At 43.1% G+C, this 143,312-nt stretch overlaps 4 protein-coding genes across 6 annotated transcripts; 2 read left to right on the top strand and 2 right to left on the bottom strand.

Moving 5' to 3' along the window:
• Nucleotides 1-73,341: 73,341 nt before the first annotated feature.
• On the top strand, nucleotides 73,342-87,285 carry SLC25A48 (solute carrier family 25 member 48). 2 transcript variants are annotated; one of them, XM_065644228.1, is made up of 8 exons: nucleotides 73,342-73,633; nucleotides 75,426-75,469; nucleotides 78,821-78,892; nucleotides 79,480-79,732; nucleotides 81,036-81,284; nucleotides 82,496-82,629; nucleotides 85,635-85,764; nucleotides 86,351-86,433. In XM_065644228.1, exons 1-7 carry the CDS (start codon nucleotides 73,588-73,590, stop codon nucleotides 85,755-85,757), a joined length of 921 nt encoding a protein of 306 aa, XP_065500300.1. In that variant the 5' UTR covers nucleotides 73,342-73,587; the 3' UTR covers nucleotides 85,758-85,764; nucleotides 86,351-86,433. The 2 variants fall into 2 exon arrangements, with proteins under 2 accessions (XP_065500300.1, XP_065500301.1); XM_065644229.1 differs by lacking the exon at nucleotides 85,635-85,764 and having other exon boundaries at nucleotides 86,351-87,285.
• A 25,750-nt stretch (nucleotides 87,286-113,035) lies between these two features.
• On the top strand, nucleotides 113,036-126,833 carry LOC135993870 (F-box/LRR-repeat protein 21-like). Of its 2 annotated transcripts, XM_065644026.1 has the most exons (6): nucleotides 113,036-113,114; nucleotides 115,966-116,061; nucleotides 120,312-120,684; nucleotides 122,157-122,279; nucleotides 122,994-123,165; nucleotides 124,552-126,833. In XM_065644026.1, exons 2-6 carry the CDS (start codon nucleotides 116,000-116,002, stop codon nucleotides 125,193-125,195), a joined length of 1,374 nt encoding a protein of 457 aa, XP_065500098.1. In that variant the 5' UTR covers nucleotides 113,036-113,114; nucleotides 115,966-115,999; the 3' UTR covers nucleotides 125,196-126,833. The 2 variants fall into 2 exon arrangements, with proteins under 2 accessions (XP_065500098.1, XP_065500096.1); XM_065644024.1 differs by lacking the exons at nucleotides 113,036-113,114; nucleotides 115,966-116,061 and adding an exon at nucleotides 117,593-117,681 and having other exon boundaries at nucleotides 120,257-120,684; nucleotides 124,552-126,832.
• A 1,744-nt stretch (nucleotides 126,834-128,577) lies between these two features.
• LOC135993997 (myeloid protein 1) lies at nucleotides 128,578-132,978 on the bottom strand. Its single transcript, XM_065644245.1, has 7 exons — nucleotides 132,933-132,978; nucleotides 132,307-132,439; nucleotides 131,487-131,638; nucleotides 130,792-130,962; nucleotides 129,926-130,040; nucleotides 129,204-129,355; nucleotides 128,578-128,768 (listed from the first exon to the last, which is right to left on the bottom strand). Exons 1-7 carry the CDS (start codon nucleotides 132,976-132,978, stop codon nucleotides 128,578-128,580), a joined length of 960 nt encoding a protein of 319 aa, XP_065500317.1.
• Nucleotides 132,979-138,707: 5,729 nt separating this feature from the next.
• LOC135994024 (leukocyte cell-derived chemotaxin-2-like) lies at nucleotides 138,708-141,508 on the bottom strand. Its single transcript, XM_065644300.1, has 4 exons — nucleotides 141,447-141,508; nucleotides 140,111-140,207; nucleotides 139,824-139,969; nucleotides 138,708-139,298 (listed from the first exon to the last, which is right to left on the bottom strand). Exons 1-4 carry the CDS (start codon nucleotides 141,496-141,498, stop codon nucleotides 139,132-139,134), a joined length of 462 nt encoding a protein of 153 aa, XP_065500372.1. The 5' UTR covers nucleotides 141,499-141,508; the 3' UTR covers nucleotides 138,708-139,131.
• Nucleotides 141,509-143,312: the final 1,804 nt, after the last annotated feature.

Below are 143,312 nucleotides of genomic sequence, written 5' to 3'. Positions count from 1 at the left end.
ACCTAAATTATTCACCAAGAAGGATTTTTTGCTGAGATGAGAACGAGTAGGTCGGATCCAGGACTGTTGTCAGGGCTTGGAGCTCTTTGAAGCTCTTTGTCATGAATCATTAAAAAGCTCTGCAATAACATGGCAAAACGGAGAACTGACTCTTTGTGTAGGTGATCTGAGAATCAACTTTAGATATGCACAAAAGAATTAATCCTGCCTGTGGCTTTTTAAGTTGAGAAAATAGTAAGTTGTGTTGAATTTCCTACTGACTCATTTCCTTGCGTGCTACAACTTACCATTGGTTTTCAATTGCAAGTACAGCTTACACTTTGTATGATTTTCTTAATAGGTATCTAAGCTGAGGATAGTTGTAGGTATTTATTTTGTGCTTAATTATGCAGTGAGTTGGATGCCTTTTTTGCTACCCACCCCAACATTTGCTATAGTGTAGAGGGAATAATGTGAAGGAAAGAAAGGCAGTTTGTTGGATCTGACTCACATTCCTGGTTGTACTGGTCAAAGCTCTGAGAAGTCTCCGTGGTGGTGGGTGGGGTGAGAGCTCCTTGGGATGGGGATGGCATGGGGGTCCTTCCCTCATTATTGTGTCTTCCCTTTCCTGATTGTTTCTTAATCCTTGGTCTTGGACTGAGGGCATGCTGCATTACTCCGTATATGTACATTTGGGACATTATACCAGCTGAATAACACAAGGGCAATTGGATGGAAAACGTTTCTTATTGCCCCAGGCTTGGAAACAAATTGTGTCATCCTGATTTGCTCATCACATCTCTTTTTGTGTGTCAGTAGTTTTGGGTCATCTGTGGGTGCCAGTTTTTCAGATGAAAGGCTTTTGGGATGGAATGGGGTGTTACTGTATGTAATAAACTACAGGCAGCCTCCCTCTGCGCTATTAATGCCACTTCTCTGAAAAGATATGGCTCTGCTGCCAACCCATCTACATTCAAAAGCCTGGGGATTCTGAAAAGGAAACCACAAAGTGTTTTATTTTTGCACAATAGGACCAAATGAGATCAGCAGCTGAATAGTTTCTGACCTGGGCCCAGGTGAGCTCTTACCAAGAGGGAAGGCTGTGGCAGCAAGAACCACAAACGTTCAGGCACGAGAAAACCTATTCCTGACATTTCTCCTTTTCACAGGCCAAGTACTTCATGGCCCAGTTTGACAGCAAATTCTCTTAAGTCCATCACTCCCTAAAAGCATGGTCATTCGGCCAGGATCGTAGATAGTCACGGGATGAGAATGGGGAGGGAAAGAGCAGTGGTGCTGGGCAGCATCCCCCTCCTTGCTGTACTCTGGGTAACCCACGCCTGCTTGTTCCGTGCTGAGGATGCTTGCACCATGAACAGCTAAATCACAAAAAATTCGCACTGTGCTTTGCTGCACTGTCACATCCTTCAGTATGTAGATGTGAGGTTTTATTTTTTTTATTATTAATCCAAAAAATCACACAAGGATGGCACACTGGAGAAACAATGTGGTGAAGAAGCACTGTTTTTTGTTGTTGAAATTAAACGAGAAATAAGCTGGAGAACAAGGCAGGACTCTTAAAATCTATAAATGCCAAATACAATGATGCCATGGGGCTGCGCATCAGCAGCAGGACCGGGACAGGGACTGGCAAACTGTTGGTGCAGCCTCTGCTCTCTGTGAGCTGCCTTAGGTGTCTCCCCCAGATTCAGGGATTTGCCTCTCTCACTCGTGGGGACAAAAATATGCCCACCTCATGATTCTTTCCAAAGGTCTTTGGCAGCCTCTCCTGGCAGTTGGCTGTTTCTGAAAAGGCAGGAGGTTGTTGCTACAGTGATTTGGAAGCAGAAATGATGCTCTGGAGCCCTAATGCTGCAGGAGAGGGTTGTTGCCCAGGGTAGCCCCCATCGTGGATGGGGCTGGCTTTGTGCTAGCAGCTCATCTTTGGAAGGAGAGGCCAGGAGGCTCATGGGCATGCAGTACCTCTCTGTCCTTCCCTTCATCCCCTGTGCTGGAGCATCGCTCTGTCCCCAGGAAAGTGTTGGAGAAACTCAGCAGCCAGCACTTTGGCTACGTGCTAAGGATTTTATGAAAGTATCTGTCCCATTCCTGAGAGCTCTCCAGAACTCAGTGGCTTGAAAGAAAAGCTTCAGAGCAGCTGAATTTTATAGAAGTGGATGTGGCTTTATAGATGCTCTCTGAGATTTGGGTAGCTAAGAGTTAATGTGAATTTCAATCAAGAAGACATTAAGAAGGCCAGAGGGAAAACAGATCAGCTGTCCTCTTGCTTTGCGCTATGAGACAATGAGAGAATGTGATGAGATCAATGGAAAAATAAAAGCAAATGAGAAATCAAAGGACAGCCTGCTTTACAGGTTATTTCGTATGGTGAATTGGGAAATTTTCCCTTGGAGCTCTTCAGAAACCACAAAAAGCTGCAGCGTCTGCCAGAGTGTGGCTTCCCACAGGGTTCGAGGCCTGGGTTATCGGAGCCGTGCGTCCAGGCACATCATAACAGCTACATCAACTGATCGATATCAGCATCTCGTAGAGGCTGAAGCTGCACACACCTTCCTTCTCCAGGCCCGTTAACAAGGCAGCATTGCAGATGCTCAAAACTAAGATACACAAAAGGATCAGCATCCTTCCTTTTCAACATTTCTGTAATGCTTCTGGAGTCACAGTCCTCATGCCTTTAAAAAGATCCTTTCGGGGACTTCAGATTTGCAGTGGGCTTTGTCATTCCATCTTCTAACTGACTTGCCCTCAGAGAAAGAAGTACTTTCCATGAGCCCTCAACCCAAGCAGTAGCTTCTGGTCCCCACATTTCCCTGGAGGCCAGATATGATTTTGTTTCTTCTTCTTTTAAAGCAGATTGCTGTGCCCGCTCCATAGCTCTGGGACATTACTGTGCTGTGCATGTGTCATACACTCCCATGGCTGCTTCTGCAACCACCAGACCTCTTCCCAGCTGGAAATCAATGTGGAAAGTCTTGCATTGGAGACAAAAAAATAAATCTTCATGTTCTTGGGTAAAGAGGCGGTTGCCCTGTCCTTTTGACACCAGCAGTCAGGGGTTGGTGATCAGCTCCAGCCAGCACTGGCCTCTCGTGAGCAAAGATTTGAGGGTTTTGTTTTTGCAGCCACATGCTCACAGCTCCTCGCCGTGTGAGCACAAACAGTCCGGCTTTGCTCCTGCCCTGATGTGCAAGCCCCTGGTCTGAAATGTTGACCAGCTGGCTGGTAGCGGGCAACTGCTGCCAGAGGCCAAAATGAATTATTTATCTTTGTGCTACTCTCATAGTTCCTGAAGACTGAGGTCTCTGTGACTAACTCCTTCACCTTTATAAATTCTTAGGATTTGTATCTCTGGTGCTTTGCACATATTTGCTGGTGGTATCACCTGGATTAGACACTGGTTTCCCTTCCAAGCACCTCAGTGGGCTTTTCTTTCCCCTCAGCAATCACTTTGGCCGTGCTGTGCAGCATCTCTTCCCCTTGCCGTAGCGAACTTTCCACAGATATCACACTTTGGTGACACGGGAGCCACATTTTAGCAGTAAGAAAACCTGCACTGCAACAACAGGCAGTTAAAACTCCAAAACTGAAACTCCCCACGAATGCAAAGAACAACAAGAAAAAGCTTTTAAAGAGCATTTCTCTCCGCGTCTGCCAGCGGTGGGTGCCAGCAGAAAGGCGGCCAGCTCCAAACAATCCCAGCCTTGCCCCACACTCAGCTTCCAGCCTTTGAATGCGTTTTGTTTTGATATCTTATACTTGGGATATCCTGTTTTCTCTAATTGCATTTAGTGCCTGGCTTGGGAAAGGCTGTTCTGCTGTGAATGCAGCTGTGCCCCTGGTCCCCGTGCAGCCCACCCCCTCGCTCCCAAGCTCTCAGGTGGGACAATCGCCTTGCGGGGTCTGTTTTTGCCAAGGAGACGCTGAAATTATTGGCCGGTTCTTCAAAGATCTGCAGCGGCTCTTGATGTTCCTCACCGGAGCAGGGCAGCGGAAGAAAGTCGCCTGGGAAACGCTCTCCGGAAGTGAAAATCGAACTCTGTAATGCTCTTGAATAGCAAATACAGTTTCTAAGTACAAGAAGCAGCCCACACAGCCTTTAGACATGTTTGTACCCAAACAAACCCACGTTATACCCAACATGGTGATTTCTTTAGCGTGTAAATAGCTCCAGATAAGTTATTGGGTAAGGCTGGCTGCAGAAAGAAAAAAATCAGGATAAATTTGCCTTCTCCACAACACTAGCCTGGTCTTATATCCGTGGTCACACTTGTTGGTCAGGAGGATTATATCAGCCAAGAATGTAATTGCTAATTTGACTCGTATGTATAGGATGGGGATATTTCCTGAATAAACTCTTAAAACAGTCCAGTTCAAGTTAAGTGACCATTTTCCCCCTTCCCTTCACCCCCATATTTCTGTTAAAGGATATTTCCAGTTATGTTGAGTTTCTCAGAAATTTCCATTTTATTCCTTTTGTAAGTTGGCCACAGCGGCAGCAGACAGCAGAGGATACAGCACACCAATGTCACTTTTAAAGCCTCTTATAATAACTTTCATAGACCTCTGGGCCTGCCTCTGTCCCCTGAGTACAACAAACATTAGGGATTTCCATTCCAGACCTTTACTTCTTCCCTAGCCTCGTGTACAATTCCATTTGATGTTACACTTGAAGTTGCAGAGATGGGAATTTGGCTGATGAGACCAAACGGGAGAAAAAAGTGCTGTAACTGTTTTCTCAATGTCAACAACCTGCTGTTTTAAGGTATAATTTGTGCCTATGTCTGCACAAATCCATCTGGGGCTCAAGCATGATAAGACAAGTTAATATTTAACATTCTTTATCTTCTGTTTTGTGCCGCTAGGAGACAATTTCCAGGGTGAGGCAGCTGAATTTTGCACGTAGTCTTTATCTAGTAAAAGCAGCCATGATTCACATTAGGTCCAAATGTAAAGGATTCCCTGTCATGGCAGAAAAAAAAAGAAAAATAAGAAGAAACTGATAGGGGTTTACAGTAGCCTTGAGCTTAATATCCTTTGCTTTGTTTTCTTTAGGCTTAAAGGGAAAAGAGCAAATGTTTTCTGCAGTGTAGCTCTTGCTTTGTAGTGTTCTGCTTTACTGCTCTTGAACATACTAATACCCAAAACACAGCACTTAAACTTCCGGCTACACTGGCTTCTGATAGGCGCGGAGATCACCCAGTACTGCTCCTTACCAGGACTAAACAAAAACAGGCATTAAAAGCAATTTATTGTTTAGATGTAAACATTAGCCTCTCTAATGTCACCATCAGTAGTCCCTCTTGCTTGAAAGCCAGTGGAAGCCAACTAAGCAAAAAAAGTAGAAGAAAAATAATAATTCCCTCTCTCTGATTTTCATGGCGGGGTTTGCTGGATGTGGGATTGATAGATTGACAGAGTATTGCACATCATTTTGGGAACACCTTGGACAGTATAAACCACATATCAGATCTCCAGGACATATAAGTCAGCATAACTCCATCAGTTGAAGCTCCACTACAGAATATTCTGTTTCTTTTCAGTGCATAGTTTTAACAAACTCAGTGGCCAAATCTTGCATATTTTTTTCTTAATTCGTTCAAGATGCATTCTATAAACCATCCCTGACTTTGACCCATGAAGGAAAATTAACTTGACAAATCCTTTTCTGTATTCCTTTTTGTCAAAACTTTATTTATGACAATGGGTAGGTTGCTGATAGCTCTGGCTATTGTTGCCCAGGATCCTGTGGGTTTGATGTATGTTCAGCCTGAGTCCATGCGAATGCCTTTCCTCGGCTGTTTGTTTCTCATGTTAAGACTTGTGTCTTATACTGCAGGATTTGATTTATTAAAAAATGCTTTATAATATAGTAAGACAGATGTCAGCTATGTTAAACACCTCCATAGATTTTGCCTCTCTTCAGCAGATTAAATGTGCAATTACTTGAGGAATGACAAAGGCACCCTGCACCAAGGCAGCATTTTAGTAACCTGAAAATATGAGCAGTTTTAATCATGTCTCTTACAGAAATCAATTTATGTGATTGCATCGTCTCTCTCTTCTCCCACAATAAATATTTAAGCTTGATACCTATTTCCAGCTAAGCTTAACACAGGACTAATATCACAGACAATTTCTGATGGTTACAAGTAATATGGCTGGGCACCTGTATCTGCCTGATTTTTTTCTGTGGCATATAGGAGATGGGGAAGGTCTGAAATCACTGTTTAACACTGCCGTGCTATGCATCCAGATATTCACCTGCGCAGGAGTCTGACATGCAGCCTGTGGCCCTACCTGCAGCCTTCCTTTAGAGAGATGGGGGCCGCAAGAGCTAAAAAAAGCCCTGAAGACCTTTTCTACGTTCATTTATGCTTTCCTGCCCCTGCAGACAAATTTTCTCCTTCTATTCCCAGGGTGGTGTCCACGGCACTTTTCTTTGCTTGTCTTCACCTTGTCACTGCCAGGTTCCCAAAGATCCTGGGGCTGTTTCCAGCCCACACGATGTGGGAGAGCTGGGGCCTGGGGCTGGCAGAGCAGAGCCCCAGGACAAACCCAGCTTGGGGCACAGTGTGGAAATGATGTGCTGCCTTCTTGACTTTCTCTCCCCATCTGTAAATTAGCAGTGCCAAGTCACTTCCAAAAATAAGTGAAGGATTAATGACTTCAAACAAAGATTGCAAATTATCATATATATATCTATATAAATAAAAATATTCAATATAATTGCTAGAATTAACAAGAACCTTTGATGTACTAGAGCAAGTAAACATTTGTTTCCCAAGACATAGAGTCACAATACTCTAATATTAAACATACATACACACATATGTAGGTATCACAGCTCCTTTCCAACCCACATACCTATGTTTCTTTCCCAGTGGGAAAAAAAGTGCACAGGGACGGGGACGCAAAGGTGACACAGCCCCATCCTGGGGCCGGGAAGTGCCCCTGGATCCTGTACCATGGGCTTGAGGCGACAAAAATCACACAACTGGTTCTTTTAAAAATCTCACCATGGATTTTTAAGGCTTTGAAATAATTTTAAAAGGCTGACATTTGATGAATCAATGCAGTACCCCAATAATCATAGTTTTCCTTTCTTGGTGGGCAGGATTTCCATGCACTATGTGTCTGTCCCCACGAGACGCAGTGGCTGCAGCTCTGGGTCACAGGGCTATGGGGCAGGAACCAGGAAAGGGGAAAACTGAATAAGGATCAGGGGGGATACGCTAGTCCTAGGGCCTGGTGTATGCTGACAGACATAATTTATCTCCATTGCAGGTTGAGTGAGACTCACCCCATGTCTCTATTTTCATGTCTCTAACACAACCTCATCCAGCTTTTGCATTTTGTCACACTGCCAAGCACTATGTAAACCACGGCAGTGCTTTTGCTGCCATTAATCACCACAGCCTTCTCCTGGGCTGCACGGTGCTTCCTTGTAGACTATAACCTCCTTACCATTCACACATAATATTGTTACGGTTTTATACCTATATACATGATCCACTTATCAGCCCATAAATCTGAGCAAGACCAAATAGCGGGTAACGTGAATTCGCTGGTTCCTGGTATTGATTTCCCAGGCCCTATCTGTGTCACGGAGGCAGTTTCTAAACAATATATTTTTGCAGCGATGCTTAAAGCAAACACACCTCGCCCCAGTTCTGCCTCCATGAACCTGGTTTGTTTTTATTCCCCAGCTATTACTGCTTGCCGTTTTCACCTTGCGACTTTTCCTGCACAACCACCCTCCTTTCATAAGTTGTTCTGTGGGTAGTAAAACACTTTGCCTTCTCCCTGAGCCCTGTGGGCACAGGCAGCATGGTCAGAGAAATCTGAAATCCAGATCTGCATTTCTGAGCCTTCCCACTTTCCTTCGCTTTGATATTATATTTACACTGGATTTCAGGCCAAAGGTATGATTTTAGGAGAAAGTTGAGTTTTAGCTTATTGTTAAAAAAGTCCAGATTAGGGGGTTCTCTCCATCACTTAGGTCAATGTGCTCATGCTGAGGGATCAACAAAAAAACCCCAAAACAATCAAAGCAGGAAACTTAAGTATAACAGTTTTCTGTGGGTTGCAGGTGAGCTGGGAGCTAAGATTTAAGTGGCATATATGTGTTCATTGCAGTAGTTTTGAAATATGGACCTATAAATCCCCAGTTTACTACATGCACAGACAAGCATGTTCCTGTGTACTTATTTTATTGAATGTTAAGTGGATCAATTTTACTGAGATTGGCTTGATTTTTTTTTCCAGCGGAATTTAATTCAACATAAAACTGACTACTTAGACTTTTTGTTCATATTTCCTCATTTAGATTCTTGTGCAAGGAAAGGTTGAGAGCAATCAGAAAATACTGGAAGCAAAATAAATGTTCTCTAATCTCTCTTCAAGCCCAGACTGAAATTTTATTAATACTTTTGGGCTTGTCTGGATTAGTTTCTTAAGAAGCTGAAGCTGAACAGATCTAAATAGATTATTAATTTAGTAAAACATGACCTCTCCAGGGACTGAGCCAAACGTGTTTCACATTGCTTTGCTTTTCTTCCATGTACATGCAGGTTTCTGGGGTGGATGTGACCCTCCTTTAAACAGGAGATGACGCTGTGAGCACCAGCTGCATGGGCACCACGTGGCAGCAACGGGCTATGGGCACCTTCAGCCTCTCCTCCTCCTCCCCACCATGTTCCTTCCTGCACATTTGGTTTGAGAAATGTGGGCTGGAAACAGCTTGTGCCTTATTGCCTCTACCACAATGTCAGTTTGTATCTTAGCTTGTGGCGATGAATATTATTACTGTTTTCAACCAGAGTAATTCCTTAATTCCTCTGAAATCTGCTGTCTTATACTTTTATCCAGTGAGAAGATGCTAATATGGCTAATAATAGATGCTAATAAGATGCTAATAATATTAGTATTTTTTTTTCCTGGGGTGTTTGTTGGAATAGCACACACACCTGTTCCTCTGACCAGGAGAGAAATCTGTGAGCAGGTTCAAAGGTTTTGTGGTCGGGTTTCCAGGCTTGTGATGATGCAGCTTTCCTAAATCCCCTGGGAGAAGCGAGGGCTGGGTCAGGAGCAGTAGAGGGAGAGAGGAGCCCTTTATTCCTGTTTCTTGTAATACAAGGGCTTGGGTCACACAAAGACAAGTTTGCTTTAAATTGAAAGATGTGTTTTAATTTCATACCTGTTGCGCAAACAAGAGAAGTCATGGCGACAAGGGTATAAATGGGTTCGAAGTGGAGGTGGACAGACCTGTGAAGATGTGGTTATTGGCTATTACCAATACTGGTCCAGATTAAAGCTCCAGAAAGTGCCTGGCAAGTGATGGCTAAATGCTGGAAGACTCTGTTAAGCAGTTTTCTAACCTCCTGCTCATCTCCCTTGCCAGGTCAGCAGTGTCCAGCCTGCCCTGCAGATGTGTTTCTATACATGGGCAGTGCAAGCCATGGAAAAAAAACAACCTGAAGGTGTTGGCTTTGGCCATGGAGGCTGAGTTTCCACAATGGGACAGAGCTGCCCAATGCAGCGCAGTGCCCTGCTATGCCTTGTGCCCAGGGAGGACATAAAGGGGCTGATCACTCAGTGGCATTACATCCAGCAGCATTAAGCAGTATTTAAGCCACTTCATTTACATGTTGTAGGCTTCATCCATCACTTGAAGGAAAGCCGGGGAAACAGCATTGCCAGAGAAAGCAGGCAATGAGCAATGTACCACACTCGCAGTGTTTCCTGCACCTGAGCTATGTTTAAATTAAAAGCAAAAAGTCCTTTTAGGCAAGAAATTTAGAGTTAATAATTAAATATTTAATAAGCAAGGAAGGGATATGACTGGCCCGATGGCCTCCCACTTGCTGTAAGAGACAGGCAGGCATATCCTGCTTCAGCATCCTTGGTACCGCTCCAGCACGGTCACTCGCTTTCCGGCACAGTCACTGCACTGGTGTCACTGGTGTCACTGGGAGTGTGATCTGGCTCCACGCATCCTCTGCCTGACGAAAGCCACCCTGTGCGATCAGCGGGTCCTTCCCACCGCTCTCCCAGCACAGCTGATCGCAGCATCTGGTTGTAAGTGTGAGAGAAATTCCTTGTGGGCTTTAGTATTGGTGGTAGGAAAAAGGAAAAAGATTGTGGTTTTTGAGGTTTCCATAAGTGACACCTGCACTTCAGCAGCTGAAATGCCCCGAGGCAGCTCGATTCTCATTACTTGAGAGGTTTTTTTAACCATTTCCACAAGAATGGCTCCCGTGGCTGTTGCATGATGGCAATGTTTGGCATTTAGAGATGGCCTTACGTGGGGATGAGCAAGATCAGACTGAATTTATGGCCCGTTCCCATCCTTTCCTCTCAAATAACTCCTCTAGGATGGATCAATTTTTGGAAGTGGCTCTATCTCCCCGTTGCCTGTTGAAGGACTCCACTGGGATAGGTCAAATACCACCATGCTCTTGTTGAAACGGTGTCATCTTAGCTTCCTTACAGAGTCAAAGCTCCCACTGAACTACTATTCAGTATGTATAAACAGGTCAAAATCTCAGGGGCTTAGGTCACTTTGTGGAAAAGAAAACCTGCTCGCATTTAGGGACAAAATATTTTTACAATTGCAAGGAATCTGCCAAAGAAAATATATTTAAGTTATTAGGGAGGAAATTAGAATGAAACTTTCTGGCTGAGATCAGAATAGCAAAGCTTGGAAACATGAATAAATTTGTCTCTTGTACAAGACACATCCAGAATCAGGAGCAATAATCTCAGCTTAAGCAAACAGTGAATTTTTCTCAGTTCTTTTTCTGTTCCCATAGTTTTTGATAGGAAAATGGAGTTTACACATAACCCTGACACTCTTAGTATTCTTCCAGCTGCTTTTTATTTGTGCGTGTGTGTCATATTTATCTTGTACCTTTTAAATAACCACAATTTCATTGTACCTTCTTATAACCCCTCTAAACATTGTACAATTTTGGGAGGAACATGACAATTTTACATAAGAAAACATGGAGTGCTATAGAAAATGTGAAAGGAAGAGAAGGCAGCGATAATAAGTGGAGCTGAGTAGAATGCTTCTGGACAGTTTTCTGGACTAAAATGTCCTTTTGCAAAATGAACATTTAAAATGGGAAAATCTCAGTGCTGTGAAGTACTTTTAATTTCCTTTTAGAAAAATCAGTTTGATTCTTTAGTCTTACCAGAAAGGCACTTCTCAACTCTCTTTCTGCATACTAGCAGGAACCAGTGTGGGTAAAGGTCTTCTAAATGAGCATGTAAAAACCAGTAAAAAAAATCACTCTTGGTGCTCCTAAAATTGAATTGGTTTAGTATATATTTTTTGTTCTTGTTTTACTTTATATCCCAATGTAGGATGAACATTTTTTAAACATCATAAATTTTTTGTGGGAAAGGAGTTCCATGTTCTTGTGTCAAAATAAATAAAGATGGATACTTATTTTCTGGTTTTAATAATAATATAATTCCTCTGCATAGTAACAGGAATGGGCTAATTTTGGCCCCAGTCAAGTGTTTTTCTGGTTCAGACTGAAATGACCAACTTGATGTATGGAAACAACAGTTTGATTTTTGCCTCCCCCTGATATTTCCAGGTATAGTAATGGGGATATTGATACAATCAATGAAATAGAAAGATTATTGTCCAGTTTGGGACTTTTCAGATTTTTTTTTCTTTGATTTCTGAACAAGCTTCCAAGAAAACACATCTATATTGCTGAAGGTATTGCTGTGATTCATGACTCCTTCATATTTTCCAGTAAAAAAGGGCTTAATCCATTTAAGTCCCTTCAAAATTAATTGGCATGTTTAGCAGTTTCCAGTAAAAAATATTATTACATCTGTTCCATTGTTTCCTGCTGAAAAGTTGTTTTGATTTTAAGTTGTTTCTGATGATTCCCCCCAGCCTCCATTTGGGGAAATCATTCCCTTTTAATTCATTTCATTTGGAGCTCGGCTCTGTCGCTGGCGTTTCCCTCAGCTCGGGCTGCAGCTGCCTCCACCGCACCCACAGGGACAGCGGCAAATGCATTCACCGAAAAATGCACCTTGGCGTGATAACATGATGAGATATGATGAGTTTCTACAGGCAATGGCTGAGCTGAGGGTCGATATCAAAAACTGGTGTTCTCGGAGCAAAGCAGTCGTAATTACACACGGCAATTTTGTGAACTTTCTTGTATATGGCTCCTTTCACCTTCCCTGCACCCCTAATTGCTGGGCTTGTGATAAGAGCGGACACAGCATGGCCAACATCTACTACGCTGCTTGCAAAATACAAGGTTTCTTTAAATGACAGCCACAAGGCATTGCTCAGTGTTTTCCTTGTTGAAATACGGCATACAGATGAAAGTCGAGCATGCTGTCCCTCGGCTGGTGGCTGCAGGGTTTCTGATGGTGCAGAGGCATGCTCATAAATCCAGTAATTGACGGGCACATTTCTTGTGTCAAGGATCACCACAAATCTCTTCCCAGAGTAAAACAAATCACTGGTTGGACACGTCAGCTTTCAGTCCCGACAACTGAGGTTTGATTACCTGAAGCTATTCTTGATTTATGTTTTTGTCATTCATATGAGTATGTAGCAAATAACACTGAGTGACTTTGTAAGCTTCTTCATCCATATGAAAATGCTACTGCAAAACTGAGTTACATATTGATCAACTGTTGGTTGTGGTTGCTTATGTTTTACTACTTTACTGCCCAGGGCTTTTCTAAACTTGCCTTTGGTGAAATTAGAGCTTCAGTGAAACACATACTTTGCATGGAGGATTTCCTCCTTATGTGTCAATGTTTTAATTGTATTTCTCATGAACACACTCTACCATGGAGTTTATTTTCGTTTCAGGATTTCTTGTGAAATTGTGAATTGCTGAGAATGTCCTTGGGATGTTGTGGGCTGGGAAGGTCCCCTCAGCTTTGTTGGTGAGGAGCATGGAGGGTCCAAGGACCAAGCCAGGCAAACACATGGTCCTTGAACCGCAGAGGAATCAGAGGTTTTCTCACCCAGCCTGGGCTCCCAGTCTTAGCACTGCAGCTCTCTCTGATGATTTATTTTAGGTCAATGCCTGCTGGTGGTGACAAGTGACTTTGGATGATCTGTGTGCTTAATATAACAAGCAGAATCCATAGGGAATGTCATTTTTCTTAAGTTATAGATTGGTTAGTGACTTCTATGTCTTACGATGCACAACTGGTATATAGATTTGAGCAAAGCCACCTACACATGTTGTCAGGAATCCATTTCTAAGAATTGGGTCATATTATCTTTTTCTTTACAAAGCACAAAACAGCTGAAAATATTGACATGGCAAAAGAAAATGAAGCATCTATTGAGGCTTTTTAGTTTCTTCTGGGATCCTTAGAATAAATGAAAATATAGTTTATGAGAAGGTATCATGTGAATCACAGACTTCTACTCACACAGATGACTCTTCAGTCAAAGCAGTATGGCCCACATGCTGCCAGGGCTGTGCAGATGATGTTTTGATTTTCACAGAGAGCTGGGGAACTAAGCAGCAGATAGAATTGGGAGGAATATAGAGTAGGTTTTTGTCCACAAAACCAAGTTTTCCAATGGGACTAAACACACTGAAGTCATCTGCTCCAGTGGGCACACTGGTGACAACATGCTGGTAGCCTCTACAAACCTGAATTCTGTCAGTGCATGTACACACAGGCAAACCCATCCCAATCAAGTGAATTATTTTTGCATTTTGGGAAGTCATTGCTGCTCTGGTGCATCTTCACACTGTCCTCACCGGCTGCTCTTCAGCCTCCTGTGGTCCAGGGCTGAGCCTCAGGCACTGTGTTACAGAGGTGCATCGTTAGCCTTTCCCACTGAACATCTGGACCTGCTTGTTGTTACTATCCTCCATCCGAATTTTGCAAACGTCCTGAAGTATTTTGGAGTGCTTGTCGCTGTGCAGAAGGGACAAGCACCTCGATGAATAACATCACATGCAGTGGAGCAGCGGAAATGGCCAGTAGATGAGGCAAGTTTCAGTGGGGAGACAGAAGCAATTCAGACGAGAAATTGGAGGGGTGGGATGCCTGCAGATGTGCACCGGCCCCTGCCGAATAGCTGGAGTAGCCTCTTGCCCATGGACAAGCCGGGAGAGGTTTCTAGGACAACTGCTGGGCTTTGGGAGCCGGGAAAGAATGGAGCCAAATCTTAAAGTCAGATGAGGAGAAAATGAGTAACATCTGCTCAGACGTGTGAAAGAGCCATTTGTGCTCACTGCAACCCGAAGCGTTTCTCGAGCAGCCACTGCAGGCGTGGGCCAGGCTCACTGTCCCCCACACATGCTGGCCAGTGGAGGGGCTCGTTAGGGATGATGTATGTGCTCATTACAGCCACAGCTCCAGACACTGCCCTGTGCTTCACCAGTGCATCCCCCAAGGCCTTGGCACCCGTATGGGGACTTTGCTACAGCTCTGCATATTTGTAGAGAAAAGCCTCTATCCTGTCTGGAGGCTGCAAAGAAGTGAGGTCCTGGGGATGCTGCTGCTGTACGTTTATTAGTTACATTCGTGGGTCATAAATAACAACTTTCTGCCATTCTTTCACTCCTGTCGTCTGACACCTCGGGTGTTGCATGTCCCCTGCATCTCACTGGGGCAGCTCTCTCCCTGCTGATGCTAAGAGTGAATTTCCCCTTGACTTTGATGGGACAAATAACTCTCCCCCCTTCTCTTGCTGGGCTCTCTGCTATTTTAATGGATCAGCTTTTTGTCTCTAATTAGGCTATTTTCTGCGATGCAGAATGTAGTTGGAAATGTTTGAGTCGGAGGTAGCGAACAGTCCAGAAGGATTGCATCTGTGATAGCTAATCAGCGGCCGCTTCAGAGAGCTGAAATTAGGAAAGCATACAAAAGAGAGAGCAATTTTGAAAATGAGGATGAGCGGCCCTAAATTTCTAAGAGCAATTACGTTTTTACAGCTGTGCTGGTTGCCCCAGATGTATAGAAATCAAGTCAAAACTAAACTCCTTTAGCTCAAGGAAAATTAACCTTCATATTTAAACTCAATGAGAAGTAAACTTACTTTCCCATCAAGTGAATAATATAGTCTTGAAAAAACCTAGTGGTAAGTTATGTTGTAATTACATTCTTTGAATTAAAGTTTGTCAGTCCAAACAAAATAAACAGAAACGCAGGCAGGGCAATAGATATATTATACTTGGAATAAAATTTGGCCCTGGTATATTGTTTTCATGCTGAAGCTATGCCAAAGTTAATCTACTGTAATTACGTCTATCTCCAGCTTCTAGCATAAATAAAGGAGACAACCCGAGAGCTGTTGATATAATCTTTTCATTAACATCTTGTTGCCACCACAGAAGGACTTGGCCAGATCTTGTTTCTCAAAGATCAGACCAAGACTTACTGGATTACTCAATAACTCTAAGTCTGGCTTTGAAGGTAGTCAGTGAACACTCCCTGCAGCTCCCACTCTGCCACTGCTCATAAAGATTTGTGGGCAGGGGGAATGTAAGAGCAATTCTCTTTTTATCTGCAAGAAGTGTTCGGGGTGGGCAATGGGTGCTGATGGGCCACAGCCAGGTGGGGTGGGGATGAAGCTGTTTGTGCCAGATTTGCTATGAGGGGGTTATGGGGGGCTAGAGAGGGGGCCAGGAGTTAGGCTGAGCAGAGGCATGTGGTGGATGCAGCTGCTCTGCACCAGGGCTCAATTTAGGCTGAGAGCTGGGTTTAATTCAAGCTCTTTCTTTACCCTAACAGCGTCATTTTGTCTAGCAGACAGGATTAGTAGGTATTTCTGATAGAAAAGGCTCTCTACAGAATGATATAAGGAGACGGGGGGAGCTGTTTCTTACAAGGGTGGGATTTAATCCTATGTGCTTAATTTTTAAGCAGGATTTTAAGGGGTTCGCTTTCTGTCTGGCTGTGCACTGCTGGCCTCACAGAGGGGAAGCAGCCCGTGGCTTGATCCCACCCTGCTCAGCACCCTTGGGTGCCTGGGGTGCCAGCATGGTACCTCTGGGATACCCTCCGCACATGCTCTTTGTCTTTAAGAGGTGAGACATTCTTTTCTCTTTTGCTGCCTTTCTGCACATACATATGGCTTTTTGGATCCTCGAGGGTTTTTCCTGAACAAAATACTAAATTAGTGTCCCAAACCCCATGCTGACCATGGGCTTAGGAAGGATGACTGGCAGGTGGTGCCTCAGATTTGAGGGATTCTTTCGGTCGAGGGTCTCAAAGAGCTTTTCAAAGCATGACCTAATCCCCTGCCAGGCAGTAAACAACACTGGTTTGGGGGTGTCCCAAAGAAGCTTGTCTTTAGTTTGTGTGATTTAAAAAGAAAGATACTGGGAAACACAGGGAATGGAGCTCTCTAAAATTTACGTGTCATTAATGTAGTAGAAGTAGAGAAAGAGATACTTTGACACACATTCCTAAAGTTATTAAGCAGCAGAAGTGGAAAAAAAATCCTCTCCTATGTTTGATACATTTTTTCCCTAAGTGACTATTACTTGTTTCTTTGCATCCAAAATAGGAAATCATCAAGCTTATGAAATCCGAAGGAAATAAAGAAACTGAGTAGGTAGGACAGGGTACTGAGGAAAGGTTAAATCCTTTAGCTAACCTTGTCTCCTTACATATAATGTGAAATATTCCAGGTTTGATCATCTGCAGCTTACTTTATGCTCTTTACAGTTCATTGTTTGCTCCATTGGAAAAAGGTTGAATTTTTTTAGCTTGTCCCTATGTGCGATCAGATATTCATCAGTGTTCTTCCCTCTCTTCCCAAGGGACTGAGTTCCTGGGAAGAATATTCAGGGGAAACTCATTCATTTAAAGGCACTCTGTGGTTATAAACGAAGAGTTAACAAATACTCCCTTCCCCATTAATTTTGAATGCATTGAAGTCTAACTTCTTGATTCAGCTGGTTCTTTAGGGCATTGCCCAGGTCACCCTGGCTGTGACTGTCCCTGTCCCCCAAGGACACGCTGCCTCCTCCTTGCTTTAGCATGCACCCATACCCATTGCTTGGGGAAGTAAAGCTGGGATCTGCCAAAGCATATTGCTATAGGAATGGTCCTGGTAATGAAAATGTTGATGGTTCAAGGAATAATTGCCCATCTGTGTGTTGATCGCTAGTCCTCATTCTCCCTAGGGGTTTACTTGGTTGATGGATGGCAAGCTGATTATATCTTCCCCCCAGTCTAATGCTCCTTGAGGATCCTGGGGAAAAAAAAAACCCAAAACCCAAAAAAACCCACCAAAACAAAAAAAACCCCACAAACAAACAAACAAACAAAAAGCCACCCCCCTTCCCAAATCTACAAAGTTCTCTGTTTTACCAACAGACTGAGAGAAGGGATAGAAACCAACAAAGCCCAGAGACATTGGTAAGGATTTACTCTTGACTCCGTGCTGTTAGGGTGGTGCCCATCTCCTGCTCTCCCACCGACTGATCTCCAGTTCCTTTGCAAAGCTGCAATCAGGACCTGAGTCCTCAGACTTTTCCTCTTCTCCTGTGGCAAGGGAAAGTGTGGCTGGCCCCTTCTCCCAAAATGCCTTGGGCAAGCCCAGGGGCCATGGCTTGAGAGGGAGCTCATGGCATGAACCAGAGGGAACAGGATCCCGAGGAGCCGAGTTCACCCCGGGAGCTTGCTCCAGCAGCCAGGCCATGCAATGCACGTGGAAAATATACAAACTGTCTGCTGGCTCTGGCTCCCTTTAAATTCTGGACCATTATGTCTATCCACATTTAATTTAATGCATAAGCATGTCATGAAAACATCAAGAGGATGCGGTCCTGCCAATGAAGACCTCTTGGTCTGCTCTGAAGCACTGTGATGTGAACACAAGGTAAAACCAAGGAATGAGGCTGGGTAAAGCTGGAGCTGTACATTTTGGCTTAATATATATACAACTGGGAGCCTGTAGTGCATTTACACGGCCACTGTTGGGAATGGTCCATGAGAGCTCCTCTTTGCCGCTAGCAAAGACAGAGTCCTTGAATTCAGCTCAGGAGAATCAAACTGACTGCAGCTAAACCCAGGATTTGTCACTTCAAGTGCAGATTTTCAACTAATGAATGCTGCATATACACTTAAAAATTCCTTAATTTTGAGAGTTTTGCTGTGCAGTAAACAGAGATTTTGTGCCTGTTTTCCTATATAAATATTTACAAAAAAGTTGGTGGCTACTGGTTGAATGCGCATGTTTGTTGTTCTCAGTATTTTGGACATAATCTACCAAAGATTTACATGTGTTTCTAATGCACACTAACTTTCTACTGCTGGAAGGCCTTGGATTAGGATCAACTGTGGGAATTGCTTCTAGAAGAAGAGAGACAGTGTTTGACGTGCAGAAGGTTTTATGTGATTGTTGATCAAGATGCTTGGAAACAGGCAGATTGCACACAGAGACATGACCGTAATGAATTCAAATTGGCTTGTGGTTGTTCCCTTAGTGGGTATAAGCAGAGATATATATAAGCACTCTCAATTTTCTGTAGATTTTGGTTATCTTGTATTTTGTGCAGAAATGTACTGAATTTTGTCACTGTGACCTGGATGCTCTTTGCCTTGATCTGTGAGGAGCAAGGATGTGCAGAGGAAATATTTTAAAGATGTGAACAACAGTTACATGGCCATTTCTCACCTATACTGAGAGCTGGGAGTCAGTTGGTCAAACAACAGCACCCCCAGTTGTCCTTGGTGTTTTAAGCTTGTTTTGTTATCTAGGAATAGAAGCAAATATTTCTTTGTGCAATTTCAGTCTTCCCGAAGTAGATACCCAGACAAGACAGGTAAATTGCAACCTGACTCCCATTTATACTTCCCAGGTGGGTGATCGTGGTGTGTGTAACAGGTCCCAGGTGTGTATTGCTGTTGGCTGGGACTGCTGATTTCCTTGCATATTTGTAAACTGTGCTGTGAGTAAATAATCCCACCTGTGGCCATCTCCCAGCAGCTCCGCCTGCCCTGCATGCCAAAGCTTCACACATCAATGTTTTTCCTTTATGCAAACCGAATGACCAGAAATTACATATGAAATGAATCAAAGTCAGTAGTAACCAGCAATGTGTGTGGGGAGAGCTAAATGGCAAAATGCTGGACCCCAGATGAGGTGACTTAATGACTCCCCAGATCATTGCCCTCAAGCCACGAGGAGAAGGAGAAGGGAAGATGCCTCTCCCCATAAAAGAAATATTCTTGAAATGCAGTTATAAATTAACAATCCCTGTTCTGCCAGTAAATAGAGAGTTATGCATGATTTACTAGTGAGAAAATTGACGGAATTTATTTTAATCTGAACCAGATTCTCCAAATTCTGGAAACAGGAGAGTGGGCTGTGTTGCAGCCAGGCCAGTGGGGGCTTCGGGGAGGTGATGGCGTGTTGGCATCTCACTGCTCGCCTGGCGATACTGGGTGGGGACTGCAGTGCACCATGCCCAAAGCAGCAGGTCCCTGTGCTGCTCATGCCAGAGAGGTGATAAAGTGGGATGGGCAGCTTAAGCCAGGCTTGACAACTGGCAGCAAATATAATGTTCAACACTTCTTTTTTTTCTCCCCCTTTAGTGGGAAAGTTACAGTCTCAGCTTTCTCATAGCATTAACCCTCCCTGGACATTTTGAGGGATGGTGAGGGAGAAGTAATGTTTTAAAATTGTGTGGCCTTGCTGGAGGCTCTTGAAGTCCAGGGAGCCTGGCAAAGCTATATTGTTATGCCCTTAGCGTTTAACTTCTGAGAAAGTCATGAGACGGGCAGAAGTCTGCAGCATATGGAAGAAGCAGTATTGGTATCGTCATCCAAAAAAAGAGGGTGAAAAGGGAATATAACTCAGGGCAAAACATGGCCTTGATCTCCCTGCTGTCACAAACAAAAATTCTCATTATGTTCAAAGAAAACCAGTTCATCTCTAATGCATTTGTTCCTCCTTCCCTACACTCAAGACAAGTTGCTTTTTACAACAGCAGCTTTAGGACACTCAGTAACCTGTGTGATATCCTACTCGTGTGGCACCTCCTTATTCATCCTTCTAGGCTGTGACAGATGTAATCCTGCCACTAGCAGAATGCAACAGGTAATAAATTATGCTGTGTATGAAAGCAGTCCTTGCAGTTTCCATAACTTGTTTGGGCTTGTTATGATTGTCCACAGACTCTCCACTACCTTGGCACAAGTGCAAAATACCCGTTGCATTTTAGAAGGATTCTCCAGAGATGAAAAATGAGCAGTGTGGAGATGAGAACTAATACACCTTGTGCTAACTGGCCCTTTTTTCTTTGTTTGTTTTATTATTTGTTAATGGACCAAAGAGGTATCCTTGACAACAGATGGTAAATTAGTCTCAGGGTGGACCAGGGGCTTTGGTGGAGATCATGGCCCATTGCACAGGAAGGATGCGTTCACTATCCAGAAGATCTTACAGTCTAATTTAAGCCAGGAAACAGAAGGAAGGTAGATGAGGAGGAGGAGTGGGGGGATGAGAAGAGATATAGCCTCCAGGAAAGTCATTAAGGAACACATGCCTTCCTGACTTCATGTCTTTTAAAATTATATTTTATCTCTCTCTGTTGGGCTTTGAATGTTGTGGAGTTTATTTAAGCTATTGCAAACTTGCTGACTTAGGGAGCAAATAAGCCTTTGAGATCAAAGCAGCTGGTATTGTCAGAGTTATTGAGGGTGAAATAACACATTAGCAGGAGAGCTGAGAATAAAAATGGACAGAAAATCCAACTTGATATTTTGTTCTCTTTTGCTTTTAACCTCCTTCCCAGCTTGATCCTTTTCATTTGAACACATATTAATTTTCTTTGTGTGTATCCCAACAGTATAAATATTTAATGGTCTTAGATCACAGAGTTGAAATATGAGATTAGTTCCAATCTTAGAGATTTGTGCAGGATCTCTTTCTCACATTTAGATGATTCCCACATTGCAGGGAGGAATATCTCCCATCTCTGTGGGAGGAACATCTCAAGATCTATTTTGAGTTCATTTTCTTTTTTTGGTCTTGTTTGAGGCTCAGAAGACATAAACACCTCACCCACTCTGAGTCTTCTCATTGCTATTTTCTAGTGACATGCTATGACAAACCGAATGATAGCTCCATGTTACTGGGGAAACCAGGGCACACATGCTTGTGAGCCTGAATGCTGTTTCTTACCTGTAGCCAGCATGTTAATGTCTTGGAGAGCAGAGCATTCAGCTTGGAAAAGTCCATGCAAACATGGTAAATTTGGGTAAGGTGTGAAATATGGCAGAGTCAACGCAAATATGGTAAAGTTACTTGCACCAGGTTTTGTTATGCAAGTAGAAGAATGTTTCCCTTCTGTTTTGCTTTCACTCTTAAATAAGATAAAGGAGAAACAGATAGTACAGGAACACTGGACCCTAACTTTTCAGAGAGCTAATGTGGAAAGTAATGGAGATTGCAGTACTTAGGTTCTCTGAAAATCAGGCCATGCCTTTTCATGCCTGTATATAAATTGATGGAGGTTTACCAACGCAATCGGCAGCACTGTGGGAGAGACCATCTCCAAGGTCCAGATACAGCTCTCCTTCCTCTTGGTATATCAATGGATTGACAGAATAATGGAAAACAGTCAAAATTCAGATCCCTGGATACCCTCATCCACTGCTCACGGACAGAGCAACACAGCTCATCCACATCGAGTAACAAAAGGGCTCCGTCTAAAAGGAAACTAAGAGCACTTAAGGTGATTGATTGATTGATTGATTAATTAAATACATCAAGACAGAACAACAAAAAGCACTACAGACAAAATGTAAAGCCCGAGATGATCTGAAGAAGAGACAACTCCTAAGCTCCAACCTGCAGGAACAGCAGGTTTTGAAGGACTCTGGTACTCATTTAATTCAATGGTTCTGCTGAGCGTGGCAGCTCAAGTGACGTCAGACCCCGTCAGGATCCTCAACTTGTCTTTCAAATCCATCCCTGCTCTGGGAATGAGTGCTGCAAATGTCAAATAAGCTTAAAATATTCATTACCAAAATTCGTCATTCCAGCCGTGGAATGTTCACGGTGATTTTCTCAGTTGGTTTCACTGGAGCTTGGAGAGTCACTGGTTGCTTTATGTGATAAGACACAGCAAGTCAGTATTGACAGGGGAGTCAAAAGTAAAAGTGCAAAGGACTGTCTGTTTCCCTCATCCTTCAGCCAAAAATGAGTTTTGAAATCTTACGCACTCTGTTCTAAAATCCTTTTACCCAACTGACATTTATAGTCTCCACAGCTCGCAAGTGTGATTTCACAGCATTTAATACGACACTGCCATTAGCATGTGAAAGTGTACATGACATTCTGGTGCACGTATTTATAGCAAAAATGGGACAAATTTGCAGCTCTTGTAAACGTCTGACTCCCTTTTTATGGCTTTCCTTTGATTTCTGCAAGCTGAGATTTTAAGGCAAGCTCAGTAGTTTGCTCTTCAGCCCCTTTTTTTAATTAATGATATCAAAGTACATTCTCCAGAGAGAGTCAGGCTGAAGATATAGCAAGTGTTCCAGGTAGCTGAAAGGTCTAAAATATTGCTGAAAAAAAAATTGTTTCCAGGCATTTAAAATGATAGAGTCTTTTTTCCCCCAGTTTTCAACAGTTTCAAATAGGAAAAAGTATTTTTTTCTCTTAAAAACATAACCTATTTCTTCTAGAAAACGCTGAAACAAAGTATATAGACAGCTTTGCAAATACTTTCGATTCTTTTTAGAAATATTGCCAAATGAACATAAAGATATTATTCAAACATATTAATCTATTTTCCAAAAACCTTTCTAGAAGAGTTTGAGAAAAAAACTTGCCCTGCTGCTGGGCTTGAACAGAGGAGCTATCAGCAATTCTTATTCTGCTGATTAACTCCTTCTTGCAGAGTATGACTCTGCAGTACAGATGTTAAAGTGCAGCTGTTTACCTTTTTTTTCTGGTTGGTCATGTGTATTGTCCCCTGGTAGTTTGCTTTTTAATTTTATTCTAAGTCTAATGTCTGATGGCAAAATCTGATTTTTTATCTATTTTTTTTTTTTTTAATTTACATAATTAGTCACAGTGCCTGAGAAAAGACGTGAAATGCTCCAGCAGAAAGATGTGTATGTCAGCTGTGGATTCCTCCCCATCACCTTCCCAGAGAGGAGGCGTCTCAGCAGCTGTGCTAGAAACGTGGGCTGCTCATCTCTGTGGTCCTGTTGCTGCGTCCCACGTCCCAGCTTGGATCTATATGCTCATTTTTAGAAGAGCCTCACTTCAAAAGAAGCCACCAGCCCAGTTCCTTCCCTGGTCTCATCCTGGTCCTGAAAAGAGGTATGGGAGCTCAGCATCCCATGCTGCCCATGCTGAAGCCAGCGAGCACTATTAGCGCACATGAGGTGGAGTGGGAGCTTCTCCCAGGCATTTGAGACCATGTGGGAATCATAATTTCCCAGAAAATATGTTTCGAGTGTGGTCCTTCCGCTAACATGCCTCCTCTGACAGCCTGGGCTGCTGGCTCCCCAAAGCCATGGAGAGAACGTGATGCCCTGTAGACAGGATAAAGAAGATGTTTTGTGGATTATGTCCTAAGCCGTTAAACCCTTGGTCGTTTATGAGACATCACAGTCCTGGCAGGGCTTCCCAAGCTCGGGCTCCATGTGTTTCTTAGATCCTTTTGGTCTGGGCAGGTTGCAGTGTTGTCCATTCCCTTGACTTTCCTCACCTGCTTTTTGGGATGTATGTCCTACAAATGGAGCCACAGGAACAAGGAACAAGCTGCCTCTCCCCTACATGGCTGCTGGGAGGAAACACTCCCTCAGTGCATTTTCCTTTTTCCCGTTAAGCCGCTGACCACAAAGTAGCAAAGGGCTTTGAAACACTTTCTCTAAATTCTTGAAAAGCCAGGGTCGTCTTGCAAGAGGAAAACCTCACGGATTCAAGCAGCTCATGTGGTTTCCAGGACATCACCTGGGGTTTTTTTTCAGTGCTTGGGTTTGAGGTTACCTAGCAGTACCCTCCCAGGCTGCCGGCAGGTCTGCAACAGCTGAGGGATTTGGGCAACTCAGTAGGAATAATATATCCCAAACAGGTTTGGTTTGGAATGTTTCAAGTTGTTAAGAAAAACGTCATTCAGTCTGTTTGGTTGCTTAATAACAGTGACTGAGTTCCCAGCAATGATTAAAACTTCAGCATCTAGAGCAGCACTGTGGTTATTACATTTTAAGCGCTGTCTCTCACTCACAGCCAGGACACTCTCTGTGTTTAAGCTTTTTTTCTCTGATGCCAGGTCACAGACTAGTTAAGTGCTGGTGGCTTCTTCCCTCCCAGGCTTGGTAATACAGCTTGTGCCTGTAGGGAATTTATTTTTCACTCATAATTTAGTTGCAAAAAATTCAATTTACATCAGCTTGACAGAGAGTAGAAACTTTGACGCTGGACCACAGATAATATACATCTGAGTGTTTTGTTTTAGTATGGTGGGGGTTTTTTGTTTGTTTGGGTTTGGTTTGGTGGGGTTTTTTTGTTTGTGGTTGTTTTTTTTTTTTTGGCTGATACAGTTTTAGGTAACACTCTGATATTTAGTAGACTCACGAAAAGAGACAGAGGAGTTTTGAAAGGCTTTTTTCTGTATCCTCTTCTGTTACAGCCCTAAAGTGAAAATGGGTAGATAAAATCAAAGACATCACGTTTGCAAACTCTTCCTGAAGCCAGGAGTGGGCCTGGGCAGGGAAGATTATCTCCAGATCCCCAACTGCTCCAACTTGCAGGGATGGGCGCCGTGGGAGCTGCTTCCGTGGCTGTGCCGGGAGCGGCCGACATCAAAGCAGGGGTGGGAGTTTATTCCCATGCAGAATAAATAAATCTCTCCCTCCATGGCGCGGCTGCGTGCAAGCGCAGAAGGGTTCAGTACCGGGGCACAGCGAGGCTTCACCCGTATGGATGAAAGGAGGTTAAGAACAAATTTCTAGATGCTGCCAGGGCATGTGTTCAGAATTCCTCATTTCCTACCACTTTAGCAGGTTCCTGTGCATTTACTCGTTCTTTACAGAGTGTTAAACTGTCGCCCATTTTCCAAGGGTTTGGAATTGCAGTCTGTAAACTGCTGCTTTTAAGCAATGATAGCCTTGGCCAAAAAAAGTGATTTAAAAATAATTTCTTGATCAAAAATATATTGTGTCAGACAGATGATAAACAGGTGGTAACTGAAGAGAAGTCTGGTTTACCAATAAAAAAAAAAAACAAGTAGTTCCAGCAATCCAATGAAGTCCTACTACAATGCTGGGATTGACCAGGACACCAGGATAAGGGTAAAGTTTCTTGATTTTTCTTTAAATCACAGCGTTGAGTATCTGACAGAATAAATGGGAATGTCCTTTCTGTGCCAGGAGGCAGGTGAGGATGGAGATTTAGGAGAGTTAATTACTTAATTTAGATGAAAGGAGACAAGAGGTCCTGGCTGTTAGACTAGGTTTCCCAAATCTCCATATTCACTTCTTGGCTGCTTTTGCGCCCCACAGCTCTCAGTCGTGGGGCTGTGGAAGATTTGGGCATCCTTATAGTGCCTAAATACGATAATACTGACTCCTGTACTGGTGTATTCATAGGGGCCAAAGCCTCCTGGGGTTGTCCAAGATATTTATCCTGCAGCTTATTACTTCTCCTCAAAATAGTGGAAAGTTTCTGTCCTTGTCCAGCTCAGCTTACTTTAACCCAGTCCAGCAGCATGTCTGTCTGTCTGTCCTTCCTCCCAACCAAGCCATCCTTGGTGGTGCTGGGCCCCTCTATGTGTCCCCATGGCTACAGCTCAGCATCTTCGTTCATCCTTGGGTAATTTTCCACTTTCCAGACCTCCTCTGTGCAACAAATTAAGTCAATCTGGCTTCCCAGCTCAGCCCCTCGTTGGTGTAGGGACTGTTGCAGTGTTCCCCGCTCCTGCCTCCCAGCCTGGGGGCTGAAGGTCTCCAGTGTGGGGATCCGCATGCCCACACCAGGAACACATCGCATTTCTAAAAGCACAACCAGAAATCATAAGCTGTATGTCACCTCAGTCCACAAATTGTCACACCAGTTTGTTTTTGCTCTTTAAGAGAGGAACGTCGGACATCCCAGATGTGGTACTGCCAAACTGCCAATAAATCATAAACTCATTCTCTGTTATGTGCAGTGCCTTATATCAAAGCAATTACTACTAATAACAAAATCATGACAATTCTAGCTTTTTTTTTTATCCGCCCCCCACCTGCCTTCCATTTTAGCTATTTTAGTTCTAATCTCCAGCCTAAAATCTCTGCCTGGAAATTTCAGGTGCTGCTGAAAACACCCAGTTGTTTGTCCCAGTGAATATGGGGCACATTCCTGGGACTACTGGAAAGAACTAAACAGGGGAACACCGTGGACACATAAAGGAAGAAAAATCCTGGAAGTTTTAGGGCAACAAGCAAAACTTCTGGTACCCATTAAAAGGTAATAATTCTAACCAAAGGAAGGGGGATTTTCCCGTTGTGAAATGAAATAAATGTTCATAAATGATTTGTGTGTGTGTTTAACTTTAAATTTAGAATTTTATTAAGTTTATTCTTCAAAGGCCCTTTTCTTCTCAGGGTAGTTTGGTTACAATCTTCTCTTAAGAAAGAAGATCTCTGCAAGGAACACAGCCTCTGAAGCTTGCTTTGCTCAGGTCTCATCGTGCAAAATAACACCACACTGTGACATTTGACAGCAGATCTTTCAGTCTTTTAATCACTGCTATAGTCCTGGTAGATGTGCAGCATCTCAGAATTGAGTTTTGAGTGTTTCTGTGCTAGGTTTGTGCCGCAAATAGACATGGACCATCGTGGGGCAGGTCAGTGGTGAGGGAGATCCTGACCTGATGCCCTGCCATGGGGCTGAGGGATTTCCAGGTCAGAGGATGCTCAGCATCCACCTTTCAGACCAGTTTCCCATTTTTTGTGCAACTATATTTAAGAAGCTATTGTGAAGTAGTTATTTGTGAAAGGCAAGCTGGCACATAGATGCAACCTTTCATGTTACTCACTTCCTGATTAAAAAAGGTGCTTTAGTGCATCTTGAAATACTTTTCTGAGTAGAGAGGAACTTACATTAAAACATGTGTAAACCACGCTTTGAGGTAGTAAGGCTGTGGTCCATGCAATTAAAGAGAAGGTACGGCTTGTTAAAATGTTTGCTTTTTCTGAGCACAATAAAGACTCTGTGCTGTTACTAGAGTCGCAAAAAGAACCATTATTATTATCCTGGCTCAAATTCCAGAGTCTGGTCTGTGTCATTAACTCAATAACTGTATCATCTGAGTAACTGCCAGGATCTCCGTTTTTTTTCCTATTCCACATGAATCTCTGATTTTTAATATTCAGGTACATTAGACTGTAATTTCCTATAGATTTTTAAGCCATGAAGATGAAGAAATGTAATTTTAAGAAGCCGCTATCAGTTATTTGACTGTAATTTCCTATAGATTTTTAAGCCATGAAGATGAAGAAATGTAATTTTAAGAAGCCGCTATCAGTTATTTGATTAAATTAATTGCCCCCTTTCACACACATTAGTAACATAATATCCTTAATTTGACAGTAGCATGAAGATGTTATCTGTATTTTTGAATTCTGGTTGCCTGCACGGTGTGTCCTCATCCTTCCCCTCTCAGAAGCATCTGGTGGATATTTTGTAGGAGAAGGTGGAGATGGGGAGGTCAGCTCTGGTTTAGGCTGTGAGGATTAAACATTTACTCTTTGTGTAGGAATTAAGTAGTAAAATGAAAGCCAGACACCAAACCAGTTCCTGTTCCTTTACTCTTTTGGAAGGGATAACACCTTTCCACAAAATCTGTGGAGCCAGTTTGGTTCTACCTCCAGTAACGCTGGTTTTACTGGCAGATCTGAACTAATGAGTAGCCTGGTACCCAGAGCAAAGTGCTCTCCCAACTTGGGAGGATGCTGCTTCACAGCCTTGGGCACATCCTCCAGAAAAAAGGGCCAAATTCCCAGTTAGTGGCTCTTGCTGTCAGAGCAATGCCCACACCTGTGCAGCTCTTCCAATTCTCTCTCCATCCCTCCATGAAGGGTTTCTTAAGGCATTTATTAATGTCAAATGGCCCGAACGTTGGGATTACTGTAATGCACTAAGAAGCCTGATGGAGTAACACTTATTCTGTCCCTAATGAGCTCATTTAGTTGTTTGATTGAAAAACTGCAGATAATTTTCTGCCTCTTGCAAATAAATTAAAGGTGTTTTATGCAAAAGCAATCACATAGAATGTTTTTTACAATAGCATCTATTTAAAAATAAGTTACTCTTCAACAAAAGTAATAGAAAGTACTTTTTATTGGAAACAACTAATGCCACAAAACTCACCTTGAGAGTTTTTCATCTGTGTATTACAAAGTACTTTGAAAAAAATGAAAGATAATTATCATCCCTATTTTACAGGGGAAGACCATGAAATGAGTTTTTCTGTTGTTCCTGGGGCACCAACAGCACAGGGAACAGACTGTAAACACCATGATGTCTTGCCCAAATTTTTATTGATATTGTTCCTGTCTGTGGTCCCATATTATGTTGTACCTATTGGAGACCTCTTTCACTGAACGACACAACTTTTAATCATGCATGAGTCTTTCTATCTTTATTTAACTCCATTAACAATGCAGTTTCTCTTTTTATTTTCTGCATGGATTCCCTGTGTTGACCGGGGAGAGTGTGAGTCACCTTTGCCTACAAACCCCTTTGGTACGTGGGCTTGCTTTGAGTTCACTCATGTGAAATTCCCCTGGAAATTCCAGCTCTGGGGGCTGGTAGCATAACGCTGGTCCCAGCCCTCTGCAGACAACCATCCTGTGTCATCTGAAATGCAACGTAATCTCAGAAATGAAAATTTGGCCCCACTGATCAGGATCCAGATGGATAAATTCAAGCTGGGGCCCCAGTTTTGACCCATGTCTGATTTAATGCAAAATATCGTAAATCGTTTAAAGCCATTCCTGCATGTGTTTGAGCTTACTCATGCGAGCAGTCTCATTGAAGTCAATTATGAACAATGGCATTTCTTTCTTCTGTATTCACTGCTGATTTCTGGTACAGGGTGTAAATGACTCTTTTATTTCCTTTGACACCAATGTCCCTTAGCCAGCCATTAAAGAGGCACCATATTAATTGACAAATGCTGCTTAATTGGGGGGTATTTAATTTTATAATCCTGTTTAAAATGATTGATATGTTAAATATTTGTGCCTACTGGACAGAACATATTATTCTGCTCTAAGGTTTCCAGTTCAACGTTTTTGTAAGCAATTGGGCAGAACCACTGATGTAAGACAAACAGATGCTCTTCAGCTGTACTTTTCCATAAATGATTTTGTTCTGTTTTTTTTTGTTCCCCTACGAGGCATATCAAGTTCAAAAGAAAATGTTGCCTCTCACTAATGAGAAGATTAATCGCATTCACATATGCAGCAGACTTTGTCAATTCTGTTGAAAGTTCGATGACCTTTAAGAGACAAAGTTTTAGTGTGCTGAAAATAAATAATTCATCCTTCACAGATCTGCCCTCTGTATCCATCTGCTTAAATCTGAAGCATGCTGATTAAAGCATTTGAGTGCAATTATCTTCATACCTCATTGAGATAAAAATCTCTATGTTCCTATTGTACTTCAAAGCACAATTGCTCTTTTAAAGATATCAACAATCCAACATACACAGGGTCCATTTTTGTTCTGACTTATGTCCAGGCTCTCCATAGCATTCTTCAAAATCTCACAAAAAGCTCCAAATTTCTCTTTTCCTTACTACCTCCTTTTCCAGCACTGAAAGCTGAAAAGTGTAACTAATCCTCTTGCAAAATCTCTGAAATCATCCTCTTCAAATGCAACTGGAAAGTTCATCTCTGTTCTCATGCACAGGGAGAAAAATGTCATCTAGGCAAGTGGAAAGATATGATTGACTTCGATTACCACAATTATTGACACTGCTGGGCTCCTTCCATCTATGAAGGCAGCAGGCAGCTAATTGCGAAGAAAACCCATTGCCCCCTTCTCTTCCCTTTGCAATGCCCACTTGGCTGATTTCTCACCCTACCTGTTGCCCTTTTGGGTCTCAGCCCAGCTTTTGCAAATAATGATGCGTGGCAAATAACATCGGCTACAAGCGCAGCCAAAGGGACGGTTCATGAGGTGGAAAGTGCAGGGACAGTCACTGGTCCTTGTCCCAAAGAACATGAAGACATTGCGACTCCCCTCTGGTCATCGGCTTCAGGGAGCATGTTTGAAGACTCCCGCAGTGGCCACATGCAGATAAATAAGCTGATTATAAAATAGCCAAGCAGATGGTCTCTTTTGTTGCTACCTGTGAAAATAAGTACAGTCCTCCTATTTCCCTGGGAGGAAGGAAACAACTCAGTGAACATCACGAAGCTCTTACTTTATTTAGGACACTCTCTGAAAGAAATGCTGAATGAATATAGCAGCCATTTAAATGCTTCTTTCCTGGCCCCATGTGAAATTAGACTGAACTGGCATCATGTCACCTTGTTACTAGAGAGAACAAATATCCCCTCTGGCAAAATCTCTACTTCAGGCTTCAAAAAATGTTGGAGTTTTTTCATGCAGAAATTGAAATTGGTCTTAAACGCTCTGTGGATTTAATGTCGCTTGCTATAGATGAAACAATGAAAATGAAAGAGGAAATAATAAGGGATTGCTGGGTTTTTAAAGGTGATTTACAGACAAAAGGAAATCCTAGAGATTAGGAAGTTGTTTAAATACCAGTGACAGTCAAATATGGAAATGTTCCAAAATCAGAGATTAGGAAAAAAAAAATGAATTGCAAAGAACAAAGCCATGAAGGAAGGGAAGGTATATTCAAAAAGAAAAAAAAAGTATCCAGGCAAAGAAAATCAAAAAGCCTCTTAAAACCAGAAATAAGACACCTGCTTTTCTGGCAGTTACTAACAGCAAGGAAGACTCTACCTGCCAAGCCTAATTTTTAACATCAGTAAATCACCATGTGGGTAAAATAACAGGATGTTGGAAGGGAAACAATTTTCCCTAATTAGCGTATCAGATACCGCTCTCACACACTCAGCCCTTGCAGGATTGAGCAAGAGCTCAGTGTTTGCTTCAACTTGGTGGGAATAAACCCTCTTCCCTTCCAGACGGTGCATAAGCCTTTGGCTGGAGGTTGCATGGTGGGGCTGGCACCCATGGGGAGCAGGATGCAGCCACCCATGGACCACCACGGGTCTCTGGGACCCTCCACCCCAGGTGCCAGCTGAGGAACGGGTGCTGAATGCTGCATCGGCGATGGGACAGGGAAAGCTGGATGAGAAAAAGGATCTTGAGATCCTGAAGCCTGTCCCTTCTCAGTAATGAAAAGGAAATATTAAATATGGGAGAAGGAGTAACCAAGTCTGTTGGAAAAAAGAAAGAGCAGCTTGATCGTAGGAAGATTACCCCTATTGGCATGTCATACATCCTCATGCTCTGAAATACCTAATGGCTTAGCCCAGAATGCATATGAAACAGAAAACCAACAGCACATTAATGTAGTTGTGTGATGGGGGAATATGTCATAAAATAAATCGCCTAAATTGAAAACTGAATTTTGAGCCTCTGGACCATCTTAAAGTCTGTGATGTATGTGGAGAGTCGGTCTCATGGCTTTTGTTAAATTTAATGGGAGTGTTATAGCTGAAATGCCTTACATTGCCTTGGGAATGTACCGCATGGTGTCAAGGTTGTTCTTTGGGGAAACTATCAATGGCCAGTGATTTTGTTTTTAATTTTATAAAAACCACTGTCACTAACACTTTGGGCTTGTAGTGTTTGCTTGGCATAATGTGGGCTGAACTGTGGGTATACTGACATGGAGAAATAGCACAGAGGCTGTGGCAGTCTTAGGATTTCAGGAGGAGGGTAGGAGAGTACTTAGTTTTGCGATATTTGAGCATCTGAATTGTTTGCCAGCATTGAGTTGAAGTTTATTTGTGAAAAGGAAGAATAGAGTAAATAATAATCTGATCAGAGTCATATATTAATGTTATGTGGATGCAAATTTGGTGAAGGTGCCTAATGAGAATCATAACTGAAAATCTGTGGTTAAGATATCCTTCAAATAAGTGCAGAAAAAATGAAGTAGATCTCGAAGGTGTATACAAGGGAATGGCTCTCTGAATGGTATTTCTGGACACAATAGTGCCCTTTTCTGCCAGCCTGTGACGGCATGAACCAGGGAGAGTCAAGGCCTTTTGCTTTTAGTGATAAGTAATGTTAACCTTGTCACACAGTTCAGTGAACTTATGGCTGGATGTTTTAATTGACTGGCCAGAATCAAGCCTAGGAAAGGTGGCAAGGGCTCTCCATCTCTTTGACCAGTGATCAGGATTCCTACAACACATCTCATTCCTGTATATCAACAAAGTTATAGCAAAGACTAAACGAAAACTACAGCCCAGTTAATACATATTAAATAGTGTTTCTTTAACAGATGGAAAACCATAAACATTTTCCTAAGATACATAAACAAAGAGAATTTCCAGCTTTGACATCTTAATAGGGTATGATGAATAGTTTGGCATCGTGACAATATCTTTGTCAAGGTAGAGAGCGTTGGGATGTAATTGCTCTTTGAAAGAGTTATTTAGCAGCTTTCCTATCTGAGGCCATATGATATGGTTTCTGGAGGACAGTGGAAGGTCTTGCTAGGAAAGTTTCTCTGACTTGGCTCTTGGGGCTTTATTCTGTCACCAAGATCATTACCACGATACCTTTCATGTGATTCAGCTCTGCTCCTCTATTTTTCATGCAAAACCAATGTCTGACTCATATCCCACAAATAACATCGGTACAACAGGGGAAGGGCTTAGCTGTGTGTTGGAAGAAAGACCTATTAGCTTCTTTTATTATGGTTTGGTTGTTTTCTGTAATAACAATCTAACAAAGTAAAAGTGTAGCTACCTGAAAAAAAAAACCACAGCAAAACCAAAAAAAGACAGTTGTAATTGCCTGCTGTTCACCAATAATTTACTAAAATCAGTGTCAAGAATAACTAATTGAAAATGAGACTTCACATATGTCCGTGATTACTCCTATGCCTGTTTGCAGACTGCAACCGAAATAAGCAGTGATTCATCACGAATGAAGTTTGAATTAATTAGAGAATCCCTGGTCTGCGATGGCCACCCTGTTTTCTCTAGACGTTCGATAGTTTTGGAAAGATAATAGCTATTGGCACATACGGTGGTGCAATAGACCCATAACCAGGTTTTTCCACTTTCTCCAGCGACGAACATTGTGTTGCAACACCACAGAGTGTTGTAATATGGAGAAGCCCCAGGAATGTCGATGGGATGTTTTTCATAATGCAGTTTCCATCCTGCCATCTTTTGGTTATTAACTGCAATTTTCAGCATAAACAGAGATACATCTGGACCAAGGCTTGGCACAGCTTGGCTGCTCACATCTTCTATTTCAGCAAAGTATAAAACTCAAGGTCCAGCAAGCTCCATGGAGCTGCAGGCTGCAGCAAGCAGAGGGGGGTGTTCCGTGTCCTGACAGAGGGGCTGTATACATGTCTATAGGGATGCTCAGGACCAGAGTTAAGCCCAGGAATGTCAGTGGCCTTAAGTGTGATCAGAGCTTGGAGCCTGCCCATACTCTGCTTTTCCATGTAACCTTGAGCCCCTTATGGGAAAGGGGAAGCAGAAAGCAAGAAACAGTTGTGCTGCTCAGTCTTTAGGTACCATTCCCCTATGCATCTGTAGTAATCCTTGAAGCTGCTGCCTTAGTAATAATCTAGCAATTAAACGAAAATATTGGTATTTAATTAAACTTGTCAATCAAACAGAAATGAGTTTTCCTTATCAAGAGGAGTTGGATTTGATTTTGTCACTTGGAAATGGAGGTTAAAGACTCTTGTATAGCAAAACTTTAATTAAGAAAGGAGATTTGGATTAACATGTGAGGCAGAGAGAGAATGAAAGGTCCTTGAAAATCATCTGAGTATGATTCACAGGAGGAGAGGAACCTAAATATGGGAATAGAATTTTTAGGCATAGGAAGGACTTTTATGAGGCTAGGATGTCTCTATTCCATCCACTTCCCTGCTCTTGATATTAAGTCATTTTAGGTATTCAAAGTCTGGTGAGAAAGTGCACACACTGTGGGGCATTAGCAAATCCCAGGGATTTGGATGCTTGACTTTCATAATATATGACTCTCATAAATTTAGATAGCAGAGGAACAAGTGACTCTTTAGGAAGCTTTGAAAAAAGCCAAATTTTGTCACTTTCTGACTGTGCCAGTGATACAGAGGATGCTGCCCACCTGCATCTCCTGCCCAAGCCCACAGAGCCCTTGTCCTGCCCCAGCACAACTGTGCCAGAGGCCTTTTGAGGCAGAAATAAAGAACAAGAAGAAAAAATTCCAACTAAATAATTCCTATTTCCTCTGAAAAATGTCAGGAATCAAAACCAACTGATATAAGTAATGCCGTATTAGTAATGTTACCTGAGCACACAGGAGTAGGTGTGCCAGCCAGCACACTGAATGGCATGAAGCTGGGCTGGAAGGTTTCTGTTACGTTGTGGACTTGCTTCTAAAATTTCTTCTTGCAGTATTGTGCTCAGTCATCACTTTCTCCATTGAATGAACTGCCTCCCCAAAATCACACTTTTTCCTCATCTGTTTGCTTGGATCTGTTTCTGGATATTTGTATCGTATCACCTGTGATCAGTGCAAAATTTGCCCATCAAAATCTACATGAAAAATTCAGCTTTATAGCTGAGAAAAATGTTTGGCATTTGTTGTGATCTAACCTGGAAGAAGGAATTTTTCCCTGCAGAAAATGCACTACAAAGTCTGTCGAAATATTTTATGGTGTCCGTGGAGGCTTTAGCCCAGGGTTTCCCCCAGCACCCACAGCAGGGGAAACAGGCTGCTCCTTAATTCCCTCCAGACAAGAGAGTTCTGGTTTGAGGAACAGAGGCTTGATTTTTTTTTTTTCTCATTTTGGTTGCAGTGCTTACAATTCACCTTTCTGCTGGGGGTTTTTGCAATGCACCAGGATACAGGAGGGCTCTGGACTTGGCTGTCTGAAGGCTGAGGCACTTGGCTCTGGTTCACCAGCCAACGAAGCAGGAGAAACAACACTCAGCACTCCCTTCATGGACACATGTATGTTCAGCTCCTGTTCCTCTTACCAGAGTTTGCTTCTTCATATGCAAAGTCTGCAAGTTAATCCTGCAGCCTAGAGCAGCCAGCCATTAGTCTTGCAGGCATATATAGACGTTCCTTCTTGAGTCACATGTTGTTTTTCTTTGATAATTGTTTTAGATGCATCTGTGTTTGCTTTAGGACCCAGACCAGAGCTATGTACTCTTCAGCAGACACTGGGGCTTATCCTGAGGTCTTCCATGTGTTGTTTTCATTAGCATCCTGGTTGTATCCTGGAAAAAATACATCCAGTGTTGGAAATAGCATGTGGCCAACAGGATCATACATTTGTATTATACAAACCAGCAGCGGGGTTCCCATTTTCTGGGAATTATTTGTTCTGGAAAAGTGGCGCCAAGGCAATGAGATTGATTTATGTCACCAGTAGAAACCAAACACTCATCGCAACATTTAACAAACAGAGAACAGTTCCAAGGGCCTTGGTATGGAGGTGACTAACGCTACTATCCCCACATCCCACAGCTCCCTCCGTCTGCCACGGGCCACAGGGACCAAAGCCTGGATGCTCTGTGCTGCACTGCATGGGCTTAGTGACCAGGCCGGGCTGGTCATCCTACCTCTGAGTTTCCCCGATGCATGAAGTGACACAAAATGATTTTAGGAAGCAGAGAAGCAAATTGAGAGCAACAGATGTGGAATATTTAAATAAAATAATAATAAACAAATCCTGCCTGCAACCTGGGAGAGTAAACCAGGGTGGCATACACTCACCTTGCTCCTGCAGTCTGGTCTCTGTGGTCGGTCCTTAGACATGTGTTGGCTACAGCTGACCACGGGCTCCCAGGACAGCCGAACCTTCAGACTGGCCCACTGTAGCTTTTATTACATTTTTACATTAATCTGTTTATCTTACTGCCAGGAGGACACACATTTTCCCACTCTGATTTTCCTCATCCTGGCTGTTCATCCTTCAAAGTCCTGCTGTTTTTATTCCGCTGTTAGTCCATATTTTCTCTATCTACATGATGGGACTCATGCAAGACTGATGTTTTCACCTCCTACCATCTATCCCAATACACATGCCTGGGAAAAAAATCTTACTTAGCAGGTCCAGCATGTCTGGACACATATCACAGCAAAAGGCTCTGCACCACGAGAAAGGGTCAAATCAAAGTTCACATCCCAGTCCAGCAGGCTCCTTCCCACCTTGCTGTTTGTGAATTAACGCACATGTACAGACACTTAGCCCTATCTAATACGATCGAGATGTGGTATCTGCATCACGCATCTCTGAGAACACCGTATGTGTTCATTTTATTTACTATAGTCACATCTTAACTTATAATATTAAGGATCACAATATTCTAGGAGTTCACAGAGCAGCAAGAAGCAGCTATTTACTTGTGTGACTCCCCAGTTATAATAAGTATCATATAATGTCAGAAGTGGATGTAAGCTATCAACAATGCCGAGGTAGGAAATCCAGGGATCATGAGTTAAGTGACTGTATTAAACATTTTATTTGAGGTTCAGATGTCACATGGAAGAATGCAGAGCCTTGAAATGAGATTCAGACCATCTGATGACACCAGTTTGCCCATCACTGGTACTACTGCTGGAACCACTCTGCTGGAAGCACTAAGAAGGAACTTGGTGCTTACAGATGTGGTTGCAGGAAAGGAAAATAGCTGTTGCAAGAGATGCATATTCAGCATTTCTGGTCAGAACAGTGTGAAAGGAACAGATTGCTTTTGACACACCAGCCTGAAAAGAACTAAGTGACTTTTGCAAAATGCTCATCAAGAAGCCTTCAGAGAGAAATCCAGCTCAAGAGAAAATCAACAGAGGAAAACCATGACCCAGTAAAGGGAAATGCATGGTAAAAGGCAGGTGTACTTGGGCAGTGCTTACTTCTAACAGGAGTGGCAATGTTGCACGCTCATGTGCCAGAGGCTTTTTTTCACTTCTAAAGCAGTGAAAGGAGTTTTAGTATTCTTTGACATTAATGGAAAATGCATTAATGGCTGAAAGCAACGTTAACCTTTGGTCTTGAGAAATTTCCTCTGCCACAGACATAATCGTAATAGAAACTGAAACACTGGAATAAATGTTAGAACATTTACAAATCATAAAGCATCCCATGTTTCCACTCTTCTTCTGTAATAAATTAAAATCATGAGAAATTTCACCCGGAGACACAAACATTAAGAAACCATTTGGCAAATGACTTTTTTCAAGCCTGGCATCTCTAGCCTGGGGAAAGCTTTGGAAAGGTCACAGAAATTCGTCCCACAAATGGCCTCTCTTCAAGCCCAAGGGGGTAAATCTGTGGATCTGGTGCACCATGATGCTGGCCTGAGGAGGAGAAGATGCCAGCTTGTAGGAAAGTTACTTATTCTTTGCCAGGTGAACTGTGCCACCTTCTCATCATGTGCATATATATCTTTGCTCAAGGAGGCACCTGAGCATGTGTTTCAGTCTCACTTCAATGGAGTGCAAGTCCTTTCCTAGAGATGCTTTCCCGAATTTCAGCCAGAAACAGTGACATAAGTTGTTGTAGAGACTTGGGCAGAGACATGAGCACACCGTGAGCTCCAGGAAGCCCAATACTGCCAGAAAGTCTGGACCCTCAGGCTTTTCTGCTTTGAGGATGGACAGACTCTGCCCAGCAGGTCAGAAGGAGGCAGCAGGTTTTGCACGCTGCCTTCTCAGCCTACAACCCACAGATCACAGCATCAGCCTTGGCAAATTCCCCTTCAGAAGGAGAAATTGGGATATGAAGAACAGACACGAATCAAAATCTTCAGTCCTCACATTTGGCATGTTACATGCAAATTACAGACCTCATCTTTAGGTGACTGAGTTTATAAAACACCGTCGTCTTTGTATGTTCAGAAATTTCTTCTGAGAAGCAGAAGGGATGCAGTGATATACACATCTTGATCTTTACTTCCTAAAGGTGCGAAGCTGGGGACACAAGAGAGGGGTGTTTCATACAAGATCAAGCAGGAAGCCTGTTGCAATGCAAGAAATCAGATACCCAGCCCCAAGACACTGCTCATGGCCCCTTTCTTGTTGCTGGCACTTTGCTGTTGTTGCGAGACATTAAAAGGCTGCAGTGTTTCTACCCTATTGAGAATTGGTATTCCTCAGATAGAGTCCTAAAGGCATGTAGATTTCCCTGTGTTAAGTGAATTTTTAATGGGAAAAGTATTAAGAAAAATAATTCTGTGTCTGGCCACCAGAAGGAATATGATTTGCTCATAAGGAAAAAGAATGGCCATTTCAAAGAAACATTTACCAAATGTTGTATCACCCATAAAGCCACACATTCTCTATGGGATGAGGGTGGAACCATAATCCCCCCGTGTGGCCCTCCCATGGCATGGAAACATGGGCCGAAATTTCCCAAAAGCCACCTGGTTTGCCATTTCATGTGAGCTAGAAAAAAATATTGCAACAAGCTGTTTTCATCCCAGTGGACAGTGCCTTGCTCTACCACATGCTGTAGGAAGACGACTCCTGTGAGGCTGAGGCTGGGAGCCGGGGGATGGCACCAGGGCTGCCAGCTGTGGGCACCAGGCAAAGCCACGAGGTGGAAAGCCTTACCATAACCACCAAGTTTGGGGACTCTTCCTCATTTTCCCTCACAGGCAGGAGCTACAAGTCTTGGCATGTCACGCTGAGCATAACGTACTAAAACCTCCTCCCCAGCAGACAAGGCACAGGCTGATCTGGTCCTGCGTAGATATGACGTGGACTTTGTACCCTCATTGCTTAGGAGGACCTGCCATGTTACTTAAGCAGAAGAAAAGAACCAAGGAAAACCGGTGAGTTTTAATTTGGGCAGAAAAACCCTGGTCCCCATTGCAGGCAGGAAAGAAGTGTTACGGTCCCATGAGACATTGCAGAAAACAGGCAGTGCCTTTCAGGTCCAAAGATGCCTTTTATTTTCTCATTGAGCAAGATGGAATCAGATGTCTCTGCAAAAGAAGAGCGATAGGACATTTGAGCAAAATCTAGCTTTATATCCATTCACAGTAAAATAAAGGATTTAAATTCAGCCAAGGTCTTCTTGTGGCTCTCTAAAAGCACTGATTTCCACTCAGGGAGAGCAAATACATCTTTGCTCATGTAAGAAGAATCATGGCTCAGACTTTTCTTGGGCAACTTTGCTGCAAATTAGCTGGAGGGAGAAAGCTAAATCTTGCGATGGAAATAACTCTCATCAAGCATGAGTGCTCCGAGGGCTTAGAAATGTGATTTTATTAACTTTCTGTCCATGTTCAGTGCAGGCTAAATGCCCATTTAAGAGCATTAGCAAGGCATTCCCTCAGAACATACATTTGCAGGACCTCACCCTTCCCAATCTTCTCACCAGCTGCTCATCTCACTTTGAAAGGGTGAAAGAATGAGCAGTTGGAAGGGCTTTGAAAGGATGCAAGTGGAGGCAACATGAACAATCCCTGTCAAGACTTTTGCAGAGTCTGCAGCAGCCGATGCTTGGAGCAGGCAGCAGAACAGCAGTTGGAGGAAGGAGGGACTGTGAAACACCTCAGCAATGAGCAGGTACTCAATTGACATCTCAAATTGTTTGTTTTGAAAAGGAAGTGAATGTCTTCCTTGGACCGTCTGCTCCTGTGACAGCAGGAATCTTGTTTCTACATCAGGGATGCAGCATCCCACAAACAGGAGTGCAGATTTTGGCACAGCGTACACAGAGATGGCTCCCACCTGCAGTAAAAAGAGCCAGGTGGGATGAAAAAATGGTTTTAACAGACCTGTTTGTCCCCACGCAGGGACCACAGCGCAGATGTAACCCCCTAAACACCCTTCTGCCCTGGTAAAACACCCTACTTGTGAAATACTTTTCTGATGTTCACACCCCTTCATCTGTTTATCTTTAACAGCTAACATTTTCTGAACCTAAATGTCATCTCAGCTGTATTCCCAGAGTTTAATTCATGCTGGTCCCATAACCATTCTTTTATGCTTACAGCATATATTTTGAAATAGCTAAATTAGATTTCACTATGTTATCAGTGACTGTCAGTCATGATGCTTTTGACTTTCATTTGCGAAAAGTGTGCAGGTTCAAGAGGCAGCACAGTGAGCTGATGTTTGAAGCACGAATTAGACTTTTAATAGACAAAAAAAAAGCTAGGAAGATGGGATTTATAAATTACGTTAGACATGTGGCCTTAATCATTGCATGCATTTGATTTCTGTATACATATAGAGGGATTTTTAGAAGGCTGGTTGCTATGGTAACTTCTTTACTGCATGGTCCATATGTTGCTTCTGAAATCCTTTTTCCTTAATGGAAAATTACACCCATGGACATGGATGGCATTTGTAAATCTCCTAAAAAAGCAACAATTTTCCTTTTCTTCCTAAATGTCATCAGATGTGCCTTTGAAGTTCGATTCTCTGCCTTGTCAGTTCACCAAGCAAGAGACGTGAACTGCATCCAAACCTTCCCTTTTCTGCCTCAAACCTTTGCCTTGCCTTGCTGGAAGCCTACCTTATAGTAAATGCCCTGACTTTTTCATGGGACAAGGTCAGAAAAAGTTGTGTTAAAAAATAGTTAGCTCTGCAGGTGACAGCTGAAAGTATGGGGAGGTTAACAGGAGAGAAGAGCTTGGACGTCCACTCCAATGTGAACTCATTTCTCCGGATGTGAATGCATTTGGATTTTCTATCCCTAAATCAAACCAGATGACTAAATGTACTTTTTTTTTTTTTCCTTGCTCTTCCTAGGGGAAAAAAAAAAATATATATATGTATATCTTTTGTGGGTTGTAAAAAGCTTTTCATGAGTACACACATCAACGCTGCAACTGTAACACTAAAAGGCTATTGCTTTCAACAGCGCTTTCACCAGGAGGTGAAGTCCCTCTCCTCTGGGACCAGGGCTTGCAAGCTCTGCTCCATCCCACAGCGGTGCAGAGGAGCTCTGGTGAGTTCCTGACTGTAAACCATTCCTGGACCATCTCCATCTCCAAAAGCAAGTGACCCGTGATGCTGGCTCAGCTGTGTGCGCATTGTGCTGCGCGGTTCCTCGGAGCAGGAAGGTTGGCTGCAGCTCCCCGGCACGGTGGTTACATCATTGCCACCGATTCAGGAGGCCCAACTTTCCCATGTTCTGCCTGAAGAAAGGTGAAAGGAAAGCAATGTTTCTGAATGCAGGATGCAAACTGGTTCGAAATATTGCCACAGAGCAGAATTTTTGTCATTCACATAGCTCAGTGTTTCAGTGTTGTACAAAAATGAGTGAGAAGCTGGAAAGCAAGCTCGGGTCCAGCTGTGTGCGGAGCTGGCAACGCAGTGTGCTTCAGCTGCTGCACCTCGCTCTGCTCTCGGGGTGGACAGGGCAACAAATTAGACCCATCCGTAGGCTCAGGGGCACTTTTTGGTGTGTTTTTTTCTTGTTTTTGACCCTTCAAACAGTTCTTTTAAGGTAGTGGCATTTCTCCGTTCATCTACTGAGGCTGAGAAAAACAAGGCAAACCCAACTACCTGCACTGTTGCAATCGATTGCTTTGCCTGGAAGTGTAAGCCAAGCAATCAAAAATCCACAATGGGAAACTCCAGCAGTGGGGCCGATGGAGCAATTCCCTGAGCTGAGAGCCAGGCTGGACTCTGGCGTGTCCACACTCACGCCGCGCCTCAGTTTTTCATTACTGCCATCAGCTATGAGCACAGGCACATCTGTAAAATATGGATTTCAGTGAGTCTGGATTAGGGGTGGATTTAACTCTGGGTATCTGAAGTTTACCAAAAACCCAGAGCCATTTAAATTTATTTTTAACCTTATTTTTTCCCAGCAATTCTTATTAATGGCTGTGGCTTGGAAGTAACTGCCTTTATATAACTAAAGAGTCTGTGAATGTTGGCTTTTCAGAAACCTTTCTCGGCGCCTTACACAGCTGCACTTCTGTTTTATATTGGAAAGGTTTGACACCTTAGCAGTATAAAGTTATAGGTTTTATCCCTAAAACTTCCCAAATGCAGTTTCTATTATTAACACAACTGTGACAGCTATAGTTTGTTTATATTGCTTCACCTGGGGCACATAAATTTAAAGGACTGAAAATACCTCCATGTAATAAAAGAATTTTATATAATTGCTACCTCTTGCTGTAAGGGACAGCTGGCCTTTGAAAGTTGGGAACTCATTTACGTCATTGAAGTAAAATGTAAGCCTGGGGTTTAAATGACTGTAATTTATGTTTCTGAAGCTCAAAACACAAATATGGCTGTCCAAAGGGCAAATACCTTTCCAAACAAACTAATACTCATAATTCAACTCAGAGAGTATATATGTCCCCTTATAGGAGGCTGTTCAGCATTGCAGGGGGTTTTTGATATTTATTTTCTGGTTTATCATCCCCAGTGTTAAAATTTCTATGGACAGCTTCCTAATTCAGCCATTTTCAATGTTTCCTCATCTGCTGTGTGAGGCTGTGCCACATTCCCCTGCAGTCATCAGGGACATCCCAAAGTTGTCACCCATTGTCACCAAGGGCTCTGACCAGTCCTGTCCTCCAGATAGAGGTGGCACCGGCATTGCCATCAAAGCCTCTCTCATCACTGAGAATGACTAATTTATTGTGGCTGGATAAAAATCAGTGTCCTGTGAGCAGAGTAGCTAGAATTTCTTGCGTTGAGCATTTTCTTGCCACTGTCTCTAAGCATTTGCCTGAACGCCATTTATATACTTCAGGTTTAGGGCTTGGTTCCAAACAGCTGTTGCTTGTTTAGCTTTAAAAAAACAAAAAAAGGTCGTTGTTGTTTTTAATTTATAACACTGAAAATCTCTCTGGAATGGACTGACACCAAAAATGTTTGTTGTAGCCCTTGGATGAAAGCACCCACCCCTGGCCCATGTTTTTATGATTTGTAAATTCACCAACGCTTATTATGGCATTGCAAAACAACAGTGACAAAAAGAAACTCAACCACAGCTCCCTCAGAGCAAATTCCAGGCTCAGAGCTCTGCTGCAAGCTTGCAAGCCCGTCGACACGGGGAAGCCTGCGTCGATTTAGAAGGTATATCTCCAAATCTCCGTTCTGGCATGATTGTGCTCTGCCTTGGCTGTCTCCAACAGTACATGATTTTGTCATTTGCTTTTAATATGTACTCAGATTTATCTGTGACTTAAAAATAATTTATCTCATTTTCATAATTTTCAAGAGTTTGGTTGTGCTGCCCAGTATAGTTCAGTGGAGAAGAACAAATGTCACATTTTGTCAGTCTTGGATTGTATAAGTGTGAATATTAAAATCAGATTTCTAGCACAAGAAGACCATGGAAAGTGAATTCACATCTCATGTGAACATCGTGTGTGTGAACAAATTCCTTCCCTTAAAGCACCTTTTCGGGCAAAAGTGAGCACAACTTTCAACAGAGCATATCCAGCTAAAATGAGGCTGGATATTCAGGTCCTGCTGTACCTGCCCTCCTTGCAACGATGACCATGGACAGGACAGAAGGTGAGGACACATCCCCTTTGGGTGTCCTGCTGACCCACGTTGTCTCCTTTCCATCTTGTGTGGGCTGGGAGCGTGGTGAGGCTGCAGCTGGGCACACCCTCCGTGCATGTTACTGGAGTTTTATAAATGTGTTAGCCAGTTGTCTGGGAATCCCGTGGCTCCCTGGGGATCCCGTGTTAGCTGGTGTGGGACAAAATGTCCCTTCTCCATAGAGGTTTTCCCCCCAGCATGGGGAGATATGGGCACACACACAAGGAGGGAGTGAGGCTGGCAGGGATTCTGGACACGTCACGAGCCCTTGGCACTTTGCAGGCTAACCCTTATGGATTATTTTTTCCTTCTGAATTAAAGTGAGAGTATTGAGGAGGGAATCTGGGGAAAACACAGAAGTGGCTTTAGAAAATGTATTTGGAGTTCTGCTCCCGAGTGAGAAAGGGAACCTGAAAGCAAGCCCAGTCCTTCCTTTCTTCCCAGCACAAGTGCAGCCTCTGGGATGTGCCCCTGGGATGTGCCGTCATGTCCCGGGAATGTGCTTCCTGGACACGCTGCATCCACCTCCCTCCGCTCACCCGTCCTGCTGGGACCAGCCTCCTTCTCTCCTCTGGCCAAGCCTGCTCTGTGGGGAACCACAGCCCCACGCTGAGGACCAGGAAAGTCACAGGAGGACCAGGACCAAAAGGCAAGACCTTCTTTTCACCCTTTTTTTTTTTTTTTGAGGAGCACAGCTGTCTGCAGCTGCTGCTGCAGCAAATAGTGTGCGTGGATCAGACACCCGTGTTAAAAACCCGCAGTGTGAAACTATCTCGGACTACACCAAGGGTGGTTGTGGACCTGTTTTCCAGCTGCACCATTGAAATTTTGCCAGAGGCAAACGAGCTGAAGCTTGAGCAAATGCAAAGCTAGAGAGCTGCTGCACCCATGATTTTTTCCCTGATAGGAAACAGTCACAGATGCCAAATGAAGAATATCTTCCCTAAAATAAATTGAATGGTTAACCAGACCATCAAGTATGAACCACTGACTGCTGCCATGTGTGCAGGGAGGTGGCGGTGGGGCTGGCAACCCAAAGAGCATTTTCCTTTCTTCCTCCCCTTTCAGGGCTGGATGTCACAGGATGCAATGGAAATTTAACATGTTTCTAAGAGGGCACTATGATGAGGAGATTTGCTGCCAAGCAGGGGCTTGTCCCTTACTGGGGACTAACTGATGGAGGTGACTGTCATGTTCTGGGACTGGTCTCAGGGTCCAGGTAACTCTTGCCAGTCCTACCCCTGTGTCACCAGTACCTTTTCTTCTATACCTGCTCAGAAACGGCTGCAGATGCTGACAGTTTAAAGCCTAGTCCATAAGATCTGTTGTGGCCAAAATGCCTATAAACACCTTGAGTCCCTCTAGAGATCTCTGTGCTTGCCAAACTGCAGCTTACTAGTATGTCTCATTATATGTGGTGCTTTCCCCCCTTCTGCAGCCCATGATTATGTGACAACTGCAGGAAAAGTTAAGTTTAAAGACTTCGGTACATCCTCAATGCCTAAACTGAAAAAGTAGATGAAGAATCTCTAATATAATTAAAAAGTTGAAATAGTATTTAAGATGACCTCAAGACTTGGAGCCTGTCTGTAGCTTCAGCATTTGCAGTTATCAATATTGAAATATTATTAAAAAAAAGTTTTTCCTTTTTTTTTAAAGATATTAGAAACCCAAGACCACATATTGCTCAGCTGAAATCTGCTGAACATTGATCACCAGATTCTGTGTTTTATGGCCGAAATAAATCTGATTAGAAAACACGAAAATAATCAGTAAAACTAGTGGCATGATTCACCATACCCTCACTGACTGAAATAGGTTGCTTATAGGAGTCGAATTTTGTTTTCAAGTAGAAACATATATTACACAGCTGACTGGGGTGAGTCTGTCCACTAAAATGGATCGAGGCTATTAATCAGCAGCTATCTTCTGTGTATGTGTGTGTTTGTTCTAAGAGGATGACAAGATCCTTGATCTAGAAGAGCTCCAAGGATATACATGGAGCAATATTCGCTTGAATTTTGGCTGTAAGAGAAATCACATTTTTTCTTCCTTTTCAGGACTGAGTCTCATACTGTGTGGTTGGGGGTTGGAGAGCTGCTTGGCATCATCCATTACAGGAATGTTCTCCTAACCAATAGGTAGTGTATCTGGGTATATCTATGTAAGGGTTGTCACTAGGATCAGGAATTTTCAAGCAAATATCCCAACCATCTCCACTTACAGCAATTTGGTTTGCACCACGTAGTGGTGCTGCCGCACGTGAACTGGATGCTTTTTAGAGGACATGAGACCGGACGATGTGCTCCAGCTCACCAAAATGCATGGTTCTCTAATAATCACCCAGTATCGGGACAGATATCCCCTGAAAACATCTAGCATGGACACTTGCTTCTCAGATCTGTTTGCTCAAGCTAATGCAGGTGTAGCCACTAATATACGTTCATGCAGCAATAAACAGCCCCCAGCTCATGGTGAGCCAGTTTGCTTTCCTAGAGAGAGGTTATTCCTGTCAATATCAAACAAGAAGAGAGAGTTATCATTTTAGGGACTTTCCACCATTTATCTTTCCATCCCTTCTCTCCTCCCCACAGGTGTGCACTTGATACAGTCAGTTTTCTCCAGGGAAAGAACCTGATTTTGTGGTGGACAGGAATGCTGACCCACTTGCCTTCTGCTGCAAGCATCCATCAAGCCCAGCCCCTGTGTCCCCTGGAGTCTTAATTTTCCTCTTGACAGCAAAGATAAATGACTCCCCCAGGGCTGTTTGCTCATGTCTACTCAAGGTTTCTGTGATGTTGCTTGAAAATGACCTGTTTTTTAAACACACAATGAGTTTTCTTTCCACTGCCACCTACCAGTGGGAAAGCAGGGATAGATTTGTTATAAGAAAATGTTATGGTGCCCGTCGCTGATACATCCTCTCTCTGCTCTAGGCTTCTTCTGGTTTCTAGATGTTGCCTAGGTGTTGTAATACTTTTCCCCCATTGGAGGTTGTCCTGCACAGGCACAGAGATATTTCCTTTGAATCATAGAATGATAGAATAGTTTGGGTTGGAAGAGACCTTCAAATGTCATCTAATCCAATCCCCCTGCAATGAGCAGGAAGATCTTCTACTAAATCAGGTTGCTCAGAGCCAAAAGAAAATTTTTCAGTATTTTTCCAATGTACTACGAGTTGTTTTGTTTTGTTTTGGTTTTTTCCAATTAACCATTAAATCTGGCTTGTTTTTTCCCGTACTGTTCTTCCCTCTGCAAAACTTCCCCAACACCAAGCCACCAATTCCCAAATGATGGGAATACTCCCCATAGGAAAATTCCTGTGTCTCTAGTATTATGCCCACCCTTTGACCACCGCTGATACTCCAGGAGTTCACAACTCCAGAGGCTGGGAGCTGCTGTTCAAATCATCAAACCAAAGGCAAGTTTGTGTGTTGTTTAGGGTGATGGTTTCACTGGGTTGTTTGAGGTAGTTACACTGGGAACATTTGCTGTGAAGACAGCACACGGTAATCACCAACTTCACAAACAGACAGTTGGACAGTTAATCTCCCTCACATTAATTACTTTTAGGTTTATAATAGATTTTAAGATTTTTTTTGTTTGTTTCCTTATTTCTAAGATATTTCTGGAAACAACATCTGTGTTTGTAAGTATCTGTCTCAAAGACAATTTATTTCCCAGCAATGTCACCTGGGAGCAGAGTAAAGCAATGGCCACTCACTTTCCAGACCCTTGCCTGTGCACTCAGACCCTTGCCTGCGCACAGGCAGTTTATTCTCTCCAAAACAGCACCATGAAAACAGTTTTCCTTCTCTCCAGCCACATCAAATGAACCTGAACTCCACATGCCACAGCTCCCTGATGACCTGGGAAGGCAGGCAGACAACACAAGCAAACCGGAGTCGGTTTTGTTATTGAAAGCTGCACGATGAGGCATGCAGAGAAACAGGGACAAAATATATTTGATTCCCCAGCTTTCTAATTTTGTAGAGCTTGTCTTTGCAATATAGCTTTTTAATGTCACCCTTGGCAAAAACGTACTTCCTTTTATTTCCCTCCTTGCAGAAAACACAAAACCGCCTTGCAGTATCATACATGGAGTAGCCTGATTTTGCACCAGGAAATACCAAACACTCTTCTTTGTAAGGAACACTGTCAGCACTGGCTAGACTTAAGCTCCCACAAAAATGAAGAGACTATCTTGCCAGATTCATCCGGGTGTTGAAAGAGTGAAGAATGTGGTTGCCACTTTCCAGTTTCCCTTGGCACAAGGATTTTCCAATCAGCCAGGACATCCCAAGGATGGGAAATGGTGCTGGACCACCTGCGTGCTGGCTCTGCTCAGTGGCCGGCAAGTCCTTCCAAGCACCAGCATTTCCAAACACAGCAGAGCAACCCTGAGGTCACAAAAAGTCTTTTTGACCCACCTCTGTGACCTCAGGGATACAAATGCTGCTGTGGGACCCTCTTCTAGGGTTGTTGGGCATTGTAACAGGCTGCCCCAGGAAGTGGTGGACTCCCCATCCCTGGAGGCATTTATAAGACGTGTAGATGAGGCTCTTAGGGACATGGTTTGGTGCTAGAGTTAGGTTATGGTTGGACTCAATGATCTTAAGGGTCTCTTCCAAACAAAATGATTCTATGATTCTGTACTGGAACAAGCTCCTTCTTCATGTGAAAACCATGCAGCCCAGGCACACTACAATACAAACCCTCCTTAGTTATTCAATGCAATAATCACATTCTGGATAGCTATGAGTTCCTGTGCAAAGGGAAAAGGCCCCTCTTAAACCCACTGCTTTGTCCTTTTACCATTTGTTTATGTGGCTGCTTAATATATATTGAATAACTTAAACAATCCCCATGCCATAACATGCCCCCAAATGTTTAGTTGAGTGTCCCCAAATTTGTTTTGCATGTTTATCCTTCCATTCATTAGGAATGTAAATGTTCTTTGACTTCGCCCTGTGCCTTTCAGCATTATATTATGGAAATTCCAATTTCCTGCCCTGAAAGAAACCCTGATGATAATGAGAGGCTTGAAGCTTTTCAAACAACAAAAAAAAGCAGTTTGAGTCAATTCTGCATTTTGTTCTTAATCAAAACTAGTTGTGTGCATTTGCATCAACAATGAGCTCAGCACACAATGCTCCATATGGCCTTGGCTGCTGGCATTCAGCGAATGGCAGGAGCCACTGAAAACCTCCCTGGTTTTCAGAGATTTAGCGATGACCTTGCAAAAATGTCATTTGTCACTGACTTGTCCAGAATTGCTAGTAAAGTCCCTGGAAACATGAAACAGAATCACAGAGCCCAACTCTTGCATTGCCAAAGCAGCGCAGCAGCTCTTACCTACAGAGAGACAGTGAGAAATAAGAAACTTGAAGCTTTTCGTGGAGCCCCAAAAGATTTTTTTCTTCATGCTTTATCTGGATATTGGTCTTTCACTTCAGATGTTACTCATTTTTCAGACACACTATTTCAACTGAGTTTATACCAAGTCTGCAATAAATACGAACGCAAACAAGTTACGGTCCATTAATCAGGACACCTATTTGCAATTCTAAAGCATCTAAACCACTTGGAAACAGCCCACAAACTTTTACTGTTCTACAGCTCCGTCCTGATCTCACAGAACCCCCTTCCCACTAATTCCAGTCAAGTTACACCCAGGAGGGGGTATCCATGTACCTGCAATTTTAGGACCATGTCCCCATTTTTGAACACATTAATAGCACCCAGAAGGGCCATGGCGCACAGACTTTGCAGGTCTGTTCTGCAGAGCATGAACAATTAGGAGAAATAGGGACGGCAAGTCGCACAGGCATCCCTGGACGTGCTGTCGTGAGCGGCTGGACAAGTTGTGCTCAGAAAGGATTTATTTCCACTCATTTTGGTCTTGCGGCTGTGAGAGGCTTGCAAACCCTTTCACCTTCTTTCCCTGGAGTCATATATATTTTATGAGAAATTTAAGAATTACCTCTTATTAAAATGGGGATAGTGTAATTACCAATAAAAAGCAGATGTTATGGCATGACTAATGCTTGAAAATGTGTATGTAGCAAGCACAACATACCAGCACATCCAGGCTTTTCAGTAAGATAATAAAAGTTGTCTTTGTTGAAACTAACTGGCCAAGTCGCAGAGGGCTGAAGTCGCAGGGAAATCATTACGGAAAACGCTGAAAGGCTCCCCGAAAGGGCAGCTTTGCTCCCACCCATCTCAGCAGCAAAATGTAACTCCAGAGGGTTAAAATGAAAACCCCGCATCCCTGTTTGCCTTGCCCACATCAGGAGGTGTCTGAAAAGGTGTCCTGCGTGAGCACCCTGACTCGCTGTGCTGAGAGCATCCTTCCCCTACGTGCCATAATGAGCCCTAATTAGTGAACTCCCTGACACTTCTAGCACCTCTCAGGGGGTCCATAACCCACCTGCAACAGTCAAGATCATTCCCTTGGATCAGTCCCAAGTATTTTGGCAAGGCGTATCTGGAGGGATCCGCGTAGGCTGACTTTTGAAACAGGAATGTGCAAACATTATGTAAATGGAGTTGTTCAGCAAAACTGCTCGAGCAAGTCCTGGGGTTCACAAACTTCATCTGCACTCGCAGATTTCTCCCCTTTCCTTCCTGGAAAATTGCATTTACTTTTTTTCACCTGAAAAAGTGTCTTTAAAGCAACACTTAGTTTGCAAAACAACATTTGCAGCTCTGAAGGAGGGTCTGGTCTTGTGGCTGTGGTTATGAATTTGGGGGCATAGGGAGGATTTGCACCTTGGCTGGTGCTCGCCTCTGCCTTCTCCTGTCTTCAAATCCCGTTTAACTCCTTCTCTGGCCCAAAGCCCAGGCCTTGCCCAAAGCCCAGTGATTTGGGTTGTGTAGGAGGCAGCAGAGACTTTTCCATATTTTCCTTAAGACCCTCCCATACTCAATCATTATTTCCTCTGCACGTAAATGCCATCTTTCAATTTCAAAAAAACTATCCAAACCCTCAGACTATTCTTGGCTTTGCAGGAGTGTCAGCTCACTGGAGAAACCTCCTGCAATGTGCTGGGACGTGTCGCAGGCCGGAGGGTTTTTTTACGTTGGTTTGTATCAGCATTAGCTCTGTCATTTTGTGAAATGAAACCAAGACATACGCATAAGCAGCTTTGACAGCAATTAATTCTGGCAGAATCTTTGTGGTAATGAATTTCAATGAAGCTGGGGTTTTGGGTGCCTGAGCACTTCATTAGCTGCCGGTATACCATAGTGATGCAGTTGAGAAATCACATTATAATGAACCACTTTATACTGCAGGCAGCAACTAGGATAATAAATGGGATGAATAATAATATAGTCCATTCAAAACTGTTCTGATGCTTTGGAGTTCTGGAATTTTGGTAAATAGATCAAATATTAAGCAGGAATTAATCTTATTCTGAATTTCTCTGTTACCCAGGTATTTCTGAGCGTTTTTAATGTATTGTCAGAGGAGCTGCTCCACTGTATTGCACTTGCCAGTTAAACACTGAAACACATACATGTTGATGCATTAATAAGAAAAATCGTCTTTCATTTACAAAAAAAATATTTTAAGCCTGAATGGAGGAAACGAGATGATAACTACTTCAATGTGAAATATCAGGAAGTCTTTGTCTGTTTCTATGTATATACAGGATATATCCTTTTTTTAAAGTATGGAAATATATGGCTTTGAAAATGCCTTAAAAAGCACAACTGAGGCATTCCTGTGCTTTCTTCTACATTTATAAACCAGAAAGAGATGCATTATTCTGTCACAGTAAAATAAAATTTATCCTTATCACTGCCTTCACAGTGATTAGTATGAAGATGAAAAAAAAATGCATTAATCTATTTCTGTTGAAATTTATCCTTTTGAATGTGACATTTGGGCTGCTGGTTGCTCGGTTGGGAGTCCATCAAACAAGCTCTGCTGCACCAGTGAAGATCAAGGTGGAGGAGCCTGTCCTCTCTGGGCTCAACCGAAACACCCCAACCAGGACCAACACCACAACTGGGACTCGGTGGTTTATTTGGTCTTATCTCTGTGGTTTGTAATCTCACTGACAGGGACAAAAGCAACTGATCCTTGTTCAGAAGGAAGCCGGGCCATCTGTAAGCAACCCAGTAAAACCAGGATGTCCACAAGATGGTACTGGGAAGGAGGAAGGGGACAACTCTGCCAGCAGGAAGCTGGGGGGTGTGGTGGGGTGTGCCCCGTTTGTGATGCTGCCCTGGAACCCCATCACCAGGGCAGCCAGGTGGGCATGGGCTGCCCTGGTTCTCCTGGTTCGGGGCTTCCCACTGACTTTCTCTTCTTGGATGCATCTTGAGTACCTGGTAACTATGAAAATATCCTTTCTCTTACCCCAGTGAACAGATGGGTTGCAGTTGTTACCCATATGTGTAGATTCAGGCCCATTTAAATGAGATATTTGTAAGGTATCCTTCAAATGCAAAAAACCTTAGAGACAGGTCTCTTGATCAGGAAAAAGCAAAAGAAAGTCAGTGTGGATCAGGAATTAACAGCACCAGAGCAGCAAACAGCTAAGGAGCAGACAATTTTTCTAGTAGGAAAATATTTATGTGTGTTTATCTATAACAGTAAGATGACTTTTTACTTTTTTTTCAATGAAATAGTGTCTTATAATAGCGGTTTCAATAGGCTTTTCAAATAGAGAGATATAAAACTGGAGTTGAATTGAAACATCAAATCCAGACTCTTTTAAGGCCTTGAACTGCATATGCCAGTTTTAGGTGCATGGAAAAAAACAAAAAGAAAATATCTGGAGGAGAGGAGGGTTGTAGAGATTTTTTTTCAGGCTCTACCAAAATTATAATGTTCTTCCATATCCAAAATGCTCACAAGCGCTGATGATATGCTAAGTTTTTCAGGAGGCCATTAATAACCCTAAATAGCCCAAGCTTGTGAGAATCCAATTTCTTTGGCCTGGAATTTTTTCAAGGAAGCTCATGAACTGAAAGATTGTGCCAAATCCCTACAATCTTCAATCTTCTAACTGCCCTCATAATCTCTTTGCAGCGGCTGATGTGCCGTGCCGTGCCCTGGGTGGGCAGGAGAACTGATTAACATTGGTGATTGGTTTTACTAATGCCTCTGGAGACAAGCGATGAAACCACTCCCCCACCATCCAGCCCAGGAGTCTTGGAGCAGGTTCTGCTGACCAGGGACAGTCCTGAAGACTTGAATTCCCAACTCTCACTTTGCAATGACCAGTCAGTCCCAGATTACCTGGTGTCTGCGTTTGCGTACCTGCCCTACTACAGAACGTCTTACGTCTTTATCAGCCCATCTTCCCTCACTGCATCACACATCAGCACAGAAACAGAAGAAAGCTTCAATGAAGGCGAGGTTAACACTAAGCAGGATGAGACAGTGAGTTATTCAGCCACCTCCACAGGATATTTTCCATATTTCAGAACATATGGAGAGCTTCTTTGCCAGCCACTCACATTTGGATTAAATGCAGAGGGAAAAAAAACTGATAATGATGGGAAAGGTGAATGCGAAGGAGATGTTGAGACAGTAAGTTGCAAGAGTAATTGCTAATTGCTCCCTGAGATTGCACAGTCAGGGAATGCTCTGTCCACCATCAGTGGGACCACTGACCCCACCAGCATTGGTGTCTCTCCGGTGCCTTTCTGATGGCACCAGTGTTGTAGGTGAGTCAGACGTTGAGATGTGCTTTGCCTGAGCATTGCTATTGCGCTTTTCTTTAGTTGAGCTCATGCACAAAGAAACGCAGCATTTGTGCAAGCAGTGCCTTTGCACAAACACCTACTTCCAGAGCAGGAAGAGACATAACCAGGGGGAGAAAAAAAGGAAAAAGCCAAAGGTGAGAGTGGGAGCCCTTGCAGCTGCCTTTAGCGGAGTGTGTGGTGGGGACGTCCCCCCCTGTCTGAGCAAGGCAGCTCAGCTCCCTCTATCATGTGAGCTGCCCCTCAGGAGAGCTTGTCACCCCGCATAGACTGTTTCAAAGTCTATGTGGTTGAATTGAGTTAAATACCTGCAAATTAGGTGAGGTGAAACTCACTTTTAATATTTCTGCAAGGGATGGGAAGGAAGAGAGGTAGGCACATCTCAAACTGTACTGTTCCCCAAAATTAGGCCCTTAAGAACACAATAATGAATTGCGCTCTGAAAACACAATGCAGGAGTAGAGCTATCTGCAAGGAGGAGATCCCTGAGACAGCCCTGGCAAGGTCCCTGCTCCTTGAAACAACCCTATGGACCCCAAACCCCTGCTGTGTGGGGACACGGTTGGCTCTGGATGAGATCTGTCCCATTGCTGCAGAGGACTGCTGCATTCCCAGATAAAACGCGGTTTCCAATGGGTCATCCCTGCTTTTTCATGCATTTGAGGCCTTAGCTTTTGGTCCTGCACGTGTTTCTTTCAGACCATCCCACCAAGTTTGGATTTGGACAAGAGGGCATTTTCTTCTATGACCGATGAAGAGCCAAGAGTTCATCATCTCCTGAGAGACAGAACCTCTGGACACTGCCCATCAACAATCTCCTTCTCCAGTGGGCTGCCAGGTCTGAATCAGCCCTTTCCCTCCACTGAGTACTTCCCTTACTACAGGACAGAGGAAAAGCTCTGTCCCGGTCCGGTTCTAGGTGACAGGTTCTTCCCTGGGATAGAAGGTTTGGTGAACAAAGAGGGAGAAGAAGGGAGAGAAAAAGATATTTGGAGTCTCAGTGACAACTGCTTGTTGTGCTGAGAACAAAGCAGGGGGTTGTCTTTGTCAGCAAAAGATTGAGTCAACACATGTGTGAATGAGAAGCTCTTGAAAACTACAACAACATGAAAATCTGCAAACATATGGAATTAAACTACTCCTCTCCTCAAACAAAACAAGTGATAACCCAGACTGTGTAATGATAGCAGAAAAAAGCAGAGAGGAAAATGCCTGATTTCGAGGAATCCAGATAAACTCGCTCTAGAAAACATCCCGAAGGAGGAGAATGCGGCTCAGACTGTGTTTTTCTGTGGTGAATCCCAAAAGCTAGATGCTCACTTGAAGGATGTACAGCTATGGGAAATGGTCAGCGGGAAAAAACCAAACTAAACCAAAACCCCAACAATTATTTAAATCTAAGCTGCTTGGAGGAATTAAGCAGAAACATAATTTCCAGTAAGGATTGGGAAATACATTTCCTCTCCCCTCCAGTACAATCCTTCTATTGTATTAATGGCATCTGTTAGACCTGGTTACTGTGCACAACAGTCATACACGGGAGAAAAAAACCCCCATTTTTATTTAAATTCTTTGTCAATAAAATTTTTGAACACATTACCATTATGTCTGTCTTCATTTCACTTGCACGGTCAGTAATGAAAATATTCTTGATTACTTTAATATGTGCAACAATGAACTTCTATAAAACATTTGTTTTGACTCTGGAAAACTGGGAAACAGCATCCAGGAAAAACTCGGCTTTGGTAAAGCTTCACCAATTTACACCAGATGAGGATCTGACCAAAAAAAGGTCAGCACGGTGTTTCCTTTGCAACTGTGAAACCTTGCAACACTCTCCTTACTGCCAACTTTGTCACCTCTTTGAGCCACCACAGAAGTTAATTGAACATGACTCTTTCCCATTCCTCCTATGTGCGTAGACACTCTCTGTTAAAAATAGATGCGTTTACCGCAATCATTTATTGATCTTTGTGTGCTTCTGTAATGATTGCACATTGGTATCAGTGGCCTCGAATAGCTCTATTCAGAAAGCAGCCTGCAGCTAAATGTACCTGTGTTGCCTATTTTCTCTTAACAATCGAAGAAGCAAAACACATCATATTTAGCTATTTCACATCTCAATATTTAGACCAGTTTTTCCTGTGGGTAAGTGCAACACTGAGACCAGGAAGGCTACAACCATGTAAGGTACAAGATGACTTGGATAACAATTTCTGCCCATGCTGCACTTTGGTGTTTTGACAGGTAGGGAAGGGTTTTGGCTGGATACTGGGACCCGCCAGAGGATGGGAGCTTTGACCTTGTTCTTCAGGATGAAGTGATGCATCACTCCTGTTTCAGAAAACCTGGAGTCAGCCAAACTGATGAAAATTCATCCCAATATCCACACACACAGATGCCCTGGCTGGAAACAGAAATGTGACTAGAGCAGCCGTTGCTCCTTCTGCATCCCCACATTCCTGTGGGCACCTCAGTATCATTCTGCCAGTTTCTCACTGAAAAATAAGACAAATCAAACTCTGATGGAACTGAGTCAGGCTGTATGAAACAGCTTCTGGTTTTAAGCATGAAGGCGGCCTACATCTCTGGTATGCTGAAATAAAGCCATGCAAAATATAGAGGGATTATCCAAACTCAAGGGATCGGGCAGAGGAGGGAGAGAAATCTGTCTGAAAATCAGGTGTGATTTGTGCTGAGAATATTAAATTCGGTATTTCCATAAATTCAGCATATTAAAATACTTCAAACTACGTAACATCGAATCCATAAATCTGCCTGACTTTCGCTAGATAGAAATTTGCTGCTTTCTATTGGCTAGATTTGAAAATTTATGGGAACAATGAACATCAGAAATCAAGGATTTGGAAGATGAGAATATTACAAGCTTCGCCCTTCTGGATCAGAAAAACCTAATTTTAATCAAAAGCCGGCAAATATCATATCATATGTTGCCATCTGGAAATGGGAGCTGAACAAAACTCATTATTTTAATATATTTTCCATACAGTCTTGCTCAGAGGTAAAAAGGAAAGGATGGAGTGTTGGAAGCTTCTGTGTTTCTCTTGAAGGCTAACACTGCTTTATTACTTTTCCACATAGTTAACATCCTGTACACAGACAGCAAATGATTTTTCTCAAAGTGCTCCATGGATCATATTGCTACCTTAGAGAGGACATCACGTACCTTTACCCCAAGAGAGGTCCTAGTCAGCTGGAAATGACAAACAGTTCAGTTCAGCCTCATGTACTGATAATGTATTTCCTTTCATCTATCTATTTGAAAAGTTCATAATTATTGCTCTAAACCCTTAGTACTTCAATACTAGTGGTCCTCCGGAGTTTGAAAAACAACCCGCAATTACTTTGATGCATGCTGTGTAGCCTTCATTGATTCCATTTAAGCTTTTAATCTCATGAATTCACAAACTTAATTCATAAGACAAACCAAACAAACCATGGCAAAGTATGCCCTTTAATAACAAAACTGGTAATGACCATAGCTGTCTTTAGGGATTTGATACAACACAGGTTATTCTTTCTCAACATCCGATGTTAGATTTCATTTGAAAAGGGGTGAAAGGACTTAGTCACCATATTTGTTAATCTGCATATCTCCAGGGAAAAACCTCCTTCAAAGTAAAAAAAAAGACTCACACACATTGCTGGGCATGGAATTTGTCTCTGAAATCAGTTATGAGAGGTTATCTTCAGTAAAGTACTCCAGGCCTTAAGATCTAGACCCAAAGCATCCTAAAATCAATGAGAAAACTCCTTCAGCTTCAGCAAGGTGAGGCTTAGGGCTCTAGACTCCCCATCTGACACAGAGCAGTAGGCTGAAATGTTCCCTTGGTCATCGTCATGTCATTGTCTTATAGTCGTGGTCGTCATCGTCGTCATGTCATCATCGTCCTATCGTCACGGTCGTTGTTGCTGCATTGTTGCCGTTGTGTCATCGTAGCGTCCTTGTCATGTCGTCGCCATCATGGTCGTCTTGTCATCATGATTGTCACCGTCATGCCATAGTCATCATGTCATCAGCTTCATCATCGCATTGCCAACGTCGTCATTGCATTGTTGTGTTGTCGTCACGTTGTCATGTCATCAGCGTCATCGTCGTCGTGTCATCAGTGTCGTCATGTCATTGTCGTCGTGGTCCTTGTGTTGTCACAGTCCTTGTCATCGTTGTGGTGGTCATGACATTGTCGTCATTGTGTTGTCGTTGTCAAAGCGTCATCATCGTCGACGTGTCATCATTGTCACGTCGTCGTCGACGCATCGTCATGTTGTCACCGTTGCGTCGTCGCGACATCGTCGTCTACTAAGGTAGAGCCAGAGGGCTGTGCTGAATGCTAATCATCAGCAGGGATAAACAGAAATATAAAGGAATGAAGAAGCAAGGGATGAAAGCTCCAGGGATCCACATGGAAGCTGGTGCATCAGGAGGGGAAGCAGCTGCGCTCCCCGTCACACCTGGACCCTCAAACTGACTTGATTAGTTTATCCTGACACAGAATGAGAAAAAATGGCCTCAAGTTGTGGCAGGAAAGGTTCAGATTGGATATCAGGAAATTTTTTTTAATGGAAAGTGTTGTCAGGCATTGGAACAGGCTGCCCAGGGAGGTGGTGGACTCACCATCCCTGGAGGGGCTTAAAAGATGCAGAGATGAGGTTCTTAAGGACATGGTTTAGTGTCAGAGTTAGGTTATGTCTGGAGTCCACGATCTTAAGGGTCTCTTCCAAACAAAATGGTTCTATGACTCTATATCTATATCGAGCTATATCTTCATTCTCACCAGAACAAATGTGTGTATAATCTAGGTGAGGTCTCTGCCCAGAGCAGTTTTGTTCCCCAAAACACAATGAGAAAAGCTGTGCTGAAGGCATAGGCTCGACCTGTCTGTAATCCTTTCTTGGTTAAGAATGCAGGTGGGAATGGATGACAAAAGAGCAAATAGCCCACTGACTTACCTTATCCCCCATAAATCTCTCTGTCCCTACCCCAGCGCTACCAGTTCTCATTAACTCCCTCCAGGCTTCCCAGCTGCTGGGGGCACTTTTGCCTTTCCCAGGGCCACAAGCTGATGGGATTTGCAGGTGTGGGCAAGGCAGAAATGCTAGCACCTGATCCAAGTTATGCAGCCTTTACTTTTACTTGACTGACTTCTGCAGCAATCATTAGAGTCTCATATGTGGAAAACTGCATGTGCATATTTTAGTTAGCAGTCTTTTATCAAGGCTGGTGTCCTTGGGCTAGTTTCTGCTACTGGTAAAAATAAATGGAGAAACCAATTCCCCAGGACAGCCTCACAACAGGATTGCCTGAGCTCTGGGACTCCTCAGAGAAGAATTGGTTTCTCCATTTACTTATTTATACATATACACATTGTATAGGGGAATGACTGTGTTTCTGCTTTTCTGAGCACGTACCTCCTGTGCATGGTGTTTGTGTGTAACAGCTATTGCATTGGGCACAGCAACGTGCATGGCAATCTTCTGCAGTCTGGGAGGAAACTGAGGCACCTTCTTATGTTATTAGCTGAGAAATAAATAACGCCAAAGACTAGAGGTGGCACAAAACCACTTCTGTTGCAATTACGCCAAGGAGCAAATACACCCTGTGATGGCTAGCAGTGAGCAAAAGTATCGAATGCAAACAGCTAACATGGAAACTATTGCTGAAGCAAGATTTGAAGGCAAGTGGCAATATGTGTAATGCAAAGGGAGTGGGCTGGAGAGCAAGGAGTTAAGTTTGCCTGGCTGATCAGAGGGCTGTGAAAATAGACACCGACCTGGCTGGGAATGGAGGATCAGCACGGAGGAGGAGGACGATGGTGGGGCCTCTATTTCCCATTTGAAAGCTTTGCAATGGCTGAGACGTCAAAACCAACACAATATAAACCTGAACAATAGGAGTCTGACAGCTGCAGAGTGTTTGAACAACGTGTCAGATGGGAAGTGTGTGAAATCTTCTATATCCCACCAGAGCATGGGAGCTGCAGCTTTTCCTGGTTTCTCTAGCTGTATTGTCCCCAGACAGCAGAGTTACTGTCAGCGCATGGGCTGAGTGTGGGTCCCATCTGCAGAGGGGACAGCAGAGGGATTCACCCCAGCAATGTGGGGACAGAGGCCGTGGTGCCGCTTGTTTAAACCCGAGGCTGTGCCCCAGGTCCTACCCTGTCCCAGCAGATCCTCACAGAGACCCGGCATACACCCACAGCCACTCAGCTGTGGATTTGCTCCCTAAATACATGTCATCTTGCAGCAGTGTGCTTATTGCTGCCTTTGAAGACCTCGTTTTTCTTATGGCATCCTCACAAATGTGCGCACTGGGCCAAGGTGACGGCGTCTCACTCCAAGCAGCTGCCCTGTTAGCACCTGATGCTGGTTAATAATAATGATTAATGAATCTTAATCTTTCTGTCACAATTCCCTTTCATTAATATTTATATCTGGCAGATGTACCCCCAAGGGGGAACTTGAATTGCTAAGTACTAGTCTGCTATGTACAGCTGGTATTTTCTGCAGCAACTTTGAGGACATTCTTCTAAACAGCATATTATGTGCAATTTTAGTTTCAACTCATTGTTAATTCTGTCATGTGTCAGCCTAGCGAAGAATATTTATTTTAGGCCCCCCTATCTGATGAAGTGAAAAAAAACCCCTTAAATACTAATATTTTCAGGGAAAAGCACTTGATCTAAAAGAATGATCACATACTTAAAAAACTGGCATTATCACAGAGGTCAAGCTCAGCTATGGATACACCACTGAGCCTCCTCATTACAATAGGGTGTAATTTAAGGCATCTTTAGCAGCCAGTGATTTTAAGTGTGTGCTGTTTTCCAGTTAGATGTACATGTTCAGCTGCTAAAAAAAACCAGACTTGTGCAGCACTCTTCGAAGAATAAACGTTCAATTAAATGATCTAATTGAATCCTTATAATTGGACTGAAGTCTGTTTAGAACTATTTCATAATACAGCATCATTAGCCAAATGATTAATTGGTAATTACTCCATGAAAACAAATTAACCACTGTGCTTCTCAAACCATGATCCTGTCTCTACACAGTGTAGCAAACCATTTGGCTCTGGACTATACTTATCTTGATTTATTTCTAGTTATCCATCTAAGTCCTGGCTATTAAATTTGGAGGAATCTCCTCCCGGCTCTCAGCAATGCACTGTCAGCTGCAGCAACAGGCAGCATGAAAAACATTTTTCATTTTTTTAATATTTTATTACCCTCCCCAGACATGCCTGAACCCTGGCTGGGTGGATGTGATTTCTTTGATTGTGCTTTCACTTGAAAGTAGGAACATGAATCTTGTGATTATGTTCATGTATAAAGACTGAGAAAATCAGCAGAGGAGGATGTAAAATATGGTCAGATTTTGTGCCTACAGTATTACTCAGCCAGTAAAGACTTCAACCTCAGAGCCCAACTTTGGAAAATAAGTTGTTAAACTATGTGGGCACAGAGAAAGCATGAACAGGTTGTAGGTTAAAAAAAAAAAAAAATAGCTGCATGCACAGTTGTGAGTTTTCGTCAGGAATTGATGGAAATTCCCCAGCATCTGTGAAAATGTGGCCAACCACATCCAGCCCAGGGAAACGGTGGGAAGATTCACCCACCTCTAGCGTCTGCAGCAGCCAGCAACCGGTCTGCTGTGGACAGCAATGGGCATAGAAGGAGCTTTACAGTCAAAACAGCCTCAAAACAGAAGTCTACAAATGCAAAAATAAATCTTCGAATGGCCATTAAACACCTTTATCTCTGCTTGTTCCCAGAAAGACAAGGAAAACCAAATATGCCTCAAGAGAAAACGGGCCGAGAGCTCTTGAGGAGTGTGCTGGTCATCTGAAGAAGAACAGGGCCATGGGGCATCAGCAGGTACCACAAAAAAACCTGGAGACCACCAAAATTGAGAGTCACTCTGAATTTCTTGAGAAAAGATTGCAAAGGGCATGCTTAAATGACCACAGCAGGCAGATGGGCTGTAAAATCACCCATGAGAGGTGGTTGGCTCAGGGGGATCTCAGGACTAAAGTCCAATGGAGATGTATCCCACTGGTCCCACGACGAGCTTGCAACCCCTGAAAAGCACCATTCTCACTTCAGATACACAACTGAGAATAACTACGGAGCACAGCTGGCAAATCACTGCTGTCCAATGGGTAATTCACCAAATAGCCTCCAATTTACCAAAATCACATCTACCTGAAACCCCTTGGCAGCGAGTCAGATTTCCAGCACCCATTTGTTCCAGCTTTTGAGAAAACGTCAAGTGAAGGTGACTGCTATAGCAGCCAGAAAGTGGGTACAAAGCCCCTCTCTCAGGATGGTGACGCTACAATAGAACTTCACCAGGTAGTTTTTACTAAAAAGGAAGCTGACACTGCTAGGTGACACCAAAGACATCAGCTTCTGCATGCTCTACATATGATTCATAGCAGCTTTACTACTCTAACAGCGTAAGTAGCTTCAGTGATGTGTGAGAAATAAGGGTCGAGCCTGTTTTTCAGCTTGGATACCCCAGGGACCCTGTGCCGATTGCCAGATTGCTTCCTGGATGAGAGTGTGACTCGGCCATCAAACATTTTTTTACCCTTCGTGTTCAGTTTTATGTACCCAAAGCTGCTCCTAATGGGGTACAGATGTTTTTCAGACTGAGTTATCACAGAAAATGGACAGGAGAAGGAACTACTGAAAACTCCAGAGGAGCTGAAGGGAAATCACGGTGCTCTTGAATCACCAGCAAGGAAACAGTTGGGTAGAAAAACACAAATGGCCTTTTTTTTTTTTTTGCAGCAATCACTGCTGCTGTCTCATAGGGTAAACAAGGGACAGAAACCAGGGTGATGCTTCTTATGGACCATCAAGGAACTTTAAAGTTTAATAAAACATAAAAAGCACATAGAAGGAAAAGGAAAGGTGAAAACACAGGCGGGGAGCCTGGCTGCAGGTCTGTGCTGGAGGTGACCTGGGAGGGAGCAGCAGCAGCTTGGGTGGCTCAATCCTGGCCCCAGCGTATGCCCACAACACTAACACTGCTAATTGCACTAATTGCATTAACTCTGTTAAAAGTGGCCCCGAGCGACTTTGGGGCTGGCAGCAAGAAGCCTCAGCAATACCTGCTGCAGCTATTTCCCTTTAGGCTCCCCGAGGAGCTCTGCTGATGGAGCCGGGTTGTCCGAGGAGTGGTGGAGACGAAGTTGAAGCACATCCAGACGCAGTGCCTACAGGTGCAGCTTCGAGGTTTGGGTCACAGACACTAAACCCACTGTGCAGCAGCAAGCAGCTATGGGGAAATAAATCAAGCTGAAAGTTTCTGTTTGCTGTCATGCACAGCAGCTCCAGACTAGTTTTTGATGTGATTTTCACTGCTTTTCCACTAAGCAGTAACAGTGGATGGAGTGGGATGGTCTTGGGATACTATGGGAAACGGTCTTCTGCTGTTTCCTACAAGACCCTCACCGGAAGAATCTTTCCCCCTTCTGTCTTTTTTCTCTGTTTTTTACAATCAAAATGCCCAGGCTGGGTGCCACATGCCCTGTCTGAAGGGTGCTGAGGCTGGAAAGAGAAGCTTTCTGCTTCTTCCCCGCACAGCCCCAGCCTACCCCTGGGAGGATCTGCATTCCCCAGTGCCTATTCCTGCCCAAATCCAGTATTAAAAAAAATTCCATCAGCTTTGGACTGACTCCTCTGACATTACTCTTCCTGATATGGATAGGCAGAAAGCCAGAGAAATGATGCTGAAACTATTATTTAAAACCAAACCAAACCAACAAACCAACACACACACAACACCACCAGAAAACCTGAGAAGGTAACGATGTTCCATATGTAAAAATGTTACAGTCCCAGCTCGAAAGGCCACTCACCATCCTTGGCCCGTTCAGACCAGTCTGTCGGCTGCATCTGCTAGCTGGCACCTGCGTGTACTCACTGAACGGAAAATAATTGCATAGGTGGTGAGCCAAATGATGAAAAACACGGTCCTCAAGGTGGTCTGCATCCAAGTGGAGGCATGCGAGAGCTGCAGCTGCCTTCGCAAGAGCGGCAGGATTAGAAGAAACCCAAGAGCAACCGGGAGTAAAATCATGGCAGGATTTTTAAGGGAAGAAACCAGCTTTTAAAATCATCGTGTAGCTGATGATGAGCAAGGCATATGCATTTAATGCTGAAATGAAATGGATTTAAAAGCCATCATGAAAAAATGACCTCAGCTGCTGAGTCCTGTGAAAGTTCCTCCAGGATGTCCACAGCCCCCACTGTCACCTGCCATCCGCATCCACATCCCCATCCCCGTCCCTGTCCTGGTGTCCACCCTGCAAGCACGCAGTGAAACCTGCAGCGTGCTCTCAGCCCGGCGGCCATCTCCTCTGAATTAGGAAAAATCAAAGGAAAGGGTAGAAGGCAGTGTTAGGTAGAGGCAGCACGGTCTGGTTTTATCATTACTTAGGGCAAGAAGATACCTTTGAAAATAGAAAATGAAGGGTTGAATCATAGGAAAGGACTGAAATAATTTTTACTGTCTCCCGAGACGTGATGCTGTAGAAAAGCTACAGCTCAGCCCCAAGGCCAGAACTGACGCAGCTCAACTGTGCCAAGCCCATTCCTCACAAACAAATGGGGCATTTTTTGTTTGATAAAATAAATAACAACTGTGTTGCCATTGGTAATGAAATTCAAATGTTGGCAAGGGACAAGGATCCTTGGGATGGCCTTGAAGAGATAAAGGAGTATTTTTACACTTCAGCACTGCAGGAAAGCCAAGCCATGCTTTCCTCATTGTCAGGTTAAAAAAAAATACAGATACACATCCCTCCCACCAGCAAAGAAAATACAATTTGTGTGAAGCTTATTCATCTTTTCTGCTCCAAGCAATTAGCCTGGTCTTACCAAACCCCCTTTGCCAGCTTGGTCCCCCTCAAACCCACCACTGCTCGCTCAAGGGACACCCAGGGTGTGCCAAGACCCAGCAAGGACCCACAGGATCCTGCTGCACCCAGCATCAACCCAGATGACAACTTTTTTTCCAAGGTGCAACCTCAAGGCAGCTAGATGGGATGTACCAACAGGACCCAGCCTTTCCCTGTCATATTAAATTAAAGTCTTCAGGTGGGGTTGTAGCAGACAGGTCTGTGCAGAGCCTGAATTGTCATCCTAACAGTAAAACCCTTTAATATCCCCTCAAAGTCATACGGTGCCTGCAGTAGCTGCAGGTTCTGTCCTGCTCGATGGAGTCCACAATTGGGTGCTGGTGTACGCAGGATAACAGCACCCTCTGCAGCCACCCTGGCAGAGAAATCCAGGAGAATCCAGCCTCAGAGAAGCATTTTAATCCATCTTCCTGTATAAATGCAGACCGTTATTTTGGCTTGCCATTAATTTAGGAGAAACTTGCAGTTGTGACATCAGCTTGATGTAAAGCACACGGGATGTGAAGTCCCTTGTCCCTGTCCCCATTTGTGATGGGGCTGCGATGCTCCAGGGCTGTGGCCAGAGTCAGGCCATGGACCGGGAGCAGGCTCAGCCTCCAAGCTGCATCCTGGGGCAAAGTCAACTACAGTAATGGGTACTTTAAAGACCCAGGCAAACTCTAAAATGTTTAATTTCTTGTTGGTAGTGCCTGCTTTGAAAAAAAAAAAAAAATAGAAAAGTATTGCAGTTAATCGGGAGTAAATAAAGTGGGTTTTTTTCAGGATATAGGTGAATTAATACATTATCTAAAAACTATCAAAGAATAAGATTTCTCCATGTGTTGCAATTTAGTATTCAAGCAATTTTATATGATTGTGCTGTATAGGGCTGGAAAATCTTTAGCTGCTAGGTTAAAAAGAGACTTTTCCTTAGCTGAACAACTAAAACCATTGTTTCTCAAGCCCAGAGCCTTAGGAGGGCTGTGTGTGTTTCTGATAGAGATGAATGCACTTGAGCATCATCTGAGGAGCTGAGGGGGGAACAAAGCAGAGGTCTGTGGATGGAGGGTAGTCATAGTAACTGCTCAAAAAGCACCAACAAAAGGTATTTTTTGGCTGGGTAGTTTATCATGTTTCCTTTTGGTGGCACTGTTTGCCCAAATATTATCAAATCATCAGCTACTGTTTCAGGTGGAAATTCCTCGCTTGGGTCTGGCTTCCTCCAGGTACCAAAATGCGGCTTTTGCTGCTGGGGGAAATACATTGCAGCAAATTTTTTCTGTTGCTTCCACAGGTTTTGGAGGAAAGGTGTTGAACCATGCAATTAGCTAATTAGCCAGCAGTGCAACAGAGATAAATATCTGCTGGGCAAACCAGAGAGCAGCTTTGAATGTTGGTCAAGGTAGGACCTAAAGTTTTTGTGCATAAATTTCTTTAGGTAGTGGTCACGTCAATGGGTAGTCTGAAATGCCAGCAAGGATGCACGGTAATGAGCCATTTGCAAAAATAACACATTTTGAAGAATAAGCGTTTCCTCGAGCTTTGGATTGAAATTGCAAAGGCATCATTTGCACCACATCTGGGCTCTGAACCATGCACTTCTAGAGGGACCTTCTAGGGCTCCTGATTTATAAGGTTAGATAATTGTCATAAAGAGGTTTGCAAGGGGTGAATTACTGGCACAGGCACGACCACTGAGATTTCTTCAGCAGATCCAAGGCTCCACTCCTCATTGTCCAGTTTTCACTCTGCTGATTTTTCATATCCAAGCCCTTCTCAGCTGCTGTCTTGATTTTTCCTTTCACGAGCAGTGATGCTTCGAGTCCTTCCAACAAAGATGAACACAAAATCTTCCTATAGGCTCCACAGTGAATTAATGGAGCTTAAAGAGGACATTATGAGCAGGGAATCAGCAGGACTGAACACAAACAAAAGATGCTTCTCCATTAACACAAATGAGAAACCGTCTCACTGTGCTTGTTTAATCAAATAATTGCACACAAAGAAGTAGTGTTTACTTCTCTCACGTAAATTTTCCTGCAGCTTTCAAAGACTCTGACTGGAATTTGCAGCTTTGAAAAACTCAGTTTAACTGTCTTGTTTGCTATTCTTCTTCCTGATGTGATTGCAGGGATGTTTCCATGCAAATAGGAGTGTTCACCTTGTAAAATTAGCCTGCTCCTCTTTCTTCGATGATGATGAGCTTCTACTCCAGCCCAGCTGGGCTTGGCAACCTTACAAAATCGCTTTCCTGCAAGAGAATAACAGAAAAAAGGGTGGAAAGATGCTTGGAGGGGTAAACATGGAGGAAACTATATTAAGCTGAAAACAATCACACATGCACACACAAAAACCCATTTAAACTAGATTTTAGGACTAAACACTTTAATTACTCCCAATTACTAAGATTTTTCAGAGCAGTTTAGAAAAATTGACATTTATGTTTCTGGATAGTTAGATATTCAGCTTCCACAAGCTGAAAAGAATGGTTTATTCTAATTTTCAGTTGCCAGTGGGTTTATGTGAGGAGCTGTGCATTCACGTGCTGCTATGACAGATGTGGTATTTAGCACATGGGTATAAGGAGGACGGGTTTGATCCCTCAAAGCTGGAGCTCAAACAGAGCTCATCTCACCTGGTGAGTCTCTGGTGTCTGACTTGACACAAGAACTGAAAGCCAAGAGTGGGAATCATTTTAGCTAAATGTGGCTTTCTATAGTGGAAGGGTGGACACCTGAGCTTCACTTCCCACTGGATCACAAGCCACAGCTCATCTTAGAAGCCTAATGCTGCTGAGGTGACCAGCTCAGGCAGACAATGGCAGAAGGGAAATGTAAAGTTCCGAGGGAAAAATCCTGTCCAAAATGTTGAGAATATTCCTCTCCACCACCGTCTCTTTGTTCTGGACCTTCTCGTCTCTCAGCCCGGCAGACCTGGGCCTGCCTCTGGTGTCCAATTCATAGAATCATAGAATCATTTTGGTTGGAAGAGACTCTCAGGATCATTGAGTCCAACCATAACCTAACTCTAGCACTAAACCATGTCCCTAAGAACGTTGTCTAAACACCTTTTAAACACCTCTAGGGATGGTGACTCAACCACTGCCCTGGGCAGCCTGTTCCAATGCCCAACAACCCTTTCCATGAAGAAATTTCTCCTAATATCCAATCTGAACCTACCCTGGCACAACTTGAGGCCCTTTCCTCTTGTCCTATCACTTGCTACTTGGGAGAAGAGACCAACACCCCCCGGCTGCAACCTCCTTTCAGGCAGGTCAGAGATCAGAAGGTCTCCCCTCAGCTCCTGTTCTCCAGCTGAACCCCCAGCTCCCTCAGCCGCTCCCATCACACTTGTGCTCCAGCCCCTTCCCCAGCTCCGTTCCCTTCTCTCAACTCGCTCCAGCACCTCAAGGTCATTCTTGTCGTGAGGGGTCCAAAACTGAACACAGTATAAGGTGGGGTCTCACTAGTGCCAAGTACAGTGGAACGATCACTTCCCTGGTCCTGCTGGCCACACTATTCTTGATACAATTCCTCTTCTACTCCCCTTTGCTTCTACTCCTGCCCACCCACACAGGCCTTGCTTTGGGTCCAACCCTCTCAGTTCCCCTCCACCATCAGAGAGAACACGACAAACATCACAGCTGACAAACACCTTTAGGGCTAGACACTTCCCTCAAAGTTTTTTCCAAGTTTCTGCTGGCATTTTCCAATAAAAACTGGCTGAGGCTCAGTTTTTCTTGTTCACACGTTTGAGCAAACTTACTTGGTTTTCTACTTGAAACATTAACCATTGTCCAAGAAATAAAAATACAAAGAGCCTGGTGAAATTCCAGGAGCATTTTACAAGGACTTTTGCCCATCAGGAGGTCACTTTCAGGGGCATAACATGTGATGGTCATGTTTGAAGTCTTTTGGAGTTTAAAAAGAGAGTTTGGGCAGCCTGGGCAGGGTTTTGTCTCTCAGCTACAAGCAGGCTGGAGGGCAGCGAATGCTCCTGCAGCTATTTGCAGTGGGAGTACTCTGGAGTGGCCGTTGCAGATGTTTGGCTGATGGAGTGTGAAGCTCCCTGAGCTTGCAACTTGCTTGTAGCCTCCAGGGACATCCCTGGCTCTAACCTTGGAGAAAGCCTCCACCATTTTCAATCACTCTTTCTACATGCTCCAGTTCTCTCCATGAGAGAGTGGAGGGTCTAACATGTAGGATAGCAGGTTGCAGGAGTCAGCATTTCCTAGAGACATCTGGGAAAGTATTTTTTTCTGTGACTGTCACATTGCTATTGAATTAGAACAGCCTGCGCTGTTAAGTTCTGCACCGGTTGAACACCAGCTCTTCCCTTGATCTCCTCTTTGGCAGTTCTTTCTCTTCTCTGTCCATAATAAAACTAATATAGTGGTGGTGTTGGTGAAAGTGTCCCTTTGACCATGAAGTCTGGTGGCAGTGAGCTGAGCACCACGAGCAGGCGGCTGTTGATGAAACAGTCAGAGCTTGGAAACTTGTTCATGCCTTTGAGCAAAGTGCTCCACTTAAGCTCATTAGCAGTATAAACACACGTTGCCTGGCCAGCCGCCTCTGCCAGGGAAACTTCCTGCTCTTTCAGGGTCTTATCAATAGCTGCTGTGTCAAAAATGAACCCAGGGGATAGAAGCTGGGAGTATAAGCCACAGCTGGATGTCTCCTCCCAAGAGGATGAAGAAAAATGCCTTTTCTTCAATACTGTAGCTGCCTGTTGCAGCATTGCTCTGCTCTCAGCCTCAAGCATGTCCTGACCGAACTGGCTCATCTCAGCCAAAACCTCCTTGGCTTGTGGGTGGTCAGCCTTGCCTGCATGGCAGTGTGGATGTAGCTCGCCAGGCTCCAGATGCTGCTGCTTCTCCTGCTCCTCAGAAATTGTGGCAGAGGAATACCTTGGTACGCCAGAGAAAGCAGTGCATGGCCGTCAAGTGAAGATGGTGCTAGGGGGCTGCTCATTGGACACTTGCCCTGACTGCTGGCTGGTGCTCAGCCAGGCTGTGATCTGGAGGGATATGTTGGATGTAAGTGGGAAATGGCCTGGTCCCTTGAGGCTGAGGGCAGCCTATCCCAGGAGGTCTGCTCCAGCATTGTGCAATTACATCACCTGAGTCTTGCCTGTAGGTCTGGAAACACATCTTCTCATGGGACATCAGCTACTTCAGGCATCTGTCAGAGGTGTTTCCTACATAAAAGCATAAGCAAATAGGTGATGAAAAGACCAGAGGATTCCCCTCACTGTCTAAGTCTTCCTGGGACACTATTGCTCCAATAAAGCCTGCACAGGTCCTGGGCAAAGAAGGGCAGAGAAGACCTTTGGAGCCATTAACAGTGGGGCCCTCTATGCCTGTTTTTGGTGGTTTTGTCATCTGTAATCCATCCTCCACATACATTCCTGCAGAGAAAGCGCTCGCATCTCACTGCCCACAGAAAAGAGCCTGTTTGGTAGCTCCTGGAGGGGATAACTATTTCTGCTATGTGGTCCCTGACATGTTTTCTGCTGCCTGGATTCATCTGACTGCTGTAGCCCATGAAGTCATCCTCTTATCACTGCTCACACGTTGCTTCGGGGTGTGTGCATGCACAGCTTTTTAATTCACTGGCCTCTGCTCATGAGACCCAGCACCTCAAAGGGACACCAAGTGTTAGACCCTGATAACCAGTGACTCTGGCCCCAGCAGTGAGGTTTAATGTTGTTTTACTTGTATCTTGCCCAGAAGCTTAAGCCATTATATGTTATTAATAGGTTAATATTTAAAGGGAATCTATCCCGGGATCGGCTGTATTACGAGTGAAGTGCATCCTAGCCCAGAAATCTTTAACAGCTGGATGAGAAATTTATAATCCCTTTTCATCTCTAACATACTCTGTCTCTGCTGAGTTGTATCATTAATTCCCAGAGTGGTTAAGTGTGTATCTACCACAAGTAAATGAGTCCCTGCCCTGCAGTGCTTGCCCAGAGAAAATATACGGCTCCCAGTAAAATGGTGGGAAACTTCTTCCCTTTTATCCACAGCATTAAAATCTGTCACGGAAACAATGTAAGCTGGTCAAAAGAGTGTGGTACAGTGAAAAACAATGGGTTTATGGTTGAGAAGGTGGCAGAATCAGCAGTATTCAGGATGACATAGTCTCCCTGTTCTCCCTCTTGGCAGGAGGAAGAGGATTCTTCGTCCCTAATCAAATCCACGCTTGTCTCCCTTCGTTCAGCACTTGCTGTGAGGGGCTACAAGCCCAGGCTGAGACTCAGAGCAGAAAGGATGGAACCCTCCCCAGTTCTGCATACAGCACTGCTGCCTGTTATCAGTAAGAGAAAATGCTCCGTCAGCTGTATGCACAGGTCTCTATGAACAGCAATATATCTGATGCTGTCAGCCGAAGATCAGAACCACAAGCTTCTCAGCTCACCAGCAGGACTTGGCAGCATGCTTGGAAGTATTTTTGGGTTCAAAGATGTTCTTGCTGGTGCCACTGCCCAAAGCAGGGGAGTTCTGCCTCACTTTAATGGGTCCTAGTCCACTCCAGTATAACAGCAGTTCCGCAGAATCCTCGATAGACCAGCACAGGTTTACTTGTGCGTAACTGCTGGGAGGTGCTGCAGTCTGCATTGAAACAGCTCATCTGCTCACAACCCATAGCTGACAGTTATGATAAATTCTCTTTTTGAGTTGTAGCCCCTTCACTTTAGGGGGAAACACACCCTCACAAACCACAGAGGACCAGGACACTGAGGGGCCAAACACATATTAACTACTGCGAGCTTGTGCACAGGTGTCTGCCCGCTCTGGGGCTGGTTTGCAGGTTTGTGGGTATTGCTAACAGCAGCCGAGAGCAAGATCTATAAGTGTCCTGCACCCCTGCATGCCGCTGGATGAGCATGTCCACAGGCACGGCTGCAAGAGCATCCCTGTTCACCTCCTGCATCCCTCCGAGCGTCACTACCTTCTGCTTCTAGGCTAGGAGCTGTTTAGAACCAAGTGTCCATAACATTTGGCTTCTACCCATAGCTCATTGTCACAAAAAAAACATTTCCAGTGTTTTCCCTGAGTTAGCCAATGTTCTGAATGTGGCATGGAAATGTGTTACAGTTAAAGAGAATTCACACGATTAATGATTAATGCTGTTAACTGAGTAATTACCTCATTTAGGCAGCTCTTATTCCAGCTTTGCAAGAAAATATGCGTGAAAAATGAGGACAATATCCTCCTTCTGTATTACTGTATATATGGAATCGGATTTCTTCTAAAAAGATGAGAACAAATTTATTTGAGAAAACAAATAACTGACAAGTTTCCACAGTGCTTGTGCATACATGTTGTCTCCAACATTTAACCAGGACCATAGGCCCCCGAAACCTGCACTGCACCACTGGAGACCCAGTGCTTTAGGAAACCTTCCTCATGGAAAACACACATTGTTATATACATTGAAAAATCTAAAGTTTCAGGTGTAGATTATCTGAACTGATAACCATGTAACTAGTATCAAATTTCTACGAGCAATTTCTAGACAAAAACTTCCTTCACCAACTTAGTGATAAGGTTTCTTATGTATATGTGCAGGCACATAAGGGTACATTGTCTTAAGGCTGGCTTGAATAGTTGTCTCTTTTTGTAGAAAATATAAATTTTTCAGTGGAAATTCACATACTAAGTATTTGAGAAAAAAAATATATTTTCAGCCAGTATTTTGGCATTCAGTATTTATTGTTTATGAACTATCAATATTTTTTGTAGTGACCAGAATAGGTAGCCAAACACCTTTCAACAAAAATACCCAATCTGGTATTCCAGGAAGGCAATGTAGCAAACCTGATCCCAATCTTTTCAGAAAGTCTCCAAAACTGCTCCAACAAACTGCTATCTGCAGAAATCTGACCTCTATAGAAAAAAAATCACATTGGGCTGTAGTAAATCACAGCCAGATGCAACAGATGTATGTGCTCAGTGGCAGAGGGCCAACACATCTTTTGCAGAGCAAAGTCGTGCCCCTTAAGTCCAAGAGGAGTTTTCTGATGGAATTGGTGAGCAGAAGGGTATCAGTGACCTGGTTAAGGACCAGAAGGATGACCTGCTGTTGAGCGGCTGGGTGCTATTTAGGCATAAGACATTAGATTTACTAGCTGAAAGTACCACACAGGAGGCACAACAGCCAGGCTGGACTCAAAATCAGGTATTTACTATTTGAGAAAGAGAGTCCAGTCTTCCCATGTCAATCAGAAAGGCATGTTAGGAATTGCCAGAAAAGGATTTGAGATCAAAACAGAAATTATCTTTATGCTGCTGAATGCCTGTTTTGTTCCTGTTACTTGTGGTTCTAGCTGCCCAGTTCAAAGACTTAAAAAAAAAAAAAAGTCTGAGGAGTGTAAAAATGAGAATCTTGCATGAGAGGGGAACAAAACAGAGCTGGGCTCTTGGCTCTGGGAAAGAAAGAACTGAGGGAGAAGCAGGTAATAGAGGTATAAGAGCACGATGAATGCTATGGAGAAGGAAGGGAATAAGAAGCGATTGTTCATTGCATGCCAAAATACAGAAATTTCAGACAACTCCTAAAGAGAGAATAGAGAAATAGAAGGTATCTCCTGAAAAGATGAGGCAGTGTGCCTCCAGTGAAGCAAATGGAGATGTTTTCCAATGGAGTAAGGCTGCATGAGATACACTCTTTATACCTGGATTTACATCTTTGAGAATTTATAGCATACTTCACCCCAAATCCCTGTTTTTCCCCCCCATCCCCTGTTGCCTGGCCGAAGGGGTGATGCTGCTTTCCCCGCGCCCCCCGGGGTAAAGAGGAGCCTGCGCTGACCTCAGTTACCTGACACCCGGCAAAATCAGTCCCATGAGAAACAGCCGCGCTGCCCCCACCGTCACCCCCCCGCCTGACCGAGACACCCCCCCGCCGGCTGTCTCTCCACAGCCGGCCCCTGCGCGGCGCCTTTAAGCCCCGGTGCGTGATGTCACAGGGCTGGGAGACCGGGGCGGCGGGGCTGCCGCGGGGAGCGCGGTCGGCGGGACCCCCCGTCCGGCGGGTACCCCTTGCCCGGTGGGGATCCCCTGCCCGGCGGGACCCCGTGTCCAGCGGGGACCGCTGCCCGGAGGGACCCCTTGCCCGGCGGGACCGCTTGCCCGGGGGAGACCCCCTGTCCAGCTGGAACTCCTGCCCGGGGGGACCCCCTGCCCGGCGGGACCCCCTGCCCGGCGGGGACCTCCTTCCCGGCGGAACGGGCTCGGCGGCGCAGCATGGGCAGCGTCCAGCTGCAGGACTTCGCGGCGGGCTGGGTGGGCGGTAAGTGGTGCCGTGGGCTCCGGGAGTCGGGGGGGTGCAGGAGCGTGTGTCGGAATGACATTCTCCGTGTCACCTACGGTCTGTGCCTCCGACCGGCGTGCTCATAGCAGCGGATGCGCGGTTTGCTTTGCTTTGGCCCACAAGTGCAGTTTAATCCTATTTCCACGGGCGGGATACTTAAAATGTGTCAGTACGTGGGATGCTGCTGTGCGCCCCGGGAGGCGGGGGCCGCTGCCCCAGCCACCCCGCACGCCCCCGCCGGCTCTCCCGTCCTGCTCACAGCAGCCAACCCGGGGTCCCCCATCGCATACGCCCCCGGGAAGGCACCGTCTGGCTTTGACCCCGCGGCCCCGACACGACAAACGGGCTGATGGCCAGGGAGGAATATTGATCCGGTCTGCTGAAAATGCTGATTGCAAACACCGGGAAAACAGATGCAAGAAAGAAAACATGAGGATCTGTAAAGGCGCCACTCATGTAGTGTTACAGAACTGAAAGTTCCCACTGTGTTTAACAGCCGAAAAGGTGCATGGCTAAGCTGCCCGCTCCTGCGATGGGCTGCAGCAGCGGCTGTGCAGAGGGGAAACTGAGGCACTGACCACTGCAGACCAGAGCTCTGCCCGGGCTACAGCTCGCACCAGGCTCAGGAAGGGGCTGTGAGATGGCTCACAGATCCCGACCGGCCAGACAAGTGTCATAGCTTAGCTGACTCCAAAACAATGCAGAACTTCCATCAAAAGGTTATGCAAGCAGCTGATATGGAGCTCTTTGCATCCTGTGGAGGTTGTGCAGCATGCAGTTGCTCCTTCTGTCCCACTGACCTTGTGCTATGGCCGCACACCCCTGGGGCGGGACGAGATGTCTAGGGGGTGACCAGCCACCAGTGCTCAGTGTTGGTGGCAGCAGCGAGTTTTCACACATAGTTCTGGGCCACAGGTGGTCTCAGGTTAAGGTCCAGGAGGAAAGGCGACATTTTACAATACATTTTTGAGTAAAGTCATAATGCGTTGACCAAGGACATGACGTTCTTTTCAGTCCTAACCCAATACAAGTCAGAAATTTCTCTAAAGCACTTGGAGACACTGGTTTGCACAGAGACTTGCAGATGTGGAAGAAGCACAAACTACCCAACATCTCCACAAACACACTGAAAACTGCCCATGTTGTTTGCTATAAGCACACAAAGCCGTGTCCTGCCCATGGCACATGGGTTGCTCCATCCTCCTGGAGAACAAGGAAACCAAGCCATGTTCTACCCCACCACAGTGGTTCCTGGCAGCAAATGGCATGAGAGGGTGGGCAGGACAGTGTGGGGGAATGGGCCAGTTTCTCCCAGAGAACTATGGGAATGAGGCTGGATGGGACCGTAGAGCAGGATCCTCTTAATGTGAATCATCCTTGACAGGTATCTCTATAAACTGCTCTTAAAACAGCGAAGGATGAGGTTCACAGTTCCCATCAGCAGACAGCTCCAGAGCATCTCTGTTTGAGCCAGGAGAAGGCATTTCCTTGTGGCTAACCTGAATCTCACCATTTTGAGGCTAATTATTTGCATGAGCTTACAAGAGTGCAATGGGGATTGTTCATGGACAGGTCATACAAACATAACACCTCCTCTCACTGGGATGAATTTGAGATGTAAAGTTGATGGAGTTCATACTGGGCATTGCTCTGGCCCAGTATGGCTGTTCTTGTGGAAATCTCTCTCCTCCTCCCTTATAAACCCATCGCTTCCTGTCCTGTCACAAATACATCTTCAATGTTTTGCGTAATACTTTGCTTTCATTCCCAGGAGCCGCCAGTGTGATTGTGGGCCACCCCCTGGACACAATCAAGGTAAACCACTTAGAACCGTGCTCTCACCAACGGGGAGGTGGCCTCTCTAGATGACCCTTCAAAAGGCCTTCTCTTCTCCCGCCACCCCAAGGGAGAATTTAGCCTGAGTAGAAATGTTTTCATAGGCTTTAGCCTTTCTTTCTCTCCAATACTCATTTCAAATGAGAAACTAGAAGAACTGGCTGATATCTGTGAGCTTCTCCAGTAAGGATTAATGCTGAAAATTAAACCTGGCCTTACTTACTGTGTGGTTTACCACAATGCAATGTTTTACTGAACTGTACCACAGTCAAATATTCAAAGGGCAATAGGGAAACTCTATTTGTTTTGCTGCAGGCACATTTTACGTGTTTTCCTTGTGTTGGCAGGGCTGGAAGGACAGAGTGCTGAAATCGTTATCCCAGGCCTATGAGATGCAATATTTGCTATTCCTGCAAGGCAACTATTCTTCAGAGGGAAGGATTGATAGATGTAAGAAGATACTTGCTAGCATGATGCAGACAAACTCATGCATACAGCAGTACAGCCTGACACAACCGAGTTGACCATCCCTACTGACGCAGAGATACAGAGGAAGACCCTGTTCTTCTTCCTTTCTGCTTTTCAGTGTCACAGGCATCTCAGGCCATCTTTCACCACTTCAACAGAGCCCACGTGCTCTGATCTGGTTTGAGCCTCATTGCTGGCACGAGGCTGGGCTCTCAGATGCGGCAGACCCAAAGCTAGTGGCCCTGTTTGCACCTCAGACACCCTTGGAGTGTGACAGGGAGGAAGCAGGGTCCAGCACAACCCACGCCACATCCTTTCCCCAGACATCACAGCCATCCCCTTGCACAAAGCTGGCTCTCCTGGTGTCAGGAGGTGGCCCGCACACCCTCTCCTTTCTGAGCTGCTGATATCGGCCCCAGGAGCACCGTTGTGTGAGGAGGGGTGCAGACCCCCCAGAGATGGGCAGGGCCAGGGCATGGGGTGCATAGGCAAGGCTTTGCCTGGGTTGCCAAGGCAATCCCCATCTCAGGCTGGATGTCAGGGCCAGGTTTGGAGGATTTTGGCAACAACTGAGAGAGGATCCTGTTGGGAAGCATCCAGTTTCTGGATGCCAAGAAAGAGCAAGCCCATCCTTCAGTGCTTATAAAGACAACTGTCAGACTGACCCTCGCTTGCCCTTGGCTTTGGATATTGCCTGGGAATACGAAGTAGGCAAACTTGTTATCTTTCCAAATTTAGGGGAAGTGGAAAGGGGAGCTTTTACACAGCACTAAGCCAGCAAAGGGGCAGCTGAGTGGCATTCGCAGCCTCCAGGCCATGCGGGGGTCCTTCCCTGCCCGGAGCAGGGGACAGGACTGAACGAAAGCTGGATGAGGTATGTGGTATCTGCACCACAGTTCCCATGAAGCAGATCTCCTCCTTCAGCTGGCCCCTTCCCAGCATTGCAGCTTCCATCAAACTCAAGCAGCTATTTTTCCACAGCCCTGCAAAACTCTTTAGAGTTTTACATTTACTCACTTTTCACCATCCACATTGCATTTATTTCCCCAGAACTTTCTTCAGTTTCTGGGTGCCACTGAAGGGCCCTGTCTAATTAAAATGTAACAAACAGAGGAAGTTTCCTGAGGAATATTCATATTGGTATCAGCTGATTTTGACAGAGATGCTAGCAGGGGTTTCAGCTCTGTGTGTTAACAGCTTAGCCAAGGGGCATATGCACGAGGAGCAGCTTGTGAGGACGGGCAGTTGCCCCGAGTTATTCAAAAAATGTATTAACTTGTACCTCTGAATACCTGGTTACTGTGTAAAAGAAAAAAAACCAAGCCCACGGAGGCAAAATGGAAATGTCTGGGCTAGGTGTTCACATGAAGCCAGGAGGGATGCAGTGCTGTGCACCCTGGTTACCCTGTCCAGGGCTCCCCGGGGTGCAGCCGGTTCCCCCGACCCCGTTACCCGCAGCGTGAGTCACGGCACACAGAGGTCTGCGCCCCGGCCCGGGCCTGCCCGCGTTGCACAATGTTTGCTGCATGAGCCACAGCCGGCATCTTCATGTACCAGCTTGTTTGTATGGGCTCAGCAGATATTCTGCTTTTGCTGCTGCCTTCTCTGTGGCCAGGTGTGGACCGGTGCTGGATGTTCAGTGCTGGGTGTGGGCAGACGGCTGCACGGAGCAGCCCTGGGATGAGGGGTGAGCCTGAGGTTTGGTCCTTCCCACTCCCCAGCTAGGGTCCCGCGGCAGCATCCCACCAGCGAGGCTCTGGCAGAGCCCTGGGCAGGGCTTTGGGCCAAATGATTGTATCATTAAACCTGCCGTTTGCTGGCCAAAAGCTCTCCCCAGGCACGAACTTGGGAAGACACTCCTTTGTGCTTTAAATTCCCAAATGAAGTTCCTGCTTCACCCTGGTGTAAGTCAGGGCTGAGCCACTGGAGGGGACTGAGCACTGTCCCTCCAGGCTTCATTTTGCCATTCCTGCTAGCAGCAACGTTGATGGAAATGATGAGAAATACTGTCCCCATTCCCTAAAAACATCCCCAATAGAGCACATGGGAGTGTCTTCCAATAAAAACTGAGCTCTGGCTTCAGCCAAAATTAATTGCTGAAGCCCCAGGTCCTGTGAATCAAACAGGGCTTCCATTTCCTCACACACCTCTAAGCCCAAAAAATGGATCACTTGTTAGGATTCTTTTATTGTAAACTTGTGAGCAGCTTGAATGAAAGATGATCTAAATATGTGTGTGTGAGAATGAGAAAGTATTTTGAAGCACACAAGCTTTGCCATAGTTTACATGCCATTTCTGACAGCTGTCATAGGCATCTTTTGGAAGGGGTATAACCATTGCTTTCCAGAAACAAAAATATCATTTTGGAAATGATGTAAAAATATATTTTTGAGTGAAGCATGGAGAATTTCTGAGATGGAGCTGAATTATTTTTGGCTCCATTTAGTATTTCTATGTCTTAAAATCCACCTTGGACAGGAAGGGCATTCAAATGGAGGAGACCACATTGCTCTCCAATTGCCACATAAATCAAGACCTTGCAATAACAGCACTGCACACCAGCAGTCTGCCCCAAGCACTGTGCTGGGCCAGGGCAGCTGGTCTGGACTCCAGAGCAATTCGACAGTCAGTTCCAATTGACAGACAATTCCAGATGTTGCAGAAACTTCAGACCTCTGAGGCCTGCTTCTGGCGAAGTTCAAGGGGGATGGATGCATATATATCTTATTTTTTTGCTGTATTTTCTTAACAACTAAGGAAGGATTCTCTCTCAAAGCAAACTACTCATTGTTTATGTAGCATGAGCTTCCACTGGACTAGAAGCATGGGATTTTAATTGCATTTCATGAATTCCTTTTGCAGACTCGTTTGCAAGCCGGTCAAGGATATGGAAATACACTCAACTGTGTTCTCACTGTGTACAGAAATGAGTCTGTAAGTATTTTATCTTACTTAAAATGTGCTGCTAGAAAATGCAAATAAATACGTAGATAAATACATGAAGCAATTATATAAAATCACAGTTGACTCCAGCAGTTATATGAAGACCAATAAAGCTGGTGCAACTGAGCCTGCAAATCCCTACAGCCTCCTCTTGCTTAACTCCAAGGTAACTCTCTTGGTTGCTCCTACAGGGAAAAGACAGATCCCTGGAGTGACAAATGACACTGCCCATGTCTCTGCATGGGTCAGAGCGTTACATCCACAGTGACTGTTTTGCCTGTACCTGCTGGCAAAGCTGTACTGGAGGTACTTTACTAACTTTGGTGATGCCAGGACAGAAATTGGCCATAAGAGGAACTTGACATGGGTTTCTGTGCTTTCAACATACACTGTATTCTGCACAATTTTTACAACTCTTTAGCAGTATGAATCAATTTTCGTTTGCTCAGTATGTGCAAGCGGTTGGTTCCAGGAGACATCTGGTCCTTGGATTTGTGTTTCTGGCCTGATGGACAAGTTGGGGCTTAATCTGCTCCATCCCATTTGCTCTCTTAACTCCTGCTCCCTTCCTTGAGTAGGTGGCTGGCTTCTTCAAAGGCATGTCCTTCCCACTGGCCAGCATCGCCATCTACAGCTCCGTGGTGTTCGGCGTCTTCAGCAACACGCAACGGTTCCTCAGCCAGCTCCGCCACGGAGACCTGTCCCATACACCCGCGCTTGCCGATGTGGCTCTGGCCAGCATGGTGGCAGGGTTCGTCTCCGTGGGCATCGGCACTCCCGTGGACCTGGTAAAGATACGGCTACAGATGCAAACGCAGCCTTACATTGAAGGTAGGAAGCAAGAGTTTCTTTTTGCTTTCTCTGCCAGTCCTTGGTGTTTGCCAAGAGCTTTAGGACAACTTTGCTTCAAGGCCTGGCTCTCTGATGCCTTGTGCCACTGTGATTGAGCTAAAAATGTTTCCTTCTGCCTCAGGATGGACTCCATCCTCCTCAGCTCAAGAGCAGGGGGTTTATCAATGACAGTCATCAGACCTCTGCTGGCATTTCCAGCTGATTGTGATCTATAATGAACACAGGGGCAGGTCTGCTCAGGACCAGGAGCCATTGGAGCCACCTTCCCCAAGTGGCCGTGGGGCAGGAACGGCGAGTCTCCAGGCTGCGGGGGCTCCTGCCAGCAGTAACGCCAGCTCCCCATCGCCTGTTGCACACTCTCAGTCCCATATATATTTGCCCATAAACCCCTCTCTGTTATTCCACTTTCCTCTGTTCAAAAACAAAAATTTCACATGTACATTTGAAAACCACTGGCTTATTTGGGGCAGAGTTACAGGTAAGCCAGGTGCAGGCAGGATGGATGATCTGGTTGAAGATGTCCCTGCTCATCACAGGGGGGTTGGACTAGATGAGCTTTGAAGGCCCCTTCCATTCCAAACTATTCTCTGATTCCATGATTCCATGGGTGAGGAGGGGATGCACGGGCAGCTGTAACCTCTCCAGAAGCTGGAGGCAGAAGGAGCTGCTTCTGCTCGTGACAGCGGCTGAATTTGATTGCAGGCTGCAAACCCCACCAGAGCACATGCACGGCCGAAGGAAGAGACGGTGCAGCTTCAGAGCTGAACACCTTGAATTTCAGCAGTTTCATTAACACTTTTCTGATGATTACCATTGTGGTGTTTAACTGTAAAATACTGACTTTTTTGTATTGCTTTGATGAAATTATATTATGTCCATTTTTAAAAGTCTCCATGCAGCTTAGCCCTTTCCAAAACAAACTTGGTCTACATGGGAAGGGCCAGACTCTGAAGATGCCAAGGCTTTCCAGGATGCAACTTGGCACCAGATTCGGTTAAAATCCATGAAAACTGAGCACATAGCCTCAAATTCAATTGGAAATATCACAGGGCACACATTGGGAGGTATGCAATGCATCTAAGAAGAATCTGCCCAAAGTGTCTAAATGTCTTTAAAAAATGGACCTAGGTCCTCTTTCTTAAAACATTTTTTTTTTCCCACACTAGATGTTGATCCCTGCAAAAGAAAATGGATGGCAGTGATTTCTGTTGGATGGCGGTTGGCTTTTAAAAGGAGTTCTGTAGCAATACAGCTATTATAACGGTTGTATCTTTATTTGCAGCAAACATTAAACTAAAGCCCACAGTTCCTGGATTTCCTGTGTACCGAGGCCCAATTCACTGCTTCAGGACAGTCCTACAGAAAGAGGGGATAGCAGGAATATACCGAGGCGCGGGAGCAATGCTTCTGAGGGATGTTCCTGGGTACTGCCTCTATTTCATCCCTTACACATTTTTCTGTGGCTGGATTACCCCTGATGGATGCATTTCCCCTAATCCCTCCTCAGTCTGGCTGGCAGGGGGTGTAGCAGGTAAGCACCGTTTTATCCCACAACACTGGCAAAACAAGGACAGGAAGGTTCCCGGAGGAGCCACCACACCCTCCTGGTCACAAGGGGAGGACATGGGGCTGAATGACCTTCCTTCCCCAGGGCCAGGTCCCCTGGCACCACAGCTGCGCCTTATGATTTGTCAGACTTTATGGAAGTCATGTTAGCAGCATTTCATCAAGCTCAATGTCAGCGAGAAGGAAAACAGCCAGTGCCTTCCTCTCCCTGGCTGTCTCTCGGCAGCCTGCGTATCTCCTTGCCAGGGATACATGGCAGACAAGATGCCTTCAGAAGAGGACTTCAACCTGTTGGCTGCCCACCGGCAGGGTACGCACCCTACCCACACCCAGAACAAGCAGAATTAACTGTTATTGATCTTTTTTTCCCGAGTACACTTGCCAATAAGACTGGCATGTGTGTCCCCCACCATGCTTACAAGTGTAAGGTCACCCTACACCCACTCCCCATTTCTTGGCCATTTCTAAACTGCAGACCCCGAAATGTAGATCAATCTTTAGCTCAGGCAGTGATTACAAAACCACCTCTCCGTTTCTCCTGGAAATAACCAGACCCCTGGCCCAACTGGACAGCTACTTTTGTATGACCCAACACTCACGTAGGTTCAAACTCTTGTCTGTCCAACTGGGCCATGTATTGTGGTCACATGCTGACCTTTTCGGAGAGGCAGAACATCCCACCTGGCTGCAGGATCAATGTAAATAGACAGTTTATTTATAGGAATGATGATGTATCTCAGTTGCACGGAGCCTAATCCTGGCTGCATGAGATGGACCAGCCTCTTACTTGCATTCTCAGCTCAAACTTTGCTTTTCAACACTGAGGACTCCAGTTTTTCTGAAACTGCCCCAAACGGCATCTCCCTCAGGCTCTTCCCATGGCATGTCCATGTTCCACCAGAAGCATGGCAGAAGATGCATTTGTACCTGGGGAAGCGCCTCCTGGGCTGCCCGCATTTGATTACCAGTGTAACCCCCAAAATCTCAATGCTTCTTCCAGAAACAGGGAACTTGGCTCCCAGAAATACTGTTCCTGTGCCTGAGCAGGGCAAATACCCCGAAATGAAAACCCCATGAATATGATGTGGTAGAGGAGAGAGGAATTTCTGAGTTCACTGACCTGCAGCCAAGGAAATACAGAGAATAAATTGTTCAAATACTTCTGCATTTTTCTAGGAGCCATTTCCTGGGGGACTGCAACTCCAATGGATGTTGTGAAAAGTCGACTTCAGGCAGATGGAGTTTATTTAAACAGGTACAAAGGGACCTTTGACTGTATCTTGCAGAGCTACCAGAACGAGGGCTTAAAAGTAAGTGGTATTTGAAGTAAAATCTGGGTATTGGGCCTTTAATTTTCAACTGGGAAATAGAAGGGCTGCTACAAACCTATCTGCAGGGTTGAGAGACAGCTAAAGCCTGTCTGCTAAATTATGACAGTAGGTACTTATAGTGCAGATTCTTTCTAAATCATAATAGTAAGAGTAATAATGTGCCTTGCAGCAATTAAAAAATAAATGACTGGGGGTCACAGTCTGCTGGTGTAATTAACTTAAAAAGACACTTCATGTCAGTGCCTTTAATTGTGGATATGATTTGACTTATTGTAAATCACAGGTAGAAAATCTTGCCTCTGTGATAGCTACTACAAAATGCAGAGGTCAAATATTTCCGATTGACATGGAAGTCAATGGGATGTGATTCCAGCATGACCGTGCTGGCACCCAAAATGCATGTGGTCGCTTTGGGCAATGCTTTGGTGGAACTGATGCTGCGGTTTGCACTGCCCACCCTCATTTTCCGCCAAGACAGAGTCGGTTGAAAATGCTCTTAAATCGGAATTGCTTCAGCTTCAACCATGAAGAAGGGCTGTGTGCCAAAAAAAAAAGAACTTATCTCCTTTTTCTGACTTTGTATACTAGTGTAATAAAAGTAGCTTGTTCTACCTGCAAACTTTGCCTCGGTTAATTGTGAATGGCAGAGAATTGGGGTTTGCAGCTTTATTGCACTGCCAATGCATGGTTATGAGAAGAGATATCTTCTGATATTGAAGTAAATCTGTAATTAAGCTGTCATCACAACATCACATGGACTCTTAGCTCCAAAGTATTAATTTTCACCTTCTGAGGGAAAAGTAATAAATTACAAAAAATAAGCTGCAAAATCACAAGTCAGTGTGATTTAAATATTTGTCAACATGCCACTATATTATGCCAGCTGTCCCAGGAGCCTGCAGCCTCGTTTGTGTTTTGCCATTATGTGAAGAATGTCACAGTCATATGAAGCGCAGGCACCTGGAGAGATGCTGAAGACCAAGCTCAGATGGTCGGACACAGCAGGGTAGCTGAAAAGGGAATTTCCATGTGTTTTCCTTCTGTCCCCATCCTCATCTTCACCCCCTACCCTCCTCGCCCTGCCTCGCTATTAACAAATAATTCAGGCACTTCGGTTTTTTGTGTTAGAGGTCTGAGCTGCTTACAGTTTTTCTGCTCTCATGCCTGGCACCCAGACCGAAACTGGCAATAGGACTGAGTAATAGTTGATGATAAGACAAGATCCTTCTCTCGTAAGGAAAATCTTTTTGTGTGTTGGGAGAGACACAATTGATAAATGGCAAACCCAGCTCTGGATGTTTTAATTCAGAGACAAAGGAACAGCATTTGCAGTGCTGAAAATAATTGCCTTCTGTACACACACAAAAAATGCAATATAGCCCTCTTCTTTCTCCATAGTCAGGTGTGTTCATTCTGATGAGAAAAACCGATGCCTCTGGGCTTTTATTCACGAATCTTCATTATTATTTAATCTGGCTCTCTCATGTTATTTTATGGGTACTGCAAAAATGTGAATTGCCTCCCATAAAATTATACCTTTCCTAGAAAAATAAAACACCCTAATCAATCAAGAAATATCCGAAATATGCTAATATTGCAATTTCTCATTGCAAACGTCATCCTAAACAATGTGAAGATGTCTTGATTTTCTTGTACAAGTCAGCACTATGCACTGGATTTATTGGATACAAGATACCGTCATGTTCAGCAGAGCTCAGTATTTCAGGGAAAATATTGGTTAGACACTTAAATCTATGGACTTCTGGTCTTGCAGCTGAGATCTTCCCTGTTTTCCCACAGCAGCCGTGGGAGCTTTGCCTTTGTAAATCCTGGAAGGGCACTTGCTTTGCTGACGTTACTTTTCATGTCTGTTCTGAACTTCTGGTGTTTAGATAAGTGACCACAGTGATTAGCCTGGGTGGTTAATGGAGTGGTTTGGTGAGAAACAGGCCAGCAGAGATACTCCCTGCAATCATCATTTTGTAAACAGGCTCGGCCCAGACGGAGTGGTTTGTGCACGGCCTTGCACGTACCGGGCAGTGGTGTCTGGAGCAAGGAGGGGTTGTGAAGGGGGCGAGCCAATGCCAGGAGTGACAACAGCCCCTTCTCCACTTCCCAAAAAGCACTTTCCTGTTCAAGCACTTAACAACCACAGGGTCTTTCACACTTGTAAGTGCCAAAATCTTTTAGAAAAATATATATTGAGGAGAACGGGAACTCTGGCTGTATACACTCATATTCATTACCTTAATGAAAGAAAACTCTGGGATATATATAAGCAACAAAGCTTGACCTTAGGAACCCACATGTGACAGTATCAGCTTCCATCGAATACTTTTTCCAAAGCTGGTGGCAGGAGCTAGTTCTCAGCAAGGTACAGAATAAATCTAATTTTCTGCTGTTTCTACTGTTTCTATGCCCAAAGGTGAAACCTGCAAAATAGCCCGTGCGGCACAGTGCCCACATCAGCAGGGCTGGCTCCAGCCACACCGCTCCCTCTCCACTTCCCAAACATCTTCTGCACCCACAGACCCAGCTCCCGGAGTCAGAGTATTTGCTGCATGAAAGCAACAGCCTCCTTACTGTACCCAGGGGTCTGTATGATCCTCGCACACTTTTGTATGCAAAGGGAAGGAGGACCCGTAGGTAGGTAGGAAAACACTGTAAGACATTTTATTTTCTTGCTTTCTACTCTGCTCCAGTTGCAGGAGGCCATCTTTTACTCTTTATCTCTTGTAGCTGTTGCTGGCAAACACAGAGGGGGGTCCATAGGGAGAGTGGAGCACAATGACACCAAACCAGTGACTTCTGCCGTTGAGTTTCTGTTCTCCAGCACAGACTTCGGCAAAGACCAGCAGTGAGGGCACATCTCCTGAGCAAAGCAAGATTTTGTTCTTCAGAATCCCACCACAGCTTCATTCAATGTTTTCTTCTTAAAATAGCCAGTATATTCCTATGCTCTAACCTTTCTCCATCCCCAACAGGTCTTTTTTAGGGGCATCACGGTCAATGCAGTGCGAGGATTCCCAATGAGTTCAGCCATGTTTCTTGGCTATGAACTTTCCCTCACAGCAATGAAAAGAGACCAAACTGCGACCAATCCTTAACTTCCAGGTCAGCGCATAAAGACCCTCTAGCTTTATTAAAATTAGACGATTAATCTTTGAATCAAATGGAGTTGCAATTGTACAGATCCTCTAAAAGTCAGATAACTTACATGGGTATCTACACTTGGATAATCAAACACTTTTCAAATTTGGGTCTGTGGGATGTGGAGCAGACAACAGATGTACCGATGGATTTTGGTTTCATTCCAGATCTCCTGGAATTTCATTGGAATCCATTCTGATTGTTGTGATTGTTTTGATTAGTGTGAATCAGAAAAGAAAATCTGAAGGGAGAATATTCTCTAACATTTTTATAAGTTTCAAAATATCATTCTCACTAAACTCCCTGCACAGGCTCTTTTCCTCCCCTAATCCATCCCCAAAGACCTGAAATTAAGCCCTTTCAAAGTGTCTTGACTATCAGCTCACAGTTTTATTCTTTCCTTCATAAACCTAAGATTGCATTAAGGAGCAGCAATAAAAATACCTGATTACAGAAACTTTTTTAGCAGTTAAATACTCAAGCTTATTCTTGGAAGTCTTTGCTGTTTTCTGCAGTACTTTATAAACCTTCTTCTTTCTTGTTTCAAAAGTGTTGTCAAGATGACCTGAAATTCTCCTGCTTTCCTGAGCCAAATCAGCAGCATGGTGTTGGGGCTGCTCTGATCGAAGTCTCCCGTTCTGCACCTACAGCATCTACTTTCTCTTCTGCCATGGACTTAGTCCCTGGAGGACTTCGAAAACTGCACCAGCTCAATGAAATTGAAAGACCCTTTTTTACCAAATCTTTTGCTCTGTTGTCTAAAAGCACCTTAATAATTCCTGTGTTGATGTTGGGTTTTTTCACCAATGACATTTTTCCCACTGAGTGGACAGAACCACTTCCCTTACCCACATGAGTGAGACAGATATACCCAAACCCAGCCCATTCGACATCAGCCAAGGGAGTGTCTTTTGTACAACACTGGGTACAACTTGTCTTTTTTGTGAACAAGGAAAGGAGAAGGTGTGATGGGTGTGCCGGTGCTTTTCGTGTAGGAAGGTATGGATTCTCACCAAATCCTAGCTTGATTTCAGGATCCATATGAATAGACACTCATGTTTTACAGCGTAAAACTCTTCAGTTTCCCACAATTCGGGCAAGTTTATCATGAAAAGATGTGAAGGGCTTCAACAACTTCTGTTTGTTATCTAGGGTATAAATTAAATTGGGAAACGGGAAGATATTAATTTCAGAGACAAAGCTGCTCTTTTTCATCAGAAAACAATAAAACCAGTCTGCGTTTCACATTGATGGGTGCCTATCAATTTATGTAACTCACCTTGTGTATAGCTCCAGGGACCTGCTAGAGGTATCTCGTTAGACCATCCGATTTCCCTGATGTGACAGTCTAGCTTTGCCAACTGCCAAATCCTGCAGACACCGCTTTGCAGCCTTGAGATACCACCAGCAAAGGAAGTCTTCTTAAAGGATGCAGGGTTTATCCCAAACTATTCTCTAAAATACACGTGCCAGCTTCAGACCTCCAGCTCTTTGCTACAATCCTGCTGAGACAACTGGAGCAGACCCAGGTCTCTTTTTGGTCTACCTCAGCCCTTCAATTATTCCAAGATCTTTTACATCATTATTATTGCTGTTAAATATCTCCATGCTTTATTTTCTAAGCATGGAACTTCTGATGCCAAAAACCAAGAAGAACTAGCTCTGCTGGGACAAGAGGACTCTGGTGGTACTGGCAGGAGAGGCTGAGAGGTAACAGCCTTGCACGCAGAGGGACAAGTGGCATGGGGGAACAGTGTGGACCAACAGTGTCCTCTGGGAAATGTATAGTTCCCCTCATCTTCCTCTGGAGAAGAATTCTGGGGAAAAAGCCCAGCAATGGCAGTTTTAGCAGATGCCCTCATGAAGGTTTCTGAAGACAACCTGGAGCTTGCCTCCAAAAAAGCTGGAGAAAGAAACTCCTACGTCCTCTTCCCTGGATGAATGGAGGAACTGGTGACAAGACTTGAAGACCTCAGCAGAAAGTGCCTAAAAACTCGAGTCTGGAGCAGTACTCAGAAATGGGGTAACCTTGGACTCCGCTGGGGCCCGAACTAAAACCAGAAGTGTGGTTTCCCCCAAAACTGGCCTTAAAAAGTGGGAGAAACAGCTGGTGTTGCTTCATCTCAGGACTTGCAGGTCAGGAGACTCAGGGTGCCTCTGAGCTTGGCAAGAACACAGGTTTTGATAAACAATCTAGATAAAATTGATGAGTCTTCACACAAGTATTTGTTCCTGCATTTAAGGATTCATCCTTTCCATGTCACCTGTTTTAATGCATATACGTAAAATGTTCTCCAGATGCATAATATCATATGTCTCCAGGGATAATACCTGGGAAGACTGGTTTTTCAGTGCAAATAAATGGTGTCGCTTATCTGTCTGCATTATGTAAAATGGACCATTAATTAATTAAACTGATGAGGTTTGCAACCAGCTGTGTATCTGAATGATCCTGCCCTCACGGTGCCCAGGTTTGGTGTTTTCAGCGTCCCCCTGGGTGTAAAGCCCTGAGAACCACGTTGGAGTTACACAGTGATTTTTTCAGATATTCTTCATCCAATTAAACCAATGTTGAGATGGATGCCCAGGATTTACTTGGACAAAACTCTTCTATAATACACCCCTGCCAGGAGCTGTCAGGGAGAGCCGTGCACTACCGGGCATTGAAAAGGAGCAGAGGGCGGAAAGCTTTTAACACAAAAATATGCAAAGCAAGAGGGAAGTGAATAAAAGGCTTTGGCCACATGATGGCATCCTCCCCTGTGTCAGGCATGGCCATGTGCCACTTGCTGCACTGTTTTTGAGCTGCCAGGCAACCTCTTTCTGCCTTGCTCCATTCAACCCCGAGTCCAGGTTTGCTGCCAGACCACCACACGCTCCTTTCCCAACAGGCAGCCCCACACCGGGCAGCGTGCAGGTGATTTTGCGTGACCCTGCCCTGCAAAAGGCTGCCCTAGTCTGGTAGCACAGGAGGCAACCCCTGGATGCACTGGTTCATGATTGTATCACCCCGTTAGAATTCACGCACAAACCATGAGTGAGGCAAAGTAACACCAGGCTGGACCTCGAGGGTTTTGAGGGTGACAGCAACCAGGCCACCAGGCAGGAGTTTGGGCTGACGCTGGGTCAGGCGCGGCAGGGTCCGGACAAGCAGCGTTTGATGTACAGCACTTTGTGGCAGTGTGGTACCTGCCGCTGTGATGGATCACTTCAGATTCTTGCACACAGAGCCTGATAAATAATTTCATCTTGCTTTTGATGTAGTTGTGTCACCAAGGAAAGAGGTCTGGTGGTGGGACTGAGAGATGCTGCAGGGGGTCAGCCCCATGTCTCGAAGATGAGGGATGGCGATTACAATTTACACACACAGAAACCTGAAAGGGCTGTGTCTTGTGAATGTTTCTCTTTACAATATATCAAATGCCTTAATTTTTAGAGATAATATCAACATCGTTATCCATTAATAGAAATTAGGATCTCTAAGGAATCTTTTTTGGGGACCTGCTGATGGGAGTGTAAAACAGTGCCTTGCCTGGCAGGCAAATAGCCATACATACAGCTGAAGCAAATGTCTTGTATGGGGCACTGATTGCGCATGTTGGTGGTTTTGCCCTGAATTACGCAAAAGAAAAATTCCCTGTGTCAGCGTGATCCAGGATACCTGCTGCTCTGTCAGTGCTGTGGCCATGGTGACCTGGTGTCGGTGGCACGTTCCCCACAGCACACATGCTGGAGTGGGAGGAGGCATCTGCTTGATAGTTTGTTCATAGATGCTCACAAAGCCCCACATTTCTAAGATAAATGCAGTAAATCCTGATATTGGTAAAAAATGAGAACAGACACCAGAGGGATCAGGGATACCTACTTCTACGCTTTTCTTGCCTGGGATGTGAAAGCATCCTCAGACCTGTCATGCCTTAAATGAGCCTGTAATTGCCAAATTTTCATGTCACTGGTGGTGTTCCAGCTCTTACAACACTCCACATTACTTAATGAGAGGCTGGCTGTGTAGCTGTTTTTCTCAGTTTATACACTATGTAGTGCTATGGAAGGAAAAAAAGATAACAGCAGCTTATCTCCCCAGTTTAAAAGAAAAAAAAAAAAAAACAAAAAAAAACCAATTTCCCAACGAAAAGCTTTATTTCTGGAAAAGAGCCCTGACCTAGAGGAAGGTCTTCAGTGCTGGGAGAAGCTCTGTGATGCCCATGTGATGTGTGACAAGGAAGGGACCACCTCACCACCCTGTTTCTGCATCCCCACTGTTGCTGGGCACCTATAACGTCCTTGAGTCCTTCTCCCAGGCAGGGCGCAGCCGACATCCCATGCAGGAGCTCATCCCTGAAGTCCTGCCTGTGATGGCTCCAGGCCAGGCTGAGATCTTCTAACACCTTGGGAGTTCCTGCCTGGTGTGGCCATACCTCGAGGGAAAGCGAGATCATAGTCCCCATCTCAGGTTCTCTTTTTCTCTTGTACTCTGAGAGAGAAGAGTAGGTGACACCTTTGCAGGCATTAAGATACATGTCCTTGATTTATCTGAAGTTCGTTCTTATGTCGTACAGGTTGTTATAGTAGAGATTTCTCTCCTAAACATGGCATTCATGTAAGCCAAGAAGGCCAATGCCTCTCTTGCAATTGTGAAGAAAAAGGCGGAGTCAGAAAAAATGGTGAGATTCAAGGAGACAAGCGGGAAGAAGTACAAGTTGCTAAATTGAATATAAACGGCACAAGAACAGCTTCCTTTCTCTAAAGCCTTCTTCTTCCTATATATGCTCCCACAGTGATGCACAGACTGATCACTGCCAACTTAGATTAGCATGTAAAGTATCATTCCAGAGATAGGTTCCAAAAGAAATTAAACCATGCAGTGAGGGGAAATTTAAGTATTTACACCAATTTTCAAAGCAGTTTTCCCAAACTGTAGATCCTGTGACAGCTCCAGAATCAGACACCAGTGGAACAACCAACCTGTTAAGAGCCATACGTGCAGCAGAAGGAGAGTATCTTTTTAAGAGGGTCTCAGGGGTCCCATATGAGGTTTCACTGTGGGATACAAAATGCTGAATACATCAAGAAATCCTTTGTTAGTATAGGTGAAATATCAAGGCTACTGGACTGTAGATCACCAAATTTCTGCAAAGAATATGAAAATCCTGATGAGTGATGGAGAAAGTAATGCATTGGATCACAAGGAGAAAGATTTGGAGAAAAAACAAACTTGCAACTGGGGAAGCACAGGCTGAAATTGCCCCATCGCCAACACTGAGTGCTTCAAGACTGGCACCTACATAGTTCATCTTCATGGATGGGACTGACTCACCGTCTAGTCCCTTGTTTCAAAACATTTAGCACCAAGGTAGCCTACTTGACACATAGTACAGAAATTCCTGCCAACTCTTATGGAAGAGGGCCAGGCTATTCTTACTCATACAACTAGGTATGAACCAATATCTGTGCTTATTTCACTATTAAATTGTGATTGCTGTGTTTGAGTCAAGCAGTCTGCAGGTGGTTTTTCAATGCTTCCAGCATGGAAAGCGAGCTGCAATGCGGGTACGGCAGGTGGAGGGATCTAATGCAGCCAGGGAGTGAAAGCCTTGCACTGTCCGTCTGTCCGACATGTCCAACCTCCCTCTGCATGCTGCACTGAGAGGGAAATCCAGCACCCAGGGTCATCTCACAGTGGGACAAAAAAAGGAAGGGTGAGTGGACTTATGATCTGACAGGTCTGCAAAGTTTCTCTTTCCTGTTGTGAAAGCAGTCAGGCCCACAAAGGGATGCTGAAGCGAGAGCTGGTGACCTTTCTGGACAATTCCTGCTTTCCTCTGCTTACTTATGGAGACTGTTGGTTGTGAGATGCAACACGTGCAATGTCCAGAAAGGCTGGCATGTTGCTGTCATGGCTTTTTGCTTTTAGATGCCTTAGCTTTTGCTAAATATCATTGCAGCAGGGAAAGCTTGGCTCTCCTGCTAGAAAACCCAGGAAAGCTCCGGTGACTGTGTTTTGCATGAAACAAGGATGACTCGCAGCTCTGGAGGTTCCTTTCAGGTCTGGTCCCCTGTCTCATAGCTCCTGAGCACCACAAGTTTTGATTAGTTAGCTTAAATGGTTTAAAATTAATTACAATTCTTCTGAAAGGAATGGGGGCTCCATTACCTACAGAAGCTAACGTAAGTCCTGAGGACATCCCATGGTCCATGTGCCAGAGCAGAGCATGTGGCTGTCAGGAGACGCCACTGCCCTCTTCAAGCTGGCATGTGAAAAGTTCCCTGAGTTCATCTGGATTTTACACCTTTCTGTCACAGGCAATCTTGCTATTACTATGCTATGGTTTACCATTTCGTGGAGGAATTAGAATGACCCTATTTTCCTTTATTTCTACACTAGCGTGTGTCATCGTTATCTAAAAGAAAGGAAAGAAAAGTAGTCCAACCCACCTTATCTCTAGAAAATGAAACTATCTATAGCATCTTTTCATTTGTGGTCTTTGCAAGCTCTTACATCTTGATCAGTGTACACAGTAAATGTAAAACAAACTAGCATGTGATCTTGGTATTTTTTTTCTCCAAGGAATCTTTTTTCTACATTAAAAAAAAAAAAGAAAAACCCCCCCACAAACTATACAGTTTCTTGGAAACACTCCAGTGGGATACAAATTCTTTCAAGAGAACTCAGAAGATCTGGAGGTTCACGCTGACTAGGTTAAGACAGTTGTTTGGAAATTGGACATTTGCGTGGCATTTTTGGTCTATCAACCTCTCATCAAAAGAGGTGCATTACAAGAGAATATATCTCCAAATATTTACAAATTAAACCAAAAACATACAGGACATCAGATGCAGATTTCCAAACGAGCCAGAGGCAACTGCCTGTAAGAGACCACAGAAAGATACCGGGAGGGTTCTGGTAGTGCCGTGGTGCTGGCAGCACTCCCGGCTGAAGGAGCTCTCTGTCTCCTGCCTTACTCGGCTCACCCACTCCATCCTTTAGTACGTGGGGAAGTGAGATGGAGTATGGGGATATACGATCTGTTGGGGATATATGATCTGCTGGGGATACATGATCTGCTAACGCACAGTCCTGCCCCAGGCTGACCACAACCACTTTCCCCGCTCAGGTTTCCCAATGGCAATGTAGGGGATGTTTCTAGGGGCTAATGCACCCACGGCCTTTAAGCTTGGTGACCTTTATTAAAAAATCTGAGTTTCAATTATTCATTTTGTTTCTGGGTGTTTTTTCGGCCAGAAAGCTTAAAAGGGAAGAAAAAGCTTCAGAAAGCCTGGACTTGGCCTTCGTAGCTCCCCACTTTGGCAACCGGCTCATGGGTTTGCAGCCTCGGAGGGAAGTGGACTCGCACTGTCACCTTCCCACCTACTGCAATTTGGCTACTGAATTTAACATGAAATTATTTCAGGTTTTTTGAGCAATGGTTGAAAAACCTTTATTTCCTCTCTACATTTTGGCCTGTGTTCCTGAAACAGAGATTAAGGGAGAGGAACAGAGGGGGACCAGATATCTAGACATGAGGACAGAAAATAAACTGCTGATCGTATTTAACACACAAATTACAACATATTTGTGAAAATACATTGCCGCAACTGGTCATCAAAATGAAGACTTCTAAAACATGAAAACTAAGTGTTTAAAGATTATATTTAAAAGCTAGTCTTTTTGCTGGGATTGCAGCAAATATTAGTTTCCATGGTCTTTGGATCAGCCTCTAAATGCTGGAATAGAGCCTAAACTCTCCAAAGAGAAGCCATAACCAGTGCCACTCACTCTGTGCTCAAGCCACTGCTGGTCTGACCAATACATGGGAAGTTTTTTCTCTGCTGGTTTGACTTCTGGTGATTTCTGTTTCACTGTAAACTGAATACAGCTTGTCTGGTGACCTATTTGGCCTGGAGCAACAACAGCATGAAATGGATCTCACTAAGCAATCAAATAGAAATGAAAAGATGTAGAGATAGCGCTGGCATCGCTGGCAGATAAGAGACTGCGAGGAGGGACCACAGGCTTAGGGAGCAGACCAGGGGCAGGTTTGGAAGCTCTGCCATTCTGAGTTTCAGCTAGTAACAAAAATAGAGATCTTGTCCTTTTGGGCTATAGGCCTGGGAAGAAGTTGCCTGATCTGCTCACTGTCCAGTAAACATAATTACATCGTATGTATGGAAAGGTCCTAATTATGTATCTTGCATACAATTTATGCCACCAATTGCTTTCACTTAGAGAGCAAGGCAGCTGCATTGAGATATCATTCCTTAGATGAAAATGCCCTAGAGACTCTGCTATGTATACCAGATTTTGTAAAATCCTTGCAAAGACAGACCGTAGCAGCTACTGGGCAAAATGGGATTTCTAAGGAACATGTTTTCCTTAAAAACAAGAAGCAGCAGAAACTTCTGTCACAAAAAGCCCCTCTCCACCCATGGCTTGTTACTGTATTCCTTGCACAACCTTGGCTAAATCAAAGATGCTTGTAGAATTCCTTCCTTTAAAACCACATAAATCTGTTTCTTCAGCCATCTGAGAAACCAAGTGTACCCAAAATGTTACAAACAATTTATTTCCTTCAGGGGTTTCTGATTAAACCAATTGTTCCAGCTCTTGGTGTGGGGCTTTACTGGATGAAGAAACAGAGCAGCATACCCATTGCTCTGACGAAGCAAAAAGCTGTTTCCTCAAGGGACTCTACCCATCACAGACATCTCTTTACTGCTGTTCAGGGAATTACAGCCTCTTGATCACAAATCAACGATTTTTACCCCTTCTTTAACAGCCCAGTGCCCTGAAAGATGCCGCTGCCTGGCTCATGAATGCCACCCCTGCCCGCGACATACTTTCGTGTGTCTGATCGTAATGTAGCCCGCTGCCATGGGAGGGTCTCTTGTTTTTTTCTAGGTATTTCCCAGAGCCTGTGTGAAAGCTGTAGCTGCCTAATGGGATGTACACTTCCCACACTAAATCACCCAAGGATGAACTTCAAAGAAAAGGCAGGGAGCATCCACCCCAGGCTGGAGCCATGCTCGGCGTGCAGGCGGCAGAGGAGCCACGCTCAGCCAGATAAATCCCTTCCCAGTAGGCAAATGCCAGTGAAAAGACAACAAATTGCAAACCGATGTTTTCTCTTTCCAGGACAGTTTCCAGAGATCATGCTCCTCTTTCAGCCAGACAGACCAGCAGGAGGCTCAACCTTTTGAAGAAGATCTTTGAGGCATAATGGGATTTAAGGCATAACAGGAGAGAAGCTTGAAGGTCAACATGGGGGATCTAAAATAAATCTGAAGGGCTACCACGTGATCTGCTGGAAAAAAAGGAAACTTCTGTGGCCACACAAAGCTCTAGCAGACATTCAACCTGATTTGGAGACTCCATCTGAGAGAATTTCTAACTTAATACCATTTGGGTCACCTAGGACTATTTTTGCATTGTCTCCTTTCTGCTTAAAAAGGGAAGGGGTGGGATGTGACATTGCAATCGGTGTTTGCACTCTGAGGCCCCGATCCTTATCTGCACGCCGGTGCACTTGCACTTGGCAGAAGTGGGATCACAGCCAAGGACTATGGGGTCACTCCCCAACTGTGGAAGCTGTAATTCAGAGTGACAACTCCACAACTCCATCCACTTGTCTGTCTGCTTGACAGACCCCTGCAGTGTTAGCAACTTTCTTTGAGAAATGTCCTGCTTTGAATCCAGGGGGCAGCGAGCTTGCAGCCTCTCAGTTTGTTTTCTCAGGAACTTTGGCAATGCTGAACATTATTGTATCTTTGCTTTCATGGAACCATAATTTACATAAACACAGGAGACGAAACCCACACCTGGAAAAAAAAATGCTTTCGTAGATTTTTAACCATTGTTTCCTGTTGGAGTGCAATATCATAATGTTCAAATTAATCACTTCTGAGGAGCATTTGTGAATTTCCGCAGTACTAAAGAAAAGTCACTGCAGTAGGTGACTCAATTCCACGTTTGATTTCTTTAAAATGCTGTCCAAGCTAGTGGGAAAAAATAGTGGGCACCTGGTATCAGTTTTATAATTGGGTTTTTCCATATTAGAATGGGAATTTTGTGAAGACTCAATTAAAAGGAGTGTCCTCCTATTCTTCTGTCACCCATCAGACTGAGTTGCACATGGATGCCAGCATGCTGTCATACCTACTCTTCTCTTGTTTGCTGCTCTCTGTGCAAGCACAGAATTGCAGTGTCCGGGAAATTATCCGGTATACAAAACGTCTGCTTGTAAGTGGCTGTTTAGCACCTTAATTCTGTAAAAATGCACGCTTGTAAAGTAGATGATAATAAATACTGATTTCTCACTTGTTATTTTTTCAGGAGGAAAGTTTCGTAAGTTGTCCGTGTAGGGAGACAGCTGTCAGTGTGAGTAAATTACTCTTGAGAATATGATGAAACTAAGCAAAAATGTACTTGTGTGTTGAATGCTAGCAATGCTGAATTTTAATGTTGACTCTTTTCATTTTCAGTCATGTTCATGTCTTCCCATTGCTGAGGTAAGTCTACTTTTTTTAAGGTACTGCTTCAGTATTAACTGAGTTTAAGTTTCATCACTTTTATCCTTACATAACTTTTGCTTTCAGTTACGAAGAAGATTTTCATACACTGGTAGCAGCAAAATTGAGCTTGATGAATAGTGGTGGGGAGGGAAGCAGAAGTCCTCCCATTATCAGTGCAATCAGAACCAAGCCCAGAATCAGGCAAAAGTCCTCTGGGGGCTTGACTTACAAATCAAGAGATACAGGTTCTTGCTTTGTAAATCTCCACAAGGCCTTGGTTTATGGTTTGGTGCCTAAATACTGAGCAAACCTGGGCCGGAGATGTCAGGCCTCAGATATTCAGCTCTAGATGCATCCAAAACCCATTTCATTTTTGTAAACCTTCTCAGACATGGTGAAACCCAGCATTAGCTGAAACTACGCTTCAAAGAAGTTACTTTTACGGTTTGAGGTTTTCTGAGAGATGTGACAGGTGTTTCTTACAGCGTACATGATGATCTAGTGTTCTACAACCCCCCAGAGTTCATGTATCAGTTTTCAATAGAGTGCAAAATACGTTACGTTTAATTGTGACATGCTGCCACATTTAGGAATACATACTTCTTCTTTGTGTAGATAAACACAAAATGCCTTCTAGCTTTTTCTAATGCCTTCTTCGTTTAACAGCCTGGCCACGAATTGGCATGCTTTGTGGAGGGAACCGAACACATGCTGAAAAACAACATCTCTTCAAAAGCAATAATTACAAGGCTTAATCTAACCTTTCAGACTCAACTGGATAGAAACCTCTGCGAAGTAAGACTTTTCTTATCTTTCTGTAGATCTTTGTCTATCTTTTACAAAAGAAATTGCTTTTTTATAATGTAAACATCTGTAGCTAAGCACTTGATTAATTTCAAATGTGTTTTAAATAGTTGTTTGATGCAGGAGGCAGGTGCAATAGCTGCAACATGCATGAGGCAATTGAAAGCTATTAAAATTGGCAGAGGAAGCAGGGAGCTGAGTTCTGCCCCGCTGTGTCCTTTCCCTTCTCCAAAGCAGGAGGACCTTTAAACTCTCTGGGAGAGGAGCTTAATTTAAATTGCTTTTCTGTTCTCCTTTCTCAAAACCTGTTTCTATGCTAAATAGTAATGATATAGAATTGGAGAGGGGATGTGCAGAAGTGGCACAGCTGGGGACAGGTGGGCAGAGACATCCTTCTCTTCTGGAGCACTAATCCTGCAGAAGATACATCTGCAAAATATCTACTCATCTGATGCCTTGGTTTGCAATCTGCGTGAGAAAAATGATCATTGTGTGCTTAAAGCATGCATAACTGTGGTTATGCTGACGCAGATAAACCCAAGAAATAAAACAACTATTTAGCCTTTCTCACATTTTCGTATCTTCCTATATTTTCTACTCTAAGTTCAGCTCAGCTTTCTCCTACAGTTTCTTCAAGGATACTTGGGCATGAAATACTGCTGTGACCTGCAGCATCTTCAAACTCATGATGATGCTCAGGATGGCTCCTGGATCAGCATTTTGTGAGGCAGTGAAACATTCTTTATTTACATACTGAGCAAACCCGTTGTGTAATTCAATGACACACAGAAGATGGTGATGCTGCAGTGTCTCAAGCTCCTTTAAGCCAGCTTCAAACTTGCAAGGGGGAAGATTGTTCAGATGGCACTGCAACATCAAGCAGACCCATTCTCCTCGTCTTACCCAGCTTCTCATGTGGCTCTATCTGCCGTTTGCTGGGTTAAAACAGCTCAGTTTAGATACTTCAGCTGTAACTACATGATAGTCCAGCTGCCACTTTGTTAGTCACCATGAAAAGCCATTCTTACACTCACTGCTGAAGGAACAGTTCTTTAGGGATTGTTTTTGAAAACCTTGCTTAGCTCCAAAGAAGACACATTTTAACTGTTTAATCTAAATCCTGTACTTTTTATAAAATCTTTGGTAACCCAAACTTTGTTCTTTCTTTTGTCACAGAGCCTGGCACGTGGAGATCAATGCCAGTACAATACCAAGGGAAATGTGAAGGAATTTTTGAATACAATTCTGAGAACCTATCAAGCAATCAATAAACCTAGAGCTTAAAAAAACCCCCCAAAAATCTTTAATAAAACCCAAAACACTTTGATAAGAAGGGGGAACAGAAAAGTTATTTATTGTATTTATTGTCCACCTGAAATATAAAAGATAGATATAACAACTGCTAAGCTAATAAAATTATAATTTACATGAGCACTAAAAGTATTCAAGAGTCTTCATTTTATATGTTTTGTACTTGGTGAAAGGTTTGAACATCCTGTTTTCATACCAGTGGGTGTTAAAGCGCTTCTGCAAAGCTCCAGTCCAGCAATTTTACTCATGTGAGATGCTACAGCAAAATGCACACTTTGACCACTGTATCGCACCAGGAATATCTGTGGGCATGAGATTCAAACAGAAATTGTGTTTTCTTTCTGCATAATTTTTGGTTTTTGATAATATCTACACAGCATGAATAAGTCGCTTAGCTTCTTTCTTGCAAGGCTGAAGATGTTCCTGCCTAGAGTCACCTTTTTTTTTTCTTCTAAATATTCAGTAGTAGAGAACTCATGAACATCTTAACACACAAAAGCAAAACCATACTCCAGGTTAATTACAAATTCTTAACGGGCTTGTGTATTTAGAATGTGTTGTGGACAACTGTTTCTTTCTCAGGACATATTTAACACTGGGTTTTAAGAAAATCTTTCTATAGCGCCATGAGCTCAGATATGCTTCTCCATCACCTCTCCACGCAGCTCAACAGAAACAAAAGAGGCAACAGGGAGCTCTGCTGGAAAAAAACCCAAACCAAACCAAACCAAAAAACCTAAACAAACAAAAACCAAACAAAACCAACAACAACCAACCAAACAAAAACACATAAGGGGAGACACTTAACTCAGATGCCTATTCCAGCCTTACTAGTAGTTTCTTTGTTCTCTCACACAAGGGAAAATCCCAAACAGGTGACAGAAGGTCAGATTCCATTTTCTTTGTGCCTCGGAGAGGAACAAAAAAGATGAGGCATTTTAACAGGGCTGGCCTTTGAGGTGGAGGATCTTAAAAAACTTCAATGAACAACATTACTTCATCACCTCCACTGGAGTATGATGGATTTTTCAGACTTCCAGGAACAGACAAAGGTATATAATTTCCTTTCTTTTTTCAGCATAAAGTGTGATATTGGTGGGATGAGCATGTTTCTAGGATCAAAAGCATGATGGAAACACTCATGAACTACATTATTATTCTTAAAGTTTGCATTAATATGGACTTGGGGGAAAAGATAGAACTAGATTATAGAAAATGCATCTGATACAGCAATATAAAGGAGTTAAACTTACGTAATACATAACAGATGCAATGCATTTCTGGATGTGTTTCTGCCACCTGCTTCAAATCTGACAAGAAGATAATAAATATAAAAATACAAAAGACTACTGTGGTTATGCTGATGCAGATAAAGCCAAGAAATAAAACCACTATTTAGCCTTTCTCACATTTTCGTATCTTCCTATATTCTCTAAGTTCAGCTCAGCTTTCTCCTAAATAGCCATTTCTTTTGATTCTAGTGCAAATAAAAATCATCCATATTTCTGACAAATCAGGAGAAAGCTTATGAATCCTCTGGGCCTTGAACAGAAGAAAAAGGCTCACTAGCATCCAAATTATCCAAATATCGCCTCATCAAATACTGATATTCAGTCTTGTTAATATTTTCCAAGTGCAAGTCCAAGCTATTTCAGTGTTTCCATGATGTGTTGCTTTTCATATCTTTGTCTGTGCAGCTCACCAATACTGTGTCTAGTCATAATCTGTAGCAAGCGTAAAATCTGAAAAATGTTGATTCATTTTTATAGCTGAGCAAAAGACTTTCCAGGTCCTAGGACTGCAGATAGCTGCTCTGCACTGTGTTTTCAGCAACTGCAAGGAAAACAAAAATTATTCTGTCTAACGCTTTTACTCCCAAAACAACTTAATTAGATTTATGAAGTAGATACACTAATCGTGAAATTGTGGCACAAGCAAATGACATCCTAAATTCAGTTCTACCCAAGATAATCTGGCAAAAGTCAAATGTAGTCAGCCGGCTTCCAGTCATATCACTTCTGCAAGACAGTAATAGGAAACTCTTGCACAGAATTTGAAAAACCAACCAAACCTACTAAACTGCAGAAGATACATCTGCAAAATATCTACTCATCTGATGCCTTGGTTTGCAATCTGCATGAGAGAAATGATCGTTGTGTGCTTAAAGCATGCAGTGCAGAACTGTGCAACCTGAACTACGTGTCTCCACTGCTGTTATTGTGCCTGTACGCCTTGCATCCGGGAGCTGAGGCAAAGTGTTTGCACTGCTGCTCTCCTCCAAACCCCTGTGATCCAGAGTCCAGGAAGCATGGTAGTCCTCCATCCTTGAGTATTTTAGCCCTTTGCCTCCCCATGGGCATGTTCAGATCTTCTCCGCAGGACTCTAATGCCCTGCAAGGCTTTGCAAACCCTGGGGCAGCCCTGTGGGAAGGGCTGGATGTCTCTTGGCAGGACCCACCACCCCTTCAGCCAGCCCTGAGACAGCGCCTGAGCAGATGTGGGACCTGCCCAATGTTCGTGGGCCTCTTTTCTCTCTCTTGAGTTTGGTTCACAATAGGATTGTGAAACTGCCACATGAAAACAAAAGAAAACTAATCCATTGAGTTACTTAATTACTGTAACAAGTACCCTTTTCTGTTATCTCAATTATCTTTCTCTAGCAGCTCTCTAGCAGGAGGTGTCAAGCTATGCTCTGATGGAGAGGATGTGGCATAGGGCAGGGGGGACAGAGAACCTGAAGAAGATCAGACATTTGGGATACAAGATTACTTGACTGCACAAGTCAGTTATATTGTGGAATAGACTTACAATGGGGAATTGAAAATTAACCATGATTTTAGGAAAGAGCCCTTCTTCCAACCATTCTAACCTGTCCAGGCGTCCACGGCAAGGTGTGCACTTGTTTTCAAATATGGACAGTTCCACACTTGCCTTGCTTCTATGACCCACACCAGGAAGAGGAGGCTCTGAACACTATTTGCTTTATGATTTCTGAGACAGAAACCCTCAACATCTGAGGATACAGGGTAGGAGTGGCTATCTTCTACAAACTGGAAAGTAACACCATTATCTCCGTACACAGCACTGCATTCTTCAGGAATGTCTGTCTCATGACAGTTAAGTCTTGGGAATGTCTAGACCAATTTCATATCATATATCACCACAGCTATATCTATACACAGCTATATCTATATTCTCCCAGTCCTGCAACACCAGCCAGCACACAACCCTTCTTTGGAAGGTGTTGCTGCTGATAGCCATCAAAACTTCTAGTGTTGCCTTCAGAAACCTGGCTAGGACAGCTTTATATGCTTGACTCTCTGCTACAATACTCATCAAGGCAGAAGTACAGCAGCAGAGCCAAAGGTCTTGTGCCCCAGTCCACTACACAGAATCACAGAATCACAGAATGTTAGGGCCTTGGTTTTACTCCATAACCTGCTGCAGGACAAGCCCAAACCCTGAGCAGTGCCAAAGACCTAATAAGAACCTGTCTCCAATGACAGATAGGCAAACACTGGTTTAGAAGATGCTTTTGGAGGGCCTATAATAACTGCCCCAGTGCACCCAGTATGTTGTTTTTCCAAGCCTCTTTCACCCCATAAGAACAAGTTTGGCATATGCCATGCTATGGGAAGGGGAGGCACTGGGCTGCCATTCAAATGTTTCCTGGTCTTAACTCACACTTGGTATTTAAAAGCAGTTTTACACATTTATATAAGTAAGCTGATCTTATCTCACTAATTGTCACAACACCCTCCTGAGGCATGTGGACAAGCCTCACTCTTATAGTTTTACAGAAAGGTGTTGAAACAAGAGTTTGGTGAGACAGAACTCATTTCTCCCCAAAACTCTGCAGTTTACAGTTGCCTGGAGACTGAGAGCATTTGCTTGCACAGCTCACCAGACACCGGGGTTTAACATTGCCCAGACACAAATGACAGCACACATGACATCAGATGGTGCTATTGGGAAGACTAAAGCCAAAGTAACCACCATTTCCAGGCTGTTTTCCCCCCAGATAAGCCTATACCTGCCCACAGCTCCCTTCTTATCTTCTCTATTGGTCTCCCACATTTGATTCAATCAACTAAAAAATCTCCAGAAGTTAGAACTAAAAATTCCTGGGACTTTTATGTGCATCTGTCACAGAAGCAACTGTGGTGATCTATAAATTACAGCATCTTCATGACACACAGTGTGTAGCATAAACTGCACACCAAGCTCCAGATCAAACAGTAATCTTTTGTCATCTTATATGAACTTAGGTAAATAATCCTGATTGTTCATGCTACTGTCATGAGATACAAGATAAATGTTGTCTTCTTCCTGCTGAGACACAGAATGGATTGTAGCTCATCATTAGCGTGGCTTGGGCAACCAAAGGAGTGAAAAGGCTGCGAAGAGAAGGCAAAATGCTTCATTGACACAACATCTAGATTGCCAGAATCGTCTTTTTTCCTGATTCACATACAGACTTTAAAAGTCAGAGATGCTTACAAATGAACAATGTGTCTGAATTCTTTCTGCTATCTTAAATCTAGTAGTGTAGTAATACATGAAACAATCCTTAGCTTATACGAAGTCATAATCTAGAAAAAGTGAGAGCAAGAAACTACATTAAAGATGTTTTTCCATGTAAAATATCAATGAAATTTCTTTTTACTCAGGTCAGAAACAGCATCATCAAGACACTTCACAAGAAAACAGATGGCCTTGATTTGTTTAATGCTTTCATATTGGTAGTTTTTAATTTTATAACTTTCAAACTAAATAAATTTTCCAGGGGTAATAGGTCAACAAAAAGTCCAGGAGTGAGGGGACTTTCCCCCAACTCCCCACAAAATTGGAATTGTAAAAGAGCAAAATAAGAGGGAAATCATGACTTGAGAGATGCAGATAATGATCAGTCTGCTTCTGACTTTGTAAGCAGCCTGTGGGAGAGAAGAGAGATGTTCTGTCTGACTTCAGGCAGGATATCAATCAGCCATTGAGATATAAGATTGTTCCATGGTGACAGAAAAAGTTTCTCACTCTCATGTTGCCATGTTCCCATACATCTGACATCATATTATTAAGTAAAATGCAATAGAAAGGAAAGCATGAAGACTTCGAGATCCCCATTGACCACAAGGTATTTTCAGCAACACAGGCCATTAGAAATAAAGGCTAAGGTTGTTCATAAGGGAGGAAAAGTGCAAAAATGCATTTAATAGTTATCACCTTTTAGAGGCCAGCACCCCTAAGGACTAGTCACTTTAGCTCGTCTCATGATGATTTAAGAAAACTGGCATTTAGGACCTAATGATCCCCTTCATCAGTGGCTGACTGAGGCAGGACAACTTGTGGAACTGTTCTGGGGAACAGGGAAGGGAAATACAGGTGTTTTAAAGTATGGCCTCCCTGCTCCTTGCAGACTGTGATATTGATGAGCCATGGAGGACAACACGGGCAGGTGAAGGAAAATTTTATGCAGCTTTCACCATTCCAATTATTTTCTTACTGGTCTATGTGCAATTAAGAAAAGCTATGTGTGTACAGTGTATATTTTGCATATTTCAATATAATGCTTCCATTTACATGGGGCATGAAGATGAGGAAAAGAAGTGGCAAGAATCTAGCAGACTTTGGGACAGGCTGGAAGACCAGAAGATCCCAGTGACTGCTGAAAATTTTATTCCCTACTAATTGCCTCCTGGGCATTGGAACAACTTCGTTATGGGGAACCAGAGATTTCCAGGCAGTAAACTGAGAAATCCCCTTGCAGGAGCGGAAACCTCCATGGAAGTGGAGCGGTGTGCGTGAAGCAGGCGCAAGAGGTGTGCATTGCAGGAATGTTCTGCTGCCAGCCCCAAGACTGTAGAGAGCAAGGCAATACCAGCTACAGAAATGAACAGAGAACCTTTCCTTACTCCTACTTTATACTTATTTGATATAAGGAAGAGGAACTATGAAAAAATAAAAGAGGAAAACCTTTGTCTGAATGTATATGTGGGAGATGCATCAGGCAGTAGTCAGCAGAGGCACATCGAAGTCTAGTCTGATACTTGTTTCATTCCAGAGATATTTTATCAAAATGACATGTCCTAGCACAGGCCATTCTCTTCGATACAAATACCTCGTGAAGACATTTAAAATGTACTGAGTCAAAATACAAACAGAATTATTTGCATAAACAAAGTAACTGAACTTATTGACAAATAGACAGACTATAGTATCAACAGAATGTCCAAAAATTCCCCAGGGATGTGATGGTGAGAAGATCCTGCCCAGTGCTGACAGCTTTGCTATCTGCTGTCCCCAGGAGGCAATCCAGTGACTAGAAAATGCCTGGGGCTTTGGAACAACCTGGCCATACTAAACAGTTTCCTGCACTGGAATCACAGGGTTGCACAGGATGGAAAACTGTCCAACCTAAATATAATCCTTCATTTTCCACCCTACTCTTCATACAGCTGGAAGAGGGAGAAGAAGAACAGGACTGTACCTGCACTGGGTGCTGTCAATTAAGTAAGTTTAGGCATATCACGAAATCATACTTGGACAAGTTGTCAGTTTTTCTGTTCAAAAAGGCCAAATCTAAGTACATTCATTAAAGGTACTTTTTCAATCAACACTCCGGTAAGTACGTATGGTAACATGATTCATCCTCTTTGGATTTATCAATAATTAAAGGAAACCTGGCATAACTACGACTCCTTACAAGTCCTGTCTGACATGGAAAAGATAACGGATGGCTCTATAATGAATTCTTACAAGATCTAACTGAATCTTTTTCATACTAACTATAAGATCTGAATGCCCGTACTCTCAAAATATAAATATTTTCAAGCAGTGTCTACCTATTCATATTCTCACTGGAAAACTTATGGAAATGTTTTTCATTTTCAGCAACTGAAAACTAAGGAAAAACTCCTAGTTTTGACTTAGCTGTTCTGAGAAAACATTAGGAGAACTAATAATGAAAACTAAATGTTTTTTGTTCCCGTTCAATTTTTCCTCAAAGTTTCTTGGAATCAACCAAACACTGCCACATGTTTCTACAGTTTGCAGTCCTCTGGCTCCATTGTGAAATGAAGTTCTGCTATCACCATGGTTTGTTTTTACTTCACATTTTGATAAACATATTTGTTGGCACCCCTACCAAAATTCAGGGTGGAAGACGAGTTATTGCACATGAATCCACAAAGATGAGAGTGCCCAGAGCCTAGACTCACAGAATAGCAACAGTATCTCATCATATACTTTTTCTCAAGGAGGGCCATCCAGTCCTGTAGTCTGGCTATATTTATTACAAAAAGACATATAGACACTAGTAAAGGACATCTACAAGTATATCAAGACATGAACCAAACCCAGGATGAGCAACAGCACACAAAAATATTACAGCAATTAAAATACAGCCTTGAGATGATCTTCACCTTTCTGACAGTGTGTTTGTGCTTCCACCCAAGTTGCAGTACCACATGAAAAGTCCCAACAGCATGAGACATGTTCGTGACTGTACAGCTGGCTTGAGGTCTAACCTTACTATTTGTAATTTTCTTGGACTAGCCCCAGACTTTGAAGATCTTCAAAATTAGATTGCGCAAACTTTCTTATCCCACCAAGTTAAACAAACAGACTAATGGTATGCAGGTGCGGTGCAATTAAAATGATAATTAGATCATTTAATAAATCAGATGTGCAGATTACAGATAATGATTAGTTATGCCTAACCTTCTCTTAGAAGTTTCAAGACCAGCAGCCTTACCATCTATCAAACCTGACAGCTAGCCAACATGATCTGTGGTTCAGCAAGCTCAGGTTAGGAAAGCTGCCTTCTCCCTTCTATGGTGGCTTTGCATAAGCAAGAATCAGCTTCACAAAACCCACCCCGTGCTTCTTGAAACTTGCACATTGCTCCAAACATCTCCTCCTAGATCCCAAACAAAATATCTAACCGTTCTTCTAGGAACCAGCCCTATGGTGCAGGACGCTACAATTTGTGCTCGAGACAGCAGCACTTAACGAACCTGTGTGAGGGACTGGCCATGTCCCAGGGGTGAGATGAGGTTGTTCACCTTAACACTGGGAGGTTGCTGCCAGTTCCTGGGGAACCAACCGCCCTGAACAGCTACAATCAAATATTGGCAAATCCAGCTCCAAATCCAGCTATGGAACTGTCAGGGGTTATCTCATAAGCTGTGTGCGCCCTGTGTTCTCCAGCAGTGGGACAGAAACAGCAGCGAGGTTTCCAAGAAAAGTTCCCATACTGTGCTCTGGTTATTAGGGGCATTTATGATGTGTTTTCTTGAAGGAACTTGCAAATACATCAGCAGGATTGCTGGCCAATTGCTTGAGCAGTGGAAACATCAGTGTAGGAAGATGTGCGACACCAAGTTCTGAAGACAATTCTCAGGTTAGAAAGCTCTGGATTTATAAGTTTATTTATTTTAGAAAAATGAGCCTTGAGCAGATTGGATACAATCCATGCTGCTGCCACTGGCATCTGGCAGAAATCAAAAATTAATTAGTATTTAAGTATTTTCCTTTAATGAACACAGTTAACAATCAAACAATATGCATGTACACTCAATCCTCTGAATTCTGGGACAGATTCCAAATACAGTCAAGTTTTGGGCTGGCAAAGGACTCTCCACAAAGGTGAAAGGCAATCATGGGCTCAAAACAGAAAGTCAAAACCAAGGGCTCCTCAAAAATATTGGTGAGTGTAATCCCTGCTGTCAAGCTCTGCTGGGAGGGAGCTTGTTCTGCTCCGTCCATGTCCTGATACCGTAAGTTAGTTTTGAGATTTACAGAACTGCAGTATGGGAACAGAGATGAGCCACAACCCATGAGCATATATCTGTGAGTGTAAGATATACACCCATGAGCAAAATAAAGTTATTTCTGGGCCATTCTAAGGCTCTTTTCTGCTTTCATGCTTGCCAGGGTTATTGTTCCTTATTGCTATGAATGGTCTCCCTTCTCTGGTAACTAAAAGGCATGGGTATATAAATATACATAGATTTATATATGCACAGTTACATGTCACACACATGCATATCCTAACATATTCCCTTTATTAGTCTGCAGAGTCCTCAGTTTTAATATAAAAAATAAAACAGAGACTGATACGTGAGTTCCCTCTTGTGACCAAGCGATGCTATAGCAACACCTGAAAGTAAACGCAAAATACGTGTTTAAGAAAACAGACCTTTAGAAAGCAAAGAAGCAATTCAAATTGCAGAGAATATGTCAGTCCTGCATTTTTTTTTGTTCACTGGCCATTGATCTAACATTTTTTTAAAAATTACACCATCTGTGCGTAGTACAGAAAAGAATTAGCAGAAATGTGTCTCTGGAAAAGTGTGTCACAAATATGAACCAAAAAGGAAGATGAGGTTGCTGAAGCTAAAATATTATTTTATCTATGCAGGAATCCTAGGCCCTGCAGACAGAATCGAGAAAGAGTGGAAAAAACTGGTCCAAACCCCTTTTATAAACTTTATCATTATAAACTTATAAACTTTATTGTTTTCCAGCAGAGGAACTGTCATAAACTCACTTCCTTCTCCTGCCAACTGCGTGAACAGGTTTTCTTAAATATGTGGAAAAAAAAAAGTGGGCACTTGCCAGTAGCAGAAAAAGGAGATATGGACATAAAGTGAGCATAGATGATCAAAATATAGGAATGATGGGGAATTTTAATGGCCACTGAATCTCTTCCCCTGCTCTAAAGCAGAGTTCTGTATGTCTACACCAAAATTTTGCTTGTCTGCTCTGAAACCTTCCACAGCAGGCTCTGCAGCCTCCACAGCTCTGACCTGTAACTCAGCTACAAAACTACAACGATTTTTCTAGTTTTAAAACTTGAAATGTCTGCTGCTACTTCACCTGCTAGTTTATTATTAGGGTTTTTTAATTACCATCTATTTTTCTGATCAAATCAAATCTTCAGCTGCCTAATTCAGACAGCCTTAGTCCTCTAAGGTCGGTGTTTTATTTAGTGTGGAGGGCATCTATTTGTTAAAGCAGGCAATCAGAGCTGCAGTTACTACAGATGACATCTTAAAAGACAATTCATTGTGTGTTCAACTCAAAGACATTATTAGGAAACCTGTTTTAACTTTCCAACTTTGTCTCTCTTCCCTTTCCCTTTCCTTGGTGGGGAGGGCGGAGGGTAATAGAGAGCATCTGTCACTCTGTCTGTTGCTGCCCTGCCCTAAATGGTGACACATTTATCAGAACATAAGTGGATACAACCACTTCTGAAGATTTAATTACTGGTATTTACCAAATAGGCAATAAGAAAAAAAATCTGGAGAATCTCTCTTCTTTTTTTTTTCCCCCAAATGACAATCCACATCTCATCACTAATAAACAGAAGCTGAATTAGCTGGCAATTTACTTTCAACACCGAGCAGATAATATTCAAGCAGAGGACCAAATAACCTATTTTATGGATTAGTGGGCAGAGTTATCCGTCAAAAAGTGTCAGGGCACTAATGCATTAATACTCTAATGGGCATTAATGTCCCTGAGCAGCCTCACCTGCGGCCTCACCTACAACCTCGGCCCAGCTGCCCATTTAAGCTCAGCCCTGGCAGTTTAGTCCCTCCCTGAGTGATGCTGGAGTGTGGGTTTGCAGGCACTGCCACCCTGTGCCTGGCCAGGGACCCCCGCTGGCCTTGACCTTGGACCTGTCTCATCACCAGGTACTTAACAAAAAAGTTAATAGTAAGAATCTGGTCTCTGCTACTTAGAAATGGTATGACACTTGGGTATTTGTAATAATTTAAGAGATTAAAATGCATTGGTCCAATAGGATTTTAATAACATTCCCACAGTATACCAAAGGAATAGAGCATTTTGATTCTACAAAATTTATTTTCAGACAAGTTAAAAACTGTTAATAGGTCTTTGTGGTGGCTTTTTGCACAGAAAATACAAACAGCTTCTGTTTCAATAATTTTCTTACACTTGTTTTGCAGTTTAATGGAAACCATTGATTTTACTTATTATCAGTTTTGTCTGAAAGCCATACATCTGGCATATACACATACATTAAAAAGTCATTAAAGGATAGGATTACAACATACTTAGAGTTATTCCCTTTAGTGATTTGTCCTTACTTCTGGAGATATAATATTAGACTGTTACTGCACTTCTAAAAGCTTAATGTTGTCTCATAAAGAATAGTCCATATAAACCATGTTTAAAGTCTTTCTTATAAAGGAAGAAATTGGCAAACAGGCATGTAAATAAGCTATTGTTTTCACTAATTTTATTTCAGATTCAGTATGGGTTATAGAAACTTTTACAAAAGAACCGGAGTGATTTCTCTTCCTGAAACAGGCTGTTTGTTGTTGCCTGTGCAGCAGCTGGTGTCTGGCAGAGCAGCTCACCAGCCTCCAGCGAACACGACACACTAACCTACTTTCTGGGCATGACCATCATTTGCTATTCGGGTCTGCTCAGTGAAGTTTTAAATTATTAGAGCTGCAATGTTCGAGCACAAGGTTTGAGTATTTGGGTTTAAAATTAAGAATGACATTGTGTTTTCGATACTGTTTGTGAAATACAAGGTTCTTTCTAAAATTAAGCTTTCAAAAACAGGAGCTACAACACGGTTGTTATTTGGTGTAGCACACTGACACAAATGCAGCAACTTTCAGAGAAAAGCCAGACTGGCTCCGAGTATCATTCAGTACAGCAGTGATGGTGCCTGTGCCAAACTCCGGCCCAAGCCCTGCACCACGGTATCTCCCAAGAGTTCAAGGCAGCAAGCATACAACTACAAGCATCCTTTGGTTATGAGGATTTGTCAGAATCACGGTCATGATGGAAACTAAGTAGGGCTTGCATTAATACGTAGAAGTCCCACTGTGAAATTCAGTTATGCTGAAGTTAGCATATCAAAAAAGCTGGTAGTGATTTCTTGTTGTGAGAACTATCTGTGTGAGCTATTGTTGTACAGCACAATATATTGCATGGTTATCTACTTGACCTGACAAACATCCTTGACTTTTTTTTTTTCTCACTTCTCTCCTCTCTTGGAGTCCTTCTATTAAAAACTAGTTAAGAAATGGCAAATAATCTCAAGAAACCTGTCTTTAACATTTCACACACTGATTCTGAATCGATGTACGTTGATCCTTCAGTCTCAGGAAACATTTGATTTCCTGAAAGCTTTTTTATATTAATCAACTCATGGGTTTACTCAAATTATTTTTTTTATAACTACTTTCAAAGCCCAATGATAAAAACAATGTGGATATCACTGTTGATCAAAGTACAAAGTGTATTATGATACCTGTGTGAAATATTATGCAAAATATTCCTGTAGCCGCCACAAACATGAGAGCTGAGTAGAATATCTCTTTCTGTAAATCTGTCTCCAGGAGAGACAACCACAGGAGGAAGGTTAAGCTTGACTTTGAGTGGCTGGATGTCATGGGCAGCTCACAGTAACGGGTTAGATAGGGAGAGCATATATCCAGCAGTGCAGTTTGCCTTCAGCTCTCTGTATCTTGTGTATGAGATAAAGGATCTGGAGACACAAGCAGCAGCTCTGTGCCAGGCCAATGTTTGATACCTGGAAGATGAGCAGAAGATGGAAGCTCCTGGTGTGTGCCTGTTTGTGCACATTCCTCCCAGAAGTGACAAATTCATAGCTGATTCTTTTTCATACATACATGCAAGCGTTTTAGATCAATAATGAGTATAGCTATAAAGTGCATAGAATTCTTCTACACTATTCTATATTTCTCCATTTTAAGTTAGGTATACATTATGCCTCTGCTAGACTAGATCAAAAGAGGAAACTCTTCTATATAGAAAGCCTCAGACATTAGTCGATATGAATCTTTCTAAAGTACATTTGAAGCTGTTCCTGTGCAGCAGGTTATTGGCAATGCACCAAAGAAACCCATGACTGGTGGATTTAGATACTAGCTGCAAATCTCTGTTAATCTCTGTTTACAATCTATCCTCTGTTATTGTCTACAGATAGGAGCTCCTAAGTTAAAGGTGCTTTTTTGTAGCAGTATTTACTGAAAAATCCATTTTAAAGCATATATCAGGAACAAAAGACTTGAAAAAATTACCTGAAGTTTAATCTCCTCCTTCCTTTAAGGACTAAATAAAACAGTCAAGAACCATATAGGTAAGAGCAGTTTTGGTAAATTTTCTAAACTAAATTTTTAAATGTGCAGTGTGTTTCATCGTTCTGTTTGAAGAAATTGTGTACTTGGAAGACATCACAGTCATTATGATATATATTCCTTTCCGCTTGTTTCGTTAGCCCTTTAGCATGTTCATTTTCTATTTTTTCAATCTGCTTGAAGAAATTGTGTTTTGATGTCACACAAACACTCAGTAGGATTTTCCCAGCTCTGCTTTTATATAGAGCAGGTATAATTTACCACTGAAATGCTTCATATGTTTAGTATTATCTCGTCATGAAAAAGATATTGTAAAGGCTTGTTATTGGTTAATTTTTGTTATATGCCAGAGCCAGGAAACCTGTGGTTACAAGTGTTTTGTAGCACCTGGTTATAAAAGCTGTTCAGATATAAGAACAATTGTAAGGGAACACTGAGTAGTGATGAGCTCTTATGCAGTATATCTGCAGAAATAAAATGTTGTGTGTTGGTTTTTTGTCTGTTTGTTCGGGGAAAGCTGTGCCTGGATGAAACAGCCTCCTGAAGAGGCTCATGGGGCAGCTTCCAAAGCCCAGGACTGCCTCAGCTCAAGGAAGATACGAGGTTATAGCTGCTTCACGTCAGGAAATGATGCAAAATCCACAAGGCAGAAAAATAAGTGACAAACAGCAGTACGGGGCTGCACGAGGCCTGGTCAGGAGGAACAACCACCCCTGTTGCACTGGGGAGGGAAAGAATGTAGGAAACAATCATCTTGCCAATAGGCCCACACAGGATCTCTCAGCAAAGCATATTTTATTGACTATTTTGCAAGACTGGGTGTTCTGCCTAAAAGTAGGCACACAAAATAGGGCAAAAAGCCCCTGTGTATACCCCCCTAATCCTGGCTGCAACTTCCCTCCCGTTCCCCACTGGTTGGCACTGCAGGTTTACAGGCCGCCCCACCCTGCCTCGGTTCACCTGCCTCATCTAACCCGTGCCATTATCGATCTATGTAGAACATGGTTTCCTGGCTGTTTGGCTCATCTTCTCCCTAGATTGATTTTTTGTGTTGGTTGGTGTTTTGTGGCTTTCGGGTTTTTTTACAATACAGGTATGAGTTCTGGGACTAGTTTGAAAAGACTTTGGTTTACATTAAGGATTCATACTCTGACGTCTCTCAGTCCTTGCCCCCTGCTGGGGTTAGGCGCCAAGTCCCCGGTTTTGTAAAAACAACGTTCCTCACAAGAAGAGGGCAAGCGCCCAGCGGCGGGATCCTTCCCTGGAAAGGCAGCACTGCCGCTTCGGAACCCGCAACCACCGCCCGCCCTCCCCATTTTGGCCGCGGGGCGACACTCGGCCTGGGCGCGAAATGGCGCCCGCCGTCACGTGCCGCCGCCCCCGCGGGCCCTCGCGCGGCGCCTGCGCACTGGGGCGGCGGGGGGGGGCCCTGCTCCTCCCCTCGGCGGGCCGGGAGGCTGCAGGTCTCTTCGCGGCGGCTCCCCCCGTGCTGTGCGGCTGGCCTCGGCCCTGCCACTGCGAGGGAGCCACGCTGAGGTGGCGGTGAGTAGCGGGACGGCTTGGGAGGGGGGGACACCGGCCTTAACGCGGCGGGCGGGCGGGTGGGGAGAAGCCGCGGGGTGGCGGCCCGGGAGGGCGGTGCGGGGCCGGGCGGACGCGGCGCTTGGAGACCCGAGTTCTCCCTGAGTCGTGAAAAGGCCTGGCCTAAGCGGGGCTCCTGCCTACGTGTGGTGTTCGTAAACCCTCGGCCCGAGGGGAGGTCACCGCGGTGCGGGACCCGGCCGCGTTCCCTCCCCTCTGGGAGAGGGCCGCGCCTGGCCCGGGCCGCGGTCGCTCACAGCCGCCTTGTGCTGGATTTTCAGGTGAAACGGAGGCTGTAAAACCCCTGTGCGCAGGAGGGGTTCGATGAGCTTTATCGCCGGGTTCGTCCCCTGTTGAAAGTCACTTGCTCGGCCGCACGCAGGGAAAATCAGCGGAGAGCGACCCGGCGGGCCGGGGAGGGCGCTGAGATGCCCGGGAGCCGTGGCTTGGAAGAGAAGGGTTTTTCCAGCCTAAAGAGCTTAAATGGCTTGTTAAAGTCGGGTGGAAACATTTCTAGAGAAACCCGTGGAAATAATTTTTTTTTGTGCTGTGTAATGTTTGGGTAAGCCCTCAAAAGAAGGCTTTTAAAGAGCTGTGGATCTTCAGATGTGTCATTTAGTAAAACAAGGGGTCTAAAAGCTGTTCAGTAGAACATGAATAGCTACATTTCGTCACCTAAATAACACTAAAAGTGGCACTGCGCTTGTATTTCTTCTGTTAAGACTAATGGAAGCATTAGTATGTTCAGCTGAATGCTGTTATTTTTAGGTTTCTGAGGTTTTGTCATAAATGTGTTAAAGATGTGACAAATCCCTTGAGAGAGAGGCTCAGAGGCTTAGTTGTGAGAAAAATGAGGATCGATTTACAAAAAAACTAACCCTGTTCAGAAGTAAAAATGCCACCCATTAAAAGATCGCCGTGTCCTAAATGAAGAAAAAGCTTAATCTTGGACCTCATCACACTGAAGGACCAAATCTTCTGAGACTTAATGTTAAAATGCATTTTTGATACATGTTTGGACACATACTCAGCAGTTGAATTTGAGGCTGTATGAGCAGTTGCAGCCGCTTCCCAGCGCTGCCCTTCTTGGGTACTGTCTCAGCTGCTCTCGTTCCCCAGACACACTCTGAATTCCTTAACATTGACCTTGATACTGTCACTGAACTGTGATTTCTTGAAGACAATGCGATTAATGTGACAAGTATTTCAGCTGGTAAAGGCAGAGCTAGAAACATTAAATTCCAAGTGTTAGAAAGTTAAAGCTTAATTATCGTGGTGCCTGCTTTATCCCAGTGGATCTCCAGGCTTGGTTATTTGCAAAGTTTTTTGTTTTTCAGGAACTTTCTTCTGCTGGATTTGTTTTGGTTTGGATTTTTTTTACTGCCTTTATTAGAAACCTGATTTTATGGTGTTTTATTTTATTAATTCCTGCAGAGTCCTGGTGTAGCGAACTGAAAGGGGAATATACAAACCGGAGGAAGCAGTCACTTCTTTGTGGCTTGAATCTATAATTTGTTGGGTTATAGTCGTAAAACCTCACTTTTGCAGCCGATGTTACAGCACGGGAAGCAGCGAACAGCTGCTAACAGAACTGAGCCGCCACTGACCGCATCTCAGAATCCCCCGCTGAGACCCCACGTTATGGGAGGGATTTTAACATCTTAATTTTAGTTTACGGTTCTGTTACCAGGATAAGATGCAGAAACACTTATTTAACTTGGGTTTTTCTGGATCCCTGGTGATTTTTGTGGATTTGAGTGTGTTTGAGTAGGATAACATGCAGCTGTGCAAAATATTTGATCACAGGACATAGAGGTCAAGGAGTTTATAGAAGAAAACAGCTGTATAGGTTTGGGCACCAATATTTGATACTTTGCGTGAATGAGGATATGAATAGATGTACAAAACCTCATCAGTTATCAAAGTGTTTCATTTCAACGACTGCGTTGCTGCTGTTTATCTTTGATAATAATTTGGATAACTACCTTAGTCTTAGCAGTTCACTGTTATTTAGATAACAAACTTTTATTTGATTGCATTTCTGATAAGTAGTTATTTTTTATTATAAACATTGTTGCATAGATGAGCTGACATAGTTTAAGCTGCTTTGGGTGGTTCTTTGTGGGCTTGGACATTTGAAGGAATTATCATTAGATTGTACACCTGATGAATTTTTTGTTGTTGTTAACAAGAATTTTCGTAACTTTTTTTTTTTAAATATAGTATCTAAAATATTGCTACTTTTATCTGCTAACCAGAAGTTGCTGGGGATGGACCTCAGCTCCTGACTGCTCTTGCCATGTGGTGTGTGCCAGGGCTGCACTGGGTGCTGACATTTGGCTGCCCTGATCATCTGTCACAGAGTTGCCCAGGCCAATACGCAGCCTTGCCAATTAAGGGAAAAAGGCAGGAAATAAATTTTTTTTCCTGTGTTTTCTAGGACTCTTAGATTGCATTAGTATAGACAGTGTTGTTTACCGAACTTCTCTAATGGTAATGCTAAGGTAAATATTGGATAACTTACTGTTTATGTTGTACTGTTTACCAAGGCAATGTAAATGCACTTGCAACATTTCTTTCCCATCAGCTTTACACCTGATCTGACCTCACATTTCTATTAATGACACAGTATTTGCAATGTGGGATAAGCTACCTGGTATTAAGGTGATGCCCTCAAGCTCCTTCACTAACGCCAGAAAACATATAAATTGGTGTTGCTGTATTTTCCTATAATTTTTGCATAGGATGTAACACAAGGAATTTTTTTTTTTTTAACTAATAAAGATTTTTTTGTGGCATTTTGTTTGGGCAGGAGGGGAAAGCAGACAGATGCTTGTGAGTGCCCCATGGCTGCAGCTGCCTCAGTTCATTCATTTGTTGCCTATTGTAACTTGGAAGCATCCTTTAGGTAAGAAAGCCACTTCAAAATACATTATGTTGTTTATAAACTTACACTTAACACACTTCTGTGTTGAATCTTTAAATTGCATCTCAGTGTTTTGCTCTCTCAGTTATAATGTTATTTATGTGTTTTGTTTACATGTGTCATTACAAACCTGCCTTTTACGAGTTAGGAACTGACAGCACTTTTGCATATGAATTTTATGTGCCATGCAGAGTTAGCAAAGGGACAGTCTGTTCACTTCACAGAAGAACATGTAATATTCATAAACTAGCTGAAATACAAGGCCACCATAAATTACAAACTTCTTCAGATGCCATCTGCGAACAGATTTACTAGTGTAAATCAGCGTTCTAATTATAGACAAGCATGACTATGCAGCTCTTAAATTTTTTGATGTGTGAGCTGAGCAGCAATGTTACTTGCACAGATTTAAGCCTTTAAATTTGATTTTGCTTGGGAGATGGGGCAACTTCTCTTTTTGTATTTATAATTAACATGTATCCTAAACCTATGTTAAACTTTACAACTATAAAACTGATATTAATTGGGTAGTTTATCAAAATATGATTATATGACCTGCAAGAATCTAAAGCTTTGTGTCTCCTATCTTTTAAAGACAAATAAAAAGTTCCCTGTTACAAGGTTTCTGAAGAATGTTATTACTTGTTGAATACAGTACTTTGTAAACATCCTAAAGTTGTAATGTAGTTCAGTTTTCTACTTTTTAATTTCAAAAGTGTCATAATTTAGTAAGATCTGTGTTGCTGTTCCTATAGCTTTTAGCTTACAACTAAACCACCTTCAAATAATGTAAAATAGGTCACTGTATTTGGAGGTTTGTGGTATATTTTCCTATAGGACACCAAGATACTCTTTGATACTAAGATACAGGGTAGTTTTTGCATATTAGAATATGGGAGCGTATTTGTATGTCATTGCTGCCTTTTTTTCCAGATAGAGTTTAATTAGCCAAAATAGTTTGTTTACTGTCAAGGTTCTTGTGGTGCATTAAGCATGCTTTCGGAGTAAAAGCGAATAACATTTAAACCCAAGAGTCCTTAAATTTTTTGACGTTAGAAGTCATGTGTTCCAGTATAACTGCTTTGATTTGTGTTGTTACGGTATACAGTGAACTGAAAAAAAAATCAATGCTTCTTATCCAGGTTCTTAATTTCTCTAAGTAATTTTCAAGAATCCAGAGGTATATCTGTGTTGCGTAGGAGTACTGTTATGACTAAAACTGTAGATAATGCAAAAGCTAGATCTGTGCCAACACTTAACACCATCCAGTTAGTTGAATGATAGTTTTCAGATAACAACACTTGCTAAAACTAATTTGCTTGTCGCATTCCACTTCCACATCTGACTTGCAGCACAGAGTGTACCATTAATCTCAGTCTTTGTTCCAAAACTGAGTTTAGTCCCTCCTGTGGGTCTCCCAGATGTTGCAGAACAGTTTTTCTTTGGTTGGTGGCTTCACAGGTCAGTTCATCTTGTGGGACCCGTCCCTGCCTTCTGGTTAAGGAATCCATGCACACATACAGGATGACTCCACAGTGGGATGGATGTTCAGATACCAGAAAGGTGCTGGTAACTTGACAGGAGCTTCCACATTCTTTGGAGGTATGTGTGCATGTAAACTTCTCATTAAATGCTACCTGCATTATATCACATGGAACTATAGTTAACTTCAGTTGTGTTTTAAAATATATACTGCTTATAGTTTAAGTATTTAGAATGAAATAAGCATTCACATTCTCACAGTAAATATTAGGGCTTCATGTTTGGTAAAAATTTCGTGGTATATAACTGATGGAACCTTTTTCTGGTTTTGCATCCCACAGTGAGTAATATAATGTAATTTTGCTAGATTTTAAGTGCTGCAACATAGAATAGTAAAAGTAGAAGTTCGAGAGTTATCAGTTTTAAAGTGATGTAGCAACAAAAACAAGTTATGACCATGTTGCATCAGCAAGAGCGTAGATACTATGTACTCGTGCATACGTTGTCACACCTCTTCATACATCTGGACTGGATATGCCGCATCTGGTCTATAGCCTGGCCTGTGGTTTAGGGGAATGGCCTTTCTGGTAGTTCTCAGATGCCAAAACTTTGTGGGAACCGAAACAGTATCCATGAAGCTCAAGTTCCAAATAAGAAAGTGAAAATTTCCATTTTTTTTTCCAGAAACTTACATTTTGCTGAGTTATTGCTGATTTGCATGAGAATAGTAAAAGCATACAGAAGCATCACAGACAACAGCATTTTTTTCATTGCATGTTTTTGTCCTGGGCTTTAGTTTAAGAAACTGCCAAATTTGTAGCATCTCCCAAGGAGAGAGAAGGAAAAAAATTAAAAAGCAGGTATTTGGCTCAAGCTAAACTTAGCAAGGGCATGAGCAACTGGAAGAGAGAGTTATGTAACAGTTAATTACTACATCGACACATAATGCTTTGGAATGCCTGTTCATTGTGTGACTTAAAGCACTCAGAAGTCATAAAACGTGGTTGTGTAGAAGATAATTTGATAAAATAGTCTAGTAGCAAAATGTTTATTCATGCAGAGCTTGCATCATCATTACATTGGTAACTCTGTTGTAGTGTTTAAAAATACTACTTTGTTTTGGAGCGTATTGTTTTTCATTCTCTTTGACTCACTGCCTTTGCTTGCTAAGGCAAGGCACATGTGTCTGTTCAGGGAAAAAAACTTCTGTTATTAAATATAATTTAAAGAGTGTTACAAGCTTGTCCTTCTGCATACATCACCTGTCGTTATCGTAAGTGGAACTTTTGAGAGTGAAGATTTCTGAAGACTGCTAGATTTAATTCCTTGGTGGTTGAGATGATCTGTCAGGAGGACAAACAGTAGTGAAGCTGGTCGTATGGACAGCTTTTGATTAATTGGCTAGGTTGTTCTTTCCCACTTCTCAAAGAATGCACGTGCTTTTCATAAAAATGAGGTTACACTTCTGTGTCGGGCACCTCAGCAGCCATACAGATCAGGTTTTCTAAGTAGGGGAAAATGCCAGATAAATTTGTGATAGGATAGTCTGTATTTTGGCAGCTGTTTCTGGATTTTGGTTTTGTATATGGTGTTTGGGGGTTTTTTTTTGTTGGTTCCCTTCGCCCCCCATAATGAAGATACTGTAGAAAATTTTCAATCCAGACCAAGCATGCTGTGAGGGTTGCTGTGGAAGATTGTTCAGTAAAAATAGATAGCACATTCTGTTTGTTCTTGAAGAATGCATGGTTGCTTTGAAAATTTCAGCTTCAGCCTGGTTGGGAAGAGGTAAGGTCTGGCTGAACATCTGATTAATAGGACATTTGAGAAGGGGCCTTGTCCCACTGTAAAATAAAGTGGTATTTGAAACAGTCAAGACAGTTGTTGAGAATTGACTGAATAACAGAATTCATTCTAGTATGGACTTGACTAGTTCGCACTGCTTCAGCATGTGAAAGCAGAGCTTTTCCTTACACTGCTCTTCTCAGAACTCAGGCTCAAGTGGCAAATGTTCCTCAGTGAAGGAGATTCATGCGGTTTGCTGTGATCCAGGGTCACTGTCCTTTTCTCCTGCTGAAAAAAACCAGCATGTGAACCTTACTCTGCCCTGTTTTGATAAGTGGCTTCTTAAGTTTTTTTTGTTGTTAGTTGTACAAACTTTTTTCTTCTGCCTGGCATGATTTTTTTTTTTTTTAAAAAAAAAAAGCAAAGCAGTGGGGGAGGCAGGCGAAACTTCTTTAATCTGACTCTTCTGAACACCTCTGTTCCAAGTTTGTCAGTGTTTAAAAAGTGAGTTTATGAATTGGGTTCTGTAGTTGATAAAATTCTGTTAGAAATCGTGGTTAGAGTCCATAGTTTGTCTGCTGAGTTTAAACATGCATAATTTGCTACTGCTAAACTAAATTGCTGTTAAATGCAATTTTTCCCCTACAAAGTGCTCTATATACTATGAAGTACTAACACATGAAACTACAGCTGGTAAATTAACAAACGCAAGTTCTCCAGATTCGAATCAAGTTGTACAGAATAAAAGGTATCAAGAAACAAATGTCTGCTAATGTGTGTGGACTGGATATTAACATATGGACGTACCTTTTTTTCATAGTAACGTGCTATATTTAAATTTTACTAACTTGTCTCTTACTGTGCTTCCACTGCCTTGTCTCCCTTCCTCCCCTAATCTTTCATATTTTTCTAGAGACCTGCTGTGCAGTTTAAATACATCGGATTGTTCCAGAACCTGAAACTTTCATGATGAAGAGAGCTAGGCAGAAAGTTGTGGTTGAAAATGAAGCTCCTCAAACATCACAGAAAAGCAAAAAACAAAAAACTTGTTCATATGGCTCGGTGTTTGGTGAATCTGCCTTACATGCCTCAATGGACTGGGGAAGCCTTCCACACCACGTTATTCTGCGTATCTTTCAGTTCCTGCCTTTGGTAGATCGAGCCAGGGCATCTTCAGTTTGTCGAAGGTGGAATGAAATTTTTCACATCCCAGATCTCTGGAGGAGATTTGAATTTGAACTTAACCAGCCAGCTACGTCTTACTTGAAGTCTACGCATCCTGATCTCATTCAGCAGATTATCAAGAGACACGCTGATCATCTGCAGTACGTCAGCTTCAAGGTAAATCTTGGATGAATGGAGGCTTATTTTGTCGTGTTACTGTGCGTAATGTGTGCAGCTTCTCTGTCGGGTGGCTCAAGTGTTGTACCTGGGAAGTCTCATGTTTAAAAATGCAACTGATGCAGCAGTTTATTTCCACACATGCAAATGGTTTCCTTCCATTGTCTGTGCTCTAATCTCTATGAAGTAAAGAAGGAGCTAACGTCATGCAGTACAGTGCTGGAGATTGAATGATATGTTTTCAGAGTATACAGAGTGTGTGGTTTCTGTGAATCAACGTGAGTGGCAGTCTGAGTACTTCAGCAGATTATTGTGAAGATAAATATTTCTTATACGTGGAAGCATTTGAGGAAATAAGTTTGTCTTCTGTGTATAATTCACTTGCAAAATAGAGCTATATAGTGAAGAATGTCTTGAAATTTTAGAACCCTGCTTTGAAAAAGTATGAGTAAGGGAGAAAGATTCCATGCCTGTATATTCAGGTGATTGACACACAGGGACATAATTAAATAACAGTAAATTTGATTTAAATGCGGGTTATGTTTGTTGTCTCAGGATTACATAAATTTTGACTTCTTTCATTTGAATACTTGGTACAGTTAATTCTGCTTATCTGAGATGATAGTTGGAATTTTAGGTGCTTTCTTCACTTTTGGCAGTCACTTCTTCATAAAGGAGATCATAGATCTATGCTGTGAAGGAAAAGCAGATGATTGCTATTAAAGCTAGGACAAAAATCAGAAGCTTTTTTTTTTTTTCACCACTGGTAGCAGTTTTACATTTGGAGATACCGTGATTTGGTTGCAGAGCAGATTATGGATAATCAGTTATTAAATACCTGTAACTTCTGCACTTCATATAACTGATTATAATGAATTTGCATTATAATGTCTTAATGCAACTTTTATGCTTTTTCAGCTACTCTTTTACCATCTCAGCTACTACAGAGGAGGAAGGTGAGATGAAATAGTGATTTGTCCAAAGTTAGTCATCAGGATTATAGATGAATTGAGAATCAGTTCATTATTCAAGATGCAAAGGTGTTGTCCCTGCAGGTAAAATGAATTAGTTTGATGGAGTATATCTAGGCTTTATCAAGTCTTTTTTCTGCTCTACGAGTCTAGAATTAGAGTTTTTTAAATGGTGCATACGCACCACTGTCTGTTGTAACACCAGTACTGACAGGTTGTTCAGGAAGGCATGAAGTTATTTGAAGAGAAGGCTTAGCTTTAAGCTCTCTGTTCATATTAGAAATACCCAGCAGTCATAACTCAGGAAAATTTTCTACTAGTAGCTTTCCTGAACTCTTTCTTGTCTTGAAATTGATTAATGTTGCGCTTTGTCCTTCTGGTAAATGCAGTCTGGTGCAGTACAGCTGAGTGGGTGTGGAACTTGCAGTCTTAGGTATCCATTATGCTGTTTCCTAAATAATAATAAAGAATTACTTCCTTCTTTTTAAATTGCTTTTATAGGTTGATAGTAGTACTGAGTCTGCAGAAGCAGCCTGTGACATCCTTTCTCAATTGGTGAACTGTTCTATCAAGACACTGGGTTTGATTTCTACAGCAAAACCAAGCTTCATGAATGTCTCTAAGGTAATTTTCTTACAAACTGTAACTAGAGTGACTTAATTCACTTTTAAACCACTTTAGTTTTCGTGTTGTGCTGTTAAGCAGTCGATGGTAATTTTTATGAAACAGTCTGCATGTATCAGCATATCTTCTTTAACTTGTGGCATCCATTAGTATTAAGAAGAGTTAAACATTGATTCCATTCCTTAAATGTACTAGTGTTGATACTTTGTGGCATAGAGATAGGGAATAATTTAAAAGGCTTGAGTTTCCTCATTTCTAGATTAAAAGATACAATGACCATGTGCTGCAATGTATTGTTAAAATAGTTGTGAGATTACTTCTTTTCCTTTGACTCTATAGGTCACAGCAGAGTCACTTTCTGGAAAATAAGATTAATGCCATTTACTTTTTCCACAGATAAGTTCTCGATAATTCAGTCACACAACATGTCCACTTATGCTTGTTTTATTGCAGTGAGAAGATAAATTGGGGCGGATCAGTTAACTACTGAGTGTAAAGTTGATTTTTGTCACATGCAGCAGCATATTTTAAACAGAGATTTCTTATGTTCATGTTCAAATAAGCCTTTCTTTATTACACAAGAAAAAGGATGCCTAAAATGTGATTGTACTTTCTGTGCATGCAAAGCCTGAGGTTTAGATGCTGAAGTTCTGCCTGTCTTTTCATAAGTTGTTTGGTTTTGTTTTTTAACTCTCCTTCAATTTCTCCAAACAGGCTCATTTTGCTTCAGCACTGACAGTAGTTTTTGTAAACTCCAAGTCATTATCATCAATCAAGGTAGATGACACACCACTTGATGATCCTTCCTTGAAGGTTCTTGTTGCTAACAATAGTGATACTCTAAAACTGCTAAAAATGAGCAGCTGTCCTCACGTATCACCTGCTGGTGAGTAGTGGTTGTATATGAAAAATCTAGCAGTAAAGTATCATAAAGCAGTAGTCAAGACTTAATTTGAAACAAGTTATTCGTAAAACTTCTAGTGCTCTTTGTAGTCTCTTAGCAGAGGCCTTTTATTGACTTAGTTTTGGCTTTAGAGAGTTGGAAGGGGAAGAAGAATAATGTCTTTGTTACTGAATGAGTTGGATTAATGAAGGTGGAGCTGCTCTTGCTTGGCTGCATCTTCTAGAATCCTGGGTTTGGTTTTTTTTTACGTTCCTCTCTGCTGCTTCAGTATCTCTGATAGGCCTTGAGGACGAAAAGCCTCCAAAATTACTGCAGGTCTTTAACACGTGTTCCAAGGACTTGATGTTCATTGCCAGTTCTGTGTAAGGATAACCACATATGTGCTATTCAGTGTGTGCAACTCTGTAAATTTAACTAACTGGCATTCTGTGGGAACACACATGCAAAATCCCTGAGCTATGAATCAACTACTGCTTGATGGGATAAAGGAGATAAATGCAGTTGTCAGTAATTGTTTCACAAGGTGCTGTGAGTTGAACTTATTGAGTAGAAGTACTAGTACTTCAAAGTTATATTAAAAAAACCCGCATGGAGTGTGTACAGATTGCAAGATCTAGTAAAGACTGAGAATTTTTCAGTGCTGTAGTGCCCTCGTGTGTCCAGATCTGGTAGTATGAACTTGTTCATTTTAGTACAGCTTGGTGAAGTGCTCACTCCCTTCAAAATACGGGCTTGCCAGAAAGTTCAGAGGACTTTTGGATCCCATCTCACTTACCTTTCTCCTGAAACCCTGGTGCTAGGGAAGGGGAATCCTGCTCTGGTCACCTTCCTAAATTCTTTTAGAGTCTACAAAGGGTGGTTGAATCCATGTAGTTTGTATTCCAACAGATTAGAAGCAGTTATGTTGCTTATGTCTTAATTCAGGGAAGGATCTGTTGTAGCATAGCTCTGAAACTGAGCTGCTGGTTGTTATTTAAATAGAATGCTTAGATCAGTGCTGAAGGAAGGAGTGTTAGGGAAAGGAACACAGTGGCAACTTCAGCTGAATCCTACCTGATTTCAGTTGCCTCTTCAAAGCTGAGGAAATTCTACACAGGGAAGGGCAAAGAAGGAGAAAGATGTGCAGATCCAAGATGAATGAAAGATGAATGCAACTAGTTAAGACTGGCTGCTTCTACTAATAAGTGTTTGTGGCCAGAACCCCGTAAAAGGATGTGGATAGCTAAAACTTTGTCATATTTCATGGTTTTTGGATATAGGCATGAATACTCAAACCAATAGAATTAGTACTTGCTCGAGCTTTACAGCAAACGACTGTGCTGACATTCAGTTTTCATTTTACAGAGTAACTTTTTTTTTGTTCCTCAGGAATTCTTTGTGTTGCTGACCAGTGTCATGGACTAAAGGAGCTGGCTTTGAATTACTACATATTAAGTGATGAACTGCTGCTGGCTCTTTCAAGTGAAAAACATGTTGATCTTGAACACCTTCGCATAGATGTTGTGAGTGAAAATCCCGGACAAGTTGAATTTCACACTATTAAAAAGCAAAGCTGGGATGCTCTTGTTAAACACTCTCCCAAAGTCAACATTGTGATGTATTTCTTCTTATACGAAGAAGAATTTGATGCTTTCTTCAGAGAGGAAACCCCTGTTACACACCTTTACTTTGGTCGTGCAGTAAGCAAAGCGATGTTGGGTCGGATTGGCATGAATTGCCCAAGGTTAATTGAGTTGGTTGTGTGTGCTAATGGACTTCAACCTTTAGATGACGAACTTATTCGGATCGCGGAGCGCTGTAAGAACTTAACAGCAATGGGACTTGGTGAATGTGAAGTAACTTGCAGAGGTTTTATCGAATTTGTAAAGATGTGTGGAGGCAGGCTTACCCAGCTTTCAATAATGGAGGAGGTATTGATTCCAGATAATGATTACAGCCTAGATCGACTTCATTTGGAAGTCTCCAAACACCTTGGAAGAATGTGGTTTCCTGATATGATGCCAACATGGTAAAGTCTCTACATTCGTAGGTGAACTGGTAGAATCAGGGTGTTGCTTTCTATGCAAATAAAGAATTAAAAAAATTAAATGTAGAAACATATTTCCAGACTTGAGTTTTTCTACCTTGAAAACCTCTAGTAGTTTAACAGCAAAACATTCTAGAATGTTAATGGTATATTGGAATAGAAAATAGATTAGGTGTACTTAACACTTCTGAAAGTATGTCTGTGGTTTACAGGTGCTTCAAACCAGTGAACTTGGGCTTCTCTGAGCTTCAGTTTAAATGTTCCATTCACGTCAAAGATTTTTTTTTTTTGGTGTGTTTTTGTATGTAGTCGGAAGAGGTCTAGAGAAACTTTTTTCTTTAGGAAATCTAACTTTATGGGAAGGTGGGTACATCTTGGAGCTATTTTTCAAAATATTCTTGTTATAGATGTAAAAACTTACACATTAAAATACTTAAACTAGCCCAGGTTACTCAGATATAATCTAGCTTGAACTCATGCCAGTATATTAAAATGTTGTGGTAAATAAGCTTATTCTTATAAAAAACTTTCCAGTTTTAAATTGCACTTTAAATAATTTTGTCAGATTAGCTAAACTGTAGAGACTGCATTGTCCAGTATGTTGTTTTTCTGTCCTATGCATTCAATGGATGGGAAAGAAATCCTGTTATAATTGATGAATTTAAAAGTTTGGCTCTAGATCGATTGGTTGGGTGAATGACAAAGCACTTTGGAAACTGCCAGAGTACAAGGAATAGCTTCAGTGTTTGCAAGAGTTCAAGTCTTTGATAACAAGGATTGATGTCTGAATGCTGTTCTGTGCTTTTGTTATTAAGAGACAAGAAGGATCTCGTAAATATGGCTATTGAGAAGGAAGGATCAAATGGAACATAGTTGTATTTGATCACTTTCTATCTGGAATCAGGGATTTAAAATGCTTAAAGAAAATATTTGCCAGTTAGAGGCCCAAATGGCCTGTAGTAATCCTGCCTGTATCTCACAGAACTGTGCTGTAAGTGCCGACTTCTAGAGTCCAAGTTGCTGGAGGTGATCCTGAAGTTTTTAATTCAAGACTGTTTAATACTTGTTGCTATTAATTGGTTTTTGAGGAAGATTATTTTATTTTTTTATTTTCTTTAAAGGGGAAAGGAATAGTGGTTGATGTGAATTCAAGTCTGTATTTTTGTGTTGACATTTTTGCATACTGTAAACTGAAATGCATTGTATACAAATTTTGCTGTAATTATTTTCATGCTGTAGTTCTATCTTCCTGTTTATAATGAGAAGTCCACATTTGATTTGCTGGTTGTATTTGTCGCAGCAGATAAAATGTCAGTTTCTTCCACACTTCTACGTCTTTATTGCAAAAATAAGAGCTGAAGGGTTAAACCACCATTATCTTGGACAGACTTGTTCCCAGTTGCAAGCTAAAGGATTTAAGATAACATTTAATGCATGTCTGAACCAGTAATGCATTGTTGCCTGTTATGCAAGCACTTGCTTCCATAATCAAGGAGATTATAATTGTCCTTTCAACAAAACACTAAAATACTTCTAAACAGTATTTGGTTTAAGATGTGTGGCTTGCTTTAAATGTAAATATAATAAAGTGGTCTCATACAGGCACTGATATTAGACTCTTCTCCATCTGTTGCACCATGTCCTCCTGTGAGGCTGAGTTCTGTCCTGCTAGAAACTGTATACTTGACAAACCTGGGGCGAGGCAGTAGAAATGTATAAACTTTGGATTCTGGCAAATTAGTCATTGTCATTTCATGTTCATCAAACGAGGATTTTTGAAATGCTGAAACTGCAAAATGGCATGTGGACAAATCTTGTAGATGATTGGTAAGTCCTCAAGTCCTTTGTGTTTCTCTAGCCAACATAACAGCATTAATGAAGTGTCGAACACTAATGGCTATATACAGAAATACAGTTCAGGAGGAAACTGTTAAAATGCTCCTTTGGATATTGTCCCGTTCTCTGTCCCTTTTACTAAAGCAGCTTTTCTATGAAGCTGTGAGTGTTAGCTTGCTCTAGCTCCAGGCTTCTAGAAAAATGGGCCTGCATTTATTAAAGTGAATTTTGATGTGATGTTTTTTCTTGTGCGTTTGCTCTGCTAATTGATCTTAACAAGGAAGACAAATTGGTAACTTGAGTTTATAACTAAATGCCAACAAAATTGATATATTAGTCTCAGTGTGAAATACTGATTCTTCACTGGTGCTGTGGGAAGCTAGTTTTAATTGAAAGGTAACTTCTGACATGAGGTGATGTTTAATTTTATAGTTTTAGTGTTGGTTTTGTTTAGCGATGTGTGTTGGTGCTATGGTATATGCCTTGTGCTTTGGGGACAAGTGGCAAAACGCTGCCTTGTGTAAAGCAGCATTAATTCTCCTTTTCCTTCTTTGTAAGTCTTCCTGAGTGGCTACAGGGGGAGGATGGCACTTGGCAAGGACCTGCAGAGAGCTGCCTGCTGCCGCCTTGCCCTCCTGTGGGTACCCTGTACTTCAGAGCTCTGCCTTCTTCCAGCTAAGGCAAGTTTCATTTTGTTTTATTACTTTTTTTTTTTCTCTTAGTTTCACTGCTGTGTGAAGGCTTTCTAAAACACCATCTCTAAAGTGTATAAGGCAGTGATACAGTTTGTTAGAGTAACTAAAACCCTCAAAATGAAGTACCGAATTTCCACCTGATACACTAAGATCGTCTGTAGGGTCACTCAGAAGTCCCCCTCGCAGTGAGAAGCTAACAGTGGCACCACCTCTTCTGCCACATGCAGGACTGAGCTAGTCTTCGTACTCGCTAACTTTTCAGACTCCTTGAGAAAGCGTATAATCAGTCATTGCTAATTTCCTGATTCTCTTGTAAATGCGGATTGTAACAAAAATGCAAATCCTTTTTTGCTCGTGTGGGGTCCCTTTTGATATCCCATAGAGACACCAGTTGTTCGGGCATAATGACTCCAAACAGCATCATTTATGCCTTGTGGAGTGTTTCAATAAGTTTCCTTCTACTTTTCCTCAGTTCAAGTGCCTTCAAAATCAAAAGTAATCTTGTTTTCCAAGATGTAGTAAAGTTTTTGAATTAGCCTAAGATAAAATGTTCACAACAATTACAGGTACTTACAAAACAGTGCCTAACAGGTATGTGGAGTGTATATTAATGTTAGCACCTTGCAATATTACGTAAGGTCCAAAGTATTGAATCAGTAGTAATATAAACTGTTGTGCGTATTGTACAACTTCTTAAATTCTGTCAAATACATTTTTTCCTTCCTTCACTGAGATAGGCTGTCCACATGATTAAAAAAAACCAAAACAACAACAACAAACCACTGACAACTTTTGGATGCTGAGATGAGTTTATTTAGAATTTACTACATTGCCATTTCACTCTCTTTGCCCTTTTCCCCTTTCGAGATTGCTAGTAGGGTCTGAACGGTCACAGTTCTCAACATGAATATGAGATGTGATCCCAGGAAATACTCTTTGCATTGGCAACATTCTCCCAAGGATTTGCCCCTTAGAAATTCTACCATTGTATCTGATGGGGTGGATGCAGAGTAGTTTTACGCAGAAGCCTGGGGAAAATGAGGATAGAAAACATCAGATGACTGATGAAGCATTTGCTCTTCCATACTAACTCTGTTTCAGAAATATTGATGTTTTCTGTCTTGTCCTTTCTGGTGAGATAACAATAGTGGAAATACCAATAAGTGAAGACACCGTGGTCTTAAAAAATAGAGATAGTGGTTGGAGTTGTTGGCTTGGTGGAGAAGGGAAGATGGGGGTCAGGGAGAAAAGGTGGGAATTCCGGCTTTAGTGAAGAGAAGAGCTCTAAGGCATTTTACAGAACTCAATTATTTGCATTCTGTCATAGGAGCAAAAAGTTCTGTGTGTAAATGAATAGAAGACACAGTGTTCCAAAACATGTACCTTGCTTAACTACTTGACTAGCTGCAAGATAATACATGGCCTCAAGACAAAGAAACATTAAATGAAAAATAGCTGTTTACCTGATCCCCTGATTTGGACTCCATCATCAATGGCATTTCCGTTGTGGAAGAATTTAATGGGTCCAGAGAGCTCGCCAGAAAACGGAGCGTACACGGTTGCTCCATCAGAGCAGATGACATCCACACCCGTGTGCTTTCCTTTCCCGTTGCGTCTAGAACCAAATACGTAATTAGAGAAGTCTCTTGTCAGGCCTAACATTAGTGAGAGACTAGTTACCTTGCTACAAGATCTGGAAATGGGTTGTTTGTACTGAGACAGTGTTGACACAGTTGGCTGGCTGAAGAATCTATAAAAAGCTTTTTGGTGTAGATGATGTCATGCTATTTAGGGCTGATCATCTGTTAGCTTTGCAGTTTTGCAAACTGGAGGAAAAAAATACTGCCTTTCTTCCAAGCCTTTAAACAGAACTGTGAAGTGGCAGAAATGTTGGTTGGCAGGTGCCTGTGGAAGCCATCAAGTCCAGCCTTCCACTTGAGTCCAGACTGTTCCCAATACCGGGTCAGGTCCAGCACGGCTTGGTCTGAGTCATAAAAACCTCCAAGTGCAGAGGTTTTTTGAACAATTTGGGCAACCTGTTCTACTGCTGCATTACCCTTGCAGTGAAAATGTTGCCTCATGTCCAACCTAAACCTTCAAAGCTGTAATTCTTAACTGGCTTAAACAAAGTTCAACTCCGTTTCAGTGGAGCAGCAAGAAAACCCATGTGTTCTGCTTACAGTACCTTGGAGCTCCGTAGTATCCGCAGCCGTACCTATCACAGCCTCTTATCTCGTTTGTGGGATTCCCAGAGCACACTGTTGCCCAGCGTGTGTCTTGTTGTGGAAACGGTGGGACAACTTAAAAATACAGAAACACAGCACATCAAAGTTAACTTTTAGGTTCTAAGTGTTGCATGTTTGTAGCTACTAGTTTTAATTTTAGGTGGGAAAATACTGGAATTGCATCCCACGTGTAGTTGGATGTCTCCTCCACAAAATTTGTCATCCTTTAGGATTACTGGATTGTAATGTTTCTAGATTAGGGTTATCTCATATAAGGAACATACTTTAGAGACAGAAATTCAAAAATATTATTGCAATTCCTAGAGTGTGATCTGAGGGACAGGAAAAGACTCAGTTTTGTTTGTTATTCTGCGCCTGGGCTGATGGGACTGGACTCTTTTAAGTCCTCCATTACTATCTGTGTAGTATTTGTATTTGCAAAGAATAGTCCTAAAGTCTGCCAAGATGAAGTACTGAAAACACTAATAATTAAAAGGGTACAAGCAGAAGAGATGCCTGACTCAGTTTATCGCTGAGGCTTGATGCCGCTGTGTCATGGGGGAGCAAGAAATAGAACGCGATAAGCTGATATATTTTCTTCCTCTAAGACTGCCTGCAGTCCTGTCATGCTATATTTGTAATGCTTATTTTCGTTCTTTCAGGTGTTGCTGTTGGGGAGAACCTAAGACGGAGGAGACTATTGCTATTTGATATTATTGTCCTTATTTGAAATTAATAACTTCATTTTTGTTCGTTAAACTACTTATTCTGGAGTTGAATTTTTTTGTTGTTGTTGTATTTTTTGTTGTTGTTTGTTCATTTTTACCAGGTGTAAGTAGATGAGTAGGATCAGAGTGGTCGCAGTTCTCAACATGGATGTGAGAGATAATGCCAGGAAATACTTTTTGCATTGGCAGCATTCTCCCGAGTTGTTGCCCTCTCTGGATTTGGCCTTGGTACCGGATGGGGTGAATACAGACGAGCTTCACACAGTAACCTGGAAGAGATGGGAGAGGATGTGAGGTCAGGAAGAACCAGCTGTGTCTATTCTTGGAGTGAGCAAGAAACCTTTCCCGCTGACCTTTCACTGGAGACTATAATGCTGAAGCAGAAATAAGGTACCAACAATCCTGAAATCAAAATTTCTTGGATTGCTAGGGAAAAGAGTGAGCTGGAAAACAGGGACAGGAAAATGTCCTCTCAGCAAAACTGAGGACATATTTCTGATACTTTATTTTTACTGTTTCCTTTTTTTTATTTGTGTGGTTGTTTTCCTGCTACCTGTTTTTTCAAGTCCCTTCCTCCCTCCTCTCCAAGAAAAACATAGGAAAAAGACTATATCCAGCTGGTACTGATTTCTGATATTTCTTAGCAGCAGCCTAGTTGTGCTTCAGTGCAGGAACTAGAGAAGGTGTAAGATTAGTCAACCCTTTGCTTGAATTGAAGAGCGACAGAAACCTTACTCAAGTAAATAAAATGAATAAACGCATGCCTCAGAACACATCTGCTGTCATGACTTGCCTGATCCCTGGATTTGGACTCCGTCATCGATGGCGTTTCCATTATGAAAGAATCGAATGGGTCCGGAGAGCTGGCCGCTGAAAGGAGCGTACACCGTCGCTCCGTCAGCACAGATGACATCCACACCCACGTGCTTTCCTTTGCCACTGTGCCTGAAAACAGAAATATGTGATTAGAGAACTCTCTCAGGCTTAAGATCACGGATAGATAGATCAGTTAAACACCATGCAATATCTGAAGCTTCTCTAACAAAAGTTTTGCATCTGCAATGAAGTTAGAAAGAAACAGTGGTTTCGATCCGTCTTTATTTTATCATAAAATATTTGTATTAGTCTGATCTTTTTTAAAGGCAACTGAGATTTCACATTTTAAGTGTATTTTTAATTTTCCCAAGTTCATGGGCTATTTCAAGCTGTTATAGCTGTTCTACCGCAAAATAATCTGTGCCAGTGTAAAGTAGAATCTTATGTTTGGAATTTCCTCATTTAGAAATTCAGAAGTTGCATGATGACGATGGACATTTCTTATAGGCCTGAGAAGAGGAGGTGACAGGAAAACTCAGGGAAGGCAGGAGTCATTCTACATATAAAACCATTTTTCAGGGAAATATAACCTGGTTTTTTATGAGGTGTCTACTTGAAGACAACAATGCTGGCAGATGTTTAGCTGGTGTAAATGAATCTACTTCCTGTAAGCTGTTGCTGAATGTTAGTTAAATATCTGGTCTGTAAGCAACTCCTGCTTAAACTCTGCTCTTTTTCCCGTCTGACGATTTCATGTAGGAAAGCAAGAGGGAACTCCGTTGCTTCTGCCACGTTACCTGTCGGCACCGTACTGGCCACAGCCGTATCTGTCGCAGCCGCGGATTCTGTTGGTGGGATTCCCGCTGCAGATCTGTGCCCAGTGTCTGTGTTGTTGTTGAGGTGGGTGTGCATCCAACTGCTTGGCAAAAACTTTACGTGCAAAAGAGGAAAATGGGGAAAATTCAACCGTGTTCTTAATACAGTACAGCAGAAAGCATTAATGTGCAAAACAGAGTGTTTAAAGTGGAAGACTTGAGCTCCTGGAAGTTCATAATTTCAGAAACTGTAGGTGAAAGGACATTGTACAACCTACTATGTAGATTTGATCCATTTTTCTTGAGGTCTTATTTTAAGGTACATACACTGAACAAAGCAAAGCTGTAGATTAATATTTTTAATATTTATGAAATAAGTCAAATTACTTTCACTTCATGAAACCTCTAAACATGTCATTATATGACTATAAATGCACACCTAATTCCATATTTTATAATACTCATAACTGTGCTTGTTACCATAATTCTTCATCAAAATAAATTGAAAAAAAACTCAGCACTATTTATGTTGGAGCAAATGTCAATAATGCATTAGTGTCTGCCTAAAACCAGTCAAGACCAACTGCAATACAGTGATTTCAACTTACCAGCGGACACCAAGCTGACCAGAGCCACCAGGCTGAGAGCTGACATCTTGTGGCTGTTACACCGGTGTTCTTTGATCAAATCAAAGACGTTGAGCAGTAGCTGCCTGGGGTATTTATGTGTTTTTGAAAGCCTGAGTCTGTTGTCTTGGCCAATCAGTCTGGAGTAAAGTATTACAGCTCCAGGGAGATGGTGTTGCCATATTAGGCACTGAGGATGTCTACAAACAGTTGTTAGAGCTGGTTGGGAAAGATGGATGTAATTGGTCTCTTAGCACACAGTAACAGATGGAAATGAACAATCCCACATTTCAGGAAGCTCTGGTGGAATTGTTTCTTAACACCTTTTGTTCCCCCTCCTGCAGCGAGGCCATGCTTAGGCCAGAAATGATAGGAACAAAGCATATGGTCCAGAGGACTGAGTTGGAGGGAAAAGATAAGCAAAACTCCACAGGGGATGTAACCAGTGTGTCCTTCACTGCTTGTTCCAGTACTGCCTTCCTGGTGTATGTGCCCATTAGAGCTTTCTGAGTGACAGAGAACACATGGAGGTGTAATGTTTGTTCACTTAGGGTATGAAATACAGATACTCTTGCATGGAAACTTGTCTTTTTTTCCTCTTCATCTGAAATTATCACCTAGCCTGGACTTAAATTCATGAAGTCTTTTCAATGAAACCCAAGTTTTTTGACGATTAAATTCTTACTAAAACATCTTCAAGTTCTGAAACAGTTGCAAACCCAAATTGCATGGCATAACTGACATGGAGTTAAAAAATCCTAGGTTTTAAAACGTTTCAGGTGTACCATTAAGCAGGCTCCTTAGTGTCTCTTAATCCTTCGGTTTGATTTTTCTGCACTACTTAAAGAAAAGCATTAGATTTTCTTTACAGACATGTCTTAATTAGTATGAAATTTAAATGAGTCATGGTGCTTTCACATGAACTATCTGATACTGCATGTTACAGAAACCTCTGGAATCCTGCAGGTTTTATTCAGAGGAGAAACAGATGTCTCTCTGCCTCACTTCTAGTTTGCAAAGAGCATCTGTGCATTGTGTTTTCTGAAAAACTTCACAGAACAAGCAACTGGAGACAAATTTTTTGCATGTGGTTCTAAGCTTTTTTTTTTTTTTACAGCCAATATTTAACCCTCAAAAAATCTTTTTGCCCTCCCTGGGGTTATTACAAGTGACTTTGCTGATTTTTACCCATCCTGCCATAAAGAACTGCTGCTTTTCACACTTGTAGCCACCAAACAAATATTTATATAAATGTTATGTCCCCTCAGCCTAGTTTCGATGGGGCTTTTGGTTGTACTTTGCTCAATATAACGTAGTCCAGGCTTACAAACAATACAAGGTGCTGGTAAGAGCTCTCAGTGGGTCTTCGGGACTTGAGGATGCTGAAATACGGAGTATATGGCTTTGTGTGACCTTTGCCAGAAACAGCCTTTGTTGTTACAAGCTGGGAAAAACCCTGTGTAATATTCTTTCCAGACTTTTTCACCTTCACAAACCCCCTTGGCTTTCCTTAGCAGACAGAATTAGCAAGGGAGGTGGTATGGGTGGCATCTTTCAGTGAAGATTTCATAGAATAGAGGTAGTAAAGCATTTCCAAGCTTGGCTGGCTTGATACGAGCTGTTTTAAGTGTTGGTTTGGTTTTTTTGGGTTTGTTTGTTTGGTGTGTGTTTGTTTGTTTTCCTACTGGAAATAAAGCCATTTAAAAACAGGGACTTTATTTGGGTGATGCCTCGCCATTCTCAGTTGAGGGGTCTCTAGTGGGGTTTCTGCAATAATCTCTCTCAACTAAATTTAATTTGATTTATTCCTAACTGCCAGTTTGTACTAGTAGTTTTAAACATCTCATTATACAAATTTTAACTGAGGCAGACCTGCCTTGAAAAGCTAATGATTTTTATAGACTTTTGTGAGCTCACATGCTCCTGATTTTACCAAGGAAGGAACTGCAGCACCTCAATCAACTCTACAAGGCCTTGCAAAGCAAAGGCTGGGTGTAAAGCCTGCCAAGCTGGTAGGCACAAGGAGAGATGTGCAACTGTGTTACAGGTGCACAGACACCGAAGAAGCTTTTCTCCGAGTTCTGTTTTGCAGTCTGGTACTTTGTAAATAACTCTAAGATACTGGTTCTTTGTGTGGTTGGGGTTTGTTTTGTTTTGTTTTTTTGTTGTTGTTATTGTTGGGGTTTTTTTCCTGTCTCATTTTTGTTACAGAGCTGACTCCAAACTGCTCATAGCTGTGTATTTTTTTAATATTTTTCTCCATATATTTTGCTCTGGTCTTTCTGAAACATGTCAAAATGTCATTTGGTATGATAACATATCCAATGCACTTCTTGTAAAGTATTCTTAATAGAGCAGTTTTCAAGTGTATGATGCTGCAGTTCAGATTTCTCAGTGCATTCCTTGTCTTTCCTGGGTGAGCTGGAGGTGGCACAGCTCTCACCTTGGGCATGAGGAAGCTCTGACCCGAAGCTGCTGGGATCCTGTGTTGGGCAACGGAGATGCCAATATAACAGTCAGTAGGTTGAGTTGTGAAAGACCCGAACTGGCCGCTTGGCACACACTAACAGAAGGATATGGAACAACTGGCCAGTGTTGCACAGCTCTGGGAGCTGGAGTTGCACCATTTCCTTCCCTGCGGTGGGGAACAGGCACGGAGATGGAGAGGAGCCAGCCCAGAGCGCTGCGAGGAGCACACCGAGAGCAGCAGGGCTGACTTGGGAAATGCTGACGATTTTCTCTTGCATGAATGGTGCTAATTCCCCAGTTTACCCCTTTTATATCAGTAGTATCTTCCCTGACTGTGTCAGTCCCTTTGAGGTATTCTTAGGGACTGAGCAAGAGTGCGGCGCGCAAATGTGAGTGTTTGGGCTGGTATCAAGAGGCAGGGAATGAGTTAGGGCTGATGCTGCCCAGGAGAAATCCCTACTTTGCTCTTCAGCCTTTCCAAAGACACCGTGACACTGCTGGGTAAATTCTGTCGTGTTTCAGAAGGGTCCACTGCCAGTCACCAGGACTTTCGGCTAGATGGTACCTGCCATGCATGTGGCCATAAGCCTTGCAAATGTTAGACTAGTCCCTCAACGTGTTAAGTGATAAGGTAATTAATGAGAAAAGTCAGATGGTAAAATTAGGGAATAAGATTTTCAGAGTTTAAAAAAGCTAGAAAACTGAGAGACACACCTGGGCAATGGTAGTGGACATTTTGAGCAGAAACATCGGCAAAAGCCAAGGCCAAACCCTGGGCCAGAGCAAATCCCACCCCCAGCCAAGGCCTGCGGTTTCCTTCCAGCTGCACTGCCACCCCCCTTTGGTTGCCCCCCCAGCAAGGGCTGGTTTCTCCTTCATTTCCTTTACACATATTTCTGCTCAGTAGGATTTAGCCAGCATCCAAATACTGATGATTTGATCCACAAAGTCCTTCCTCTTTGCAGCCTCTGTGGGGCTGCAGCCCCAGCAAATTGGATAAATGAGAGCTGCACATCTCGTTTCTTGCTAATGTTGCAGTATCATAACTGTAGTTTTGCCAGGCTTGTTAGGAGGCAATTGAAAAGGTAGATCCTCTTTCTGTAACAGATACATCTCACAGAACAGTTGGCTTTGTCCTTCTCGGCTGGCCTGGTGTGTTCAGTGTGGGAGCAAGCCAACGCTGAGCTGCGTACAATATGTTACTAAAGAACCTTAAAAACTGTTTCTTTGAAAAATGCATAACATTCTTTGTGTTAATCATTATAAAACAAAATACGTTTTAAAAATTAACTGTAGAAGAATTTACTTGTGCAATTAGCAGCGCAGACTTTCATGGGGAAAATCAATCTGGCACAATGTAAAACAAATTCCACTCGCTGTTTATTTAGGCCTCTGACCATTGGCAAGGCTGAGATAAGAGAATTTCGCCTCAATGCTTAACTGAGCTTTGTGTACACAGCTTATATTGTAGTATCGCTGGAAAGTCAGAAGGTTGCGCCAGCTGATCAGCCAAAATCTTCTGACCGAAGACTCTACCTCACATTTATTTTGCCTTTATTAACATCCTTACTAAGCCTGCCTTAGGCAGGTTTTAATAAGGAGGGTTGAGCAACACAAAATCTTTTTGCTACCTACATCCTATCTCATGGGGCTGACAAAGCTTAGGCTGAATCCTCCCAAAGTCCTTTAATGTTTGGGGAAATAGAAGGATACAGTGTAGTTTGGGTGGCAACTTCAGGGAGTTACCCTTGGACCCTGTGATACAAACTTATAAAATCAAAGGGATTGCAAGGAAAATGATCCCTGCAGAACTGGTGCAGAAACAAAGCAATTCTGCATGGCCTGAGTTTCTAACCCTTTCCTGGAAAGCCTACTTGCCCCTGTTACTTCACCCAACCCCTTGCCCCTCACCTTGAATATTCTAGAACAGTGTATTTTACCAGCCCTTTATTTCCTTCCCAGAAACAGCTACATATTGTACTTTCCCTTCCTCTACGGCCAGTTATTTTTTTACTAGACTGAAAAGGTAAAGCTGGATTTACTTACACCCTTTGCCACAACTGCTCTGTAACCTAAAAAAGTGGTATTTACTTTTTCTTTTCTGCTGCTGGCTGACGACTCCAGCTAAAACCGTAAGATTTCGCATTTGCCCTGTGCCTCTCCCAGGCACCTGCGGGAGCATCCTGCATCCCTGCGGCAAAGCGCTGCACCTCCCCGCGCTGCTGGAAAAACTCAAATAAGAGCTCCCTGAAAAGGTTTGTGAAACCAGACTTTGGGGACACACCAAGAAAGTGCTGTTGTCGTTAACATGCAGGTGAAGCTGTTACTTGTGGAGGAGAAAAGCCGGGGTGTGTGTGTTGGCTGGAGGCTCAAGGTCCTGCTCAGTCTTTCATTAGGATTTGCGTGGAGAAGTCGGGGCTTTGATTGGGACCTTCCCTTTTCAAATGTGAGAAGCTGATAACTGGGTTAGGACCTGGGATTTTAACCAAGTGGGAAACTTATGTGGGAGTCTTTCTTTTCTGCAGGCAACCAACTTCGTGACAAAAATTTAAAAAATTGATCCAAACAGGAGGACACTGGGGACTTTTTCTGAAATGTTTCTGCTTTCAGTAAAAGGAAAAGGTTATATTTTCACAGCAAACTCAATTGCATTGACTCGCCTTCAAAGTCTGGTTGCTGTCTGCCCCTGCTACTTTGGGCTATACGTTTATATGGACGTGCTGATTTTTCATCCGTAGCAAAAATAAAGTGGTTCTGGGGGAAAGTGAATGGGACACAGCAGGTTAAGCTCTTTTCACTGGTGTATCAAATATTTTTCTGTAATTTCTTAGAAGAAATCAATCTGCTGTCAGGACATACACAGCTCCCACAGAAGCAGCTTCTCTGCTTGTCCAAGGCTGCAGTTGCATTAGTAAATACGTGAGCCTGCAGCACTTTAGCCCTTGAGACTCCCAGTAGCATGTTTGTAGCCTTGGCCTGAAAAGCCCTGTTCTGTTAACAAGAGCTTGTCCCAGAAATTCTTCAGCTGATTTGCTAATGGAAAGAAATGCCTCACTTGGACAAAATGAAACCTGCGTGTGCCCAGGCAATCCTGAAGCAGGAGTCTGGGGAAAAGGAATGAGTTACTTCGTTAATGTTGGTTTATGGTTTTGGTCATGGGCCCTAGGAAAGATTTGGGTTTCAGCTTTATACAGGTATTTTTTTCTCCCTAGCTGCACTAAAAAAGCAGAACCCAACCCAAACTCTGTGACAGCACCAAAGGAATTCAAAACGATTTGTAGCGAAGCAGCTCTTTAATAATGTGATTTTTCCATACTCAAGCGCGAGCGAAATTTCTGACTGATTGAAGAAATCTTCATTTTTGGCTGCAAAGGGAGCAGAGAAGTCCAAGACAAGTGAGCTGCAGCACAGCTCATTGCATTGAGGTTCCACCACCTCCCAGCCACTTGTCCCTTCCCTGCCGCTTCAGCCTTCATTTACACGTGCAGTGATGTGCAGGATGTGATAACAGCTTTAAAACACCTCTTATACCTTATTCTGAATCTGTTCATGGTCAGATAATTGCCAGAATTTTGTTCATGGGTACTTTTTAGGTGGAAAAAAAACTATTTGAGGCTCAATGGCTTCTGCTTTACTAGAGTGACGACTTATGCCCAAGCAATTTAATGAATACACAAGCTGGGGGCTTTGCCCCTGATGTGCAGCCACCTGTTTACAGGTTGGGAGTAGGATCTGTTAAGTCACAGTTCTGGATGTGGACGTGGGACGTAATTCCTCGGTAGACCCTTTGCATGGGCAGCAGGACGCCGATTTTCTCTCCCTTCTTGATGGGGCCACTGTACTTGACTGGTTTGATGTAAAACATCTTAATGCAGAATCCTGGTAACAGGGGAGAGAGAAGAGGGGGAAACCATTGCTCCTGTGAAATGGTTTAAAAGCCTGGCAAAGTGATAATGTTCAGAAGCAAAATACAAATTACAATAAAATGCGAGAGATTCATCAGCAGAAAAAGTTACAGAAAATGCTGCGATGTTCCTATAGCATCAAGAAGAGAGAATAGGAAAATAAATAAATTAACATGAGGAGGGTGGGGAAGGGGATTAAGGTGGGTAAAACTGCATGGGCAAGTCAGAGGCTGTTCCTTTAATTATCCAAAGTCTGCAAAGGGACCAGCTTCATCCTTTGACTTTTTTAGTAGCGGTGAAACGCTGCAATTATTTCAATCCACTTTCCTGCATTAACAGAACCTGGATTTCAAAGTTATAGTTTTCACCTGGATTCACGTGCAAGCACACTGCACTTTGGGTTGGGTTCATGATTTTTGCCTCGGTTTAAAGCTCTATAAACGAATCAGTGTGTTTTGCAATCAGGCCTTGCAAGATGCATGTTTTTCAGCTCTGGTACCTGATCCTGACAGCTGGACTCCGTTGTCAATGGCATTGCCGTTTCCGTAGGGCCTGACCTGCCTGTCAATGGTCCCCGTGAAGGGCGCGAACACCGCAGCGCCGTCCTCGCACACCACGTCCACCCCGTTGTGCTTCCTCCCTTCTCTGAAGAAGAGCAAGGCAGGTTAGCCCACAGCACAGCACCTTGCCAGCTAGAAACCCTCCACTTGCCCACTTTTTTTGTGGTTTTTTTCTATTTTAAGAACATTTCAAGCCCAGCCATCTCCCGTCACCGCAGCCCAGGACCTGGGGTCGTTGTATCTACCGCAGCCCTGGGAGTCGCAGCCTCTGATTTTGTTTGTAGGTTGACCTGAGCAGATTTTTGCCCATTGTGCTGCAGTAGCTAGAAAAGAAGAAAAGAGAAGATCAGAAGATGAAACGCACAAGCTAGAAAGGGAATTTCCCAGCCAGTGTTGTTTAATCAATAGCAAGGGCCCTTTGGACTTCGCTGTAACCATGGATCAGGCGTCAGGGAACTAGAAAGTTGTTCATCTTTTAATGCAATTTTAGGGATGCAAGGAAACAGCAATTTTTTTTGTTTGTTTTATGCTTTGTCCAGTGATGTTTGAGGGTACTTAAAGCAGTGGCTTCAAAGCAAAAACACAGAACAAATAGATCTGGAGGGACACCATGGACACCGGGGACCCCTCCTCTCCCATTGCCCCAGGGCAGACATGGGGCTGGAGCTACGGGATGTCTCTGCCTGGAAGGTGACCTGAGACACCCAGGATCTTGGGATACTGAGCTGAAACTGTGAAAAACAGGACTGAGAGAGACCCACCGAGTTCATTCCCATGCCCTAATGTGGGATCCAGTCAAAAATAAAAGATGTCATCTACCTTTTATTAACAGTATTTTCTATCTCCCTGTGTTTCTATATTACTCTTTCAACACAGCAGCCAGCAGGGTAATATCCTCATATTTTTTATTCCAGACTCCACAGTCAAACCCATGCTGATCCTACAGCCCTGGAGGTGTCTGAGAGAGGGAAGACATTTACGGGGAGAAGGGGGAAGAGGCAACCCCTGACTTGGTACCTTCTGCAAACCTCTAACAACCCCACTCCCCCATCCCTGTCGGGCTCTGGGAACATACGCAAACAGGGGAAATGATGTGCTGGCACTGAAGGTCTGGTGCTAAAAGGATGCAGGAAACCCTTAATGCCTTCCTCAAGCAAAACAGCTCTTTGTTCTAGGTAGCCTTCATTTATTTTAGTGAAATGCGTATTCTTTGTGGAATCAAAGGTGATGACACAGAAACATCTCTGTGAACGCTCTGAGCTCAGCAGGCTGATCTTTAAGTAAAAGGCTTTTAAGAAAACACACATGCTGTTAGTAATCGATATGCCTCAGCTGATTCTTTCTTAGTCAACCAACATTATTACTCCAAGAAAATTTTGCCATAACCCTTTATCATGTCTAAAACATACTTTTCCGTGGAGGTTTCTATGCAACGTGAGAGGGGTTATTTTCAAAAGCATAAAATGGCAGAGAACAAATCAGAATAAAGAATGAAGGAGAGAAGGAAAGAAAAAGAAAGAAAGATACAATGAGTAATGTTTAGAAGAATTCAGCTAACTTACCACTGGAGATGGCAATCAAGAGGATGACTGCTGTGACTCTGTGCATTTTCATGTGTCTTGAGAGCCCTGATTTCAAAGTGAAAGGTCTAAAATATTTTGCTTTCTATTTATACACCCCAACAGAGGCTGTATCCAAATTTTTCCAGCCAATCAGAAAATTTATGTGGCCGCAGTTGTTTTGCTTGCAGATTCAGGCCAACAGTAAGACCCGACAGCAGCTCTCAAGGTCTACAACCGGCCTGGCTAATTGGCAGTGTAGAGGTTCCAACCTATTTAGCAATAGCAGCTATGTGGTTTTGTTTGCTTTTGTTTACAATGAAACCATTAATATTAAACCCAAATTTTAAGGATAATTTGTAACTGTTCCTGCCTGTTGCATAATCCTGAAGTTTATCAGGAAAATGCAGGTGGAAAAGGTGAAAAGAGTTCAAATTAACTTAAAAATATATCTGGGCAGATCGATATGTTGCACTCTAACCGTGGCTGTTGCTTCATGGAAAGAAGGTCAGCTGGGTGAACACAGCTCTGTGTCATGCTGGAACAATCTGATTAGGCATCCTGTGAAATGAGAGCTTTGTACCCCATTTTTATTAGTCAGCTTCATTAATGCATCCCAGATATTGCCATGTTGCTGATGATGAGACTTCAGCTTTAACAGTGGGAGAGACACATGTTTACAGTTGTCACTGTGCCTGAACAGAAAATCTTAGAAACCCTCAATATTGTGGCTGAGCAAAATTACATGAAAATGAAGAAGAGAACACTGGAGCATGAACAAGGCCACCTCGAGTGTTGTTCCTGGAAAGGGAGGGAACGCAATGCTCTGGTTTACAGCCAGGAGCTGGAAACGGGTCTTTGGCCGCCCGGTCTGTGCCATGGGGAGCCACTGACCATTTTGTTTCTCTGTGCAATCAAAAACTGAGAGCCCAGATTAGATACAGCTTCATGTTGGGGCTCTCAGCCAGGATGCCGAGCCCTCACTCTCTTTTTTGTGGCACTAGGTGGGTGAAGACTGGCCTTACATCCCAGAACAGCACCAAGTGCTGTTCTGCTGCACAGAATTCAAACCCTGTCTTAGTTGTAACAGGGAAGGTTCAGATTGGATATTAGGAAAAAATTCTTCACTGAAAGGGTTGTCAGGCACTGGAACAGGCTGCCCAAGGAAGTGGTGGAGTCACCATCCCTGGAGGGGTATAAAGATGCAGAGATGAGGTTCTTAGGGACATGATTTAGCGCTAGAGTAAGGTTATGGTTGGACTCAATGATCTTGAGGGTCTCTTCCAACCAAAATGATTCTATGATTCTGTGATTCTATGATTTGCTGGAGACGGAAACATCACATCAGCTGCTGGTGGATGCCACTGAACAGAAATTGCATTTCATGGCAAAAGAAAGTGATCCCACCAGGATGTCTTCAAGACACATGTGCTACTTTCTCTTTTGCCCTTCTCCCAGTGAAATGTCATCCAACTATGTCATTATGTCTGTCACGCAGTGACAGGGTAACAGCTTGGACAAAACCACCATCTGAAGCCTGACTGGAGTGGGCTTCAGAGCCTGATGGAGACCATGGGAGATGTTTCAGCTCCAGATAACACACTGCAAATGAGCAAGGCGAGGTGGAGAGATGTGCCTGTCCTGCTACTTGAGGGGTTTTAAACCCACTGCCACCTTCCCACACCCCACACTCCCATTTGAATCCCTGCGAGATTTTTTTCTCCAGAAGAAATACTCCTGATTTAATGTTTTCCTTGATCATCAGATGTTACATGTAGAAAGGGGAAAAATCTTTTTGACAGTAACATTTTGAAACAATATGTTTAGACAGAGTATGTAGGAAAAAAGATGACAACATCTAACTCTCTG

The sequence above is a fragment of the Caloenas nicobarica genome, chromosome 13 (assembly GCF_036013445.1).
Source record: "Caloenas nicobarica isolate bCalNic1 chromosome 13, bCalNic1.hap1, whole genome shotgun sequence".
NCBI lineage: Eukaryota > Metazoa > Chordata > Aves > Columbiformes > Columbidae > Caloenas > Caloenas nicobarica.
This window is presented reverse-complemented; position numbering and strand designations above follow the sequence as displayed.

Bases quoted from the DNA above. Each gene is read 5' to 3' on its own strand.
- SLC25A48 (XM_065644229.1), top strand. From the start codon at position 73,588: ATGGGCAGCGTCCAGCTGCAGGACTTCGCGGCGGGCTGGGTGGGCG. The intron at 79,733-81,035 runs GTAGGAAGCAAG...CTTTATTTGCAG, and splicing joins AACGCAGCCTTACATTGAAG to CAAACATTAAACTAAAGCCC. The intron at 82,630-86,350 runs GTAAGTGGTATT...TTGTTTCAAAAG, and splicing joins ACCAGAACGAGGGCTTAAAA to TGTTGTCAAGATGACCTGAA.
- LOC135993870 (XM_065644026.1), top strand. From the start codon at position 116,000: ATGGCTGCAGCTGCCTCAGTTCATTCATTTGTTGCCTATTGTAACTTG. The intron at 116,062-120,311 runs GTAAGAAAGCCA...TGAAACTTTCAT, and splicing joins AACTTGGAAGCATCCTTTAG to GATGAAGAGAGCTAGGCAGA. The intron at 120,685-122,156 runs GTAAATCTTGGA...TTGCTTTTATAG, and splicing joins TGCAGTACGTCAGCTTCAAG to GTTGATAGTAGTACTGAGTC.
- LOC135993997 (XM_065644245.1), bottom strand. From the start codon at position 132,978: ATGTCAGCTCTCAGCCTGGTGGCTCTGGTCAGCTTGGTGTCCGCTG. The intron at 130,041-130,791 runs GTAAAAATGAAC...TGTATTTTTAAG, and splicing joins TACTCATCTACTTACACCTG to TTGTCCCACCGTTTCCACAA. The intron at 128,769-129,203 runs GTAAACAGCTAT...CATTTTCCCCAG, and splicing joins AGTCCAAATCAGGGGATCAG to GCTTCTGCGTAAAACTACTC.
- LOC135994024 (XM_065644300.1), bottom strand. From the start codon at position 141,498: ATGAAAATGCACAGAGTCACAGCAGTCATCCTCTTGATTGCCATCTCC. The intron at 140,208-141,446 runs GTAAGTTAGCTG...CTTCTTTTCTAG, and splicing joins CTTGATTGCCATCTCCAGTG to CTACTGCAGCACAATGGGCA. The intron at 139,299-139,823 runs GTACCAGAGCTG...CCCTGTTACCAG, and splicing joins AGTCCAGCTGTCAGGATCAG to GATTCTGCATTAAGATGTTT.